The sequence below is a fragment of the Rhinoderma darwinii genome, chromosome 4 (genome assembly GCF_050947455.1).
Source record: "Rhinoderma darwinii isolate aRhiDar2 chromosome 4, aRhiDar2.hap1, whole genome shotgun sequence".
In the NCBI taxonomy this organism is placed as follows: domain Eukaryota; kingdom Metazoa; phylum Chordata; class Amphibia; order Anura; family Rhinodermatidae; genus Rhinoderma; species Rhinoderma darwinii.
The window spans coordinates 66,696,037-66,840,215 of record NC_134690.1 but is presented as its reverse complement, the minus strand read 5'-3'; the positions used below and the strand labels follow the sequence as shown (position 1 = coordinate 66,840,215).

Sequence of the window (144,179 nt, the reverse complement as noted above, 5' to 3'; positions counted from 1 at the left end):
GGGGGTCTACCCTTTCGTCCTGTTCCTCCAGAAGCGATAGTAAGGCATCGAGAGCCTGTTGTTCAGCCAGAGAACCAATAGGAACTGTATGATCAGTTCTATTGAAGTGTTTCTTAAATATGAGCTTCCTAGAGAACAGGGCCAAATCTTTAACAGTGGTGAAAAGATCAAATTTTCCAGTGGGGGAGAAAGATAAACCTTTTTCTAAAACATCTGTTTGTGATGGTGATAAGATATGCGTGGAAAGATTAATTACCTTTAGAGCCTCCTGTTTCTCTTGTCCCTGTTGAACACCCCCCTGGTCTTTCTTTTTACTGCCGGTGTTCTGGAGTTGGACAGTGGGTCTCCATCTCCTGCGGCCTGTGGTCTGTCTAAAAAACCGCCACATTCTTCTTTAGATAACAGAGAAGTAGAGGATACAGAGCGGGAAAAGGAGCGTGTTCTTTTGCGTATCTTGTTTTTGTTATTTTGGTTCCCTCGCTGTGGTGCGTGCACAGACGCTGGAGTGCGCATGCGCCGTGCGACCCACATCCGGGAGTGCCGCTTAGCGTCCTACGTTGTCATGGTGACTCTCGGTTGAGGTCATCATGCGGCGCCGAGTCATCTGACGTGCGGCGCATCCCGGGATGTGTGTGTCGCTCGGTGGGCGTGTCCAGCGCCGATTTGCGTCCGCCACTGCTGAGGGCAACCATAGTTCATTCCCATATAAGCCCCCCTAGTTTTAGGTCACTCAGCCTCCTGACGAAGCCGGTCTGCTTGGCGAAACGTGCGTCGAGGCATCTTTCATCCTTCCCTTTGGGTCGTCTGTTCCGCTCCCCACCATGTCTCAGGGTATGTGTACATCCTGGTTTGTTGCATGATATTATCTCTGTCTTTCCACACACTACTACAGGTCTACCCTGCCCTGATTTTGTGCAGAGATTCTTTATAGCCCATTCATATTTATCTGATGTTTAGATACTCTGCATTAGATGTATAGTCATCTTCTCCTTATTTCTTTTTACATCTGGGCACTGGCGTAGCTATAGGGGTCGCAGCGGTCGCTATTGCGACCGGGCCCCGAAGCCAGGGGGGCCCACGGCCCCCCGCACCACATCAATAAAAAGTTACTATAGTAACTCGGGCCGCGGGCCCCTGTTACTATAGTAACATACTTTACTTACCTTCCTGGTTCCGGATGGCAGCGGAGGTCCTGACGTCAAGCGCTGTGCGCAGCGCATGACGTCACCACGCTATGCCGCCGCGCACAGCATCGAGACGACAGAACTCCCGCCGCGGCCGAAGAGGAAGGTAAGGTTAGCCCTGACTGGCGGGGTCTGACTCCCGGGACCCGCCAATCAGCTGTTTTGAAGGGGCCGCAGCACTCGTACGAGAGCTGCTCCCCTTCATTCCTGTCACTTCATTCCGGTCACACTGTGAATCGGTGTCGGCGATTCACAGTGTGAGCGAGTAGTGAAATGAAGGGGAAGCAGCTCTCGTACGAGTGCTGCGGCCCCTTCAAAACAGCTGATTTGCGGGTCCCGGGCGACACATCAGCTATTGATGGCCTATCCTGAGGATAGGCCATCAATGTTTAGGGACTGTACAACCCCTAAGCCTACGATGTAGCAGGCTTAGGGGGCCCATGAGACAGGATCACAGATTGTGTGATGCTGTCTGCTGGGCCCTGTATCTAAGCCAATCACATGGTAGGCTTAGATACATGGCCCATGCGTGATCCTGTCTGCTGGGCCCTGTATCTAAGCCTACCACACTGTAGGTTTAGATACAGGGCCCCAGCACACAGTAATCTTATACTGTATAAGATTACTGTCTGCTGGACCCTGTATCTAAGCCTACCTTGTGGTAGGCTTAGATACAGGGTCCCACAGACAGTATCACACATGGGCCCTGTATCTAAGCCTTAGGGTATGTGCACAGACACTAATTACGTCCGTAATTGACGGACGTATTTCGGCCGCAAGTCCCGGACCGAACACAGTGCAGGGAGCCGGGCTCCTAGCATCATAGTGATGTAAGACGCTAGGAGTCCCTGCCTCGCTGCAGGACATCTGTCCCATACTGTAAACATGTTTTCAGTACGGGACAGTAGTTCCACGGAGAGGCAGGGACTCCTAGCGTCGTACATAAGTATGATGCTAGGAGCCTGGCTCCCTGCACTGTGTTCGGTCCGGTACTTGCGGCCGAAATACGTCCGTCAATTACGGACGTAATTAGTGTGTGTGCACATACCCTAACACGTGTTACTAATCATTTTTTGTGTGTTTTCTTGCAGGTTCGGTCGTTGGACTACGGCGGATTCCAGGACTACTTCCATGACGGCTTTTTTTATTAATAAAATGGTTAATGAGGGCTGTGTGGGTTTTTTTTTTAATTTCAATAAAATATTTTTTCTATGTCTTTGTGTTTTTTTTTAAACTATATTACTACCGCCTTAGTAATGGCCGCCGGCTGATTGACAGCATCCATTGCTAAGGCGGGACTTAGTGTTAGCTGCTGCAGAGGCGAACACTAACCCCCTTTATTACCCCGTTACCCACCGCCACCAGGGGTGCTGGGAAGAGCCGGGTACGATCCAGTACCTGACCATCTGTAGTGATGGTCGGCCACTGGGGTGGCCGCAGGCTGGTATCATCAGGAGGGGAAAGGCCAAAAACAGTGGCCCTTCCCACCCTTGTAATGCTGCCTGCTGCTGCTTTATTGTATCTGGCTGGTTATGAAAATGGGGGGGGACCCGACGTCATTTAAAAAATAAATAAATAAAAAATAATTGGAAAGAACGGTCCCCCAATTTTCATAACCAGCCAGATACAACACAGCAGCAGCAGGCAGCATTACAAGGGTGGGAAGGGCCACTGTTTTTGGCCTTCCCCAGCCTAATACTACCAGCCTGCGGCCGCCCCGGTGCCTGCCCGTCACTACAGATAGTCGGGTACTGGTTTGTACCCGGCTCTTCCCAGTACCCCTGGTGGCGGTGGGTACCGGGGTAATAATGGGGGTTAGTGTGGCCTCTGCACCGGCTAACATTAAGCCCCTCCTTAGTAATGGAGGTTGTCAATCAGCCAGCGGCCATTACTAAGGCGGTGATAATAAAGTTTAAAAAGATACAAGCACATAGAAAAAATATTTTATTGAAATAAAAAAACACAACCCTCATTAACCATTTTATTGAGAATAAAAAAAACGCTTTCATTGAAGTCCTCGTATCCGAAGTCCAACAGCCGAACCTGTAAAAAAAACACAAAAATAATCAGTAACACATAAAGAAGCAAAATTATTATTCTTACCTGTCCTGGGTCCAATCCAATCATGTATGATACTGTCTGCTGGGCCCTATGTCTAATCCGATCATGTGTGATACTGTCTGCTGAGCCACTGTATCTAATCCTATCATGTGTGATACTGTCTGCTGAGCCACTGTATCTAATCCTATCATGTGTGATACTGTCTGCTGAGCCACTGTATCTAATCCTATCATGTGTGATACTGTCTGCTGAGCCACTGTATCTAATCCTATCATGTGTGATACTGTCTGCTGAGCCACTGTATCTAATCCTATCATGTGTGATACTGTCTGCTGGGCCACTGTATCTAATCCTATCATGTGTGATACTGTGCTGAGCTGTGTATCTAATCCTATCATGTGTGATACTGCCTTCTGAGCCACTGTATCTAATCCTATCCATAGTTTATAGGGTCGTAGTGCTATAGATATGCTATGCTGTCTCATATACACACTTTTTTTTGGGCGGACACCTATGTATTGGGGCTATTTCCCGGACATTTTAAGCCCTGAGGGTATGTTCACACGGCAGAGTCCGTTACGGCTGAAATTACGGTGCTGTTTTCAGGAGAAAACAGCACCGTAATTTCAGCCGTAATGGCATGTGCAGGCGTCTTTTGCTGCGTCCATTACGGAAGTAATTGAAGCTGGTTTTCCATGGAAAACGGCTCCATTTACGTCTGAAGAAGTGACAGGCACTTTTTTTTAAAAAAAAAATGACCGTCGGCACAGAACATCGTAAGACCCATTCAAATGAATGGGCAGATCTTTGCCGACGCTTTTGAGCCGCATTTTCGGACGTAATTCAATGCTAAAACGCCCGAATTACGTCCGTAAATAGTGTGTGTGAACCCAGCCTTAGTGACGCCCCGGCTGCTAGTGCTGCATTGTTGGGTCACTTAGGAGACCCAGCGATGCAGCTGAAAGCGGACCGTCGGCCATGAGAAGTTTGCGGGGGGGGGGGGGGGGGGGCCCAGTAAGAATTTTTGCATCGGGGCCCATGAGCCTCTAGCTACGCCCCTGCATCTGGGCATTGCCATTCCACATACACGATCATTTCCCTGTGGGTCATTTGAGTGGTTTTTTGACTTCCCTAGGTTGGCTGACTCTGTACGTTTTTGGTCTTTTTCATCTGACCGTACTGTTTTTATCTCCTTATGTGGTCCATTCGTGTTTTATATTCTGTGATTATTGTTGTATTTCTTCTTAATAAAGATTGTTCATTTTTCTATATTATATAGTTGACTATCATTCTTAGGGCTATGTCCCTTTTTTGTTCGCTTTTGGTTGTCTACTTGTAATAAGGGACCCCTTTTCATGCCATTGCTTTGGTCGAGGTTTGTGTAGGTTTTTCTATCATGTGTGATAATGTCTGTTGAGCTACTGTATCTAATCCTATAATGTGTGATACTGCCTGTTGAGCTACTGTATCTAATCCTATCATGTGTGATACTGTGCTGAGCCACTGTATCTAATCCTATCCATAGTTTATAGGGTCGTAGTGCTATGCTTTCTCCTATACACACATAGACACAGACACACACACTTATATATATATATATATACACACTACTTTACACATACTAAAGTTTGGGGTCACCCAGACAATTTTGTGTTTTCCATGAAAACTCACACTTATATTTATCAAATGAGTTGCAAAATGACTAGAAAGTATAGTCAAGACATTGACAAGGTTAGAAATACTGATTTTTATTTGAAACAATAATTTTCTCCTTCAAACTTTGCTTTCGTCAAAGAATGCTCCATTTGCAGCAATTACAGCATTGCAGACCTTTGGCATTCTAGCTGTTAATTTGCTGAGGTAATCGGGAGAAATTTCACCCCATGCTTCCAGAAGCCCCTTCCACAAGTTGGATTGGCTTGATGGGCACTTCTTGCGTACCATACGGTCAAGCTGCTCCCACAATAGCTCTATGGGGTTGAGATCTGGTGACTGCGCGGGCCACTCCATTACGGATAGAATACTAGCTGCCTGCTTCTTCCCTAAATAGTTCTTGCATAATTTGGAGGTGTGCTTTGGGTCATTGTCCTGTTGTAGGATGAAATTGGCTCCAATCAAGCGCTGTCCACAGGGTATGGCATGGTGTTGCAAAATGGAGTGATAGCCTTCCTTATTCAAAATCCCTTTTACCTTGTACAAATCTCCCACTTTACCAGCACCAAAGCAACCCCAGACCATCACATTACCTCCACCATGCTTGACAGATGGCATCAGGCACTCTTCCAGCATCTTTTCAGTTGTTCTGCGTCTCACAAATGTTTTTCTGTGTGATCTAAACACCTCAAACTTCGATTTGTCTGTCCATAACACTTTTTTCCAATCTTCCTCTGTCCAATGTCTGTGTGCTTTTGCCCATATTAATCTTTTCCTTTTATTAGCCAGTCTCAGATATGGCTTTTTCTTTGCCACTCTGCCCTGAAGGCCAGCATCCCGGAGTCGCCTCTTCACTGTAGACGTTGACACTGGCGTTTTGTGGGTACTATTTAATGAAGCTGCCAGTTGAGGACCTGTGAGGCGTCTATTTCTCAAACTAGAGACTCTAATGTACTTGTCTTGTTGCTCAGTTGTGCAGCGGGGCCTCCCACTTCTCTTTCTACTCTGGTTAGAGCCTGTTTGTGCTGTCCTGTGAAGGGAGTAGTACACACTGTTGTAGGAAATCTTCCGTTTCTTGGCAATTTCTCGCATGGAATAGCCTTCATTTCTAAGAACAAGAATAGACTGTCGAGTTTCACATGAAAGCTCTCTTTTTCTAGCCATTTGGAGAGTTTAATCGAACCCACAAATGTAATGCTCCAGATTCTCAACTAGCTCAAAGGAAGGTCAGTTTTATAGCTCCTCTAAACAGCAAAACTCTTTACAGCGGTGCTAACATAATTGCACAAGGGTATTCAAGTGTTTTCTAATCATCCATTAGCCTTCCAACACAGTTAGCAAACACAATGTACCATTAGAACACTGGAGTGATGGTTGCTGGAAATGGGCCTCTATACACCTATGTAGATATTGCATTAAAAAACAGACGTTTGCAGCTAGAATAGTCATTTACCATATTAACAATGTATAGAGTGTATTTCTGATTAATTTATGTTATCTTCATTGAAAAAAAACCTGTGATTTTCTTTCAAAAATAAGGAATTTCTAAGTGACCCTAAACTTTTGAACGGCAGTGTATGTATATATATATATATATATATATATATATTCAGGGGCGCAGTGTATAGTACTATTATATTCAGGGGCACAGTGTATAGTGCTATTATATTCAGGAGCACAGTGTATAGTACTATTATATTCAGGAGCGCAGAGTATAGTACTATTATATTCAGGAGCACAGAGTATAGTACTATTATATTCAGGAGCACAGTGTATAGTACTATTATATTCAGGACTACAGTGTATAGTACTATTATATTCAGGAGTGCAGTGTAAAGTACTATTATATTCACGAGTACAGTGTATAACACTATTATATTCAGGAGTACAGTGTATAGTACTATTATATTCAGGGTCGCAGTGTATAGTACTATTATATTCATTGTATGATACTATTATATTTAGAAGCATAGCGTGTGGCATCATGGGAATTTTATCTACGTTTACAGGTGCGGTAATGTTGGAAAAGTGAGGAGCCGAAGACATCTGAGCTGTGAACTGCATAAATGGGCCGTGCCTGAGAGAAGTCATCATAGAGGTCTGGACCAGATGGAGAAGAAAAGAGAAAAAGAACTAAAAAGAATCTGAGACATCACCTGTGATTCACTCAATGTAAATGTTGATTCTCCCTATGACTGATCAGTACTGTAATCACTGTATGATCTGCAGTGAGATGACGGATGGTAGCATTCTTTTTTTTGTTAACCGGTTAAGGACTAGGCTGTTTTACAGCTAAATGACCAGAGCAAATTTCACAATTTTGCTATGCGCTTCTTTACATGACTATAACTCAGCAGGTGAATAAAGTTCATCTTTGAATTTTACACTCTTTTTAAAGGACAGATAGGGCTTTGTTTTAGTGGCATTTGTCAGTATATATCATTTTTTTTTTTTTCACTAAAGTGGGCAAAATTGGAAAAAAATGCAAGAATTTAACAATTGCGTCGGTTTATGCTAGCATTTTTCACACACGGTATGAACCACGGCCAAAATTAATCTCCTTTCACATTCTTCCACTTCTCCCGTGCATGGGGATACCAAATATGTGAGCCTTATTCACTGTGCGGGCATGTGCCAGGGCTTGGCATAAAAGGAGGCTTTTTGGCCTTTTCGGTCCAGGAATTTTGCATTTGATTTTATAGCCGCATACTGTTTTCTGGGGGGTGTAATGCTGCTGAAACATTAGAATCACCCCATAAATGACTTCATTCGCACAAGTAGACCACACAAGGTTTCCTTCAAGGGGTTTATCATATTTTTAGCAAGTCCAGTTTTCTTCTGAAAGTTTCTTGAATAAGATGGAACAAAATAAAATCAGCACTTTTTTAGCAAATGCGTCAGTTTAGGCTAGTATTTTTCACACACGGTATAGACCACGGCCAAAATTCATCTCCTTTCACGTTCTTCCACTTCTCCCGTGCATGGGGATACCAAATATGTGTGCCTTATTCGCTGTGCGGGCATGTGCCAGGGCTTGGCATAAAAGGAGGCTTTTTGGCATTTTCGGTCCAGGAATTTTGCATTTGATTTTAGAGCCGCATACTGTTTTCTGGGGGGCCTAATGCTGCTGAAACATTAGAAACACCCCATAAATGACTTCATTCACACAAGTAGACCCCACAAGGTTTCCTTCAAGGGGTTTATCATATTTTTAGCAAGTCCAGTTATCTTCTGAAAGTTTCTTGAATAAGATGGAACAAAATAAAATCAGCACTTTTTTAGCAAATGCGTCAGTTTAGGCTAGTATTTTTCACACACGGTATAGACCACGGACAAAATTCATCTCCTTTCACATTCTTCCACTTCTCCCGTGCATGGGGATACCAAATATGTGAGCCTTATTCACTGTGCGGGCATGTGCCAGGGCTTGGCATAAAAGGAGGCTTTTTGGCCTTTTCGGTCCAGGAATTTTGCATTTGATTTTAGAGCCGCATACTGTTTTCTGGGGGGTGTAATGCTGCTGAAACATTAGAATCACCCCATAAATGACTTCATTCGCACAAGTAGACCCCACAAGGTTTCCTTCAAGGGGTTTATCATATTTTTAGCAAGTCCAGTTTTCTTCTGAAAGTTTCTTGAATAAGATGGAACAAAATAAAATCAGCACTTTTTTAGCAAATGCGTCAGTTTAGGCTAGTATTTTTCACACACGGTATAGACCACGGCCAAAATTCATCTCCTTTCACGTTCTTCCACTTCTCCCGTGCATGGGGATACCAAATATGTGTGCCTTATTCGCTGTGCGGGCATGTGCCAGGGCTTGGCATAAAAGGAGGCTTTTTGGCATTTTCGGTCCAGGAATTTTGCATTTGATTTTAGAGCCGCATACTGTTTTCTGGGGGGCCTAATGCTGCTGAAACATTAGAAACACCCCATAAATGACTTCATTCACACAAGTAGACCCCACAAGGTTTCCTTCAAGGGGTTTATCATATTTTTATCAAGTCCAGTTATCTTCTGAAAGTTTCTTGAATAAGATGGAACAAAATAAAATCAGCACTTTTTTAGCAAATGCGTCAGTTTAGGCTAGTATTTTTCACACACGGTATAGACCACGGACAAAATTCATCTCCTTTCACGTTCTTCCACTTCTCCCGTGCATGGGGATACCAAATATGTGTGCCTTATTCACTGTGCGGGCATGTGCCAGGGCTTGGCATAAAAGGAGGCTTTTTGGCCTTTTCGGTCCAGGAATTTTGCATTTGATTTTAGAGCCGCATACTGTTTTCTGGGGGGCCTAATGCTGCTGAAACATTAGAATCACCCCATAAATGACTTCATTCACACAAGTAGACCCCACAAGGTTTCCTTCAAGGGGTTTATCATATTTTTAGCAAGTCCAGTTTTCTTCTGAAAGTTTCTTGAATAAGATGGAACAAAATAAAATCAGCACTTTTTTAGCAAATGCGTCAGTTTAGGCTAGTATTTTTCACACACGGTATAGACCACGGCCAAAATTCATCTCCTTTCACGTTCTTCCACTTCTCCCGTGCATGGGGATACCAAATATGTGTGCCTTATTCGCTGTGCGGGCATGTGCCAGGGCTTGGCATAAAAGGAGGCTTTTTGGTCCAGGAATTTTGCATTTGATTTTATAGCAGCATACTGTTTTCTGGGGGGTGTAATGCTGCTGAAACATTAGAATCACCCCATAAATGACTTCATTCACACAAGTAGACCCCACAAGGTTTCCTTCAAGGGGTTTATCATATTTTTAGACAGTCCAGTTTTCTTCTGAAAGTTTCTTGAATAAGATGGAACAAAATAAAATTACCTTTTTTTTTAACAATTGCGCCAGTTTATGCTAGCTTTTTCACACACAAAATGGACCACGGACAAAATTCATCGCATTTCACATTCTTCCACTTCTCCCGTGCATGGGGATACCAAATATGTGTGCTTTATTCACGGGCATGTGCCAGGGCTTGGCATAAAAGGAGGCTTTTTGGCCTTTTCGGTCCAGGAATTCTGCACTTGATTTTATAGCAGCATACTGTTTTCTGGGGGGCCTAATGCTGCTGAAACATTAGAAACACCCCATAAATGACTTCATTCACACAAGTAGACCCCACAAGGTTTCCTTCAAGGGGTTTATCATATTTTTAGACAGTCCAGTTTTCTTCTGAAAGTTTCTTGAATAAGATGGATCAAAATAAAATTAGCAATTTTTTAGCAAATGCGTCAGTTTATACCAGCATTTTTCACACACGGCATAGACCACGGTCAAAATTAATCTCCGTTCACATTCTGCCACTTCTCCCGTGCATGGGGATACCAAATATGTGGGCCTTATTTATCACATAGAGATGTAGGAGGGCGGACGATAGAAGAAGATTATTTCACAAATCGCTTTTTTTCAAAGCTGGTTTTACAAAACTCAACAGAGTTTCTATAACACTTCCAAAATATCTGCTCTCGAAGCAGAGATCCCAAAATATTCATCTAGGGGTATAATGGGAATTTATTTTTTGGGGTTTTCTAAAATAAGAAATTTCAGGTTAATGCAAATGGAGCTCTCCAGCAGATGAACTTTAGAAAACATCAAACATGACATCCACCCCCCACCCATTCCCTCCCTCACCCTTGGAGTAAAATCAGGGGAAAAATAAAAACGTAATGTAGGGCAAATATATTTTCAACAAATTAACTAAAATCTAATAATTCAGAACAGTGTGGTATTTTTTAAAACATGGCTCAATGCACAGGCCTGGTTGCGAGGGACATGAGGGACAGAAATATCGGGAATCTTTGCGGTGCCCGTCTTTTCTGCAGACGCGGCACTTTTTCTGGGGGTTGCTTCTGGTTGCTGTTGGGGGAATCCGACTGACGAAGTGTCTTTCAGTCAGTCGCGTGACATCCTCAGACTGGGGGCATTCTCGGGTGTCCTGAACATCAAAAATGAGGCCTTCAATAATTTTCTCCTGGAAATCCAGGTATGTGTCTCTGCCTCTGTTTTTTTTATAGAGCACAAATGAGTTGTGGATGGCCACCTGTAACAAATAAATGGCCACCTTTTTGTACCAGGTTTTAGTTTTGCGTTTTACTAAATAGGGCTGTAAAACCTGGTCGCTTAAATCCACCCCCCCCATGTACTTGTTATATTCGGACACGCTCACTGGTTTGTGCTTGTCCGATGTTGCCCCTCTTTCCCTCACTGCCACTGTTCCTGCGGTATGAATCGTGCTTAGCACATACACATCTTTGCGATCCCTGAACTTGACCGCCAGCAATTCCTCAGATGCATAAGCACAGGAGTCCCCCTTTACCATGCGCTTCCCCACTAATTGCTGTGGAAAACCAATTCTGTTTTTGCGCATGGTACCACATGCCCCAGTCCTTGCAGCATGCAAATGCCTAAACAGGGGCACACTGGAATAAAAATTATCACAGTACAGGTGGTACCCCTTGTGAAGCAGAGGCTGCATTATCTCCCACACGATCTTACTGCTGGTGGAAAGATCAGGGGGGCATCCAGGAACATTTATTGTGCGGTCCCGCCCTTCATAAATCCTGAAGGCGGTGGTATATCCTGACCCGCTTTCACACAATTTGTAGAGCTTAACGCCATATCTTGCCCTTTTTGAAGGTAGATATTGGCGAAAGCTAAGTCTGCCATGGAAGTTGAGGAGGGATTCGTCCACACTTACATTCTGCTCAGGGGTGTAGAGTTGCAGAAATAAATTATTCAGGGAATTTATTAGCGGTCTTATTTTGAACAACCGATCCCGGTTTGCATCGGTACTTGGGGGGGCCTGTGCGTTGTCATTGAAGTGGAGGAACCTCATTATTGTCTCATAACGAGACCTGGGCATTACTGCAGAATATACTGGGGTGGCTTGGGCGGGTCTTGTTGACCAGTAAGACCTAATGGAGGGCTTTTTGACAATACCCATATTTAGGGTGAGCCCCAAAAAATTTTTTAATTCCTGCAAATTGGTGGGCGTCCAATCTCTGGCATGGGTGGATGAAGGTTTCTGCCTTATATATTGCGTGGCATATAAATTTGTTTCGTGGACAATCTGATTTAGGATGTCGTCCGTTATAAATAAATGGAAGTAATCCATTTGGACAAAATTTGTATTGTCCACGGTTATGCCAGGAGTGGCCGTAAATCCGTGGATTCTAGGCCCAAAAGATGGGGCAGGTGCCCATACAAGAGCCTGGACTGGAGGGACCAGGCTGTCCCGTGCTACAGCGCTACTTGGCCCTGCACTTTCATGTTCTGCAGTTTCGACTGCATCAGGGACAACGTCCCCTGAAGATGAACCTGAAGTGACGCTGTCATCGTCACTACCTAAAACAGGTTCCATCTCGGACGCCATCTCTGATGCGGTCTCCGACTCAGACCACAGCATGGCGTATGCCTCCTCGGCGCTAAACAACTTCCTCGCCATAACGTAACTAACACTAACACTAACTAAACAAATTTTTTTTTTTTTTTTTTTTTTTTATAAAACACACAAACTAACTGCTATATATATCTACACTACCGCTAACAAAAAAATAAACCGCTATTGCTATATATATTATATATATGTGGATATATATATAATTATATACTCCCTACCTGCCTATTCTAATAGAATAAAAGAAAGAAAGGTAGATAGATAGAAAAAAAGATAGATGGATAGATAGATTGTATAGATAGATAGAAATCTATCTATACAGAGAATGTTTTAGTGTAACTGTATTTTTTTTCACTGTATTCTTCTGGCAGCAATTCTCCCGAGTCTCTTCTTCTCCTCAAACTGAAACAATGTTTGAGGAGAAGAAAAGAGGCAGGAGATTTACTGCCAGAAAAGTCAAAATAAAACAAATGTGGTCGCTGTGATAGGTTTTCACAGCGACCACATGATCAGGGACCATCAGATTGGTCCCTGATACTCTGCCCAGTGCCCAGAGCTGTTGGTAACAGCGAGGGCACAGGGCTGTGTGCACGCGATCGCGTGCACACTGTTTTCTATGCAGAAATGCATGTGATCGCTGTGATTGGTTGTCACAGCGATCACATGTTCAGGGGCCAAAAGATTGACCCCTGACATTCTGCCCAGTGCCCATGGCTGTTAGCAACAGCCAGGGCATAGAGCTGTGTGCACGCGATCGCGCGTGCACAGTCTCTGAAGTGCGGCCGTATATATACTATACGCCGGACTTTAGAGACCCTGGCCGCTGGCCGTATATTTACGGCCAGCGGTCGGGAACCTGTTAAACAGCAACACCCAGCATATCCTAACCATTGTTCAGGCTATACTGGGAGTTGTCGTTTTATGTCGTACAAATGTATACAGCAGGGGTTAAACTGAATTTGCAAATGATCTCTGTACTGAACTGTATTTGTTCTGGTGCTGTATATATGTACTGAGCTTGGTTCTGGGGATGTATATATGTAATGAGCTTTGTTCTAGTGCTGTGTATATATATATATATATATATATACTGATATACTGAGCTTGGTTCTGGAGTTATATACAGTGAAGGAAATAAGTATTTGATCCCTTCTTGATTTTGTAAGTTTGCCCCCTGTCAAAGACATGAACAGTCTAGAATTTTTAGGCTAGGTTAATTTTACCAGTGAGAGATAGATTATATTTTAAAAAAAACAGAAAATCACATTGTCAAAATTATATATATTTATTTGCATTGTGCACAGAGAAATAAGTATTTGATCCCCTACCAATCATTAAGAGTTCAGCCTCCTCCAGACCAGTTACACACTCCAAATCAACTTGGCGCCTGCATTAAAGACAGCTGTCTTAAATGGTCACCTGTATAAAAGACTCCTGTCCACAGACTCAATTAATCAGTCTGACTCTAACCTCTACAACATGGGCAAGACCAAAGAGCTTTCTAAGGATGTCAGGGACAAGATCATAGACCTGCACAAGGCTGTAATGGGCTACAAAACTATAAGTAAGACGCTGGGTGAGAAGCAGACAACTGTTGGTGCAATTGTAAGAAAATGGAAGACATACAAAATGACTGTCAATCGACATCGATCTGGGGCTCCATGCAAAATCTCACCTCGTGGGGTATCTTTGATCCTGAGGAAGGTGAGAGCTCAGCCGAAAACTACACGGGGGAACTTGTTAATGATCTCAAGGCAGCTGGGACCACAGTCACCAAGAAAACCATTGGTAACACATTATGCTGTAATGGATTAAAATCCTGCAGTGCCCGCAAGGTCCCCCTGCTCAAGAAGGCACATGTAGAGGCCAGTCTGAAGTTTGCAAATGAACATTTGGATGATTCTGAGAGTGATTGGGAGAAGGTGCTGTGGTCAGATGAGACTAAAATTGAGCTCTTTGGCATTAACTCAACTCGCCGTGTTTGGAGGAAGAGAAATGCTGCCTATGACCCAAAGAACACCGTCCCCACTGTCAAGCATGGAGGTGGAAAAATTATGTTTTGGGGGTGTTTCTCTGCTAAGGGCACAGGACTACTTCACCGCATCAATGGGAGAATGGATGGAGCCATTTTCCCGCAAATCCTGAGTGACAACCTCCTTCCCTCCACCAGGACATTAAAAATGGCTCGTAGCTGGGTCTTCCAGCACGACAATGACCCGAAACATACAGCCAAGGCAACAAAGGAGTGGCTCAAAAAGAAGCACATTAAGGTCATGGAGTGGCCTAGCCAGTCTCCAGACCTTAATCCCATTGAAAACTTATGGAGGGAGCTGAAGATCCGAGTTGCCAAGCGACAGCCTCGAAATCTTAATGATTTACAGATGATCTGCAAAGAGGAGTGGGCCAAAATTCCATCTGACATGTGTGCAAACCTCATCATCAACTACAAAAAACGTCTGACTGCTGTGCTTGCCAACAAGGGTTTTGCCACCAAGTATTAAGTCTTGTTTGCCAAAGGGATCAAATACTTATTTCTCTGAGCACAATGCAAATAAATATATATAATTTTGACAATGTGATTTTCTGTTTTGTTTTTTTATATATATATAATCTATATATAAACCTAGCCTAAAAATTCTAGACTGTTCATGCCTTTGACAGTAGGCAAACTTACAAAATCAGCAAGGGATCAAATACTTATTTCCTTCACTGTATATGTACTGAGCTTGGTTCTGGCATTGTATATATGTACTGAGCTTGGTTCTGGTGCTGTATTTATGTACTGAGCTTGGTTCTGGGGCTGTATTTATGTACTGAGCTTGGTTCTAGTGCTGTATATATGTACTGAGCTTGGTTCTGGTGTTGTATATATGTACTGAGCTTGGTTCTGGGGCTGTATATATGTGCTGAGCTTGGTTCTGGGTCTGTATATATTTACCTTCTCTTAAGGTAAAAGTATATGATAAATCTACTTTTACCTTAAGAGAAGCTAAATATATACAGTAAAAACTAAACCCAAAAAACCATGGAGGAATCTCAGTTTTTTCCAATTCACCCATTATATGGTACTTTACATGGTGCCAATAAAAACTATAACTCCTCCCGCAAAAAAATAATCCGTCACACACCACTCCATTGACGTAAAAATCAAAAAGTTATCAACATCCTGACCACTTCAGTGTCTCAAAATATTCTGCTTTCTCTCTTCTGCATGGCTCATTCTGCTTTTACAGCTAAATTAAAACCGTGCCAGATCTGTGGTCGCCTAAACAGAAATCTGCAAATCTATACGGTACAGCGTCTTCGGAGTTGGGGGGGCCATGGTACCCTAATCCGCCCCTGGCAGAAAGGGCAGATAAGTATTAACCCGTTCCCTCTTTGGCCACTTTTTTCAAATCTGACATGTTTTACTTTATGTGGTAATAACTTCGGAATGCTTTTACCTGTCCAAGCGATTCTGAGATTTTTTTTCTCGTGACACATTGAACTTTATGTTACTGGCAAAATTTGCTCGATACGGTCAGTATTTAAATGCGAAAAATTATTATTTTTTTTTTTTTTCTCAATTTAAATGTATCTGCTTGTAAGACAGATAGTAATACCACACAAAATAGTCGCTAATTAACATCTCCCATATGTCTACTTTAGATTGGCATATTTTATTTTTCTAGGACGTTACAGGGCTTTGAACTTTAGCAGCAATTTCTCACATTTTCAAGAAAATTTCAAAAGGCTATTTTTACAGGGACCAGTTCAGTTGTGAAGTGGCTTTTAGGGCCTTATATATTAGAAACCCCAATAAGTCACCCCATTTTAAAAACTTCACCCCTCAAAGTATTCAAAACAGGATTTAGAAAGTTTGTTAACCCTTTAGACGTTTCACAGGAATTAAAGCAAAGAAGAGGTGAAATGTACAAATTTCATATTTTTTTGCAGAAATTAATTTTTAATCCATTTTTTTTGTAACACAGAAAGTTTTACCAGAGAAATGCAACTCAATATTTATTTCCCAGGTTCTGCAGTTTTAGGAAATATCCCACATGTGGCCCTAGCGTCCTACTGGGCTGAAGCACCGGCCCCAGAAACATAGGAACACCCAGTGGATTTTGGGGCCTTATTTTTATTAGAATATATTTTAGGCACTATGTCAGGTTTGATGGGCTCTAGCGGTGCCAAAACAGTGGAAATCCCCCAAAAGTACACCCCTCAAGGAAATTGTCTAGGGGTATAGTGAGCATTTTGACCGCACAGGTTTTTTGCAGAAATTATTGGAAGTAGGCCGTGAAAATTAAAATCTAAATTTTTTTCAAACAAAATGTAAGTTTAGCGATTTTTTTTTCTCATTTCCACAAGGACTAAATGAGAAAAAGCACAGCAAAATGTGTAAAGCAATTTCTCACGAGTAAAACAATACCCCACATGTGGTCATAAATGGCTGTTTAGACACACGGCGGGGCTTAGAAGGGAAAGAGCACCATTTGGCAGTTGGAGCTAAAATTTAGCAGGAATGGTTTGCAGAGGCCATGTCACATTTGCAAAGCCTGTGAGGGGACAAATCAGTGGAAACCCCCCACAAGTGACCCCATTTTGGAAACTACACCCATTGAGGAAATGATCTAGGGTATAGTGAGCATTTTGATCCCACAGTTTATTTGAAGAAATTATTGGAATTAGGCCGTGAAAATAAAAATCGAAATTGTAGGTTTAGCTAATTTTTTCTCATTTCCACAAGGACTGAAGGAGAAAAAGCATTGCAAAATTTGTAAAGCAAAACAATATCCCACATGTGGCCATAAACGGCTGATTGGAAACACGGCAGGGCTTAGAAGAGAGAGCGCCATTTGGCTTTTGGAGTTCACATTTAGCAGGAATGGTTTGCGGAGACCATGTCACATTTGCAAAACACCCGAAGAGACAAAACAATGAAAACGCCCAAAAAGTGACTCCATTTAGGAAACTACACCCCTTGAGGAATTCCACGTGCAATAAATATAATATTTTTATAGCTCAAGCCGTTATGGTCACGGCGATACCAAATACGTATGGTTTATGGTTTTTTTCAATAATAAAGGACTTGATATGGGAAAAGTGCGATTGTATTTATTTTATTACTTGAAACTTTTATTATGTTTTCAAACTTTTTTTTTTCACTTTTTTGAAGTCCCACTAGGGGACTTGAATGTCCATCTGTCTGATTTTTTTTCTCTCATACATTGCACTACCTACGTAGTGCAATGTATTAAATCTGTCAGTTATTCACTGACCGTAAGCCGATTAGGCTTCGCCTCCCGGCGGGGCCTAATCGGCTTCCGTAATGGCAGAGCAGGAGGCCATTGTGTCTCCTGTTGCCATAGCAACAGTCGCCATTCCTGATTGCCTCTCTGCTAGCAACCGCTAAGATGCAGCGATCGAAAGCGATCGCTGCATCGAAGGAGTTAATGGCAGGGATCGGAGCTAGCTCCAGTTCCTGCCGTTACAGGTGGATGTCAGCTGTAACATACAGCGGACATCCACCCCTGATGACGCCGCCTCAGCTCCTGAGCCGACGGCTACGTAAGCCGTTCAGGCTCCGCCGCCAGGCGGGTCCTCAACAGCTTCCATGCTAGGCAGACCGGGAGGCCAGTATTAGGCCTCCGGTTGCCAATGCAGCCACCGGAACCCCAGCAATGAAATTGAGATCTGATGAGCTGCAAACACCTTAAATGCAGGGATCGTGTTTGAGCGCTGCATTTAAGGGGTTAATGGCGGGGATCAAAGCTAATTTAGTTTACCGCCGGATGTCAGCTGTAAGATACCGCTGACATCCGGCGATGATGGCACCGGCTCAGCTTCTGAGCCGGTGCCCAGCATTTGTCGTATGGATACGGCAAAATGCAGGAAGCACTAGCTTTCCATGACGTATCCATACAGCAAATGTCAGGAAAGGGTTACTGGGTGAGGCACTGCGTAGCGGACATGAATCGTGAAGCACTGTGCAGCTAACACTTTACAGGGGGGCACAGTGTAACCAATATGCATGGCTCTCTCATTTCCTCTCCTTCTCTCTGGAGTGCCAAACAGGAGAGAAGAAAACGCTCATTCCCATAGTTGGGAGTGCCAGAAATGGAACCCCACCTATCAGACATTTATGGTGACTATGCCACAAATGTCTAACATGAGAATACCCCTTTCAGATTTATTGTGGCCCCTGAGAGTGATTGTTCTGACAATCTGGCCCTCACACCAGAAAAGGTTGTGTACCGCTGCCATAGACAACGTCATACAGCTTTCCACAGACTGAGAATGACCTACAAATCCACATAACTACTCTAGGTTACATTATTTTTTCTTTCTCCTGCTCTCAATGTGCATGTCTCCACTGTAATTCTGGCATTTTATTCATAAATATCAGTGATATTGGTCCAACCAATTTTTTTCCCCATAAATCATATGATTACCATCAGTAAACAAGAGAGGTGCATGTGGCTGCAAACTACCAGGCCTCCGTCAACAACTCTTAAATCTGCACACTGGTATGTTCCCTGTCTTAGCTAAACCTTTCCTATATATACACTGGATTCCTGACCTATGGATTACGGCATTTCCACTATCCGCAACATACCGGCGTGTTTAGCCTATAGTCACCAGATCCCAGTGTTGGCCTGACCCTTTGCAAATGCCTTAAGCCTAACCTAAGTCTTCGAACCCAGCCCCTACTCTTAAGTTCTGTTAACATCACGTTTTGGCCGTAGGTTTAGCGTGTATGTTGGGAAAGCTCCGTAGAGCTCCACTGTCAGGTGGAGGGCAAAAAGAATGCCTTTGGCCTCTGTTTGGCCAGTATATGTCTGCATGCCACAAAAAAAACGGGAAAAAAACTCAGTGTGGAATTGTATGGAAGACTTCGCTATCCCATCCAGTAAAGTTAAAACCTATATTTATTTATTTTTATACGTTCCAGCCTATGGGCAACAGATGCCGTACCAGTGGAATCTGTCACAGATAAGCCATGAGCTTTTCAATAGCATTTCATGACGTATCCGTTAAACTAATGCCATAGCCATAGACTAATGTACGGATACATCATGAACCCTTTTCATTATGTATTTGTTTAATAGATACCATTCCAGTGACGAATGCTACGGTTAGGGCACAGCCGTTACAGCCTATGTTTGATGTGCACGCTGGGACCCCTTACTGACGTATACGTCAAACGTAGAAAAAAACCATGATGTAAACATTGTCTTATTACAGGGAACCGGTCACCAGCACCAGCACCTATTGAACTCTACTCACCCCTCACTGGCCGCTGCTGTCAAAAGTTCATTGGCGTTATCCCCTCTCCTAAACTCCTCCGACCGTAAATACTCATCTGCAAAATTTTGCGCCACTTATGGTAATAATCCAGCAGTCTCACTTGTTCCTTTTCTTATGCCTACCCACCACCGAAAACTGGCTAGCTCTGAATGATGAAATCTGGACCTGAGATCACGCGCACGTGGCTGTCGTGTATGGTCCGACACCCTTCCGTGCTTCGGCCGGCCCTCAAATCTAGTTACTGCGCAAGTGCAGGTTTGTGTGTGCTGGGGGGAGATGAGGAGCTGTCAATCAATAGTAAGGAGGCGGGGGAAACTCTGAAAGGCTTGAGGAATGAAGATATGACTTATGCTCATTAGCATAGGGTGCTGGAAGACTAAAAAAACTAAATACTACAGAGCCACTTAGAAGATAATTATAGGTTACATAAAAATGATTTTTCACCCACTTCCACCAGATATTGCTTGTTTAATAGGTGAAAAGCTGGTGACAGGTTCCCTTTAATCTATACAAACCTTACATTAGACAATGACACCGAAACTTAAGAACTGTTGAAATTTGAGAGAAGACAGTTACACAATCCATTACTACCCAATTCCATATATGTCATTTAAAATACACTTCTAGATGATCTATTGAGGCCATGTTGCTACAAACACTAGAGGTGAGAGATTGCGGAAGGATTAGAAGGAGCCTATCCAATTCTTAACACAAACTGTAAAACGAGGAGCGGCTTCTCCAATTGATAGGCCCCATCCACCCATCGCGTTTCAAAACACTCTATAAATTGTGTGAACGGTGCGGGTGATGAAAGTGATCTGTATGCGAGGGCAAAGTCCAATTAATTTACGAGTGACAAGGCGACGTAAGGTTACCGTGTTGTAAAGTCATGTAGTTGTAAGACATCGTTATTGGGTAGGGCAGTAGATGTTCGTGTTGCGAGCTCAACCATGTAACACCAAACACAAGAAATACAGGTTTACATAGTAAAAACTTCAAAAGGAAAATTCCCACACATTTTTATTAGGCCCCATGTCCACAACCGTAATTTTCATACGCGATCACGGATGAAATTGCAGACCCATTCATTTCTATTGTCCACTGACACCTTTTCGTATATTTACAGATGTGTGCCAGAACGTAGAAATGATCCACAAAATAAAGAACACTTCCTTTTCTTGTCCGCAATTGCAACACAGACTCGCTCATAGAAGTCTATGGGCGCTTCAGCAATTGCAGACAGCTGCGCATCCGTAGCCTTCAGATCCCTATTTGCGGACAGTAAATACTATTACAATCGTGTTCATAAGGCCTTAGTCATCTATTATAGATGTGTCCAGTTTGTACAAACCTGAGTAATGCAGATAAACAGCCCACCATGATCAACTCTTACTGGCAAGAGAACTGCAAACCAAGCCCCTTATTTCCCACTCAGTCACCCTGAGAAAACGAGCATCTTGCCACGATTGTTTTCGTGTGCCGTCCATGTTTTGTTTTTTTGCGGACTCATACATTAGAATGAGGGAGAGGGACTGAAAAATACAGCCAAGAATAGGACCGGTTCTATAACTTGCAGAATGGACACATGGATTTGCAAATATTATTATTTTTTTTTTTTTTTAAAAAACGATCGTGTGTATGGTTCTATAGAAATGAATGGTTCAGTATGATATCTGCAGAAAAAAACAAAATGGATAGGACACAGAAGAAAACATGTTATGGACTACTGTAGTGGCCCCTGTCTAGCCAAAGTGTCGCTATTACGTGGCAGAATAAACATGCCAATGTCTGGTTTTACCACAACTACAATAATTTAAAAACTAAATTAATCTGTAAAACCCGTTGCAATTGATTGTCCTCTAGAGCGGAAAGTAGTGCTAGATGTAGATCTTGGCTTTAGCGGATAGGGTACTGCTTAGACAAAAGGGGATTGTCACTGATCAGATGAGGACTCTTTCAGTAGACTTACAGGGGTGGTGCCAGTCATCTGTATCTTTTGTTACCACATGAGTGGGGGATGTTACAATTGGCCAGCCTTCCTTTATATACCCTCCCTTAAGAGATCGTTGGGTTAAGACCCACCAACAAAGCAGGTGGCAAAACACGTGTTGGGGGATCAGGGTCCCCCTTTTTTGGTCTGTATTCTGCCCTCCCTTTTGGGCCTGTCTAGTCTAATGGTTTTCCCTAACTCGCCACTTGTCACTATAGGGCTACTGCATTCATTGTTCGGGCACGTGCCCTTGCTGGATTTACCTATGCATTTCTTTACCTAGGTGGTTTTTTATTATTTACGTATGGAGATCCTTGCTTCATGGGTTTGTCATTCCATTTTATATCTAATAAAGAGGTTATATTTTGCGTTATACTGGTCATCCTGCTTGTATTTCGTGATCTGAATATTTGATGTTATTCAGGTGCAATCATTTATTGGTGATTTATGAGTCCTCTGTTGGAGGCAATGTTATAGTGACAGGTCAGAAGTTTTGATCAGGGGGGGGGGGGGCAGGAAGTCTGAGCTCTTTGACCCGAGACCCCCACCAATTGTTAAAACAAAGCGTTCAGGTGAGCACTGAGCTGCTTCTTTTCTGATCGGCTTTCCTCAGAATGTCGAGCGAGCGGTGTATGGACTTATAGACTTTTTATTGAGCTGTACACCACTCGCTCACCTGAACGCTTCTGCCACTTCGTTTTAGTGATCAGTGAGGGTCTCAGTGCTCGGACCCCCACCGATCAAAACTTCAGATAGGTCAAAGGTTTTTTGAAAGTTGAATTACCCTTTAAAACAGGACGTAGGCCATACGTGGGCAGAGCGGTTTCAGCCCTTTTGGGCCTCATTAGCAGAGATCAGCGGTCTGCAAGGTAGAAATGCTGTTAATGTAGACTCCGTATTCCAGTGATGCGTTACACAAACACAAAAATATTCTAATAATTTCTATGTATTGCAATATTTGTTTTACTTGCAAACCCCTATTTTTTTTTTAACTTGTTTAGTATAGAACAAATATAATGAACATAACATAACAGTTATACAAGCATTCAAAATCTGAACTCCAGTATGTAATGTACAGATTTAAAATATTTGCACATAACCAGAATTATGCATAAATCTTTATTAAAGCAACATGACAAGTGTGATTCACAGTGATATAAATCGCTTGAAAATGTACTGTATGCAACATTAGAAACGGTGGCATGGAAGACAAAAAGGAAGGGACATACGTAAGAAAGTGGAAGATTGGGACCTCCTTAAATAGGACTTTGAAAGTTGTGGGAAATAAAATAGACATGGATATCGAGACATGCTCATCAAAATAAGTTATAATTTATTACAATGAGCAACCCCCTCACATTACTTGGAGTAGAACCGAAATTAAACAAATGCCATTGTTCTTCTTACAAAAATAAAACCTGTTCTGTAAGCACAAGTCCATTTTAATTTTGTGATTCTAAACACTCACTGCTGAAAAATGCTATACAGGCAATTACAATTCCCATTTACATTAAGTGCTTTACCTGCAGTTCCAACCTATACCACTAAGTGGGGCTGTGTCCTTAAACAGGACTAGTTGCAACGTTTGGACAGCTCAGTTCTGCTTATGGAGTCTTCACATACTAGGAACAGTGATATGTTTAATAAGGATTTAAGTTGTGTGCATGTCAACCACTGCATTAAAAAAATGACAGTGCTTCCGACTGGTCACATGATATCTTTCAGCAACTTTTGTACAACACGTGATACGTCAGTCGGTAGATATCTAAGTAAATGTTATACAACCGGGAGAGTCACATTGACTGATTCGAGATGGATATCTACTTTTGTCTTTTTTTACACAAAAGTTTCTAACATTGCATATTGTTTCTGGCGAACACGGTACTACACTATTTTTTTACTGTAATTAGAGATGGACGAAAGTTGCGGCGTGACCCTGACACACCGGGCATTATACTTGATAATCTAATAGAATTAAAAAGTATTACCCTAACCGATAAAATCTTCATTAAATTGTTTTCCAGTTAATGTTCTGTTTAGGCCTAAACCGTGATCCAGACGATGTGGTAAAAATTCAGACGTGGGTCAGGGATCAAGCGATAGGAGTCTGCAGGTACCGCACAAAAGACAAAAATCGAAATACTTTAGGATATTTAGGTATTAACTGACTGCCTTGAGGGATTTTATATTAGAGACTTCTGATCCTCTTCAGAGACTTTTACTTTGTCTCGATCCCAGTGGGCGAACTACATAGAGCAAAACGCAACTGCAGCTCAGACGCACAATTCTTAACTGAAACAAAAGTTATACACAATAGACTATCTAACAGGGGATATCCAGGTTGGTCTTTAGACAGAGCTGACAAAATAATAGCTGAGAAAAGTAGAGACACCCTCCTGTCCCAAAACAAACATGTAAAACCAACATCTAATACACCCACATTAGTCTTACAACAAACTAACCAATTTAATAGTATAAAAAGAATTGTGAATAAACACCTACCTATGCTCAGAGAAGATCCTGCTCTAGATGACATCCTCAGGAATGGATGTAGAATAGTCCCACGTAAGGCTCCATCTCTGGCCACGACACTCTCTCCATCGTTTTTTAATCCCATCAAGACAACTAGTTCTTGGTTAGAACAAAAAGGATTTTTTAGATGTGGAAATAATCCATGTAAAGTATGCTCATATGTGATACCAAAAAAGACATTCACAAATTCAACCAATACTGATACACATCCCATTAAAAATTATATGAATTGTAACACCGACTCGGTCATATACATAATTGAATGTACATTGTGTAATCTGAAATATATTGGATGTACAAACAGGAAATTTAAAATAAGAATTCTTGAACACCTTGGCTACATCCGTAATCCAAATATCCTCAACACATCAAATGTAGCAAAGCACTTTATAACTCAACACAATAGAACAATTGATGGTTTTTCCTGTTACGCGATCGAAAAAATCTATAATCCAAAAAGAGGCGGTGATATTAGACATATAACACAAACAAGAGAAGCCTTCTGGATCTTTAGTCTCCAAACAAGGGTCCCAAAAGGCTTAAATTTGAGAAAAGATCTCATGTTCCACTACTAAACGCAAAATGGTGATATCCTCGATTTCACTTATAACTGGCAATCCAGCTCTAAAAATAAACAGTGAACTTATATGCCAACTAAATATTTTTAAATATACTCTAGTATTATAGTGACAGAATTAAAAATTAAAAATTTCGATCCAAAAAGACATAAATAATTTAGATCAACGACAAATAATAAACAAGAATACATTCATAACTGTTCCAAATAACACATAAAAATACCATGTTATCAAATATAATATAAACAACGAAAAATAAAAAATAAATAAAAAATAATAATGAAATCCGTTTACGTTATATTCAAACAATATACCACATTAATTCATAAACTGTTATGAATTATAAATGTCTAAAGAAATAATATGGACTGGGAACCACTTCAAGGATTATCCTTATAATATCCAATAAAACATCTATTCGCTCACTTTGAAAAAATTAAAAACTATATATATCTTCTTAAAAATGAAACTGTCAAACGTATATGAATACATCAGGATATATACAATTAACATCCGAATATATATACAATTAATAAGAGGTTCCCGTGTTCCATGGGAAATGTCTGAATTTTTCCAGAATTTTAACTTCAATAGTAATTTTAAGATATTCCCGCCAATTCACACACAAAAATCCTTATAAAAAAAACGCAAAGGGAAAAATAAAAAATAAAAAATAAAAACTAACTAACAGGGAAAAAAGGTAAAATAATAAAGTAACCTTAAAGAATACCCGAAATTGGATAATCAAAAATCAATGTATATCAAGAAGTCTAATACCAGTGTACTTTTTGTTATTTTAAACGTACGTCTTTCTCACATTAATACACAATCCATTGTTTTTTCACTCAAGTAAACAATAGGCGTTTCTTCACCCTTTAAGCCAGCTTTCTAAACGTATTTGCGTATCTAAAGTCACTATATTAGGACATTTCTATTATAATCAAATATCGCAATAAATATTATATACTTCAAACACAGTTACCGAAGAGGAACAGCGATCTGATGAAAACTGTTGAGCTCCTTTCTATTTCTGTTGGAATTTAAAAAAGAAGAAAATTAGAAATATTAGATATTACTAAGTACACAGATCGTTTTTTCTGACATAGGATCTTAACGCTCAACAAGTAACACCTTATCCATACCTTACTCAATGGAACTTGGACAGTTTTTTCCAGGTGTTAAAATGGAAGATTGCGTTCCACGGGGCTCCTCCCTGTTCCTTCGGCTCTGAACCGCAATTAACTAATTACATACAAGACAGACTGGTTATAAAAAGTGAAGACTGCACAGTCAGACTTATCATAAGCCATGACTAAGGACCTGGAGAAGGTCAGAAACGCGTAGGCTACCGCCTATACTTCTTTTTCCCTCTGCTTTTGGACAATACCCACTTGTCACCTCAACTACTTCACGTAGTCTACCTACCACGATTTTAATGAAGACAAAATAAAACTTGGGAACAGATTCCCGTTTTAACTAGACATCGTATCTACAGCGCTGGACCCAACCCTCCTGTTTTTGAAGTATTTCTGACGTGTGCCGACACGAGGATCCGTGTGCTGAATTTCTTGTGACAAGGTGAGCTGGAGGATTTTTTCCACACTTTTTTCCTGTACTTTTACTAGGTACATTACCATCATTTTGGGTTTCATCAAAAATGGACCTGGCAGAGCAGCGCCATCTAAAGACATGTAACCATGAAATTCTAGATTTATGAAGGCAAATCAAATGACTTAAAAATAGTAATTGTTTGCATCCAGTGCTGTTCATTTCATGTTTGGGCATATAATGTCATAAATCGGTTGTATCTGATTTTTTTTTACCTTTACCGTGTAGTAAAATGTTCAGAGGACTTTAACCAATTTTTGGCTAATTTTCAGTTATAATGTTTGTTTTGCCCTGAAATCCAATTGTTTTATTGCCCTATAGAATATGAAGCAGAATTAAATTTTATACTACATGTACAAAATAAACAAAATCTATATGGACAACGATGTCCTACAAACACCTGTGGTCATAGAGACATCTCCTGGTTCTTAGAAAAGGGAAGGCCCAGTACCCCCATTGTATATTTAAAAAGGTAAGAATTTGATAAGAGGATTTCCAAAATATTTAAAAAGTTTGTTATATGGATTTCTTCTGATCACCTAGAGCGCCCGATTGTCTTCATGTAGACCAGTTACTGCACTACGTATGGTCAGTTTAAGATTTCTAGGACGAATATGTTCCGTGCATCATACAAAACACTGCAGTCAATGGAATAATTTATTGAATGCTATGGACAATCCTTCCACATACTGTGGTTGGTGTTTAGGGGAGTGTATAAAGACTTCCATCAAACGGTTTTGCATAGATACAATCAAGGACATAAAGGGACATACACAATGGAGAACCTCAGAACAGCAATGGGATGGATATAAAACCGTACTAAACATTCCACAGTTCCTGTTACCTATACTATACATGGACGTCTTCCTAATTGCTATCTTTGGCCAACATGTGGGTTTCTTTAAGGGTTATAAAAGAATGTGTTTTAGGCTATTAAACATACCACTGTTATTAGTTCATTAGTTGCCCTTGAGAGTTTGAGAAGAATAAAAAAAAAGTTAACAATGCTTTAATGACTCCCTAGTGTGAATAAAACGTATAGCATTGTTGACATTGTGCAGTCACATTCTCACTACATTAAAATAATAGACATTCTCCTACATAAGGATGAACAGTTACTGAAGATTTGAGCTGTGTGCTACAAAACATTAAATTAAAAAAAGTGTTCCTCTTTATAATGTTCAGTATATATACACAATACAGAATAAAACGTGAAACCAGTTTCTCCAGTAGTATAAAAGTCCATGCCCAGCTACCACTTTTCAATTATATGGCTCATGTAGTCTTCTGTTGGCCAGTGAACTTGGTCCTCTGCCTCTTCCTTGGCAAAAGCCTCGTTGGACCGCTGGAGAAGTCTTTCTACTCGATTCTTCTTTCGTTGCTCCATTCTTTCTACTTGCCTCTTGAATTGATATCGCTGTTGGAAGAGGTCCTTTGCATAGTCGTAAAGTTGCATGTCAAGTTCGTTAAGCTCCTCGATCCTTTGGATAGTGCCATTGTCCAAGTCAACCCCACCTGCCCGGGTGTTGTTGTATTGCATGAAAGGTCTGATAAACTTCAGATTAAAAGTTCTCTCAAAGAGATATTGAGTCTTTCTCTGAAACTCTGTAAGGCCAAAAAAAGCCATATCCTTCAAGTTCTTTTTGGCGCTTTCCAGAAGAAGCTGAGCTCGCTTCTTATCAGGAATAAAGGACAGATTATAGCATCCTACAAGACTGAGGTCCGCCAACATTCTAACCTGGCGATTGTTGGCCAAATTATAGGGACAATCCATAAACTCCTGCAAAGTACACCCTGACCAGTCTGTGCCTTCATAGCAGGATGGCAGTTCCTCTGGTGTTGGTGTCCTTCCATCACACATGTGAAGTGAAGTCTTCCAGGTGGCCCCTCTTTGCACATGTCTCCATTCACTAAGGTATCTAGAGACGGGATCTCTCAACAAGGTAATATAATAAAATTTCCTGAAAAAGAAAGATTCAGAATATTAGTCTATAGTGCATCTAGCTGCTACGGAACACAAGATGTTGTCAGATATCAATGTTGTATACCTATGTATGCATTTTTTAATAATTTTTTTTTTTAACTCGCAACAAGACAACCGGAGAAAAGTAGACCGATTGCATCTTGCGAATGAGAATTTTGGCCTAATTTATTTGAATGCTCCCCTTTGTAGTATGCTTGTTGTAAGAGGTAAGGTAGCGCACGCTCCCAGGATCCTTTGTGTGAACACGCGACACCCCCATGTGCTGCTCGGAGCCAGTCTGTTTAGCTGCCACTATTTTTTTTCCAACCTACAATTAAATCTTGGTTCGTCTCCCAGTAAGGCTGGTGTGTAGCTGTGATTAAATGAGCCATGATACTCTTCTGCCTTTGAAGTGGAAAGGTAAGGAAGTGAATTTTACACTGGATTTTGCAGAACTAACTCAGTTATACAACAGTCTAAGTAGTGGAGTGTGGTTTATTGTGCATCTACTCTGCTTGATGAATGCATAAAGGTGTGCAGAACCCAGGCGGCTGAAACAGCTCATTTATCAGCATCCAGCAGAGGAAATTTAGGAGGAGGGGGGTTTCCAGAGGAGACGGAGGGAATTAACCGGCACGTTCAAGATTAACTACTCCGGCTGCTACATACAGAACTCCTATATTGTACTCGGGTGTATAAGTCCATATATCAAGGGACATCTTTAATACTCATGCACACGGCAGAACAGAGATTCTCCCCCCTAGAAGATTTTAAAGGAATACACTTGTACGTACGGTGTCCGATGGAGAATGCCATGTTTTCTTCCAGGTTCATACGGAATCCGTCAGAATTTTTTTCCGTTAGTATACAATTGGAGGAAAATGGAGCTACAGTAGAGGCCTCATGTACCGCTATAGCCGCCCTATTATGACCATGATGTACAAAACAGCCGTGTGATGACTGAGGTTTCATCACATTTTCTTAGTACAATGTTTGCAAAACTGGAGGCAGAAATGTAAACCATACGCATTTATACTCCAGTATGAAGTATGATATTTCATACATGAGTTCCAATATACTTAAATTATTGCTTCAATGATTATATTACCATTTAGACGGTATGTTACTATTCCACCTTTCCAAAACGTATCATGCCTGAAGTTTCTCTGGAGTCATGCAAATTCGATTAACAGTAAAAGGTCATACATTGACCTTTTACATCATCGGGTTTCTAGATGAATTCCCCCTAGTGAGCCGACGCGTTTAGTTCCACCTATAGTATCATATGTTTTTTTTCTGAGACTTGAGCATTAGGCGGGATTGTCCACAACATAGCGATCCATATAAAAATCGGTCAGGATTAATTTTACTGAGCTATTCAACAGCCGAGCGGCTTCTATACGTCAATTACAGCATATGCGAACAGCAGAGTCAGCAGTCAAATGCAAGGACTCCATGACAAAATGTCACTTCTCTTGGGGTTCCGTCAGTTCCATTTGTCAGTCAAGTCACTTCTCTCTGCTCAACCATAGCAACATGGAATTAGTGCGCTGGCATATATTTAACGGTTCTAGGACCTATTGACCTCATAAAATATACATTCCTGACAGTGAGCGGCTTACAGCAAATGGTTAATTGTGGGGAATTTCTTATAAAAGGGTTAGCCATCCATCTTCACCCATTACTCGATTAATAGACATATTTCTAAAAAGGAGTATCTTTAATAATTTAGATATTCCATAAATATTTCATAAGAATATGGTGCTCCAACTCCTTAGTACGGAGCACCATCTTCTGTTACTCCACAGACATCAGTCTGACAGAATCCGGACCCTTCGAAGGGAACTACATGGGATTACAAGCATCCCTGTGGATTCCTTCTAGAAGTTAGTAGTTATTTGGTGGGAGCTTTTCCCGCCAGTTGCAGGGCAGACTGAGCAGTCTGCCTGGTGATAACCGTCATTGGGCCACAGATGTAGTAGTAGTCCGCTGACCCGCAGTTAGAATAAAAAAACGTAGGAATACGTGGTGGTCTTCGCAGACCATCTGGTACATTACTATGGAGGTGTGACGCTGCGCTGCCCTCCTTACTGTTCAATCTATGTTGTATTTATTGTATTGTTTTAATGGTCACAGCCTTTTTGATGAAAAGGGATAAGTCACTCAGTATTATGAGTGGACATATTGATTTGAGGTAGGCTTGAGCTTATGGCTAAGCCGGGGTTAAGTCATGTTAATAAGTTTTTAATCATCATAGTTTAATCGTTTTGTTTGTCAACTTAAATGAAAAGGCTGCGGCCAAATTTTACCACCATACAGTTTGTGTCTTTCCTTATTTATATATAAAAATGAAATTTAAAAAAAAATGGGTTTATTATAAAGCTAAGTTTAGAATGGTATGTTTTGTAACCCAATTGCCTTCCTGTTGCCCTCCCCATGGCGGTGTTCTGTATGTGGCCCCTATTCATACAAGTAGGAGACAAATACAGAAACAAAAAAAAAAAAATACTACTACATTTTTTATTTTTTTTAAGGACAGCCTAAATTTTTTTTTTTTTTCCCCTCAGTATAGTTGATAAAGCTACACCGCTAAGTTGACTCTTTCCACCACTCTATATTTGTCTCCCACATAGATACATACACACATATATACAGTGGATATATAAAGTCTACACACCCCTGTTAAAATTGCAGGTTTTTGTCGTGTCAAAAAATCAGTACAAGATAAGTCATTTCAGAACTTTTTCCACGTTTAATGTGACCCATAATCTGTACAATTTTATTGAAAAACAAACTGAAATCATTTAGAGGGGGAAAATAAAAATAACAAAACTAAATAATGTGGTTGCGTAAGTGTGAAAACCATCTTATAATTGGGGATGTGGTTGTATTCAGAATTAGCCAATCACATTTAAAAACTTGTGTTAGTCAGAATCACTTTAAATAATGGCAGCTGTGTACCGAGTAACCCCTTATAAAGTTCAGCTGTTCGATTAGGATTTTCCTGACATTTTCTTTGTTGCATGTGACAGCAAAATCCATGGTCCGTAAAGAGCTTACAACACATCAAAGGGATCGGATTGCTGAAAGGCGTCAGTCAGGAGAAAGATACCAAAGAATTTCCAAGGCATTAGATATACCAGGGAACACAGTGAAGACTGTCATCAAGAGGTGGATTACATTTGGCACAACAGTGCCATTACCAAGAACCGGACGTCCCTCAAAACTTGATGAAGAGCCCAGACGAAAATTGGTTCAGCAGGCAACCAAGAGGCCTACAGCAACATTTAAGGAGCTGCAGGACTTTCTGGCAGGTACTGGTTGTGTAATGCATGTGACAACAATCTCCTGTATTCTTCATATGTTCGGGCTGTGGAGTAGGGTGGCAAGACGGAAGCCTTTTCTAACTTCGAAGCCCAGCTATGTTTTGCAAAGACCTACATCAAGTCTGCCAAAAGCATGTGGGAAAACGTGTTATGGTCTGATGAGACCAAGGTTGAACTTTTTGGCCATAATTACAAAAGGTATGTTTGGCGCAAAGCCAACACTAGACATCACCAAAAGAACACCATACCCACAGTGAAGCATGATGGGGGCAGCATAATGCTTTGGGGCTGTTTTTCTGCAGGTGAAACTGGAGCTTTAGTCAAGGTGGAGGGAATTATGAACAGTTCCAAATATCAGTCAATATTGGCACAAAACCTCAATACCTATAGAAGACTGTGAAGACAGCTAGTATATCCAGAAAATAAGCGACACATAGCACTAATTACGCACCATGACAATAAAAAATAAACTTTATTATATTGCACATAACAGCATATTGGCCATCACAAAGATAAAAACCATAATACACACAATTTAAAAAGGAGAGTGTGGAGAAACAGCGTAAATAGTCCCAGTTATATGCTACCATAATATGAACATCATGTGATGTGGTATAGTACAGAAATCTCTATCCAAAAGGATATATCATAAGCCAAATAATTAAACTCAAGAACAGAAAAAGGTTCTAGATGTATTATACACCTGGCCAGAAAGCACAAATAGGTCCAAAAAATGGCCCTATTAAATGGGCTAAGAGAACTGCACAAACCCGTGGATTGCATGATGGACCACAAACGAGAGATCTCCACACAGATCGCCCCCAACGCGCGTTTCGCCGTCAGCTTTCTCAAGGGGTACTTATATTGGCACAAAACCTGCAGGCTTCTGCTAAAAAGCTGAAGGTGAAGAGGAATTTCACCTTTCAGCATGACAAAGACCCAAGACACTGGCTTCACCAGAAGATCATCAACATTTTGGATAGCCCAGCCAGAGCCCAGACCTGAATCCCATTGAAAATCTGTGGGGTAACCTGAGGAGGGCTATACACAGGAGATGCCATCGCAATCTGACAGATTTGGAGCGCTTTTGCAAGGAAGAGTGGGCAACAAGTTAAGATGTGCCATGCTGATAGACTTCTAGCCAAAAAAGACTGAATGCTGTCAAAGGGTAATTCAACAAAGTATTAGCTTAAGGGTGTGCATATTTATGCACCACATTATTTTTGTTCTTTATTTTTATTTTTCCACCCCAAAAGATTTCAGTTTGCTTTTCAATACAATTGTACAGATTATAGGTGACATATATATTACAGAACGGTCTCCCTATTCTTCCTCTAGAATCTAACCCAGGCCCCTAATTTTGCATTATCAATTTTTTAAATGTCTTTAAAAAAAAAAAAAAAAATATGTTTTCCCTCTGTATAGACCATACGTACATAATAATTACCTCACAACTGGTTTGGAGATCTCCAAAATCCGTTCTCAGGGACTGGACTTCCACAGGAAGTATATATTCTACCATTTTGTTGGGTGGTTGGTATGAATTCTAACATAGCCACAGTGACTATCCCCAAGGTAAGAGTCCAGGGGAGAGGGAACACGACCCAATATTTAAACTATTAACCAGTACCAAAATGAGGTTGCAGTTGCAGTTTTGTTCTCAGCCTCCGTCTTCCAACCACAAGCATGTGCTTGGTTTGCCTTCAGTTTCCTTTAGTTACCACTCATCTCCTGGAGATCAGCTTAGCTGGCATTTATTATTGATACCAAGGGTTTCGGCGGCTGATCGAGATGAATGTCATCTGCTGTGGTAAACTAATCTTGGTTCATATTTCCCTGAATACTCCTATGTCACTTCAGCAGAAAGAAAAAAAAAAATCCCCATTTGTCTTTGTAGACACCCATTGTGGTCATATGACTCAATATAAAAAATAAAATAAAAAAAATGCCATATAACCACAACGTGTGCATATACCCCAAATCTATTCTGTTGAACTGGTTGACACTCCGCTTTCAAGAAACAGATGTAACCAAGAAACAGCTGTGGCCACCATTACTATTCCCAGACTCTTAAAAGTTTATGTACACCTTTGCACAGGTTTTTGTTTTTTGTTTTTAATTGCATTGTATGCTTTTTGCTAAGACACATTGCTAATTGGTCTTAACTAAAAATAGTCTACCGTTTGTCTTCTGTACCTGCAGTGTATGTCAGTACATGGCCAGCTGTTTTCAGTTCTCCCTCTAATCCGTCAGTCAGCTCCCTGTCAGCAAACTCAGCAGCTCCTCCTTTGGAGACTTGTGTATGAGCATTTAGTGTGATATCTGCACATGTGTCAGGTCCTACTCACTGGTGTGTACAGTGCAGATGAGAACGGCTTCTGAAAAACTGAAGGGGAACGATTTTCTCCTCTTCACTGAGGACTACAGTGCATGCCCAGCGATCTCTCCCAACCACAGATAACTGGGCATGCACAGTGCAACATGTCCCCTGTGTTAGTAGAGCGCTATAGCGTAGGGACAAGATCGTGAGCAGGGGGGAGGGGGAGGAGGATGAGAAATACATAGACATGATGTATAACTGTGTGGGCATGGTTACGCAAAACAGCCTCAGGACCAGCAGAAGGGAGGGGGAGAGCAGAGAGAAGGCTGTGTTCGTGCATGAGAAATCCACACAGCCAGAGAAGAGAACACGTGACGAATGCTGGGGAACGCCCTTAGAGAAGAGGACACGTGACCAGCGCTGGGGAACGCCCCTAGAGAAGAGAACACGTGACCCGTGCTGGGGAACGCCCCTAGAGACGAGAACACGTGACGAATGCTGGGGAACGCCCCTAGAGAAGAGGACACGTGACCAGCGCTGGGGAACGCCCCTAGAGAAGAGAACATGTGACGAATGCTGGGGAACGCCCCTAGAGAAGAGAATGTGTGACCAGCGCTGGGGAATGCCCCTAGAGAAGAGAACACGTGACCCGTGCTGGGGAACGCCCCTAGAGACGAGAACACGTGACGAATGCTGGGGAACGCCCCTAGAGAAGAGGACACGTGACCAGCGCTGGGGAACGCCCCTAGAGAAGAGGACACGTGACGAATGCTGGGGAACGCCCCTAGAGAAGAGAATGTGAGACCAGCGCTGGGGAACGCCCCTAGAGAAAAGAGAATATGTGACCAGTGCTGGGGAACACCCCTAGTGAAGAGAACACGTGACCAGCGCTGGGGAACACCCCTAGAGAAGACGTTTGAATGACGAAAAGGTTGCAAACTGGTTATGACAGCTGCTGGAGCCATAAAAAGGAAGGCTCAATCCATAAAACAGATAAGTGCAGCTTTTTTTTTTCTGCAGGGACTTCATGCATGAAAAATCAATATACATGCATGTTACGACCGTTTCCATTGCCTTTAACATCATATAAACAATACATCCTCCCAACTTCTGTATAACCACCCATGTAGGATATGTAATGAGGGTGATGTCACCCAGCTTTCCAGAAAAAGGATAAAACGAAGAATTGTTTTTAAAAGGTTGACTATTTTCTGCAATCCATTGTAAGTAATTTAACATTTTGTATTTGTATTTTATAATATTTAAAAAATTCATCTCCGCACCTTAAAGCCATTTAAAAAGTATATGTGGATAAATCTTGGCTGGCCCAGCCTCACATGTGCTGGTTTCTGAAGCATTGGTAAGCATGCCACTGGTACAACCAATTAAGAGGTGCCTACATTTTCCTAGGTGAATACCAGTCCACATCGACTGAGAGAAAAAAAACGCAAACTGTTCTACAAGTGTCAGACAACAGCTGTAAGATGACCAGGGAGTGATTCAAGGTCATGGTAATGACAAGGTAGCCTGCAAATATTCGGAACTTGGCAGAGACATTTCTATTTGAAACCAACCAAATCAATTTGCTCAGTTGGAAAAGTAGACATAACGAACGTCCTTTGTCTGCGTGTCCTTCAAGAAGCAACTAGAACCACTAGGGTGTAATATGTCCAGCAGACTCTACCATAAAACGCTTCCAATTCCTGTAATGACTAGAATGTAAAATGTTCGGGTATGTTCACACGGGCGGATTAGCTGCGGATTTTACACATCGGATTTCATTGTGGAAAATCTGCAGCTTATTACAGAAGCAGCAGAGTGGATGGGATTTGAACAAATCTCATCTACATGATGTAGAAAAAAAAATCATAAAATGACCTGCGTTTTTATAATCTGCAGTATAAATGTTGCAGTTTTCCCCAGTGAGTTCAATGGGGAGACAAAAGCGGCAGCAAACGTTGCTATTTTGGCAGCGGAATCGCATATCTGAGAACAAAAAACAAACAAAACTCCTTTTTCAAAAAAAGTCTATACTTAACCCCCTGGCGTTGTCATAGCGATGGCTCCTTGTCATCCCAGGAGGCCAGGCTGCATGAAGAACAGTCGGGGAAACATTCAATCCCATGTGACTGCTGCAGCCAATCACAGGCTGCAGCAATCATACGGACTGCGGTGTCATCACAGGAGGCCAGAGTGCACGGAGAACAGAGGGCCGCGTCGCTACGTCAACGAAGGGAAGTTTTGTTTGTCCGCACTAAATTCTGCACCACAACTTGGTTTTTCAGTTGGAATCCCCTGCAGGTACTAGGTCGGTGTGAACATATCCTTAAAGTTAAATTGTAAAGCTAGCTATGGACACCAACATTATGGGGACCCCTGGCAATAATCTGTCAAACGTCCATCATTAAAAGGATCATTCTATCAGCTAGGAAATTTACGCTTCTATTAAAAAGGTGGTCCACTTTTGGTATGCTCATAAACACTGAGGCCTCATGCACACGACCGTAGCCATGTGCACAGCGTGATTTTCGGGTCGGCCGGCCACGGAGTGTCAGCCGCGAGAACACGGCCGTAATAAGGCTTGCCCGTTCTTTCTGCGGTACGGTCATGTGCATGGCCCCATAGGAATGAACCGAGCCGCAATGCTCCCGTGAATTTTCGGGGGAATTGCGGCCGCAAAAGCACGTTCGTGTGCATGAGGCCTAACTTCAGTGCAATTTCAAGTTATTTAGTGGTTCCAATTGCAACTTTTTGTACACCTATATTTGGATTTCATGAAGTCAGAATTTACAATTTCTGTATAGATTTAAAGGATATCAGACCAATACACAAAATTTTGATTGACTGGAAAGTCTATGGTAATTAAAAAGTTTTAAGCCAGACCAAATTTGGTGCAAACATCACAGATTCGTACTCACAATCGATGGGTTGTGTCGGCATTATGATCTATCTCCGGTGTCTAGCAGTATGACAGACCATAAGAAGTGAATAGTTCAGAAGTTGCAATCACAGTAGGTGTTAATTATCTTATTTGACTCCGCAGACCTCGTTCACTTACAACAGTAAGTAAGAACAGATGGAGGACGAAACATTTTTCAACCCACTATGTGTAGCCGTCTTTAGAAATAAACAAATGGAGGGGGTAGAGGTCAGTCCTCTAAAGTTAATTACCCCTCAAGTGTGAGAATATACAAGCTTGTGCTGAAGACCACTGAATACCACAAGTCCTTAACAAGTACATTTCTAAAACCCACCATTCTTGTAGAGTGGAGATCGTGGACATGACACGGAGTAGACCGAAAATGCCGCAGCTCACAGCAAAACGACTGTCAGAGGAATACCTATGAATAAAAAACCACCACCAGGGACTGGAGATCATTTGTCAGTTGCCTGTTGACCCATTATCTCCTCATAAAACTACACATTAGTCTCGACAGTCAACATAAAAAAAGTAAAATAGAAAAATAACTTGATGACCAAGCATGAAAGGGAGAAAAACAAAAATCTTAACGCTTATAAGACACATCTGTGTGGCATGGCATTGACTTAGGACTGGGCAATTATGACCTAAACCAAAATCACGATTAATTGAACATGTAACCTCGATTACGATTATTGAACGATTATTTAGACCACTCCCCTTTTGCATGCCACGCCCCTATTTGCATGCTACGCCATTGAATATTTATCCCCCGAGCCTGCTGTATACTACTAGTATACGGAAGGTTTAGAGCCAGGGGGTATACATACAGCATATATATTAGTATACAGCAGGCCGGCTCAGGCGGTATATATTATATACAGTAGTATACCATTCCACTAACACTTTGCTGAGGCATCTCAAACTCAGGTTCTTCCTGACTAGTGTGTTCTTAATCTTCGAGATCCTTCTACCCAGCATCAAGAAAAGTACACAAACATTGAAGAGTAACAATTTATAAGAGGAATCACAGGCCTAATTCATATACAGCTCCCGTCACCAGAGGTTTTCAGGCCGCGCTCGTGCGCAATGTCAGCTGCCTCTCTGCTGCGGCGGTCCCCCCCCCCCCCGGACAGTCCCCATACTTTCTGCATTGTTTCATCAGCTTCCTCTCTGATGCGGTCGCCGCTCACCCCCCCTCCCCCAGATGGACCCCATGTTTTTTTGCTGTGTTTTGTTAACAAAGCAGAAAGCATGGGGACCGTCGACAGCAGCGGAGGGGAAGCTGACGGAACAAAGCAGAAAGAATGGGGACTGTCCGGGGGGGGGGGGGGCTGAGTGGCGACGGCTGACCAAAACAAAGTGGACTTGCTGTAAATAGTGCCATGCGCTGCTCGTGTGGGGGGTGGGGGACCACTCTTGGCCTATCAGTGACTCGAATTGAATAGCATACAATTACTGACGGCAGAGGCTGGGCTGCATGTAATAATCGAACAAACCGAAATGCGAACAGGACGTTGGTTATCTGCGCTGAATTTTGGTTATTTTTCAATTAATTGCCCAGCCCTACATTGACTTACATATTGGGTACAATTTTCCGTAAGGGCCAAGTCCAGGCATAATCAGAACATTGGGCCCTTGAAGCCTCAGTCTAGTATGGCTGTTAATGATGGAGACACTATGTTGTTGTGTTTACTTCGGTTTAGTTATTAGGCTGAAGCAATCTTATACCTCACCTGAAAGGTATTTCCGCTTGATCCATCCTCACTTTGTAATCTTGCCCCTCCACCTTTCTCCTTAACAAACAAAGTGTGTATCACCTCGCGCACCTATCGTCACGGCCCATAACACTTCTACATGAACGTACCATCATGGTCTTTGTGAGGGCTCAGCAGAATTAGAAGAATCAGGAGGCGGATGTGCCTGCTGGTGCATACTTGGACTATTTAGTGTGTTTGCACGTATAAGAACCTTTCATTAATAGTTGTAATGTCTGTCATGCTACCGGAGTTTCCTTGAAAACGAAAAAAAAAAAAGGCAATAAATTTTTATTTTTTTAATTCACAGCCTCTGCAGTAAAGGACGAAGTAAAATTCCAATTCATATAGGTCAATCAGCAAGTGAAGTGTTTTCAGAGCTTTAGAAGGAAAATCCCACAGAGACGATCACACCCGGAGTCTTAATTATGGATTTAGCGAAAGCCAGATGTCAAAACATAGTTGTGAGATTAGATTATTTCTGGGAAGAAAGTGCGTCCAAAAAACAAGGGAATTCAGGGCCAGTTGGCTTGGACAGCCAGGGATGAGACGAGCCGGGTGTGGAACAGGACAATAGACAGTGCTGGCCAAGGGCTCCGTGCAGATTTGCATGAGACGGCAGCACTGAGAAGTTCCTCTATGGAACAACACAAGCAGCGATAATATAAATGAAAATTAAGTGGTTCAGGATACTATGAAAAATGGCCAGAAGTACAGAACTGAACATGGAGACAGCAAAGCACAATCTCCTCACTCCAAATTATTGCATAGTATAGACGCGAGATAATAAAATAGTGCAGCCAAGATTCTCCTTCAGCTGTTGATAAACCTATTAAAACACTTCTCGAATCTGTATAATACGATTTACAGCAAGTGACAGGCAAATCTATCTAGGGAGCAAAAAAGAGAAGAGTCACGTCTTTGCAGAGAATAGTATTTGCATAGGTTATTGTGTATAGGCGAAGACGGGTGATAATTATCACATTGCACAGGAGCTGAATGCTCAATCGGCCGACCGTCATCGGTTCCGAAAGCACCATTTCAAAACATTAAACCTGTTACAGGCTTTAAGCCCTGTTGATTTCAGCAGACATTGTGCGATTTCTAGGTACTGCCCTGCTAGGACCTTCCTTCTCAATGACATCACTATATTACTACTTGGCTCTCGCTATACAGGTCTCATTCCACCAAACCGGAAGCAGATGTGGCACTACACCAGCAGGGCATTCACACGTAATATTACATTTCTTAAACTCTTCTCCCTCCTCCCTTCACGTCTCTGTCATAATCACATAAGCTTGTCGTCTGAGAAAGGAGACTGTATATCTCATAGCTGCAGTTCGGTCTTTCCAGTTTAGAGGGGTATTCAAATGTAAAACATTTATGGTATATCCACAGGATTTGTCATAAAATGTCTGATTCGGGTGCCACCTCTAGGACCCGCACCTATCTCCACCCCATCCGGTGAGGAGACTCTGGCATTTAGCCGGAGAACAAGTAAAAAGTGGTAGCCGAGAATACGGAAACAGCTGATCCAAATGTGAAAGACTGTTACCATAACTCTCATAGAAGGGAAGTCTAATCCTGGCCACCAGGCAGGACGGGGTCTTACTACCCACCATTCTGGAGATGATACAGGTCCAATCTCTAGGATTCGCACCTATCAGACATTTTTATAATGTCCCTATCATTCATTATCAGGATGCTGACCAGTTGTCTGTATTTACTCACATCCTGCTTCAGATATTTGATAAGTCGCATTGTAACATGAAATCAACTCAAAGACAAAATAGTAGTAGATCAATTCATATTAGAACGCTATATTTCTGACTCAAAAGAATTAAACACAAACTGGAAATTTGCCAACAAGTGGTGTTATGAGGACACAACAAAGGAGTTCTACCCCTGTAGCAGTCTATGTAAATCCCAAGTGACCCATGCAAGTAAAACACAGTAGTTAGAGGTACTACGAAAAAGCATTCCCTCTAAGCTTCATTACGAAGGTAAATATTCTCCCACATCCGCCCCCGTACGGGTGATGCCGTTTTTACATCCATTATAGTGCCCCTAAATATCACCTGTAAAATATTAGTCCTTGAGTCGTCATTTATCAATTTCTTCAAAATTCTAGTCAACCGTTTCTGTTGGTGGTCAATTCATTTGGCAGCCAACAAAGCTACCACAGGTGTCGTCACACAACTTTTTCTAACCTAAATGGAAAAATCGGCCTGAATAGGTAGTAATGCAGCCATTACTTTGGTAAAACTACCTTGTGTAGCAGCAAGACCATTCAAGCTGGGTGACAACCTATGTAGGTGCTGTTCTGCGTGCCATATTATTTGTCACGCAGAACAGATATAACTAGTAAATGGCTAAATAGAAATGTTTGCAACCTGCCTGGAGTGGACGACTCAAATACTTAAAGAGGCTCTGTCACCAGATTTTGCAACCCCTATCTGCTATTGCAGCAGATAGGCGCTGCAATGTAGATTACAGTAACGTTTTTATTTTTAAAAAACGAGCATTTTTGGCCAAGTTATGACCATTTTCGTATTTATGCAAATGAGGCTTGCAAAAGTACAACTGGGCGTGTTGAAAAGTAAAAGTACAACTGGGCGTGTATTATGTGCGTACATCGGGGCGTGTTTACTACTTTTACTAGCTGGGCATTCTGATGAGAAGTATCATCCACTTCTCTTCAGAACGCCCAGCTTCTGGCAGTGCAGCACTGTGACGTCACTCACAGGTCCTGCATCGTGTCGGCACCAGAGGCTACAGTTGATTCTGCAGCAGCATCAGCGTTTGCAGGTAAGTAGCTACATCGACTTACCTGCAAACGCCGATGCATCTGCAGAATCATCTGTAGCCTCTGGTGCCGATGTGTCCTCGCTCGTCTGACACGATGCAGGACCTGAGTGACGACACAGCGTGATCTCTCGAGAACACGCTGTGTCTGCACTGCCAGAAGCTGGGCGTTGTGAAGAGAAGTGGATGATACTTCTATGCACAACGCCCAGCTAGTAAAAGTAGTAAACACGCCCCGATGTACGCACATAATACACGCCCAGTTGTACTTTTACTTTAAACACGCCCAGTTGTACTTTTGCAAGCCTCATTTGCATAAATACGAAAATGGTCATAACTTGGCCAAAAATGCTCGTTTTTTAAAAATAAAAACGTTACTGTAATCTACATTGCAGCGCCGATCTGCTGCAATAGCAGATAGGGGCTGCAAAATCTGGTGACAGAGCCTCTTTAATGGGCAAATGTATTAAACCGTATATTTCTGAATAGTACATATATTAAGTCACTCAAACTGTGCTACAACAGTCTAGAGAAGATGCAGTAAAAAGAATAATCTAGAAATATTGATGTCCGCCGTCTAGATGGGTTAAAGGTGTAGGACGACATATAGATCATGGATCGTCCATGAAGACGGGCCACTCCTAGTACAGCGTATGCTAGATCAGAGAAGTATTTATATCAGAGACGCGGAGCAAGACAGCGAGTCTCCACTAATGCTCACAATGTGGTCGTAGTCTTAAATATTTAAAAAGTCTCCGGACAAATGGGCATCTTAAGACTAAACAAACATATCATGACATCTACCCACAAAAACAGACAAAGGAGAAATCACTCTGCCATAATCCCTGGTACGGCCAAGAGCGGAGGTAGACGTCTAAATTCGTCCCAACATGCAGACCATCAATTAGCAGTCTCAGGAATTCCAAGAATGAGCAAGTCATCCATCATAGAAATCTCAGGCACTGTAATCAGATTATAAGGAGGCACCTTCCCCACGTGGCCCGCAGACATAAGCAGAGCCCCCATGTATAATATCTGCTGCAAACCAAAAGAGACTAAACTAGAACAGGCCTTCATTTGTTTAATTCTCGAGCAATCCAATAAATGGGATTTTGTGGTAAATTTTTGTATAAAATGTATTCATCATCCATATTGGATAAGAGCATTTCCATCTATAGTGTATTAATTATATTCTGTTCCTTATTAAACAGCTCTCAAGATTCATCACACATTTTGTAATAAATTTACACGTCGCCTTGCAGAACGGGAAATCTGTCACCCACAGGTCTGCTGTAAACTACAGTGACATCTATGCCCTTAATTGGATTATTCAGTAGGAGCCAACTACATCTGCCAAAATTAGATATTTCAGATATTTGGTTTGCGAGCTAAAACTATAAAAAGGTTATACAGGGCATAACAAGACATTGACTCTTCATCTACAGAACACTTGAAGAGGAGTATGGGCTGTGAAAACAGGCGCAGATCAACGATTATCGATTATGTATGGGAAAAGAGTAGGGCTGGGCGATTTTGCCCAAAAATAAAAACTAGATTTTTTTTCAACACTTTGGGCGATTTGCATCTCGATTTTCTTATTTTTTTGCATAGATATTTAAAATAAAAATGTCTTTATATAAATAACGAATATAGATCGCTATAATTATTGTACGCAAATTATTGTACACAAATTGTCTGCAAATACAGACTAGCGGCCATTTTATTGGCCACGTAAACAAACAGATCAGCCGATGAATGAGCCTTTACACAGGGCAATGATTGAGAACGAGAGTTCGTATGAATGCTTGCCCGATCATTGACCCATGTAAAAGGGTCTGAAGATAGGAGAGGTGGTGTAGTAGTGCCACGTAGTGGATAATTGAACCACCAGCGCATCTCACAACTTTTGGGGACCATTTAGTGGGTACAATTAGAGACTGCTCTTAATGAAGGAATCATCCCCATGTATTTTGTATTGGACAAGGAAGCTACAGTTTCACTTTAACTATATGAATGTATTTTACCTCATCATGGAGAACACTCAAACCATTTATTAAACAAGAGAACAGATCTTTTTTTTAAATATATATATATATATATATATATATATACACACACACATATATATATATATATATATATACACACACATATACACACACACACACACACACACATACATACACACACGATCACCACTAGTACTAAAACCGTTGTCAACATTACAATGTATGTTTGTCACATCCGTAGGTTGCTGAAGATTTTCAGGCTTGGGATTGAAAAGGTTGATTTCTATTCATGGAGAGCAGGCAGAGATCTTGAAAATAGTAAGGAATTGAAACACAAAAGTGTTTTAAAAAGTGGTATATCTTTTTATTATAGATTAATGCTTTCTTTGCATAAAACCCTTTGACAGAGGACTACAAATCAGTGGCAAATATTCACTGGTGTCAGTAGGGACTCTAATCAGTTTGCCCTGTGCGGATATGAAGACTGCTTAAAAGAATGAACCAAGACTGTGCACGGCGGCAGGGGCGCAGACAGGGCATGTGCCCCGGGCGCAACTAAGAGGGAAGGTGGGGGAGGGGCGCCAGGGCCGCACTGTCCCTGACGGCATCTATGAAAGGCGTTGATTGGCAGGGCAGAATGACTTGCCCTGTCAATTAGCGCCGCCGCTTGCGTCGTTCAACCACAGCAGACCTGCTTAGAAGAGAGAAGGTCTGCATTGCCACTGGAAGACGCGGGAACAGGATTAAGGCGAATATGTGAGTTTTTAATTATTTTTTATCCTAATATAAATGTGAGTGACATTATTTACAGGGGGGGGGGCTCTATCTACATGGGGGCTATATACAGGGGTGGTCTATATGTGAGGAACTATATACTGGGGTGGGCTATATGTGGAGCACTATAGGGGGGAGCTATACGTGAGGCACTATATACAGGGGTGGGCTATATGTGGAGAACTATAGGGGGAGATATACGTGAGGCACTATATACAGGGGTAGGCTATATGTGGGACACTATACAGTGGTGGGCTGTATCTATAGGAGAGCTATATGTAAGGCACTATATACAGGGGTGGGCTATGTGTGGAGCACTATATACATGGGGGGCTATATGTAGGGCATTATCTACAGGATGGCTATATGTGGGCACTATCTACAGGGGGCTGTATCTGGGGCACTATTTACAGAGGGGGCTGTAGGTAGGGCACTATGGGATGCAATATCTACAGGGGGCAGAGTGTGTGTGTGTGTGTGTGTGTGTTGCTATTATAATTAGAGGTAGAGTGTATGGCGCTATTATATTTAGGGGCACAGTGTCAGGCACCATGAGAACTCTTTGTTTATAGGTGCAGAAATGTTTGAAAAGTGAGAAGCTGAAGACATCTGAGTTACAAACTGCAGAAATGGGCTGTGGCAGGGAGAAGTCATCATAAAGGTCTGGACCAGATGGAGAAAAGAGAAAAAGAACAATTAGAATCTGAGATAGTCACCTGTGAGTCACTTAAATAAAATGTTTATTCTGCCTCTAATTAGCACTGTAGTCACTGTATGATCTGCAGCGAGATGATGGTGGTATGATTTTTTTTTTGTGAATCCGCATCTCCCAGCATATACTTACCATTGTTTGGGCCATGCAGGGAGCTGTATACAATTTAGTACAAACCTATATGGCAGGGGTTGCACTAAATTGAGCTGTATTTGTGCTGGTGTTGTATTTAAGTACGGAGCTTGGTTCCGGTGTTGTATCTACGTACTGAGCTTGGTTCTGGTGCTGTAAATATGTACTGAGCCTTGTTCTGGTACTGTATATCTGTACTGAGCCTTGTTCTGGTACTGTATATGTACTGAGCTTTGTTCTGATGCTGTATATATGTACGGAGCCTTGTTCTGGTAGTGTATATAGAACTATATTGCTTGTAAAATGTAAAAATGGCTTTATGCTCGAGTTACATTTACAATAAAAAAGTGGAAAAAAAATTACCCTCATTGATTGGTAGAGAAAATAAAGATGGCGAGGTGGGAAGGAGAGGTCGGCAAAGAGGTTCGTGGGGTGCCAAACTGAAATCGTTGCCCCGGGTGCTGGAGAACCTAGCTACGCCTCTGCACGACGGTCTGGTAGTACCATCATTTGGCTATGTAATATTCTGCTAAGGAGTAAAGTCATAAGAAGATTGATAAGGTGCTGATGGGTTTACAAGTCAAGGACAAATATCTCAGCAGTCAGAATACAAAATATAGATCAGGCCTCTACCATGACGGCCATTACCTACAAATTTTCCAATAAATTAGTCAGACATTCATCATAGATTTAATACATAGGTTTGCATTGCGTGAAGTGACAAAGAATAGTGGATCAGAGCAGGAAGAAATCAGGTTACTTTACGTGGAGAGTATCCATTAAAATCTACAATAATTGGTCAGTAATGGCTGCAATAGTCAGCCAACAAAAAATCTGACTAAAAATTAGTTTATTAAAATAATCTGTTTCTGTGGTAACAAAATTGTTGTTTCCAACAAATGGTAAAAGCCTTAACGTATGTAATAATTACATCGTAAATGTTAAAGATTTCTCTGCAGATGGTCATTTATGAGAACTGGTAATCAGTAAATGGGCAAATTACCTACTTTACAGGGAAAGCAAAATGGGAAAAAACTAGGGCAAAAATAAAGAAGCAGTGGACATTCACCATATATGCACCTGCGGTAAAGGGGAGATTTCTGTTGACACTTTCAAAAAACAAAGAGCCTGACGAAGAAGGGCCGCAACATCCCGAGAAGCATCACAGTTCCTACGTTTGAGCAATCAGTGTCGGCCATAGAGTACAAATCTGCCATCTGCTGACAGAACTTTTTAAATTTCTTCTGAAATGTCACAGAGATAAGCCTTACATTCACAAAAAAAACACCACATTTTAAAGGGGCTGTCTTCATGTCATCTTTTTACACGTAGGCCGGCTTCTCTAACCCCCCCCCCCTTCCTGGTAATCGCTGGGAGAAGCCATGTCTGAATGGCCATCTATGGTATGTATTGACAGGCTATATCCACTCAGGAGGGGTCTTCCGAGTATGGGACTGCCCTCTACGATGTCCATATGCCTTAATTGGCATGAGAGATCCCCTTTATTGGATTTCTACATACAGTAAAATGGAAAACCCAACAATAGATACAACGCAATGCCATACTAAAGGAACGCAACATGCGTTACATTTCCATTATGTCTGCATCGGTGATGTATGATAACAATTTGCTTCTAGAAGAGAACATAAAAGCCATATGGCAAAGACTCCCCATGTTGCCCTGCTGGAAGACGAGGGGTTACTGTACAGAAGAGATAAAATTAGCAGCTGTAATTAGCATCTTCACATCCCCTGCAGCGCCCTTATACCAAGTACAGCTGTGTTTACAGGAGAAGCCAGACTAGCCCAGCTCTGGCACCAGAAAGATTAAAGTCGTTACTACAGGATTTGCTGCTAATTAAAATAAAATATTTTGACTAATTACCAACACTTAGACATTAAAACAAAAATTGCACTAACTAAATATAGGATTTGTCGATACATTCATATCCGGTAAACAAGAGTGAGATAGGAGTACGGTGAAAAAGTTAATTACTACATTTTCTATAAATATTACTATCATATTCCGCACCAGTATCCAAGAAGGGAAGATATGAAGAGAGGCAAGAAAATTATTCAAATTTAACTACTAGAACTAAAAATATTCTAATAATAAATCTGGGACTAGCCAATTACAGGAGTCAGGTGACCAATGCACATAGGCAGCAGAAGGAATTTCTAATATTTGAGAAAAAAAAAAATGTATTGCAACGTCCCGAAAAGAAAAAGTCTAAACTGGACCATAAGTAAGTTTAATGTGCTCCTATAGTCAACAGTAATTTATCAATACATCATGCAGAATGTGCCTGGGCCATCACATCGCAACAATGGGTGACCATTGCAAATCTACATTGCCCTATTTATTCTGCCCAGGCTGCTTTCCGTAGTAGATGACGGCTTTAGATCCGGAACTTGTTTAGAGCACAGAACTGCACGATGATCGCGTCACAAGACCAGAGGCAGAAAACTGAGCAGACATCTACAATAACGTAAGTCACGTGAAAAAAATAAATGGAAAAATCCAGTGCTATAAACAGCAGATTTTGTGTTAACATTTTATTTTGTGCTTTCTTCCTAAAGGTTTATTGTACTTTTGTATGGCTGTCCAATAATCCAGAATATATTTGATAAACCGGCACCAAATCAGGTCCCACATATGGATTAAGTATTTTTTTTTTTTACTTTTGCATTCCTTGCACACTACATAAAGATAAAAAGCAGAGATGCCACATTGTTCCCATTTAAGTATTATACTAAGCCTCAATGCCAACTTCACCCCTCCTGTGACTGGCATTACATTAGGGAAGCTGAACCATTACAAATATAAAAGACCAAATTATAGTGATTTTAATAGAAGTACTTGGGCACATTTACAGGATAATGTATTTTTCTTTTCAGTAAGGTGCCACATGCTTGGCTCTTAGATTATTTACATATAAAAGCCGAAACACTTTAGAAGTTATATCAAGTGTATGCTTTTTTTTTTATAAAGATCACTACCATGATGGAAATAGAAAAAAACTTCAAAAGACAGCACAATTTCAAGTATGGAAACCTGGTTCCTCTGGGTGGAATGTAAAGAATGATGTATTTTCTTATAGAACGCCATATAGCGAGCCCTCTGAAAGACTACAGAGACCTCCACATGCAAGAGATTTTCTCTTTTAATAAAGTTCCAAAAATATGCTCTAAGATTATATATGTTGTCCTTTGTACCTGGATATGAAAAAGTATTGAATAGATCAAGCATATTTTTCGAGATGTCCCATATTATTACACATTTGTCACACCGAGCGGTACTTGGTCTTTAACCCCTTCCCTCTTTAGCCACTTTTGACCTTCCTGACAGAGCCTCATTTTTCAAATCTGACATGTGTCACTTTATGTGGTAATAACTCCGGAATGCTTTCACCTATCCAAGCGATTCTGAGATTGTTTTCTCGTGACACATTGGACTTTATGTTACTGGCAAAATTTGCTCGATATGTTCAGTATTTAATTGTGAAAAACACCAAAATTTAGCGAAAAATTGCAAAAATTAGCATTTTTCTCAATTTAAATGTATCTGCTTGTAAGACAGGCAGTTATAATACACAAAATTGTTGCTAATTAACATCCCCCATATGTCTACTTTAGATTGGCATCGTTTTTTGAACATCCTTTTATTTTTCTATGACCTCACAAGGCTTAGAACTTTAGCAGCAATTTCTCACATTTTCAAGAAAATTTCAAAAGGCTATTTTTACAGGGGCCAGTTCAGTTGTGAAGTGGTTTTGAGGGCCTTATATATTAGAAACCCCAAAAAAGTCACCCCATTTTAAAAACTTCACCCCTCAAAGTATTCAAAACAGCATTTAGAAAATGTCTTAACCCTTTAAACATTTCACAGGAATTAAAGCAAAGTAGAGGTGAAATTTACAAATTTCATATTTTTCTGCAGAAATACATTTTTAATACAATTTTTTTTATAACACAGAAGGTTTTACCAGAGAAATGCAACTCCATATTTGTTGCCCAGTTTTTGCAGTTTTAGGAAATATCCCACATGTGGCCGTAGCGTGCTACTGGACTGAAACACCGGCCTCAGAAGCAAAGGAGCACCTAGTGGATTTTGGGGCCTTATTTTTGTTAGAATATATTTTAGGCACCATGTCAGGTTTGAAGGGCTCTTGCGGTGCCAAAACAGTCAAAATCCCCCAAAAGTGACCCCATCTGGGAAACTAGACACCTCAAGGAAATTATCTAGGGGTGTAGTGAGCATTTTCACCGCACAGGTTTTTTACAGAAATTATTGGAAGTAGGCCGTGAAAATTAAAATCAACATTTCTTCAAAGAAAATGTAGGTTTAGCGATTTTTTTTCTCATTTCCAGAAGGACTAAAGGAGAAAAAGCATCGCAAAATTTGTAAAGCAATTTCTCCCGAGTAAAACAATACCCCACATGTGGTAATAAACGGTTGTTTGGACACACGGCAGGGCTTAGAAGGGAAAGAGCACTATTTGACTTTTTGAGATCACATTTAGCAGGAATGATTTGCGGAGGCCATGTCACATTTGCAAAGCCCCTGAGGGGACAAAACAATGAAAACGCCCAAAAAGGGACTCCATTTAGGAAACTACACCTCTTGAAGAATGCATCTAGGGGTGTAGTGAGCATTTTGACCCCACAGATGTTTCATAGAATTTATTAGAATTAGGCAGTGAAAATAAAAACAGTCCTTTTTCTTCAATAAGACGTAGCTTTAGCGCAAATTTTTTCATTTTCTCAACAAATAAAGGAAAAAAAGAACCCAACATTTGTAAAGCTATTTCTCCCGAGTACGGCAATACCCCATATGTGGTCATAAACTGCTGTTTGGGCAAACGGCAGGGCTCAGAAGGGAAGGACCGCCATTTGGAGTGCAGATGTTGCTGGATTGGTTTCTGGGCACCTGTGGGCCCAAAACAGTGGAAACCCCCCAGAAGTGACCCCATTTTGTAAACTACACCCCTCAATGCATTTACCAAGGGGTGTAGTAAGCATTTTAACCCTGCAGGTGTTTTGTAGAAATTAGTGTGCGCTCAATGTTGCAGAGTGAAAATGGGATTTTTTTCCATAGATATGCCAATATGTGGTGCCCGGCTTGTGCCACCATAACAAGACAGCTCTCTAATTATTATGCGGTGTTTCCCGGTTTTAGAAACACCCTACATGTGGCCCTAATCTTTTGTCTGGACATATGACAGGGCTCAGAAGTGAAGAGTACCATGCGGAGTGGAGGCCTAATTTGGCGATTTACAAAGTATTGGTTCACAACTGCAGAGGCTCAGATGTGAAATAATAAAAAGAAACCCCTGATAAGTGACCCCATTATGGAACTGCACCCCTCAAGGCATTTATTAAGGGGTGTAGTGAGCATTTTCACCCCACAGGTCTTTTCCATAAATGAATGCGCTGCGGATGGTGCAAATTAAAAATTTATATTTTTCCCTAGATATGCCATTCAGTGGCAAATATGTCATGCCCAGCTTATGACGCTGGAGACACACACCACAAAAATTGTTAAAAGGGTTCTCCCGGGTATGACGGTGCCATATATGTTGAAGGAAACTGCTGTTTGGGCACGCTGTAGGGTTCAGGGCCGAGGGAGCACCATTTGGCTTTTGGAGAGCGGATTTTGCTTGGTACTATATTTGTTTGAGTATTGCTGGTGTTTTATAATGTGGGGGTACATGTAAGCGGGGCGGAGTATATAAGGGGCATAGTCAGGTGGTATAAAAAAATAAAAATAATCCATAGATGTGTGTTACGCTGTGAAGCAATCCTTTCTGCACAGGCCGGTGTCGCACTGATAAATGGTGTCATTTCTTATCCCCCTTTTGGTCCACACTCCGCACCTTTGTAGTTTGGGGAATTTTGCTGGGAAAGTATTATCCTGGTATAATACGGGCACCGTCGCTTCCATCGGATATGATTGGGCCCTCCCTTCCTGGTTCCCTAATTTCAGGTCCTTGATAAATCGCCTCTTGAAACAGAAGAAATGTTCTCCTCGGGCACAACTGCATATTTTTTTATTTCCTGACTTATTGGAGCCATAACTAATTTTATTGTTCATAGACGTAGCGGTATGAGGGCTGGTTTGTTGCGGGACGAGCTGTAGTTATTATTGGTACCATTTTGGGGTACATGTGACTTTTTGATCACCTTTTATCCTATTTTTTGGGATGCCAGGTAAACCAAAAAACGCAATTCTGGCACAGCTTTTTTTGGTTTTTTTTTATACAGAGTTCACCACGCATTATAAACTACATGTTACCTTTATTCTGCGGGTCAGTACGATTCCGGCGATACCTCATTTATAGAACTTTTTTATGTTTTACAACTTTTTGCACAATAAAATTACTTTTGTAAAAAGAATGTATTTTTTCTGTCGCCAAGTTGTGAGAACCATAACGTTTTAATTTTTTTGTCGACGGAGTTGTATGAGGGCTTGTTTTTTGCGGGACGAGCTATAGTTTTTATAGGTACCATTTTTGGATACATGCGACTTTTTGATCACTTTTTATTGTAATATTTGTAGGGCAAAGTGACTAAAAAACAGAAACTCTGGTAACGTTTTTTACGGGTTTTTTTTACGCTGTTCACCGCGTGCAATAAATAATATAATATTTTGATACCTCCGGTCATTACGGTCGTGGCGATACCAAATACATATGGTTTATTATTATTTTTCAATAATAAAGGACTTGATAAGAGTAAAAGGGGGATTGTGTGTTATTTGATTACTTGAAACTTTTATTGTTTTCAAACTTTTATTTTTTGCACTTTTTTTTACACTTTTTTATACTTTTTTTTACACTTTTTCTCAAGTCCCACTAGGGGACTTGAAGGTCCAACGGTCAGATTTTTTTTTTTCTAATACATTGCACTACCTATGTAGTGCAATGTATTAGATCTGTCAGTCATTCACTGACAGCAAGCCGATTAGGCTTCGCCTCCCGGCGGGGCCTAAATCGGCTTCCGTAATGGCAGAGCAGGAGACCATTGTGTCTCCTGTTGCCATAACAGCAGTCGCCAGTCCGGATTGCCTGTCAGGGCTGGCGATCTGCTTGTAACCGCTACGATGCAGCAATCGCTTTCGATTGCTGCATCGAAGGGGTTAATGGCAGGGATCGGAGCTAGCTCCGGTTCCTGCCGTTACAGGTGGATGTCAGCTGTACAGTACAGCTGACTTCCACCGCTGATGACGCCGGATCAGCTCCTGACCCGGCGCCATCTTGCCGGCAGCTACGGAAGCCGATCAGGCTCCGCCGCCGGGCGGATCTTGACCGGCTTCGGTGCTAGGCAGACCGGGAGGCCAGTATTAGGCCTCCGGTTGCCATTGCAGCCACCGGAACCCCGGCAATTTCATTACTGGGGTTCCGATGAGCTGCAAACACCTTAAGTGCAGCGATCGCGTTTGAGCGCTGCACTTAAGGGGTTAATGGCGGGGATCGAAGCTAATTTCGGTCCCCGCCGTTACAGTCGGATGTCAGCTGTAAGATACAGCTGAGATCCGGTGATGATGGGACCGGCTCAGCTTCTGAGCCGGTGCCAAACGTTTGACGTACATGTACGGCAAGATGCGGGAAGTCAGTACTTTCCATGACGTACATGTACGTCAAATGTCGGGAAGGGGTTAAAAAAAAAAAGAAGGAAATTTTACACAAAGAAATGGAGGATAGTTTAAGAAATTTGCTTTAAAAGGGAACCCGTCACTAGGTTTGGAGCAACTAAACCACCAGCACGTCATCATACAGTGGAGGTTTAGTTGTTTATATTTTCCTTTAAACCGGTCCCATGTTGAAACCAGCCGTTTAGGCAAGAGTTAGTAAAATAAACTTACACGTTACAGAGACCAGCTCGGGAGGAGCATCGGGTGCATGCGCATAGTGCGCATGTACTGGAGGACAGGACACTACACATGTGCAGTAGAGTTCGGCGTTCTATCCTTGACGCACCCGATGCCGGACTCCTCTCAGTAAAATAACTTACAAGTTACCATCGCCTAAACGTCCAGATTAGACGTGCACAGGTTTGGAACACTAAACCCCAGCTGTATAACGACACGCCGTTGGGTTTAGTGGATCCGAGCCTAGTGACACGTTCCCTTTAAGAGGTCATCTGCTTTGGACAATCCTTTTTTGTTAAAACATTTTGATAGTGAGCTCTTCTAAGCAGGGACCTCTCTACTATTGTCGATCATATTATCAGTTGAAAGCTTCAGTGGAACATGACAGCAAGTTTTTAATTCTCCTGCAGCGCCAGTACAGGTGAAATGAAGCATTGCATGGTGCCCATTGAAATCAACGGGCTGTCCGCGCAATGGAGAGACAGAGACAGACACTTCTATCCCGCTCTCTATGTCCGGGATGCGGGACTCCCCTCTGTTAACTTGAAAGAGGGTTTACAACGGCTTTAAATAGCAACGTTATAAAAAACCAATATCAACCAATTAGGCGGAGATGGGATATGCTTTTTACAAACTTACATGAAGTTTGATTAATTCTGACCGCATCTTGATCTCATTGCAGCTTGTAAACGATTGGTTAAGGTTCCCAGGGATCAAACCTCCACCAATTAAACATCGATGGTGTATCCCAAGGATAGGCCGGCAATTGATATTCCTGGAAAAACCCTTTAATCCAACAAGCTTTGAATTGGACAGGCACTACTGTAATGATCACCAACAAGTCCACTAATATTTACTTAATAACCAAAATAGTAAAAATTATTTATTTTGGTTTCTTATATAGCACCAACATATTCCGCAGCGCTGTACAGGAGGGCCTTTTTTATTTTTTTTACGGTCCCCCTTCAGGGTTCACAATCTAAATTCCCTATCGGTATGTTTTTTGGGGTGAGGGAGGAAAATATAAGTCAATAATTAAAATAAGCTGACAAACACAGCCAAGATTGACTGCAGCAGCCCTGGTAAATCTGAACCTTACTATATATCCAACCGTACCCTGAGGGTAAAGTCAGTCCCTCTCAGGACCTCTATTAGCTAGAGCAAAGAGGTGCTACAGCGAGCAGCTCGGACTCTGGCGGTCTTGGCACAACCAATTTATTGTCGGTCCGCCTGCAGCTTCCTAAGTGATGGCAGCTGAACTCCAGATGTTACGGTGGATTATTAAGACTTGTCTAGAGGGGACAACCCTTTTACATTCAAGGACCAAGAACTTTACCTGAATGCTATGGGCAATTAGTATTATAGTAGTAGTAATAATAAAAAAAGTTCCCACACCTGTCCAATGTTGTGTGTGGTATTGCAGCCTAGTTCTTTTTCCTTTAATAAAGCGGAGATACAATACCAGAAACAACCCATGAACAGGTGTGGTGTGGTTTTTGGAAGGAAGCAGCCATGGTTTTGTAATCCTGGACAACCTCTTTAATTTGTATGGTTAAAACATTTTTTGGAAACCATTAAGTGCGACAAACATGCAATAATAGGAGACATCTGGAAGGTGCAAACACGTATTTTTTTATACCCCGGTGTTTGAACTCCGAGGGCTTTATCTGAGGTAACCAGTAACAGTGATCCGGTCCCATATTTTTGGTATACTTCCATATTTACGTTGTATGGAAAGTCCTGTAGACTTTGAGTCTTTTATAATCCATTGTAGAAAGAATAAAACAGTCAGTCATTCTGAATATTTACGAGAAAGGAACTGCAAAAACACTGGTAAAAATGTACACTAAATATCCAGAATATCCCCAACTGAACTTCCTCAAAACAGAATCCATTACAACTACGGCTAAAACCAGTATAACCAACTTCACTTGTTCATTTTGCTTTAGTTTACCGGCAGACCGCCATACTACCTCAAATATTTTTGCAGTTTTCTGCTTCACCTCATAGTAAATAATGTAAAATACTAAAAAAAAGTGTCATCATTGACCCGATTGGCTGCTAAGAGCCTATCTTTTCCGCTAGTTTTAAATGGTTAATTCGTGAATGACCAATAAGGTCATAGCTAAACCGCTATTGTTGGGGGGGAGGGGGGAAGAATTTTTCTTCCCATAAGCTATATAAAAATGAGCATAATATCTACATATGAACCAATAAATTACTTGAACGCTGCAAAAATCCAACCAGGTTTTTAGATGCAGATAATTTTTCAGGGTCTCCCACAGACGCTCAAGTCCCAAAGAGTTGATGATGTGCCACGCATACCACTTCATCCTCTTTGCTTATTTTTCCTTACATGTCCACAGGTCCCACTGTTCAGCACCAAGGGGATGGTCAGACCTGTATGTGGCTCGTATTTAGGTAATTGGAGCATCAAAACAAACAGAGAGGACCCCTACTGGTGGCTACAGGCAGGTGAGATTTTTTATGAGTGTGTGTAGAAAATGTGCTAAGTACTAAAGAAAGAGAGAACCGTAGCCTTATCAAGTATATTAAGAAAGTGCTCCAGATCATTTATGCTGGAGGGTTTTTAGGAAAAATGTAATTGGTAGATTCACTTTAAGGGACAGCAACGTCTAGGTTTGATAAAGGTAAACTTCTACAAGTAGTAAAAACAAAAAAAATATATATAATTTGAACAGCACATTCTATATAAAAGGGAAACAAAATGTGTATACAGGTGCAAGTACGCCTGTGACTGCAAATTTATACAGCACACAAGAAAATGGCAACAGCACACTGCGAACACCAATGTCACCTAAACCACTAAACATAAATAAATATGCATTACTGCTAAATCTACTTACAATAGTGAGGTTCTTAGCGCACATTTTGATCAAAGTGTGTGAGCCCCCCCTGCCATGACAAGGCGACCTCTATGAGGTGGTAACCTACGCTGCACATACACCCAGAAGCCTACATATACTTGGGGATGGTAAGTACCAGCATTGAACGAATTAAAATCACCCTGGGCCGAATGGGAGGAGTGCAGGTACCCACGTCATGGCAGTAATGCATAATTCTATTTAGTGGCTCAGGTGGCATTAGTGTTCGCAGTGTACGGTCGCCATTTCTTTTGTGCTGTATAAATTTGCAGTCACAGGCCTTCTAAGAACCGCACTATTGTAAATAGATTTAGTATATATATCAATCCCACAACACTCCAATGGTTCAAAAAAGTGTGTTGTTTTATTCAGTCAACAGCTGCAACGTTTCCATCCTGCTATAGGACATTTTTCAAGCATGTAAAAGTTCCTATAGCAGGATGGAAACGTTGCAGCTGTTGACTGAATAAAACTACACGCTTTTTTGAACCATTGGAGTGCTGTGGGATCTCTTCTACTTCTCTCTCATAATCCACGGATCTGGATTACCTGCTTGCACCCATTACCGTGGTGAAATTTGACGCAGGGTGCTGCTTCTCTCTCTCGGGGAAAAAAAAATAAAAAAATTTATATATATATATATATATATATATATATATATATATATATATATATACACACACACACACACACACACACACACACACACACACACGCCTGAGGCTGCCAACAAAAGTGTCTGCATTACGGGTGCAATCCCAAACTTTCCTGTGTATGAATATATTTAAATAATAATGCTCACCCTATGGTGATGACTACACAAGTCACTTACATGCTAGTTGTAATTTGCCTTTATTCAGAGAAGGGGTCTCTTTATTTTTCATGCTATTGCAGCCTTTATGGAAAACCTGGTCAGTTTACTTGCCCATAAAAATGAATTATGGTCGTATTTTCAATGGCACATTCTCTGGACAAAGAAAAACAACAAGCCAAGCAGTTCAGAAATCCACAGGGCATGCAAGGAGTTTGTTCAGACATTTCATTTTAAAGGCTACATAACTCTTCCCTAAATAACCTGCTGTTTTTGTTTAACAACATTCCTGCAGCCCACTCACTAAAGCGCCACTGACCCCGCTACGTGGGAGACCCTCACTGATTGTATAGTGCGTCAAACATGTACATCAAGACTTGAGAGGATTCCGGTATTGCGATACACCAATGTAACATGTTCTGGGGGTGGTAAACTATTAGAAGCAGCAATATGCAGTAGAATTGTAGATTCATATAATAGATCATGAGTATCATGCCCATAGTCCGTTATGGGCACGGAACAAGTTCCCAAATTATATAAAACCTAATCCTTCTCAATAAAATAAGGCACTTCTAGAGCTAGTCCATACAAGAGCACAGCAGAAGCTGTACAGGTGGTTCTCGGGGCATGTGATGGGCCATATAAAAGCTCCATGCGGTTTTTAGATCACTCAAGTTTTGTGCAAGACAAAATTAGTTGCGACCAGAACTTGGTAGAAGATTGTAAGACTGGCCTAGAGTATCAGGCATGTTCATCATTTCATTGGCAGAGGTAACTTTTATAGTAGGTGGATACCAGGGCCGAATTAATGTGCCTATAGATGGATCTGAGGAAGGGTCTCTGTATTCATATGCAGAGTACTTATATGTTAAGCGGGCCAACGAGCGTCCATACGAACGCTCGTTCCTGATCATTGCCCTGTGTAAACTTGGCAACGATGAGTTGATGAGCGAACAAATGCTCAATCATGAGAGGATCTGCTAATTAACACGGCCAATTAAATGGTCGCTAGTCGGCAGCTCATCTTTGTATATCGGCAGCTCATCTGTGTGTAAATAGGGAGATGTGAAGCGGACACGATGGGAAGGCGTGGAGACGAACAATGGTGGTAACAATCGCTCAGCCACATACATAACCGATCATCGCTCCTTGTGAAGAGGAGCAAACAAGCACTGATCGATGAGCTGTCTCGTTATTTGGCACTCATTTTCAGTGCTGTGGGGGTTAAATGAGGAAACTCAGATGGACAAGGGGAAGGCTGCAGAGGGTGCTAGATGATCTGAAGAGTGCACTGCAATGCCTTTCTGTATTTCGTAAAGAGCAGGCAAACGTTTTAAAGGCTATGTATTTTTTTTATTATATCAATGGTTTTTGTACTTTATGCGCTCAAAATTTTTTTATTTTTTTTCCACTTTTCACGATATACTGTATACATAAAAGCTGTATCATTCTCGCTCAGACAATTCCATCAGTCCAGCTGAACTGACGGCTCAGCTGAGAGTGGGTCCTGTGTGTCTGACACAAAAGATCCACCTAATATCAAACACATCTAAGTTAATCAACTAAACTGACGGAATCAGCTGAGAGGGAACAACCCAGCTTCTACGTATACAGGATATATAGAAGCTGTATCGTAAAAAGCAAAAAAATTTTTTCAATAAAAGTCAAAAGGGTGCACATAGCCTTTAGGCCGGAATCACAGGAGCGTGTTCGGTCTGTAATATACGGGGTATTTCCACGACCGAACACCGTTCAGGGAGCCGTGTTCCTAGTGTTCTAATCATACATTACGCCAGGTGTCCCTGCGGGAAAACTGTCCCGTACTGAAAACAGGATTACATGACGGTAGGAGCCCGGCTCCCTGAAGTGTGTTTGGTCCGGGAAATCCTGCCGACATACGGTCTGTATATCATGGACCGAACACGCTCGTGTGACTCCGGCCTTAAAGCAATACACGACTTCAGGTGTGGCCTATTTGATGGGCGGAGTCTAAGCCAGACTATCTACAGGCTCCTGTGACGTATAAAGGATACCGATTGACAGGGTCATAGTCGCACCAGGCCCCTCTGCCAGAGATATTATTTTTAATATAAAGTTGAACATGGTAGGTGGGGGGGGGGGGTCAATTACAGATTTTGTATTGGGGCCGAGAAGCTACACGTTACGTCTCTGCTGATAGGATTATCTCGACACAAAGACCTACCCACACCCCTTCTTAAGAGTAGAAACAAAATTCATATTGGTATGTTGGAAGAAAAATGGTCCAATACATGTAGAAATAAGCTGCACATTTCAAGCCTTTTCCAACATATGTCATTGATAAACAGACTGATACACGAGTCCATTGGCGTTTTATGGTTACAGGCTCCAGTAGCACTTGAGTGCGTCGGAGGTTTCCACCGGTGGGGTTCATGTACCCATTTGAGAACCCCGGCCACAAGGAAAGCGTTACATACAGTACAAGCAATTCATGAGCACTTGCGTCTATAAACAATCAATTATTCTGCAATAAACAATAGGGCAGTCATAAAAGAACTTCCTGAGAGGTTTTATTGTGAGTGTTAAAGCCATTATGCGGCAATATTCCATTAAGTACACAAATTGTTTTAGGAGGAACACAGCCCCCTTTAGGACCAGCCTGTACTAATGACATGTTTATCAAAATGCTTGCTCCCCAAGCAGACAGCAGTGATGGACAGCTGCCTCCTAGAGGAACAAAGCCGCCTTAGTCCCAACCCGTACTTTTTGGATAAACATGAGCAAGGGAGAGGAATGTAAGCATTGGTCATAACTTTTTTTTACTAATATTTTTTTTTTGTTCCCCTTTAAGGGTTGTCGGTCTCCGAGGGTATTAGTTAGGGCACAAATAACCAGTATATTCTAGACAAGCTCTGTATATACTATGTGGGTATGGTGTGCGTGATTTCTGTGCAACTATTACAATCCTAAAGAAACAAATGGTAAAACAGTCTACTGAATTTGAGAACATGCAAAATCCACGCAAACGTTACCCAGATCAAATTCAAAGCCACAGCATCGCTGCAAACAGCCAGATACATAATGCGCAATTGTGCTCGGTGTATTTTCTGTGAAATTCTCATACCCATTCAAAACAATTTTTGTTATCTATAGGGGGCAGTGTTATAGCAGATCCTGCTGGTATAGGAAAGACATTCAGCTTCCGCTCTGTTCACACTTTATGATATTTTAAAGAATACATTAAAACGCTATTAAAAACTTTCCATCTTCGATAGAAGGCACTGCGGTAATGATCGAGCCATCTGGCGCCCATTAGATTCCACAGGAGATGGATAGTGCACCGTTAAGCATTATGGACTGCTGCAGAAATTGGGAATAGGGTGGCATTGAAATGAGGGAATTAGACACGATAATATCTTATCACCCCCTCCAAACATGCACTGAACGCGGATGGTCATATGATTTGATGTAGATGGACGCGGAATCCACACCAAAATCTGTGGTAAATCCTGCACATGTGAACGGGCGCTTTGGGTCCTTTAGACTGGAAGGTGCAACTTCAATAACTACACCACAATTTGGCTGCCACCGAGGATTGCATTTCCGCTCCATCCAGGTTTAAAGATTCTGGTGGAATAGCATTAAATTTCTTTGTTTTCATTTTTCCAATATTGTAAGGAATGAATTGCTGTAACTTGGCTGTTGACGTCCTCAATAGAACTTACAGTAAGGGCACCTTCGCGTGCCGTTCAAAAAAACCCCAAAAAGTTGTAAAATACGCTAGCGTTTCTTGCGAAGAGCTTTTTCAAAAATACAGGCTTTTTGAGGTTTTCCATAGGTTTATGACGCGTTTTGTGCGTGAAATTAGGACTTTCATTGACCGTAGGAACATTTGGAGCGTGTTCGGCAAGTTTTACGCGTCAAAGAATTGACCTGACGCTTTTTTACACTACGCGTTTTTTTTTAACTACGCTTTCATTAAAAAACCTCACATGTATTAAAGAGGCTCTGTCACCAGATTATAAGTGCCGGTCTACATAATCTGATCGGCGCTGTAATGTGGATAACAGCAGTGGCTTTTATTTTGAAAAACGATCATTTTTTAGCAATTTTTTCCTATCTTTTCACGCATCACTCCATAGACTCCTCTATGCGGGATGCGAGACATCGCGTCCCGCAGCGCCGAGCACGGATGCACCTCGGCCGTGAAAAAGTGTCGTTTTTCACGTCCGAGGTGCGCAACGCTCGTGTAAATAAGGCCTAACAACGATCTGGAACAATGAGAAGTGTATGACATGCATTGGTCAGCGTCATACACTTCTCTCCACAATGTCCAGTTGGTAAAAAGTAAAAACACGCCCAGCTGTCTATTAAGAAATCAAAAATTGCTCAAAAATAAAAACCATGGTTATCTATATTACAGCACCAAACAGATTATGTAGGAGATAGGGCACTTATAATCTGGTGACAGAGCCTCTTTAACTGTGCGATTTGACATGGATTTGAATGGAAAACTTAATGAAGCGTTTGATGCAGATTTTGATGCGTAAATCACGCCAAAATACACGTCGTGTGAACAGGCTCATTTCAGGTAACAACGTCTGCGGTTATGGGAAAATTCTAACTAACAACCACAGTGACCCTCTCGTAAAACCAGCTTGTATTTTAGGTTCCCTGGCTCAGTGGGTTAACCCCATTACACAGTAGGGATGCCTCGAATATATGCACGGTCGCCGAGAACTGAATACTGTATTAACAGTTCTGCTCAAGCATTTTCATGCCAATAACCTGCATATTTCAGAAACCCCAGCTAAGCTTACAGCAGAAGCCTCTCCGAATATAATGAGGCCTACTTACTACTAAATAGATCCCTGCCTATTTATTAATATGTATGGCATTTTAATAGGAGACCTAGCGTTCCAGGACTATTCAATTTGTACGTTGCGGCAGATAATGGCGAGGGCCGGTGAATGCAGAGTACTCTATTGTGCATTCTTTCTAGGTCTGAGGTGTGACAGGCTCGTCTAATGGTTAATGGACTGTAGTCTTTTCAGAACAACTCTATGCATTAGGCAAGGAACAAAGCAACAAGATGATCAGAGCAAGGAGCGTGACGGGAAAGAAGACTGGACCGGGGGTCAAACTTCCAACCCTTATTACTGTGTAACTAAACTTCCTCCTCATTCATGCCTCTGCCATAAAGAACGAGGAAGACACACAACATTGAGAATTTGTGGAATTACAACCCACACAGTAAATGAGGATGTTTAGAGCTAAAGTTAATCCATACATAGTTAAACACAAGCAAAAGTCAAAACAGGAGCATGTACCTTAAAATATATAAAAAATCATGTAAATAGAAGCCCCTGATTTGCCCTCTTCTGTCAGGTTGTTAGAAACACATGAAAAACAGCCAAATAAGATTTTTTTCTTTCCTGAATGTCGGCGGCATGTCCCGGTTTCAACTGTATCTGCATTCTCAGGACGCAGATAAGGTTGAATCCAATGAGTTCACAGCTTCCTGCTCCAGCATTCACCCGGACGCCTGTCTGAATGAAATGTATGTATGTATGTATGTAAGTACGAATGAATACACACACACACACACACACACACACACACACACACACACACACACACACACACACACACACACACACGTGGAGGGCTGTATGGCACACAGTCCACAAGGGGGAAGGTGGGGGGCTGTATGGCACACAGTCCACAAGTGGGAAGGTGGGGGGCTGTATGGCACACCGTCCACAAGGGGGAAGGTGGGGGGCTGTATGGCACACCGTCCACAAGGGGGAAGGTGGGGGGCTGTATGGCACACCGTCCACAAGGGGGAAGGTGGGGGGCTGTATGGAACACCGTCCACAAGGGGGAAGGTGGGGGGCTGTAAGGCACACCGTCCACAAGGGGGAAGGCTGTATGGCACACCGTCCACAAGGGGGAAGGTGGGGGGCTGTATGGCACACCGTCCACAAGGGGGAAGGTGGGGGGCTGTATGGCATAATCTACAATAGGGGGGCTGTGTGTGTCAGTTAAAAGTTTGATATGGGGCCCAGTCTGTAGGGAGTACTATGGGGGTATGATACTGTGGGGGGGGGGGGCACAATGGGAACTGGGTGTGTATGGACAAGGATTGGGCAGGGTTAGAGGCGTGGCTTAGCATAAAAAAAAATTGCTACATGACTTATCCCTCTTTGCAAGTCATTGAAAGTTGGGAAGTATGTTACCAATATAGCTGCTCCAGGCAACTCCAGCGGAAACAAGTCACACTATTAGTGGTCACTCAGCTTTCCCAAAACAGATATAAAACAAGAAAAAGAGTATTTCTCAAGGAACCGGGAAGGTAACAACTGGTTAGTCAATACATGTTTATAGCTGCGACATCCCAATCACAGAGAAATAAATGGTAAAACATTTGAACAAATTTGAGAACATGCAAGATCCATGTAAGTGATCAAATTGAAACCCATAGCTCTACTCCTCATTTAATCTGGACAACAGCTGAAATGTTTTGATCGGCCTAAAAAATTAGCGCTATATTGAGCGAAACCCCATTCCCAGTAGACTAGGCAGTTGTACCAGTGCCATACTGGACATGGAGATCAACTCATCATAGTTATTTACATTAAATGTATACGTACATCCCGGATATAAAAGCTTCCTGGGGCCCAAACTGCAACAAACTTATAAAAAGCTTCAAAATATTGTAAATAGATGTCGCAGACACCGCCATTTTCAGTACATACACTAAATTGATGTGTTGTACAATAAGTGCTATAAATACATGACTCCCATTGTGCAAAAGTAACAGCAAACAAACTGAGTGACACAAACAGAATTCAATGACAAATCACATTGTGGGACGACAGTAGAACAACTTCCCATTGACTCGGGTGGGAAAAGTAAACTTGCATAACGCACAATGTTGTGTTATGAAATAGTGACTCAATAACTAATGATCAATGTATTGTGACATCCAGTAATAAAGGATCACGGACCGCACAAGAGACCTGTGCGTGCACGCCCTGAACTGACAAAATACGTTTGTGATCCAAGTCTTTGTGAACTGCCGGGACATGCAAGAAATGGGAGGGAGAAGTTTCGAATAAAAGGCTTCGAATATACACGAGAACTTTGGGTGACTGCATGTGAACATGTACGCAGCTTTCGTGACTGCCATGACCATTACGATCAGTGTTCAGAAGGGTCTGCTTTATGTCGTCTTATTTCCTCTGCAATTACACTGGGGCTAATTAATTGCAGATCATAGGCTAGATTTCCAGTCATTACCACTGCTGAACTGGTGACCTTCACAGATGACCCTGAAGAGAAGTCATCCATTCATTTCTTTAATAAAGTGGGTTCAGAGGTCAGATGGAAAACGCCTACATTCCTGCATGTTCATCACATGCTGGACCACAAGCCCTGCTTAACCCTATACCAGGAATGGAGGACATGGTAATACCCAGTGTAATGGAAGAGATACATAATTTCAATCTATAAAAATTATATGTAAACGACCAAATATCGATGTAGATTTTTTTTTCAGGAAAAACAAAGCTCAGAAAAAAATGCAGTAGACACATGTTAAAGGGAGTCTGCCACCAGTGTTTACACCGCTGGTCTGGTATGGTGTAAAGCATTGGCCACACAGCTTTATTAGACGTCTTGGTTCTTTCAAAATGGCAAACATCAACCTTAAGGTCTCGTCCACACGTAGCGGAATTTCTGCATATTTTCCGTCCGGAACTGCGGACGGAAGTGGGTGAGATTTAACAAATGTCATCCACACGCTGCGTAAATATTCCGACCAGAAGTTGACCTGCGGTGCGTATTTTTTGTACCGCAGAATGTCTATTCCTGCTGCGAAAGTGGACTGAATTGCTGCGTTTTCCAGAGGAGATGTCGCCATCTCCCAACATTGAGAAAAATGCAGCAAAATACGCACCAATTTTCTGCAGTTAAAACCGCAGGAAATGGTGCTTTTTTGCCGTAGTGGAATGTCTGCTACTGTCAACTAAACTGCTGCAGACATTTTCTGCAGCAATTCCGTTACGTGTGGACAAGCCCTAATGCCTCCACACACACTCTATGCGGATTAGTTACATAGAGTCCTCCGTAGCAGGAAATGTCCTGCACTTTTTCTTTTAGCGCCTCCCCGTTCCCTCAGTCAAGCCACTGCGCCAGTTGCCGCTTCACCCGAATCCTGCGCCGATCACGGTCTCGCGTCCATTGCACGCTTCGGATGCTCAATGCACGGTGACACAGTAGCTTAGCTGAGGGAAGAGGGGGAGGGAACAGGAAGGCGCTAGCAGGAAAAGCGCAGGACACTTCATAATGCTAAAATATTGGTGGGTTTGGCCGACTTTCATCTAATACGAATAGGCTTTTCCGATGCACATTTTTGTACGTTTTTACATGGGATTGCATCCAAAAAAAGAGAAGTATAAGTTCAGGCTCCCAGTTTTTGATGTGAAATAGTGTCTGTCTTTTCTTTATGATCCACCCCTGGCTTTGGTTGAATTATTATTTTTTTAAAGTAATTAAAAACTATAAAAAAAAAAAAAATCTGCACTCAACTGTGTGATTCTGGCGTACTCAAGTGCTCATACAGAAGGCTGTATTAGAAATCCATGTTGTACAGCTCTGTAATACAGCGCCCATAGGTCTGCTATGTGTCCATACCACAGCTCTGAGAGCTGCTGATTTTATACAAGGGCACGAAGCCCCTAGAAGTAATGCTAACGGAGGCACCATACAGCAGCACAGGAAACTATTTTGGGTCTGGAATATGGGAAATGCTAGGAGACACCATGGCCATATTAAATGTAATTATATATATATTTATTTTTTAAAATTTTATTTCTTGAATCCTCATCACAGTTGTTATTTGGTATCACTACTATTGGTATTTAAGGATTCCACTGCAGATTTTTTTTTCAAGTTCTGGAGGTCAGGGGATTATATAGAGGATGGGCAGTGGTGGGATGAATATTTGGAATTGACAGACCCTTTATTACCGCTATATATTCTCTCCTGCAGCACGCAGCAGGAAATGCGGAGACTATTTGGACGGCAGCGTGTTTACCAAACATCTGCAGAACTCCAGCGGAAATAAGACAACTGTGGTAGTGAAATAATCTTCCATCATGGCCTCCGACAAGATAATACAGAATCCTTAATGAGACATGACTCAATTAATGACTGCTGATCGGGACTAATGACCAAACAGATGGTTTCCTCTAAACACAGCCGTGGTAATTAACCTGCCGCTAATTTTCTTGCTCGGCTTCTTCCCCATAATGAAAACCAACACAAAGAGGCAGAGAACCGAACCAACTGGAGAAAAGTCAAGGCCATAAAGGAACGTTGGTGCTCATGAATTAAAAAGATTAAAGGATAAAATAAAATTTAAAAAAAAAAGGTGGAAAATGCTGTAATTCAGTATTTAAAATGGCGCTTTTGCAATATAGAGCCAGAGAGCGTCAAAAGAATATTTTTAGTATATGACCCCCAGAAATATACCATCGACCATATAATAACCGAACATTGCAGGAATAGAAAGTAAATGCCATTATTTCTCTAAAATTCCCAAATATATCACTTGAGCCTCTATGTTTTGTCAGCTGGGGACTCTTGCACCTGTCGTAAAGGCCCACGTGCCTCAGCTGAAGCCGGGGATTCTGGGAAATGTCAGACACACACTGAGCGTGTCACTTTTCAGTAACTGAGAATTCCAGGACACGCCCTCCTAAAAATAAAAAGCAGCTTAATCTGCGGCGAGAACACAGTGCAGACGGTTCAATAAAAGACTTAGACTCCCAGGGGTCCCGGCTTTATAAGACAGCTGTATACAGAGAGTGGAATTTAGGCTTAGGGTTCGGAGGCTCATAGACATTTAGGTGCAGCCCCCACTAGCATAGCCGACTGATAACATGAGATCATTCAGAGTGTGCTAGAAACTCTGCAAAAAAAATTTTTAGTCTCACTGCAGCGTGTATGTATGTATGTATGTATGTATGTATGTATGTATGTATGTATATATATATATATAATTTGACCCAATTTTAAGGCCATATACACACACCCTTCATTTTTTAGTAAGCTTTCCCAAAACAAGACTTTTTTGGTCCAGGGATCCCCCTATCGATCTCAAGTTTCCAATTCTCAGTGCAGACATGACCGTATAAATGACAGTTATGGCAATATTCCAGGGCAAGAGCTTATTAAGACCCGATTAGAAAAAAAAAACAAAAACGTAATGGAGAAACAAAAAAGGCACAAAATACCTGGGACGGAGCATTCAGCTACTGAAAAACACCACACATGACCGGTTCAGCCAACCTCTATTTCCCCAACTCCTGCAATAACACGTTAGTTCGGCTCGGACATGTTATTTATATGAAGGGAGAGAAGTGGCTAGAAGATACCTCTGGTGTAGATTAGCCAAGAGAAAATTAGAAGTAAAAAAAAAAATATAAAAATCATGTCTATGGCCATTTAAGATTACCTTAAAACTGGCTATAAAATTAAAGAGGCTCCGTCACCAGATTATAAGTGTCCTATCTCCTACATAATCTGATTGGCGCTGTAATGTAGAGAACAGCCGTGGTTTTTATTTTGAAAAACGATTTTTGAGCAAGTTATGAACAATTCTAGATTTATGCCAATTAGTTTCTTAATAGACAACTGGGCGTGTTTTTACTTTTTACCAAATGGGCGTTGTACAGGAGTGTATGACGCTGACCAATCAGCGTCATACAGGTCTCATTGTTCCAGCCCATTGTTACAGCGTGATTGTGCAGTAAGAAGCTGGGCTGGAACGATGAGAAGTGTATGACGCTGATTGGTCAGTGATTGGTCAGCGTCATACACTCCTCTGTACAACGCCCAGTTGGTAAAAAGTAAAAACATGCCCAGTTGCCTATTAAGAAACTCATTAGCATAAATCTAATATTGTTCATAACTTGCTAAAAAAATGATAGTTTTTCAACATAAAAACCACTGCGGTTATCTACATTACAGCGCCGATCAGATTATGTAGGAGATAGGGCACTTATAATCTGGTGACAGAGACTCTTTAGTTGAAAGTGGTGGATGTTCTTTTAATAGAGCAGGGGAAGAATATGCGACTTATCACATAGGTTAAAAAATGGACCAGAAAGAAAAGGAAAAAAAATTCTGTCCGATTAATCCTTCTACCACAGAACCATCTGGCAGCATCCACAGACATTAGATTGCTGATGGATCCCTGACTAAGGGCCCACATGTACACGACCGCGTAGAATTTACGGTCAGTAAATACGCTGCCGAATGGGGCGCAGTGTGTTATCCGTATTTGCGGATCGTGCTCAAAGTAATAAGTTTAGGAGCACGGTCCATAATTGCGAAATAGGACGTATCCCATTTTTTGCAGCTAATTTCTACGGTCTGGACAGACCTGTGAATATACGGGAAGGTGTCCGTGGCCAATAGAAATAAATGTGTCAGTGTTTTATCTGCAATTACGGATCCGTAATTGCAGATTCAAACTACAGACGCATTATTGTACAGAGATTAGCTCTAAAGGGGCAAATAGCGGCTACTCCTTTAGAGCTATTCTGTACGGTATTCCAGAACAAATTTTTAAAGTCACTGAACAATGGCATAATATTTGAGACTCGAGGAGGACTGGATAACTTTACTTCTCCTCAGCCATTTATACTATGGGGCTTGGAACCATCCAGCAACATTGGAATTTTCCAATCATATATACAAATTGCTTATGAATGAATGGTATCCATGGTGGGAAAGGTCATAATTCCGTCTTTAAAAAAATGGGAGCATATACTACCGCCATATACATACATAGGCATATTGCAATATTTCAATGTTTAGATACAACCATTAAAGACTTTATAAAACATAGTTGGTCATTATGCAAAAAAATAAAAAATAATTTGATTTTTTTTTTTTGTGTGTATACGTCACAAGTATATGTGAAAGCAAAAATATTTTCCAAAGTGTTTTAGACTTACTGTATACCTTATATACTCATATCTTTATATGCTTGTACAAGTTAGTTATATTAGAAGGTAGATGCTCTGGGACTTTAAGGCAGTAGGCCGTGTGCAAAGTACTACGCAGTAATAATAAGAATTAAAATGGAGAGTCATAGGGCCGGGTGCAGAGCCTACGCAGCAATAATTGGGAAGATAAGGGAACGGCCCCCCCAAGAGCCAATTAAGTTCTGGAACTTTATCTAAACTTTCTGACTCATTTGTTGTTGAAAACGTGTTATTGTCGGAGTATAAATATACGTGCTGATAAGAATAAAGGAGAAGGATTTTCATACAGTAACGTGTCTGTGTGTTTTTACTCCTCCGAGCTGCTCGTACTCATAACATTATTTTTAAAAGCTAATTTGGAACTGGATGGAATTCAAGGCGTGTGGGCTGGTAAATTGCACCCACAATACATAAATTTTCTAAACTTGAAAAGAAAACGCAGTTCTTAGACATGATCCCATTATGTTCACATATAGATCACCATCAGTTGTGAATTCCATAACGTCCCTATTGCAAAGTTAACAATATGGTCACGCAGCAGAGATTTTTCAGGAACAGAGCACGGACTTTTCAGCTCCCCCATCAAACCATACAGGAGGGAAGAGGAAAACAATATGTCAGGAAAAAGCACTAAGCTATGGAAGAGAATGCGAGAGAAACTTACTCACGGTTGCTCCTTTCATAGCTCAGCCTCACACTGTGAAGGGCAAACTGAAGGTCGTGTGCTATCGGTGACAAACTCTTTAATTCTCACATTCATTCATTGAAAAGCTCCGCTAAGCCATACACAGAGCCGCCAGTGATCTTTATTCTCAGAGCTGTACCAAATTTAATGCCGCAGTCCCAGCAGGGTATTCGAAACGGCAACTTGGAGATTGAATCACAACAGATGAGCGCATGGTAGACTAGCAACGTAATATACAGCGCTTCAGATATACATAAATCAGAATTCATGCAAGTCCGCGGACACAAGACCTAGAATCTTATGGGAAGAAAATTATTCTTCTCATCTCTCAGGACGCACCGATTCCTGCGGCTCTAGTATAGGTCAGGCCAACTTCTAGGGCTGTTAATAAAGATACTGAAGCTAGGGACATCTTTCTTTTAAACTGGCCGGAATATTTGACCGTGACTGGCACGGCAGGAAGCCTTACAGTTAGGCCTTATGTACACGAGCGTGGCGCATCCCGGATTTGAAAAACGGCAGTTTTTCACGTCCGAGGTGCACCCGTGCTCTGCGCTGCAGGACGCGATGTCTCGCATCCCCCACAGTGGAGTCTATGGAGGGATGCGTGAAAAAAATAGGACATGTCTTATTTTCTCACGGACCCTTCGCACGGTCCGTTGAAACAACGGCTGTGTGAACGGCCACATTGAATTACAAAAGGTCTGTGGGACGGCCGTTGCTTCAACAGCCGTCACACGGATGTTTAACACGCTTGTGTAAATAAGGCCTTAGAGGATGGAAAACTGCAAAAGTGGTGAAAAAGTTATGGTAAATTACCTTTTGTAAGAAAGAACAGGGAATGAAACTCCCCCCCCCCCCCCTAAAATAAAACCAAATTAGTTTTTTTAAAAGTCCAATAACGGGAAAAAAAATAAAAATAAATCATGTCAGTATAGGATTCTATATTAAAACACATTTTCTTGGTTTTCTACAAGTCTTCAATTAACCACAAAATATTTATTTGAGGGTAGCTAGTAAAATTCCTTTAAATCTAGCGTCTGATGAGAAAAAAAATAAAAAATAAGTTAGAGATCAAGAATCTGGGAAAACCTGAAGTAGACATAGGCTGGGTTCACATGTTGCGTTTTTGGACTGTTGGGGGACGCATGTAAAAAACGAAAGCGTTTTTAATTACCCATGCGTTTTACAAAGTGTTTCAGCTCTATGCCGATGACTAGTAAAATGTAAAATCAGATTACAGCGGAAACACTTTGTAAACCGCATGGGTAATTAATAAAAAAATTATTTTTTTGCGCAACAAAAAACGAACACAAACACAACATGTGAACCCAGCCTTAAGACCCATTTACAAAAGGTACTGTTTGTACATTGAGTACAGCGGGGCCGGTCACATAAAGAAGAGTCGTACAGTCATCAAAGGCGGCTGTGCAACTAGACTTCCGGTCGCCCGACAGCGCTATAAAAATCTATGAAAATCTTAGAATTAGCGCGACAGCGGACTGGAATGTATATTAGCAATGTACTCGTATACTGCAGTGAGTACACTGCTAATAATTTTTGGTCACCACATAACCCCTTTAATAGGAATAGGTGAAGCGATTGAAAGACTAACCGATAAAACAGCCATGGATTGTCCAAAAAAAATGGTTTATGCGAACATAAAAATAAAATCGGTCTTTCGTAAACCTGAATAGATCGGTCACATAGCGGATACCATTAAAAATTCATAGTTTAGTTGCCTATTTAACAATTATTCAGACTATAACGTATGTAAATACTTTGCTGTAAGCCATTGAGTAGCATTACGAATATCTGCTCAGGTAAATGGACCTTTATCAGAGATCGCCAACTATTTCACTCCTTTGATTAAGGCCTCATGAACTTGGCCATTTAAAAAAAAAATTGTTTTACAGAAACCACACACAGTGACAAGGAGCGCCTTTGGGTCTGTAATACGGGCCTATAATGTGCTGCTGTGCAGGGTCTGTGCAACAAGCCACGTATAGCATGAATCCTATAACCCTCTCATAATCCAGACCATTTAGTAATCCGGAACTTTATGCAGTGCAAAAAATGTGCAGAGGTGTCTATGCAGTGACTGAATGAGTGGGCATAGCAGATTAGTACCCAGCGAAGGTGACTATGCTGGAAGTGCACGCGGTTATGTATATCCAGCACGGTAGCAGGTGACCATGCTGAAGATCACCAACAGCACTTCTGCACCTACATTTTGCAGAGGAAGATAGTTGCCAATCCCCAGCGTGACCATTTAGCTGTTTTGCCATTATGAGACTATACTTCAATAAAAAAAAATATATATATTACACTTTACACAAAATCAGTCATGTGATAACACGCTGTTGTGATATCGGGGAGTCAGAAGATTCCAGGCAGCTGTTTTGTCTTGTGCAGCCATCCAACATAATGAAAAGAATATATATATAATCAACAAATCATTTACAAGAGTCCAAAAAAAGACAAAAACAGGAAATGAGAATGTAGCTTGTTTATATTACAGGGGAAAATGTATCTAGGTGTTTTCAGGAAAGCACCATTTAGGAGAATTTATTTTTTGCAATTGCACAGAATGCGGCTTGTCTTCATACTGGAGCCAGTAGTATTTTATACCTGTCTGGCTCCAAGCAGACCACATTTGCAGTCAGTCCAACTATAAACATATACAATCAGCAACTGCAAGGATCCCTGAAGGAATTGGCTCCGGGAAATAGACCAGTGCTTCCTACTTAAAGGTTCTCCTTGAGACTTCGGACAAGTCAGTTTAAAGTACCTGCAGTAGGTTCCAAATAAAAGTTAAAAACTAAAAACACACCCAGTAAAGAAGGTTTTACAAACCGCCAAGTGATAAACGTGTAAAGCAATGGGGTCTTATATGTGGGCTCCCAGGAGCCAAAAGTATGTTAAAAGAGGATGTGACCTACATGCAATGGATGCAGTTTTTCCTTCCCAAGCTGGTCATACACAGAACAATATAAAAACTCAATGCTCTATCCGGGCCAGGTAACAGACCATGCAGGGTGAACAAGTGGCTACTTCTGGTGACCAGAATTAGGCTTTCCTGCCGGCACAGAAAGTCGGACAAGAACGAGGAAAAGTCTTATCAATAGGCAGTCAATAAAACACCTCTGCCTATGGGAGCTAAAACCCAATATTCACCTGTCTATAGTCCATAGACTCCAACTACCTAATAATACTCAGCGTGGCAGGCCAATAAGCATATGCCGTTGACTTGCGAAATGATGTTTATGGACATAAAGGCCCCATTTACAATCACGTTAAGGCCTTCCGTCAGAGGTATAAGTTGGGAAAACTCCAGACTTATCGATCAAGTCCAAAAGTATTCCACTGTACTAAACTATACAATGGGATACGTCGCCCGAGGACTGGCCCTGGGAAAACTCCTGAAGTCATTGTCCACAAATAAACAGCGATGTCAGGAGCTTTCACCGGGCAAGAGTCCCGGGTTAGAGCTTCTACTAGCACTGCCTGGAGACTCCAGCACTGCTCTGGACATCACTGTCCATTTACAGACAACGACTTCAAGAGCTTCCCTAGCCCATAGTCCCTGACCAGTGCATGAGCTAGCCCTATGCCCGGGAAATCCTGAACTGCTCCTGATTTACCGTCCATATTTGGACACTTTTGTTGGTAATTGTGCAAAGCCGGAGTCCTCGTCCCAACGTATACCAGGTACGGATACCATACCGTGGCATCCATCACCATTAGGCCCCGATGTAAAAAACACAGATACCATGTGGTATACAGGGTTGTTTTTTGTGGGATCCCTCAGTATGGGATAGCCCAGCATACAAAGTTATTCCATCCTTCAAAAAAAGTTTCCGTCATATATTAGCCCGACTGAGGCCAAAAGGACCCTCTTTTGGACTCAGTCGGCATAATGGAGCCCTATGAACATATTTATCATGTACGTTGGGAACTTTCGCAATGTACAAGATAAACGGAAGGCAATAACGTGATGTGAATGGGACCTAAGCATCATCCAGAGTTGTTGAATCCAAGTATATTTATATAGGATGCACAAATGCTATACGTGACCTCAATTTTCATACATGTTCTTAATGCTTCTGTAAAAACCTCTCTCTCATAAAGAAACAATACATTTTTATATTTCCAAGAGGTTTCTTCTTATTAACCATTTTCACACACATATTAGAGGTGTGTTGTTCATCAAGACCTGATTTAATGAGGAAACATGCAATCTGCATCCCTTATTTGTATACTATATGTATCACAAGGGTAATATACATTTTTCAGGAGACCTCCTTATTTTGGAGCTGGTCCTTCATCCATTTAATTTGTCAAGGGAAGTATGGAGATGCCTGCTGTGCATTGTGGGTTAATTCTACGATCCATTATACGGTTACTCTTAGCATTCGGTTTAGTTCACGTTCTAGCCATGGGAAAGTGACTAAGATGCTTTAACCAAAAAACGGTGGATGCTACAAAGACCACCCATACGATAAGGAAGAAAAAAAAAAAAAAAAGGAAAAAATGGTCTTCAAATCTAAGGGTATGTTCACACGAGGAGTCAAAAACGTCTCAAAATACGGAGCGGTGTTCAAGGAAAAACAGTTCCAGATTTTCAGAAGTTTTGAGCAACTCGCGTTTTTCGCGGCGTTTTTTATGGCCGTTTTTGGAGCGGTTTTCAAGAGTCTATGAAAAACGGCTCCAAAAACGTCCCAAGAAGTGACCTGCACTTTTTTCACGGCAGTTTTTTAAAACGGCCGCGATAAAAAAACGGCCCGTCGGAACAGAACGCCGTTTTTCCCATTGCAATCAATGGGCAGATGTTTGGAGGCGTTCTGCTTCCGATTTTTTTTTGCCGTTTACGGCCCGAAAAACAGCCGAAAATGGGCCATGTGAACATACCCTTAAAGTTCCATGCTTGCTAAGTTGTGCTTTAAAGACCAGAGTGAATCCTCGCCATGTTCGGGTAGGGTTGGATGTCCTCTAGATGCTCTCCGTTACCCGATATCAATGTGTGCTGCCTGATTAACATAATGTTCCTTGTTTTGGAAATGGGATTCTGGTTTCCTGTCAATTAAAGAGTAAAGAGATGGTTCTGGTATTAGACGGCTTCTTTCAGATACAAATATAGAAAGTTCATTTAGCAGCCGCTATTATAGCACCTGTCCCTATCAAGTTCAAAGTCCATGAAACACAAATCTCTGGATGAAGAAGCTTGAATTACGAAAATATTTTCTATTTGTGTAAAAGAAACGTGAGGATTTCCCAGAAATACTCCAGGAAATCCCTGGGCACAAATACCACATAAATCAGGGTATTATCTGCTTTGTGGTACCAAAATATTATAGGGTCTTCCCTAAAGCCACCAATCCTAAAAATAGATGCGATTTCATGGAAATACTGAACAGATTAAAAGGCAGCCATTGTACCCTGGCAATTTGATGCTGGCGACTACATTTTTGTGATGCTTTCTACAGACGTCTATGAAAGTTTCTATGGTCTGCCAACTAAAAAAGTCAAATTGACTCCTTGAATATTCAAGCTAGCTTCTAAAGTCTGCAGGACCCAGGATACACTCTACGTGGCATATACAGGGTTTGCAGGTCACTGTAGAGCAGGGGCCTCAAACTCGGCCAGGCAAATGGGCCACATATTGAAAAAAAATGTGAAGTTGACGGGCCGCATTACTTTCAAATTTTATATACTACTAAATTATTGTTAATCAAGTAGGTTATTTGAAGGACTATAACAAGATTACATTACTTTAACACCTTAACATCCAACGTACTAGTACGTTGTCGTTAGGTACTTAACACAATCCAACGTATGTGTACCTTGGAGCGTTAAGTGATCACCGTGTCTAATGATGGTGATGGTGCCCCCCCCATCGGTACCATTGGTCGGTCTGCCTAGACTGACCAATCATAGCCATGGCGGGCGTTTCAAACACCCTGCACCAGCTGTGCTCACCTCATTCCGGTTAGGAACGGTGAGCAGAGCTGGTGTGATAGTCTTTGAACCGAATACTTACCCTTGCTGCCGTCGTCCTCTTTTGCATCCTGCTGCCACCGTCGTCCTCCGCTTCTGCGCGGCGTCTGTGCTCCTGCTGATTTTTTTTATTAATTTTGTCAGCAGCACTAGGGATTCCTAAATTTCCCTTTCCCAGACCCCCCGCCCCATCAGAGTACGTCCTGTGGGCACTGATCAGCAATTTTTGAAACAGGACTTTTTTGCACCATCTCAGCGTGTGCACCCTGCGGCCACTGCGTGCTGATCAGTGACCGACATAACTGATCAGCATCTGTGGTAAAAAACAACAACAATTTGGGTTGCAGGTTTTGTTTTTTGTTTGTTTTCTGCCAGCACCATCCGTGTGTGTGCACCTTGCAGCCTCTGAGCACTGATTAGTGACTGCCATCACTGATTGGCATTTGTGCTAATTTTTTGGTACAGATTTTGGGCCTGTTTTTACGCCACCATTTTCTTGTGTGCACCCTGCGGCCACTGAGTGCGGAGTCCATAATCAGCCTCAGTGGTAATTTGTTGGAGGAGGAAGCTCCGCCCACAGCCTGTCCTGCACGAAGCCTGTGATCATGTAAGCAAGGAGAGATGGTGAGTATCTGTGTGTATATGTTAGGGTCTGTGTTTCTATGTGTGTGTGTGTGTGTGTGTGTGTGTGTGTGTGTGTGTGTGTGTGTGTGTGTGTGTGTGTGTGTGTGTGTGTGTGTTTGTGTGTGTGTGTGTGTGTGTGTGTGTGTGTTTATATCTCTTTGTAAAAGTGTGTGTTCAATATTTAAGTGGACCAGATAAAACAAAAAGGTATGTGAATCCCCCTATAGACCCGCTACCCCTATATAGCCCGCCGGCCCCATATAAACATGCCTGTGTGTGTTTATATGTGTCTGTGGGTTTAGTGATCATCTAGGATATTATCTGTACTCAGAGTTATCACTGTGTGTTATATGTGGTGTTACATAGGACTGCATGTGAAATCTACTACATCATCATCATCTGTATTGGGTATATATGGGTCTGTTTGTGAATGTGTCTTCGTGCTTGTATATATGTTCCGGTCTGTGTATTTATCTGCGTGCGTGCGTGTACGTATATATTCCAGATGTGTATGTATAATTGCCTGTATGTCTAAATATCTGTCTTTATGTATGAACAGTATATATGTTCCAGTGTGTGCGCGCGTTTCTATATATGTGGTTAATTTTTGGCTTGTGTAGTGGGTGGCAACAGAGAGTCCCGCGCAGGGAACCATCCAACCCAAGGCTGGCCCTGAGCGGACCTATAGGTTAGCTACCCTAAACTAATAAATAAAAAAAAATTATAGCATTTTAGGTCAATTTAGCTATACAATTTTTCTAAAGTTAGTGTCAATTATAGACTATTTCTTATACTACAGTTTTTTACCTAAAATATAGTGTTACATTTAGGGTCAGTGGTTACTGTAGCTTTATAGTTTGTCTAAATTTACTGCAGTATAATTTTTATACTCCGTACGAATATATAGCGTTACAGATTTAGCGTCAGTTAGTGACTGACATTCAGTTTTTTTACTGAAGTTCGTTCACTAAATTTTACATAGAGTAGCTTTATAGTTTTAGCCTAAATTTACTGAAGTAGTATTTATACTACAGGTTGGTTGTTTTGTTTTTTTTAGCAGATTCAGCGTCACTAAATTTTAGTGTCAGGTAGTCCGGAAATTCTTTACAGTTTGATATTGCCAGAATTTATTTTACTGAAGTTTGTTCAGTACTTTTTTTTTTTTATACTTGACAGTTTAGAAAAAAAAATGATTTTCTTTCCTCTCTTTTTTCTTTCATTGAGCAATGTTGAAATATACGTGTAGAAGCACAATGCACACAATCTCCCGTGTAAAAATAAAGTCAATGTTACATGTGTTCATGAACTAGACACCCCCCCCCCCAATAAAAATGTCCCAATCATCCCAAACGGTCTGTTCAGCAGAGGAGGCATACGCCATCCTGGCCTCTGACACGGATTCCACCAGCGAGGGAGAAAAAGAATTCGCCCCATACATCTTCTCCTCATCATCTGGTGATGAGGAACCCCCCGCAAAGGCGACCCAGGACATCAGCTGAGGCTACCCCCCAGATAAGCGAACCCCCCCCCCCCCCCGAGAATTATGAGCCTCAGATCCCTGAATTCATAGGCAGCTCAGGAACTCATTTTCAGACTTAAGACCTCACAGGAATAGATTTAAGTTTTTAGGATTTAGTGAATTTAATGGTGGCCCAGACCAATTTATTGCCCAGAACCTCACGTTATCATATGCTAGACCCCTAAAGTGGACCCCTGTAGATGCAGCGGAGATAACATTTTGAGGCCCTCTGCTTCATATGGGGCTAGTAAAGAAGCAACGATCAGTCAATGCCGGAGTAAAGATGTTTTGTACAACACTTTACCGCATGGCAATGCCCCGGACACGCTTTGAAGCTATTCTTAAATTTTTGCATTATAACGATAATGCACCAGTGTGATGACCCCACATGACAGCCTATTCAAAAATCATGCCAGTCAATTTCTGCACCAAATTTCAAGAAGCGTATACTCCCCAAAATAACATTGTAATAGACGAGTCCCTTGTACATTTTAAGCGTAGCGTAAAATTCTGATAAAAACTGCACAGTAAAAGGGCAAGGTATGAGATAAAAATGTACAAACTGTGCCAGACTAGCTCAGGGTACACACACAGGTTTCAGGTTTATGAAGGGAAGGACCCCAGCATTGAACCCCCAGAATGCCCCCCTCCCCGTCCTGGGAGTTAGTGGGAAAATAGTGTGGGATTTGGTGCCTCTCCACCAGAAATACTGCAGCATGTGGCACTGTGCCTAAAACTAGAGAGGCCTTCCTAAAACACTGCTTGGCCAATGTGTCAAAAGGGGTGAGCAGGGCATTATGCAGTGGGAACGTGTTGTTCGTCGAGTATAAGAACAAGAGGGATGTCCTTCTCTAGACCACAATACATGGGAACGGCCGCACCCCTGTCCCTGTACGGGGTGGCACCACAATGACAGATTGCATCGTGGGCTATAACAAGTAAATGGGAGGGGTTGATCTCTCAGATCAAGTGCTGAAGCCGTATAGTGCCATGAGAAAAACAAGGGTGTGGTACAAAAAGGTGGCCGTGCACATGGTACAAATGGCAATGTAGAACGCTTACGCGCTACCCAAATGTGCAGGCCGGACAGGGTCATTCCTTAATTTTCAAGGGGAGATCATCAAGGTGCCTGTGTTTGAATACCAGGCAGGAGTGGGCCCAAGCACAGCTGCTGAAAGAGAGGGCACCTGTTTTGTACCAGGGCAACACTTTGCCGGCATTGTTCCCCAAACAAGGGAAGATCCCCAAAAAAAGGTGTAGAGTGTGTAGCAAAAGGGGCATAAGAAGGGACACCCCTTATCAGTGCGACACCTGCCCCGAAAAACCGTGCATAAAAGGATTACATCAAGGCTTACCACACTAGGACTTAATCATTTTTTTATTTGTATACCATTTTAATATACTTTGATTTGCTTTTCACAACTCACATGCCCCCACATTATAAATTGAAATACCAGTAAATATGACCTAATTCAAATAAATTCAGATAAAAAAAACCTGTGGGGTCAATATGATAATTATACCCTTAGACAAGTTCCTTGAGGGTGTAGCTTTCTAAATGGGGTCACTTTTGGGGTGTTTCCACTGTTTGTCCCTCAGGGGCTTTGCAAATGCGACATGGCGCCGCAAACCAATCCAGCAAAATCTGAATGCCAAATAGAACTTCTTCCCTTCTAAGCCCTGCCGTGTGCCCAAATACCAGTTTATAACTACATATTGCTGTGCTCAGGAGAATTTTCTTTATAAATGTTGGGGTGCTTTTTCTCCTTTAGTCCTTGTGGAAATGATTTTTTGTTAGCTAAACCTACATTTTATTGGAAAAAAAAAAATTTAGATTTTCATTTTCACAGCCTACTTCGAATAATTTCTGCAAAAAACGTGTGGGGCCAAAATGCTAACTATACCCCTAGATAAATTCCCTGAGGGGTGTAGCTTTCAAAATGGGGTCACTTTTAGTGTTTTGGCACCACAAGACCTCTTCAAACCCGACATGGTGCCTAAAATATACTCTAATAAAAAGGGAGGCGCCAAAATCCTCTAGGTGCGCCTTTGCTTCTGAGGCCTGTGTTTTCATTCCATTACCACTCATGGGCCACATGTGTGATATTTCTAAAAACGGCAGAACCTGGGCAATAAATATTAAGTAGCGTTTCTCTGGTAAAACATTGTGTTACAGAAAAATAAAGGATTAAAACTGATTTTCTGCAAAAAATAAAAAATAAAGTGGCAGTGAGATTTACAGATTTTAAGTGTTAATAAACTTTCTAAATGCCGGTTTTTAATAATTTGAGGGGTGCCGTTTTTCAAATGTGATGATTTATGGGGGGTTTCTAATATATAGTGCCCTCAAAGTCCCTTTACAACTTAACTGGTCCCTAAAAAAAAATAGCCTTTTGAAATTTTCATGAAAATGTGAGGAATTGCTCTTAAAGTTCTAAGCCTTGTAATGTCCTAGAAAAATAAAAGAATGTTCAAAAAACAATGCCAACATAAAAGTAGACATATGGGAAACGTTAATTACGAAGTATTTTATGTGGTATTACTATTGGTCTTACAAGCAGATCCGTTTAAAAATTTAGAAAAATGCAAACTTTTACAAATTCTCTAAATTTTGGTGTTTTTCACAAATAAACACTGAATGCATCGGCCAAATTTTAGTCCAATGTGTCACGAGAAAATCTCAGAATCGCTTGGATAGGTGAAAGCATTCCAAAGTTATTACCACGTAAAGGGACACGTAAGTTTTGAAAAAAAATTGCCTTAAGGGGATAAAAATACTGTTCGGTTTAAACTTTCATTAAATTTGCGAGTTTACTCCATGTGCTTACTTAAACTGTAAAATTGGATTGGGGAGAGCGCCACAGTGCCCTCTGGGGAGAGTGCCGCTTTGGCCGGGGATTCCTCTGCTGGAGGAGCCCTTGACATCACGGTCCATAGACCGTGACGTCAGGGGATCCTCCTGACCAGAATGTGATGTCCGGGGAAACACCAGAGCTAGAGCACTAATGTAGAGGACAGCCTCAGGAGCTACATGCGGCCCGCGTGTTGGAGACCCCTGCTTTAGAGTATATACAAGTGCAGGGTTCCAGAAGATCCGTTAAGAACCCAATACAGTCTAAGTCAGAACCTAGAAGCAGTTGACTTGCAACAATACAGAACTCAACCACAAATTACCCATAGTGATGGAGAGTGCTTGCCGCCTTAATCACCGAAGGTCTACAGCTATGGTCTATCAAAATTAAACTACTGCAAGTGTTCATGTCAAAATAATTTAACCATTCTAATTACCCCAAGAGCCATAAACTACTGCCTGCTTTTTTGTATTAAATTAGTCTGCATGATCACGCTTTGTCAAGGCAAGGTCGGGGTGTAGTGTTGGCATAGAAAGGAAGGAACTGTCATTAGAAGATCAATCCATGTCCTATTTTTACAGGTGGTTTGAGTAATGAGTGAGGCATAGGTAAAACTGAACAAATAGGTTGTAAAAGTAGAAAAAGAAATGACAAAATAAATACACTTCATGGACAAAAGTATTGGGACACACCTCCTAATCATTGAATTCAGGTGTTTCATTCAGCCCCATTGCCACAGGTGTATAAAATCCAGCACCTAGTCATGCAGTCGCCTTTACAAACATTTGTGAAAGAACGGGTCGTTATAAAGAGATCATTGAATTCCAGCGTTGCAACAAGTTAGTTCATGAAATTTCCTTCCTCCTAGATAGTCCACCATCAACTGTGAGTGGTATTATTACAAAGTGGAAGCATTTAGGAACCACAGCAATTCAGCTAGGCAGTGGCAGAACATGTAAAAAGAGACAGAGCGGGATCGCCGAGTGCTGAGGCGCATAATGAATAAAAGTCGCTAACGCTCTGCTGACTCAATAACTGCAGAGATCAAACCTGCTCTGGCATCAACATCTGCACAAAAACTATGTGCTAGGAGCTTTAGGGTATGTGCACACACACTAATTACGTCCGTAATTGACGGACGTATTTCGGCCGCAAGTCCCGGACCGAACACAGTGCAGGGGGCCGGGCTCCTAGCATCATAGTTATGTACGATGCTAGGAGTCCCTGACTCGCTGCCGGACAACTGTCCCATTACTGTAATCATGTTTTCAGTACGGGACAGTTGTCCTGCAGCGAGGCAACTGCATGCAAGCCTATCCCCACCAAGCACAATGCCGGGCGTCGGCTGGAGGGGTGTAAAGCACGCCACCACTGGCCACCAGTGTAAACGTGTCCTGTGGAGTGATGAATCACGCTTCTCTATCTGGCAGTATGATGGACGAGTCTGGGTTTGTTAAATGTCAGGGAAACGTTACCTGCCTGACTGCATTGTGCCAACTGTAAAGTTTGTTGGAGGAGGGATAATGCTACAAGGTTGTTTCTCAGGGGTTGGCAGAGGCCACTTTTATCCAGTGAAGGAAAGATTGAAGTACCCCTTTAAGAAAACAACAATGCAAAGGTTAATATTTAATGGGGTTCCCCCCCCACCTTTTAAAGTGGATTTTCAGGAAAACCCATTGATGACCTATCCTACGGATAGGCTATCAATGTATGATCAACCTGAAACCTACAGGATCAACTGGACGTAGAAGCCACTTCAATCTTTTGCCAGGCACAGTGGCTCATCGGTACATGCAGCTCAGCCTCATTCAAGTGAAAAAGCTCTGGTGCACCATGGTTCTTTCGTTCTGCTGACCAAATCGGGTTCCCAGGGCCTGGACCCCCCACTGATCCTAAGAATAGGCCAACAATGGGTTGTCCCAGAAAGAAACTTTGAATTTTAGTGTACAGCTTTTTAAAAGGTATGAAAGTTCCTACAATATTGTTTATTATTGAACAAATAGAACAAGCATTGCTTGATTTTGACATTGTGTATTTTAGGAAGATATCAAAAGCTCGCTTACCTATTGGTTTAGAAATTCAGCAAAATCAACAGAAAAACGATCCACGGGCAGAGGTCATAAAAGAAAAAAAAAAAAAAGACAATTAGATAAATTTGACCTAAATCATTCATACAATAATGAGAACAAAAAAACACATCAATAAACTAATTGAATATATAAAACATTGCATAGTTATGAGCAATGAAATGGAGATCGTGTAACGTAAAGCAGCTACGCAGAAACACATTCCCAGCCTTATTACAGATTCAGGCTTTCCTGTCTGACATGGATCAATGGCTCCGTCAATAAACACGAGATGAAGATGTGAAACACAAGAGAAGGCAGCACAAAGGGTTAAAAAAAAAAAAAAAAAAAAGAGACCGGTTGTCTGCAGGATGTTGTAATTAAAAAGGATCATGGATCATTTGACCTTGACATAGCCCCCTCAGGGGGAGCCAAGGTCAAAGTGTCACTGAAAGCTGTAGAATTATAATAAAATATATATTTTTTGAAATACTGAATACAGGCAGCCGGTTACAGAATACCAGTCATGTCATAGACCGACAAGCTCTTCTATAAAATTGGGAATTTAAGGGAATTATTTATCTTTGAATTTAAAAAAGTTCCCAAACTATTTTATATCCGGATACAAAGTTGGTGTGACAATCATTGAATAGTTCCATTCCAACGTGACAACACGTGAGACTGTAGGCGGCACACCGAGTCCTACGGTTCTGTATTAGAGATGTAGGCACCATACAGTGGCACAAGTACTACAGCATATTCCCCCCTTGACGCAATACGTATGAGCCTGGAGGCATACCGGGGTACTGTTTTGTCCTGCACTACGGCCATGTTCATGAACCCTTACGTGGAATTCTATTCAAAGTGTACGAATTGAGGAAAAAAACAAAAACGAGTGAAGTGTCCAACTCTAGCTGCAGGTATTTATGGCCTAAATACAAAATATATTTAATACTGGAATCCTGCAAACATGCTCACACTGCTGTTCCTGTATCTCCTGTAGATTATAGAAGGAGCGCGCCTGCTAATAAGTGGCCAATTCTCCATCGGGACCGGTAGTGGGCACCGCTGTTCACAGGACCGGGGGGAAATACTTGCTACAGTGCGCCTCATTTATCAAAAATGTTTTTAGAAAGTGATGTTACTGCCCAGAGCAACGAGAGTCCACTTTAATTTAGTGTTTTGTTTGTTTTTTAATGACTTTTCTTTTTCTGGGCCAGTTTTATACAGGACACTTTGCTATTTTGTAATGCAAAGCTCTACTGCAAAGGCTAGACTGTACCCATCAGAGCCCGCTGTGACAGGAAGAACACAAACAACGATAAGATGCTTTTCCAGATAGTCCTACATTATTTGCATAAAACACAGCCTGGCAGCACATTCAGACTAGACAAGTACAAACCTGGATTTACATGAACATCCAATTACATTGCTTAACGCCTCAGAGAAATAAAACTACAAAAAGAACTACGAGATGCCAGCCTGGTTGGTCAGGCCCCCAGAAACGGTTGCACAGGTCTAATTTTGTTGCATGCCAGATAAGAAAAAGGTTAAATCCATCAGGTGCGGAATTAATGGAATTTTACTGTAATTTGTTGGGAATTCATTTTTTAAGGGTGTTCTGATCATATTACAGTTTCTTACAGGGTTGCATGACACAAATTTTTCACGCTATGTCAATACTTTGCAGTGCCAAACTGTTCAATACCATGATTTCATGTGTTTCAATGTTAAAGAGGACCTGTCTATCTCCTACAAAGTGAGTTACTAGACTCAAATAATTGCCGCTGTGTCTGAGTCCAGCGGGGTTTGTTCCTTACTTCTGCACCTCCCCCCCATTGTGGAGATATTGCCCCCTCTTTATTAAACAATATGTAAATGAACCGCTGGCTAGCCGAGTGGGTTTGGCCACCAGCGATTCTCAGTGGGTGGAGTAAGCAAAAAGCCTCAGACACACCTAGATGAGACTCACGCGATGACGCTCGCCTATGAATGTCTGAGGAAACCGCCTCTCTGATGGGTCAGCGTCCAAGGCGCTCTGCTAGCTCCACGCATTGAGAATCGCTGGCGGCCAAACACATTTGGCTAGCCAGCAGTTCATTTACATATTGTTTAATAAAGAATGGGCAGTATCTCAGCAACAGGGGGTGGGGGAGGGGCAGAAGTAAGGAACAAACAGCTGGAGTCACAGACAATGGCAATTACCTGAGTCTAATAACTCACTTTGTAGGAACTTGTGAAAGCTCCTCTTTAAGCTGTGCAGCCGCGAAGCTTAGCAAAAGGTCCCGCTCACTAGTACTACAGAGAACATGCTGCGTGCACTGCACAGTGCCATGATGTTCTGTCTTTAGTGCCCGCGCCAAACTGCCATTTTTTAGTGCGGCACCAGCCGCATCACAGGAAGAGGGAGGAACACTTCTTTCTTTCTCCACTGCCATTAAGGAGCAGACTCTGACTAGGATCATCCTAGTCCCTCCTAGTCAAACTCAGCATGTGTTAAGAGACAGGGAGGGAGGAGAAGGTTGTGAGTGGCACATCTAGTGGGTTCCTGATGACGTGACAGTGCCGGTTTCTTTCGACCGCGCTGTGATACACATGGTGTTATGAATTTAGTACCTCCATGTACCTCCCATTAATAGCAATTAACACCTTCATGAACCTCAGTGTCATAATGGGCAACATTGGGTTAATGTGTGAGGTACATGATGGCGTTAATTACTATTAACTTGAGGCACAGAGGTTCAAAATGAATGAAACAGTGTGCCTCAGATACTATGATGTTGGCAAAGTATCATTTTGGTATCGAGAATCGTGATACTACACAAAGTATCGATATCGAAGTCCAAATTCCGGTATCATGACAACCCTACTTTTTTTTTTTTATATATAGTACAACGTCATGTGGGAAACAAAATACAATTTTCTACAAGACTGAGTTTTATAAAGAAAAAACTATCATACCTCACAACCATTCGATTTTTCACAGGATTGTCCCACAAAAATTGACCAAAATTAGGGTGTGGTTTATACAAAAATTCCCAAAGTGAGTGATTCTGGGCAGTTTTGTGGGAAGTCCTGGGTGCAACGGGGAACTGATATGTGCCTCATACTGAGAGAAGTCCAGTAAGAAAATCTTCGACAGTAACAGTCTCCTACTATGATGTGGGTCGATATGGAGATTCTTCAGGAAAGACAGACCACACAAAAAGTACCACATACCTTAGAAGTCTCAAGAAAGCCTCCGGAGACTTCCATGACAGTCCCACTGTTGCCACCATGCTACATGTTTTACCACTTAAGGCAGCAGTGTCATTATACCACAAAAATACTTTAAATACAAATGGGTTTTTCAGAAGTAGAAATGATGACACAAGAGATCCATCTGCGGTATAATACAGAGTGCTGCTTCAACACATCTTGACGCTGGCCTGCGGTTCACTCTACTAATTGCTCCCAGGACAGTCTCACGCCTACAAGCTAAGTGGGTCATGACCAAGATATGAACCCATCTTGTTTTAATTCGGACCACTTTACAGGAGAACACCCTGACTCGTATAATAGTTGATGGGGCAGAGATGTATCGCAGCATACTCATCACCACTAAATCCATTTAGATTTTAGCTCCGTGCACCTTTTCCTTACATAATTGATGTGTTACTAGTGTTCTTCCACCTACCCCTCCCAACACATACATTAGTTATATACATGAAAGAGTGGGAGAACAAGTAGCATAGACAAAAAAAAAAACAACAACTTCATAGGATTTCGTAGACTAAAAAGTCTAACCTTGCACTGACTAGAGAGTTTTAGATATAAGTAAATGTATGCGTGTATTGGTCTTTAAAGTGGGTCATATGCATGCAGTAAAGATCGGATTTTATGGAACTTCCCTTGGGAACAATAATATTGGCCATACACATGAGATTTTTGTCCAAAAAAAAAAAATGCTGCGAGATCCCATTCCTTTAGATCGCCATAGAGTAGGGATTTCAGACGGTCACTTTCTGAATAAACGGCATTTACTTTGGTCTGTGACGGTTATTGGAGGACAACAACGTAATTTAAAAGGATAAATCGCAAATTGATCTCTGCCTTCATCTATGGACTGGTCTGCACTTCTATTGATGGGATGCAGAACGGTCAATTTGACAATTTACCATAACCGCAGCTTTCAATGACCCCAACAAAAAAAAAAAATCCATCATGGCAAAACAATTTTTACAGACATCAGTCTTCGGTTGATATCTTACCCTCATTCGCGTCATGTAAATGAGCAGACAGTCATCAGAAAATGGTCTAAATCTCTTTTCGGTCGTCCAAAATCTATACCCATGGCCAGCTTATGGAAACATCTTGACTGGGTGAAACCGAGCAGACCGGTTGGATTTCAATCTGTCAAAATCTAGATAAGTGGTCCCATGGATGTCTGGTAGCCACTTATGTCCGTAACTCTAGAGAAATAACATTCTCATTCGGCCAAGCTCGAAAAGCATATTAATAAAAAAATAAAAATAAAAAAAAAAAGAGTTGGGGGTAAGAGTTTTGTGAACTGAATCATTAGTTGGTCAATAACTACCTTATGTCTCTGGCCAGCTTAAAGCTGTGCATATTCCCGATTAGTTATCCTTCGCCTATATGCCAAGTTAAGGAAGAGCTTCTTCTGTTCTGTCGGACCCGACTTGTGCTTTTATCACATGGTCAGTCATTTGAAAGGTCTGCATATAATATTACATATGACCTGTTGGAACTTCCTCTTAGCTATAACCGTTGATCGTCTGAAGATCAGTTGATCACGAAGATCAGGGGTAGAGAAGCAGCTATCTTCAGGAGACAAACTTGTTGTGCAAGAGTTATTAATGTGTTAGCAGCCCAATTGGAGCTGCGTAGGGACATCCAAAAAACACAAGTACGGAGGAGGAGATACCTGTGGCCACCTGGAAAAAGTCCATTTAAATAAGATATTATTGGGGAGCAGAAACCATAAAGCCATTGTGATATCCTACAGATGGGCATAATAAAAAGAAATTGCTGCGGTTTTGATGTCAACATGGATAAATAGAACTGGTCACTAGGTATTATTTCTACACAATGGATACTGAAGACTATCTCGGCTATCTCCTGCTCTCCCCTTCTGGAGACAATGGCATGGATAAGAAATGGCATTGTCGATATCAGCAGGGAAGGGGTATAAAATCTAAAAGCATTTCTAGAAGAAGTTTGAAATATTAATGTTAGTTTATGTAGAAGGGGAATCAAAAATACTTGCTTGCTTTATGTTTTATTGACGCATGGCTGGACAATACCCCAGAGCAAGATAATAGAAACAATTAAGAAAAAATAAAATAAAGCTAACCACTTCCGGAAATAATTAACGTCAATAGATAGATTTTTCTGATCTTTAAAACCAAAAGGCTCCTAGACGATTATGGACTCCTGAAATCTACAATGATTTGGACTTCAATAACACTACAACAATAAAATCTGATTGGGGGGGTTAACATCTTGTCTTATATACAGGGGAAAAAAAAAAAAGTTTTGGTTCCTAATCAAAACCTTATTTATATAACATTCCTGCATATACAAACACCACCCTACATGGAAGGAACTTCTTTAAAAAGCAACAAAACCCACAAATGAAGAAAAAGAAAAAAAAACAAGCAAACAAAATTACGTTCAGAACATCTGAGATATGAACTTGTGATCGGTTACAGCTCGATCCTGCATATCAGAGACACGCAGGACCTGCTGACACCGAACCAGTCAGTGCCCCAGACCTGACCGATACAGGTTTCAGCGCTAGATACAGCTGCTGTGTATCCAGGATACAAAGAAGCTGTATCTCAAAAAGTTAAAATAATTTTTAATAAAAAGTAATTAAAAAGTTGCAAACACTGATACATTTATTTAAAAAAATAAAAATGTTTTCAAAGGTGTACATAGTCTTTAAAAGAAATGGTCTATGCACTTGTCTTACATGATCTAAACAGGAGAACACCAGTTCTAGCAGGAGCACAAATTGAATTAAAGGGCTCTCAGGGGTACATGGAAATGATGCCCCGCGGGTCCTAACCTTACTAGCAGTTATGTTCTCCTCATTAAAGTGATTCGATTTAGTGCTATTGTTCATCATATGCAATCCACATTAATAAACTGCAAGTGCTGACTGATGAATAAAGCCAGATGGTCCTGTTGAATTAATAATCCCGTATCACACAAGTTGCACAGAAAGACCCCAAGCAATGCAACACTTTCCCCAGCTCAAGTAACTCATTGTAAGCAGCACAGCTCTGTAACAAACATTAGGTTATGTTATCCGACTAATGGCCATTAATTAGCCAAGAATGTAATTTCCAATGCAGACGAGAATATTCTACATCTTGTGGTATTTGTAGGAGACTAAAGTAGCATCGTATGTGTGCGGCTCTCTCCACTGATGTGTAGGGGAGTTATGGATACAACAGAGCCCCATTGCCCCCATAGGTGGGAGTCCGAGATGGACCCTTCTACCATCCTGTGTATATGCCATAAATGGGGTTTTCCAGCCGATAAAAATAGATCGATTAATAGCTGATGGGTCGGGGTCAGACTCTGGGACCCCCACCGATCAGATGTTTTAAAGGGTCCGCAGTACTCGTATGAGCGCTGCCTCTTCATTTGTTCTTGCTCACTGAATTGTCGACATGCATTTAGTGGCGATTCACTGGAATTGCAGCCTTTTCTCCCATTGAAGCGAATGCGAGTAAAGGCCGCAATACCTGTGAATCACCACTAAATGTGTGTCGAAGACTCAGTGAGCAAGAATAAATTAAGAGTACAAGCGCTGCGGAAGCCTTCAAAAACAGCTGATCGGCGGGTGTCCTGGGAGTCGTACCCCGACCCATCAGCTATTGATGGCCTATCCTGAGGATAGGCCATCAATTTTTATTGCCTGGAAAACCCCTTTAAGGTGGGCCCTTTTAGCTAGGCTCCAATACGTATAAGTGGCACTATTAATGCATATGATGTGCTAATGAATAATCTTTCACCTGGGAAAATTATCTTGATCAATCTCAATATAGCCTGTAGTGTATTATGTGGCCACCACGCCTGAGCCTTTTGTAGAGTTCATCTGATCAATAGATTTATATAGCGGTGTATATTGTCTGAACCCAGTCATGAAATACTGTTAAGCATTTTTATATATATTTTTGACACTTCCTAATTTCCTATTTTTTTTCCTCCTTTTTTCTATTAAATCAGCACAGAGGCTCGGCACAGTTGCTTTGCCCCCTCCCGTTTCAGAAGAACACCTGCATAGAGTTTTTATGTTCCCCAGTGCTGTGTAGGATCCTATGAAATTTTTACTAGTGTGTCAAAAATATAGAAATGAGAGATGGTCAGCCCCATTGGGTTCATTGACAGATGTAAGCGATCCCAATCTATGTAAAACTAATGCAGAATAGGATGATGCTATACTATATAAGCTTCAGGATATAAATAATTAATGGCAGCCCATGTGGGGTAGAAATAGTAACTATTAATAATTAACTAGATTGGATATTACATAAATTTACATAAACAGAACTTTGTGATGACTGGCCATAAAATTTAGCACATTTCATAATGCATAAAAACAAAAAAACCAATGCACATTTCAGGGGCTACTCAGCTTCTGTATGCTTCACATTCCATTAATATAATCAATACAGTATATAGATTTGCCTTCAGTTATAGAAATTAAAACGATATGCTAATGTGGAATCAGTCAATTTTGTGCATAGCATTTACTAGACGGAAAAAAAAAAAAAGACCCTCTTTTTCAGAGCGGTGTGTAATGAGGTATCTCGAAAGAGGCCATCAGGAAAACGGACATCTGTAGCATACTGCATTATTCAGAGCAAGCTCATCTGCATTCTAAAGAACTGTAGCCCGTCTGCTGGTGAATGGAGGAGGCCAGGCCAATTCTGTTCCCACTGTCTTGCTTCTTCTTAGCGGCGATTCCCCTACAGAGGTTCCTAATCTGCATTTACAAGCCCTGGAGGCGGAGACGGGTGATTCATTATATCACTTAACCCGCTGGCTGTGAATTTTGGAGTGAGAATGGAATATATTTATGGTTCAACAAACAACAAGCCAAGAGGAATAATCCTGAAATTTAGGACAGGATTCTACCCCTCCAATAGAGCCCAGGGTCTTCTGTTGAGCTCATCTGGGTCCTTTGAAGTCTACTAATATCACCAAGTGAGACACTTGGCAGTCACGATACTGTAAAAGGTCTGGAGTCCATATCCAAAAATAAAAACGATCACAAATGGGAGGATGGGAGGTTTAACTTCATAATGCAGGAAGATTCCCTTAATCTGCCAGCCAGTTGTCTAGAAATTCTGATAACTCAGCACTTGTATATGACAAAGGAACGCTAGTTAATCTAGTATCTCACAATGCCAGATACAGAAACAAAAAAAAAAGTACAATAGTTCATATTGGAATTGTGTTTGAGCTTTTCTATGCTTACAGGTAAAGGTTATCTATTTTTCTATAAATGTTTTATGATACAGAAAGGCTAAGAATCGGGCACTTGTTTGGTCCTGTTAATTCTGGATTAAAAGGAATTATCTTTAAGAAAAGATAGTCGTCAGTAGATCTTCCGTTGGTGGTACCCACTGACAATCTGATGTCTATGGTATTAGCCTGGGGGTCCTTAATGCTTGTATTCCTATACAGGAGACTTTTGCGTTAACGGTTAGATTATTACTGGTCCAATTCGCCCACTAAGATAAAGTTGCAACAGGTGTATGGCAGCCACGTATCTCCTACACGCTGTACATCAAACATTCCCATTTGGCTCAATTGTAATGGGGGGTGTTGGTGAAGATTACTTTCAGACAGCGATCATTCAGCAGTCAACTATCTAATGTCTATGGTCAGCTTCACAATGGCAGATACTGAATCTACTATCAATGTGATATCTTCCAGTGTATGATTTTGGACTTTCCTCCTCTTTCATTACTATTTTGCCTTTGGTCCATAAGGTCGACAGTTACAAACAAAAAATGGTCTAAAAGGTTGTGTAAGGCCCCATGCACACGACCGTGCTCGTAATTACGACTCGTAATTACGAGCATGGCCGGGCACGGGCAGCCGGCCGTTATTCCGAGCCGTGCTCCCATTATAAAGTATAGTAGCACGGCCCGTAAAAGAAAAAAAATAGAACATGTTCTATCTTTTTCAACGGCACGGGCACCTTCCCGTGAGAAAACTGGAAGGTACCCGTGGACAACAGAAGTCTATGGGCCCGTTATTTCGGGTCGTAATTACGACCCGTAATAACGGGTGTTTTTACGGTCATGTGCATAAGGCCTAAATCTGTCCAAAAAAAATTATTACAGCAAAATTGCATCAATCTGGCCTACATGGAAACAGGTCCTCCAGGAGCAGAAATCAGTAATCATCATTTTTGTTTTGAGAGAAGATTTCTAGAAAGTTTTTTCCAAGTCTTTCACTTTGATAGCGGTTTGGGACTACCTGATGAACTGCAATGTCACAAATACTGAAATAAAAAATAAAATAAAAAAAGTGATCATGGAAGGCCAATTATTTATCGGACATGTCTGGTCTAGGAGATACACTAAAATGGACAAAAGTATTGGGACACCTTCAGATTACACCTACATTAGCATTTATGACATCCCATTCTAAATGCTTGAACAGTTTTGTACGGATGTGAATGCCAGAGGAGGTTTGGAGTCTGCAGAGCGTTGGCGACTTTTATTCACTATGCGCCTCAAAATTCGCAGACCCCGCTCTAACTTTACATAGTCTGGCACTTCGCGGCCGAGTTGCTGTTGTTCATAAACACTTCCACGGTGCAAGAATACCACACAGTTGAATGTGAAATTTCTTCCCTCCTAGATATTCCATGCACTGTCTTGTTAAAACGATGGCGTCCGATTATAGTACCACACAGGAACTCCGTGACCTCTTTATTACGACCCATTCTTCCACAAACGTTTGTAAAAGCAACTGCATGACTAGGTGCTGGATTTCATACACCTGTGGCAATGGGACTGAATGAAACACCTGAATTCAATGATTAAGAGGTGTGTCCCAATACTTTTTTCCATATAGTGTATCTAGAGATCCTCAGATTCCCCCATGCAATAGAAGTATGGGGGCGTCTGATTCTTTCCTTCTCTCAAGGTAAGGGTCAATCACGCATTTATTAAGGATTTTACATGTTGGCAGTGTTTTTGGTTGCCCACCCTATATGGCTGTATTATTGGCAACAGCAATGAGATCGGGCAGAAAATCCTGGCTGTCTGACATAGAAGGTTTACTGGAACTGCACGTCAAGCCCACACTTCTTGGCACCGACCATAATAATGTCAACAACGAGTGAACAATAACTCATAAGAACCATAATTGTGGCAACAAGAGGGTTAATACCACGAGCAGTAATTGAAACACTGAAGATTGAGGCGTTTTTCATAGGTTCTAAGAAATAAGCGCAGGGGGAGAAAAAAAAAAAAAGAAAAAAAAGAGGGTATAAAGTTCAACAGAGCGAAAACAACGAACATCTCAATTTTCTGTCACATACGAAAATAAATACGTACGTACGTGTTCCCGAGTGTAAATCACAGCGTGCCAGGCAAAGACCGATTTTGCTCAGCAAACAGACAGAAGAGGAAGTACTATAGAACTCAGTTAACCAATGGCAGCAGGTTTAGGGTATGTTCACACAGGCTATGTATACCTTTTGAAATCTTTGGTTTTTTGAATAAAAACGTCTATCAGTGTGATTGGTGCAACTTTCAAAATAATTTTTTAGGAAAAAAGTATTTTGAAAGTTGCACCAATCACACGTACAGACATTTTTAAATATAACAAAAAAGGAGAAAAATTTGAGAAAAAGCATTACAGTCTTTAACACTGCAGAGTTTACGTGCGGAAATGCCTGAGCATATGACAGAAGCAGCAGTGTGGATGACATTTCAAGAAATCTCATCAACATGCTGCGGAAAAAAAAAAAAAATCTACAGAAAATAATAAGTAGTGCGGAGTCTCAATCTGCAACATGTCAATTTATTTTACAAAATCGCTGCAGAATTTCCTCACAGAAAATCTGGTTGGGAGTTTTGCAGCGTATACGTTACATGTGGACATACCCTTAGGGTAGGAACACACACAGCGTAAACCCTGTGGATTTTCCGCAACGGATTAACTGCGAAAATACCGCAGCGTATTACAGTAGCAACAGTTTGGGTGGGATATCAACAAATCTGGTCCCCACACTGTGGTAAACTTCCGCCGGGAAAAAACGCACATAAATTGACCTGCGGTGCGGTAACTTCAACCGCAGCATGTCAATTAATTCTGCGGATACGCAACTCTTCTGTTGCGGGTTTACCCATTGAATTCAATGGGGTGCTTAAACCCGCAAAATAGCAGTGTGTGTTGCGATAGAATCACAGCAATATGCTGCAAAAATCGCAAGTAAGAAAAAAAAAAAAAAAAGAGAAGGTTATTCTTACCCAGAGTTTCCAGCTTCTCCAGCCCGGCATCCCAGGATGACGTTGCAGGCCATGTGACCGCTGCAGCCAATCACAGGCTGCATAGTCACATGGGCCTGCAACATCATCCAGGAAGGACGGAGCGGACGTCAGAGGAGGGAGGGGGTAAGTATGTGCAACAATTTACGCAGCGTAGTGTACGCCCCTAAATAACGCACCACAGTGTGGTGCCATTTTACGGACGGCATTCCCTGCGGTGTTCAGGGTGGATACGTTGTGCAGCTTGACACAGTTTATCCGCCCTGAATACGGTTTACATGGATCAGCATTCTTTTTTTATCCCAAAAGCCAACAAATAGGCCTTGCAAAAACAGTGAAACTCCTGCTTAGTGGCCCTGAAGCCGTAAGAGCGCAGCGTGGGATACAATGACATATCATGAGAATGGGGATGAGCTGCAATACCAAAACACAGCTCATGGGTAAGAGTGGAGCAGTTTCCAATCTCAGACAACCCCTAAGTTGACCCACACTCCCTGATATGAAACCACCATTCCTGCAACCTGAATGCTTTATTTATTTAAAAGGGAATGCATCAGATAATTTTGGCCTACCAAACTGGTATCAGCATTTGGTAGGTCTTTTGTAAATCATGTGCCCACATACCCATCAATTTCTTCCTATTACTCTGTTTGTTGAGATAATGGATTACATTGGATGTTCCACTCTGGCAGTCAGATTCCCCGCAAGAGCTTCTGGTCGACATCTAAGCCTGCCCAACTTCTATCCAACCCCCCCCCCCCTCCGGCTCATGATTGATATCGCCATGCTATGCAAACGCTACAGTTCGCCCATAAAAGTCTAATGAAAGGACCGCTGGCATTATGCCCAGCGCATGCACAGTATGCTCCCGATTTATTGGAACATCAACGGCCGACTGCACATGCGCCGTGACATCAGCATTATGCCCAGAAGAACTTACTCACTGCCGGAGAAGTAGAGTGGGTCGGAGCTTATCTGAGTGTACTGCTGACATCACAGCGCATGCACAGTCAGCCTTTGACGATGTTACAAGAAATGAGAAGGATTCTGCTCATGCGCTAGGCATAATGCGAGCGGCACATGCGCAAGACATCTATGAGAACTGTGATGTTTGCACAGCGTGGCGACGTCAATCATGAGCCAGGGGGATGAGTTGGGCAGGCTTCGATGCCGAGAACAGGAGTACTTACAGGGAAATCAGACCGCCCGAGTGGCACTTCCAACCTAATTTGCATGTTGCAATAAAAAGACAATTATCTCAGCAAACATGGTAATAGGAAGAAATCAAGAAAGGTATGTGGGCATGTGCTTTCAAGAGACCTATCAAATGCGGATACCAGTTTGTAAGCCAAAATTATCTGAAAGATTCCCTTTAATAGGGTAAACTACCAGGGTTGGTTACAGCGAACACCTGCTGCTGATGGCGTCTGCTCATGTCGTGCAAATCCGGTGACAACCATCCCCCACCACTGCTATAAATGTACAGTGCGGAAAGGAGTTAAATGCCGCTGTCAAACCTAAGTGGTTTTACAGGAAGAGGCGGGGCTCCCTCTGTGAGCCCATAGGTTTACCTATCGGTGGGTTGCCATGGCAGCCGTAGGCCTAACAAAGGCCCCCAGGTCTGCCATGGTCATGAGTCTATTAGGTCCTGCCTAAAGAAAAACCATCTGTGCACATCTCATTCACATACATCATACATGGAGGATTAAAAAAAATAAAAAAAAAATAAAAAAATGTAAAGGGCAGTCTGCTTTCACCGGGCTATATTATGAGTTAGACAATCCTGTGGCAGTCCCTAATATTGGAATAGACTCCTTAACAAGCAGAGGCATTCCAATATTAACAGCGCCTCAATTAATTGCTACACATACAATTGCCTCACGTAAAAAAAAGGATCCCGGTTTACCGCCTACAGATTAAATCGCCTTATCTAGAAAGACTTGCTTGACCAAAATTACTGGCAAAATTATCCAAACTATTAGTCATATCAGTCCATACAAGGAGTTGGAAACTTCATGTTTGTCATCAGCAGAAAGTAGTGCATCAAGTGTTTCCTTATCTTAAAGTAAAAATCGCACCTGTGAAACACACTCCGCACCCTTCTTGCTATATCCTTCCTTTTTTTATTTGGAGTGCATTTTCATGCCAAGTGACTACACATCCCATCCTCCGCTCATCCTCTTATCGGTGTAAGAGTACTTCACAGATTACTTTGTCAGGAGTGTTCGGCACTCAGTCCCGACCCATACGCTTAAGTGGAAACTCATTTCTAGAGATAAGAGTCTGGTACTTATCCCACAGCCTGCCTATTGAACAATCACACAGGAATGCATAAAAGGATGAATATATTTATTTTCTGTGCAGCGGAGGCATTGTACGCAGCACTTTATTTAAGTCAAATTATATTAATGAGACGGATGTAAAATGATGGCACTGGGCATTCAGATATTGACCTAACCTTATGTCCTTGGTATTATAAATGGCAGCAACATTTTGCTAGGTTTCTAGGTATAACCACAGTGTACTCTCTGCGGGCAAAACATAGGAAACGGACTAGTATTAGGCTGGGTTCACACAACCTATTTTCAGGCGTATTGGAGGCGTTTTACACCTCGAATTACGTCTGAAAAAACGCCTCCAATACGTCGGCAAACATCTGCCCATTACTTTCAATGGGTCTTACGATGTTCTGTGCCGACGACCTGTCATTTTACACGTTGCTGTCAAAAGACGGCGCGTAAAACAACAGCCTCGTCAAAGAAGTGCAGGACACTTCTTGGGACGTAATTGGAGCTGTTCTTCATTGACTCCAATGAAGAACAGCTCCAAATTACGTCCTTAAAAGACGCGGCGAAAAATGCCAGTACATGCATTTACGTCTGAAAACAGCTCCGTAATTTCAGACGTATATGCAGTTATCGTGTGCACATATCCTTAGAGTAATAGAAAAAAAATGCAAATATAAATCTAAAATTTTTCCGCTGGTTAAGCGGACGATCTCCGGTGCCAACAAGAGGAAGTTGGGTGTTTGCAGATCCAGGGTGAGTACTTCATGAGTGGGAGCCCGGGGATCTTTAGCAGCTGCGGAGTCTAGGAGTTTGGGGCAACCATTGTTACTGCGAGATAAATGCTTTTATTCTTCTGGCAAAATTCATACAATTGTGAGAAAATTGCCATATAGGAAGACACCATATTATAAATGGCACATGGTAGGTGGGTGTCCCCACTATAGATATTGCATTGAGGCCCAAAAATTGGGTGTCTGTGCTCCTATACTAGCAATTTATGTCTGACTGTGAATCCATAAGGATGATACAATCTGATCTGTACGTGTGTGTGTGTATATATATATATATTATATATACACACACACACACACATTTTAGAAATCCATTAGGCATCATATTTTTTCCACGAATATGCCACCATCCCTCAGTAAAATCCCAAGAGATTAAAAATGAATTGCGGGCTCTGAAACGTTATTTCTTAAAAGAAAACAATTGATCCTTCCCACCCCCAAGGAAGACTTCACGGCATATAAAACCTAGGTTATAAATAACATGTGACAATGCCCTTTGTCCGCTATAAAGGAACAATACTTTTCCAGGTCTCCATGCTGAATCTTGTTATAATACTGGAAGAATGAAGGGCCAGTACATTTCAACGAATCTCAAAAGCATTCCTGATTTTATCCACATGAAATGCAAGCTGATTTTATATGAACTGACACCCAAAAGGACAAAGAAATAAGTAAATGTAAAAGGCGTAAACAAAAAAAAAGGAAATGTAAAAATAGCAAATAGAAAAAAGGATAAATGGCAGGGGAAAATTTAACTTTAAAAAAATTAACAAAAAATAGACCGGAGGCCAATGTTGACACTAAATAGGAAGACACCCCCTTCCCAAAATGATAGAATGGATAATTTACAACACTGACTTTTGTCTACCAAATAAAGAGCAAGAAACAAAAAGAAAAAAAAAACAAAAACATAAAAAAATAAAAATAAATCGTAAATAAAAAAACAACAAACAAACAAACAAACACAAAAACGGACACAAAACACACCAACATGGTAGAAAATGATTTAATACTGACTAGGATTTGGCACAACATAGGAAGGAAGGACACTTATGTGGATTGGTCACCTCTCATGACACGTCTATTTTACAAGTGTTTTTTATTTTGTTTACAATTCTGGTGCCAACCTGGTTATTCTCCCTGGAAATGTATGCATACAGTGACAACTAGATGTTACCACTCCCCTTATTAAAAAGGTGTCCCTACACACTGACACGGTCAGCACTTATTGGACAGCGTCAGCCTGTGTATTGACAAGTAAAATGGTATCACCCTGTTTTCAATTTATTCATACATTTCCAGGAGTAATAACCGAGGAACAACAAAATTCAGAGTTCTAAGAAAAGATGCCATAGAAACGTTATTTCATATAGAAAACAAGTTTCTACTAAACCAAACTTGTCAGGAGAGATGACAGATCCTCTTTAACATAGAATTGCGTAAGGGATTTCTGAATATAAAAGAATTATGGTTTGATACTATTGTATGCTTTGACTGATCCGATAATAACGGAGTTACACATGTAAAGGCAACCATTCCTGGAATTATATTGTATTAGGGAACTGCTAGTTTTATAATTTCTTTATAAAATTATTCACGAGGCTGCAAACCAGAGCTTCATTTTTACCGAGTGTGCAGCAAAGTTGGCAAGTTACAGTGATCGATGGATTACCTACTAGCGATTACGGATTGCCTAATTGCATCATATTTTTCTTGGAATCCAACATTGGCTCAATGTCCAAAAGTGATTTTCCAAATGGCAATACAACACACAAGCCAATTTTTAGGTAGATTACCTGGTCAGACATAGGATTAGGTATAGTAGCGGTCTGATGATGGACCCTTCACCCTTCGGTCTTTGCGATTCATTCACCACAACATATGTGGCTGTATAAGCTGGAGAACTGTCAGACTGTAGACACAATTACTGTAGGAACAGGTTAAATGTTGTGTGTGAATACGGAGCTGGAGTACACTACACGTTAGACAAGGATGTCCAAGGTCTCCGGCCAATGTGTCCTATGCAAAATCATAGTATAACCTGCACAGATGATGACCGTCAAATTAGTAAGGTCTCGACTATGTGATGGTTACAACGAGAACCCAGTAGCCTAGCGAGATGACAAAACTTGACCTATGGAGGTGCACAATGCTGTGGCTATGGCATTTGATAGGTTTAATATAAGCCACAACTATTGGTTGTGATTGAGTCAATTGTGGTGTGGCTTTTATAAAAAAAAAAAATATATATATATAAATAATAATAATAATAATAATACGTCTATGAAAATGCCAGTGGCAATAGCTCTATTAAAGGGATTGTCCATATGTATCCTAGTGCATATGATTGTCATAGATGGGGGTCCCCTGCTAAAATCTACCTCTATGAACCAGAATAGACCCTTGTGGACCCAGTCCATTCATGCATTAGATGGACAGCCTTTAATTTGAATGGCCGCCATGTAATGCTACATTTGCCCCTGTGAAGATTTAGGATATGTTCACATGCTCAGGATTGTGCCAGGATTTATGCCTAATGCACACGACCGTAGTGGTTTTGCGGGACCAAAACTACGGATTATTTGCTGTCCATCTGTCGCAAAAAGCCTTCTATAGTGCATCAGTATTCACGGATCCACAACAAAAAAAATAAAAAATTATGCCACCTGTTCGTCAAGCCGCAAACCCATACCGTAAAATGACATGTCCTGAGTTTTTCAAGCCCGGATTCGCGCACCCCACACGGACGCGTGATCACGGTGGGGTGCACGGATTCAAAGAAATTAATGGGTCCGTGTGCTATCCATAGTTTTTGTCCGTGTGCCATCAACAATTTTGCGGGAGTGTGCACGAGACCTTACGCACCGATCCTGCGCCTTAATCCTGACAGAAGCCACCAACAGTGAAGGAGATTTATTATTTCACATTCTCAGGAAAATACCCACGTGGAATATTAAACCTATTTCCAATTTTGAAATCTGGCAATCCGTTGTGGATTTTTCGCAGATTTTCTGAAAAATTCATGCCGGATATGTGAATGGCAAATCTGTGCCGTGTGAAAATACCCGGACGGGGGAGCATGCATGAAAAACACTAAAAAAGGAAAAAAACTACAAAATCACAACAACATATGAGGAGGAATTCCTGTTCACTAACATAATATAACTATAGAGTATTGCAGCTAGAATAGAATATAGAATAGGTTCTCCTTACCAATAGCTCATAGTGAGTGCTGGGCCGACAAGAAATGGAAAATAGTAAAAATTGTGCTGCCAAGCAATCATGGAAGCAGTAGGCATAATTTTTGTTGGGTACATGATCTGTTTCCCAAGTAACTATGCCATGCCCAGTGAATATAGTATGTGTGCAAGGCCTTACACGGCAAAGACTACGACAAAACGTACAATATACTTTCTTTTTACGATGGAAGAAAAAAAACAAAAAAAAACAAAACACAAAAACGTTAAAAGTTCTTTTAATTGCTCGTCCTTTCTGACTTTCCTAAAACAATCAGTAACATTTGTGTAATGAGGGAATTGACAAGAGACTGCCGCCCATGAGACATCTTAAGGGCATACAGGTGTCAACACGTCTTAGATGTTCCCAAGACAGTCCCTGCCACCTCGGGGGTCTTATTAATGCAGAAGAAACTGGGAAAAAAATATCCGATGCACGGATCACTGAGCAAGTACTACAGAGACCTCATCTCCAGGATATGTACTGGAGAAAACGATTTTGACAACAGATAAAAAGCATTTGATCCAGTGACTGTGCCGTCTGCTACCTGCTAAAAACATCAAACCCTCTTTGATATTTTGTTGCTCTTAAAAGGGATACGAACCCTCCCGTCTTATGTAGGGTCATATACATTTATTAGTTTGCTAATTGAATTCACAAAACCGAAAAAAGGTTTATTCTTAATTATTCCAGGCAACCAAAATGTCTCCATGGTCTATGAATGTAAGAAGACTTGCCGTTCTATTGAGACGTTCACTTACGCAAGCTTGTTATAAAAGTAATTATATCTAAAGCTGTAATCACATGGGCGACTTATAAAAAGAAGTGACAGACGGTGTGTCCCAGTCATGGTTTTCTGCAAAAGTGTAAAAAAATAAAATTATATATATTATACAAAGTACCATAAATTCATGGATAAATCATAATCAGATTTAAAAAAAATGGCATACACAAAGCATCACAGTCTTTATATGCAAATGATATAACTTTTTTTTTTTTTTTTTAAAAGCTACACTATATGAAAAGTTCTGTTCACATCACAATTGCCAACTCCGATCGGCGTATTGGTTTGAGGAGGAAACCGAATAAAAAAAAAAAATACATTTACCTTCTAGGGGTTGTCGAAGGATATATTGATGGCATATCGCTAGGTTATGCCCCTTGTCCGAATAGTGGGTGTACAACTGCCGTGGCTAGAAAGAAGAGGAAGCGGCTCCACTGAGCGGATGATCAGTCAATGATTACAACGGGCCAATGATGCAGCCTCTGCGACTTCGGTCTTGTAATCGAGGGGTATCACAGTGGTCAGACGGACTGAACCAAGCTTATAGCGCCATAGGGATCTGTGGTGCTGTAAATTAAGTTCAGTAGGACCACTGGGGATCCGGGTGTTACATTCGAATTGTGGACTGTTAAACATGGGTACAATACTCCTATCTAAAAGGAGTCCTAGATACAAAGTAGAGGAGAGGTTTCCAGATTATTTTACTCATTATTGGAAGAAGAGAAAACAAAAATTGATGAAATAAATTTATTTTTTTTAAATATATGACAAAATCAATTACTAAGGGGATCACGAGAGCTCAGCCTATTAGCAATTGACAGATTAGGAAGTTAGTCTAAATTCTCTTTCCAATAAACTGTGTAAAGTCAGTATTACACAGAGCGAAAATTCAATTCAGGGCAACAAGGGATGGAGAAAATAAATGTAAATGACTAATTAATTCTCTGCCTTAACAGCTCCATTGATCTTCCTGCCATTCGGGGAAGAGAGAGGTTTGGTCATTTGTAGAATTACATTGGCTAAACAAGATTTATACTCGGGATTTAAAATTAATCAGTGAACATGTTCTGCTTCTTTACTAATGTAATGTGTCGCTGACATCTATCAAAATAGTCAAGGGTATATTCACTTACTTAGCTGTACATTTATAGACTGTGCTGAATACAGTAGATTTAGGAGCATGGCCCTTTAAAATAAAATACGATCACTAAATACAAGTGCTTGGGTGGTCCTTACTAGAACATACAACACTGACCCATAGACACTCCATATGGTGATGTATAGTGCCTCCTGAGACATTGTATGCTCCCCTAGTGGCAATGTTTATATGGAAGAATACCTTGGTAATAATACGCATGCAGAAGACTCTCAGAAAAAGGGAAAATCCGCGGGACTCTAGGAGAAGACAAATCTCCCGGATGCCAAGTATACACACCACTACCCGTTCCTGCACACCCGGGCGCTGACACAAACCATGCCCAGATGCGGACCCTGGCACATCATCTGAAGCGACAAGTGAGGAGCGCAGGAACAGGAAGAGGAGTATCTACACGTTGATGCAGTTTTGGGCTTCGAGTTAGATTTTTTGATTTTGATTTTCTAATTCACCAGGAGTGGACACATAAGAATGGAGTCGGATCAGGCTTTTCTTTATACCTATCCTTCCTACCGTCCATTTGGATCTTGTTCTGGCATTTGCTCAAAAAATTGAGCCAAAAACTGCATGTGTAATTCTGCCTCTGAGGGGATAGTCTGGTCCGGGGTCTGTATTTGTTTAGGGGGTCTGATCTGGTGTCTGTAATAGAAAAAAGTGCAGCAGCTGTACCTAGCAACAATCAGATTTCACCAAGTCATTTCAAAAAGTTGGCAAGAATGGTAGCATGGCATGTGAGGGAGAAGGTTTCTGAATTAGAGAGAAAAAAAAAAATCCTATGTGCCTCAGTATAAAAACTCTGGATTTTCTGCAAGGGATTTAATTGTGGGAAATCTGTGGCGTAATACAGTAGCAGCAGAGGAGAGGAGATTTGAGAAATTCTCATCCACACGTTGCGAAAATATAAATAAATTCATAAACAGTTCAGAAAAACAGTTCATAAAATTGACCTGCGGTGCTGTGTAAATCTGCATATTGTCAATTTATGCTTTGGAATCGCTGCTTTTCTGTTTGCGGGTTTTCCCTATTGAATTCAAGGTGTAGGTAAAACCCGCAACAAATAGCAGATGTTGCGATTTTTGTGGCAGAAAAGTTGCGATTACGATGCAATAATCGCAATTCTGAAAAACAAACATATACTTACCCCCTTCTCTATACTTCCCCGTCCAGGCTGACCTTTCATACTATGTGACTGCTGCAGCCAAATCACATGGGTCACATGGGATGAAAGGTCATCCAGGAGGCGGTGCTGCGCGGACAACAGAGGGATGCCCACCATGACTATGGGAGTAGAAGCTTTTCCAACCGCTGTTTCCCGCTCCGTACATTCCGCTGGAAAAATTACACCACAATTTGGTGTTTTTTGTCTGGAATTCCCTGCGGGTTCCAGGATGGATACGCTATGTACGGTTATGCGGCGTATTCGCCCTGTGTGAACATGACCTATTACAGGTTCCTACAACACATGGCTAATGGTGAAAAAGATTCAATGCAAACAAACAATTAATACAATACTTCCAGATGCCGCCCACGGTTTTTGCCGCTCCATCTAGAGAAAAGGTTTTTGATAATGACATCAGTTTGAAGAATTACTACTTAAAGCAAATATTATATTTAAAAATTGCCTAAATTGTCACCAGTGAATAAAAGTCATCAAAATGCAAGAACTTCCTCTATTTGCTACCCATAAATAGGGACATGGTCACTTAGCTGAATAAATATTTATATAAAATAAAAGGTATCACCACACATGGCTCCAATTCTGTAGAATGTAACCTCAGGACTGATAACTTCAAACACTACAAGACGGGTTCCACTAAAACGCCTGATATATTAGCTATTAGACAGGCTCAGTACAAGGAGCAGGAGACACTTCGGGTATGTTCACACTGGCTATTTTCAGCCGCTTTTCAGGCCGTAAACGTCCCCAAAAACGGCTAAAAAAAAAAATCAGAAGCAGACCGCCTACAAACATCTGCCCATTGATTTCAATGGGAAATACGGCGTTCTGTTCAGACGTGGTGTTTTTTTTTACGCCTCATTTTAAAATAAACGGCACGTAAAAAGACACCCCGTAAAAAGAAGTGCAAAAACGCAAGTTGCTTAAAAAAAACGGCTAAAAAGCAGGAACGGTTTACCCTTGAAAACAGCTCTGTATTTTCAGCCGTTTTTTGTTAAGCGTGTGAACATACCCTTAAAATGCAATGTGCACTCTTTTAGGAATGTCTTGCCTTTAGCCAATATGGAGGTTTACATTGATTAAGGATTTTAGGGTTTAGCACTGGGGTGGTTAACTATCAGTGTCGAAAAACCTTCACACGATTCCTACCTAAATGTAAAATTTGGCTAATTTTATTAATACCACAAAAAAAAAACCGTCATGGCCTAATTACCGTGCCAATCCAGCCTGAAATGGTGTTATTTAAGCCAAACTGGTTGCTAAGGATGCTTTCTCTATTTAACCCTAGCAACCAGTCTGTCTCAGATTATTAAACCCTTCTATCAGTCCAAGGATGGATTCGCACAAAAACCAGAGTGGAGAAGACTTCGCCAAACTTAAAATATATTAAATAGCAAGAACTTGATCCAAAAAGACGATACGTGACAAAGACCAATAAACAAGCAACACAACATAATTTGCATCTTCATAAGCCAGAAGCAGCTACAGATTAAACAATGTAAACATATCGTTATGCAATGACATCACACTCTGTTAAGGGCCTATTACACCTGCCGATATTTGGCCGATGCAGCGAGCACCGATCCACGAGACATCATTGACCAGCGCTCGTTTGCTCCTGTTACACGGAGCTATGTACGAGGACAAGTGGTCGTTACTCTGATCGCTCGTCCCCATACGTTATGTCGGCAGCGCGTCTCCCACAGGGAGATTTGCTGCCAACCATAATATTTCACTTTTTTAAAACGATACGATCAGCAGATGAACGAGGGTTTGTTCGTTCATTTGCTGATCGCTGCCCTGTTTACACAGGGCAATTATCGGGAACGAGCGTTATATGAATGCTTGTCTGCCCGATGATCGCCCAGTGTAAAAGGGCCTTTATTAGTCCTTGCAACCCAGGAGAGAGACCCAATCTTTCATGGACACAAAATGGCTGTTTTCCACGTATGTAAAAAGGGATATTACAGCATTTCTAATTTAATATTATTATTGATCTATTGATGTACACTCTTAAAGCCTATGTACACTTCTTGATAGAGATAGATATATCCATCTTTATTTTTTTTATTATTTTTTTGTTCCGCTCTTGGAATATACCTATTTTTTTGATTTTCTGCACCTTCGGCTCATTTGGAGAGAAGCTTTTCTGATCACAATTCTCCTGTAACATTCCCAAGGTGCCTTTATAGTGTAACATCACCTAGAGACAAGACATTTACGGCTCGCTCCCAGAATCCTGCATTCCTTGGCATTTTCCCTCGTTGGCAGTGCTTGAAGCTTTCCAGATATAGAACTTAATTTCTTGTGCATTCCTGTGCCAAATACTTAAGAAATTTGTGCTGGGCAAGACCCACAAAACGGTCATAAATCACGGCTTAATTGCTCATTGAGCCGACTCTATAAGTGGTAATAATGTGCTACGTACACTTGTCAATCTCCCCATTGTCTCATTGTCACCACATGTGAATCCTGGAGACGGTTACTTTCCCTTTCCAGATAATCTTCTATTGTGTTCTTACTATAGGTCATGAAAGGAGGATGGGTAACAATGTCCGCTCGAGTGATGAAAGCCGCATCCTCTTTTAGGAAAAGTTGTTTTATATTCAAAATGACAAAGTCGTATCTTAATAAAAATTATTAATAATTTTTTTTTTTTTTAAAAGTCTCTTTGCCAAAATAGATTTTATACGAAGCATATAAAAAAAAACAAAAAAACAAAACAAAACACCACAACTTAAAAATAAATAAAAATGGCCTCATTCACACATTGCAGATTCTGTTAGTAATTTGCATCACTATTAGAAGCCCAAACCATGACTAGATCTTAGACACCGCAGAACAAATTAAAATAAAAAGATATTTGTGTAAATTTTAGAAGAATCATGTGGTTTAAAAAAATAAATACAGGAATTCCTAAATTCCAGGTCCTAACTTGATTAGTAGCTTATAGGGGGAGGGGTATATATGGAACAGGATTTTTTTTTTTCCTGTATTGCTGAACGTTTTAGAGTCCGAAAATTTTCTTTCCTGTCTCAAGTCTATTGATTGATGTGGATTTAGGCAGAGGAAGGAAAGATCATCTTAATGCATTGACCATTATCTATATACCCCCACGTGAATTGGCTTTGATAATTGAATTTCCTTTCATAGCTAGATTTAGTTTCCCCAAGCACTTAGATGCTGGAGAGTATTTTTTCTAAGGGTACGTCGGGTACTTTTAGGACAGTGCTCTTGATGTTTTTCCTGCATTATATTATGCAGTTACTGAGAATTCGCAACTCAGTCAAAATTATATATAAAATGTAAAACCGGGTCAACTCCAAAGTCTTGGAAGACGCTATGAAATGCTCCAAGTCCCTCAGAGTGGGGAATGGCATCCCCTCACGTTCCCTGTGTTACCCACTCTGTGGGCCTAGTTTCACCATGTATTAGGGTAAGCAGTGCCGCACCTGCCATGAGGTGCTAGCGACAGCCACCCCATCTTGCAGTAATTGCACTTCCATGTATTTGTACCTGCGTGCTATAGACGCATTAGTGTTAAATGGCCGGGCATGTTCCGTGCCCGACCAGTCAACGCCTTACAACGACGCTACAATTGGCGGGGCAAAATGACTTGCCCTGGCAATCAGCGCGTTTCAACAACGCTAGCGTTGCGATGACGTCATCGCGCCGCTTCCGTGCTTGAAAGTCTGATTGACGGGGCAAGTCATTCTGCACCGCCAATCAGCGCCTTTGAACGACGCGTCCTTCAGCTCCAGCAGACCTGCTCAGAAGAGCAGATCTGCATTGCCACCGGACGGGATCATGCGAGTATGTAAAGTTTTTTTTTTTTCTCTCTACTAAAACGGAGTGGCATTATCTACAGTGCGGGCTCTATCTACAGGGGGGTTGTCTATATGTGGGGATGTGGGCCACTATATGGAGGGGGTGGGTCTATATGGGGATCTGGGCCACTATATACAGGGGGGGGGGTCTATATGAGGATATGGTGAACTATGCACAGGGGGGTCTATATGTGGGGCACTCTACAGGGGGGAGCTATATGTGAGGTACTATCTACAGACACAGTGTATGGTACGATTATAATCAGGGACACAGTGTATGGCGCTATTATATTTAGAGGTTTTGACAATTTTTACTTCGTTTATAGGTGCAGAAATGTTTTAAAAGTGAGAAGCTGAAGACATCTGAGCAGAAAACTGCAGAAATGGGTCATGGCCGAGAGAAGTCATCATAGAGGTCTGGACCGGAGGGAGAAGAAAAGAAAAGAACTAGAATCTGAGACGTCACCGGTGAGTTACTTAATGTAAATGTTTATTCTGCCTCTAATCAGCACTGTAGTCACTGTATGATCTGCAGTGAGATGATGGGTGGTATGATTTTTTGTGAAACAGTATCTCCCAGCATATCCTTACCATTGTTCGGTCCATGCTGGGAGCTGTAGTTTTACACCGTACAAACCTACACGGCAGGGGTTGCACTAAATTGAGCTGTATTTGTTCTGGTGCTGCATAGATTTATGAGCTTGGTTCTAGTGCTGTATTTATGTACGGAGCTTGGTTCTGGTATATATATATATATATATATATATATATATATATATACACACACACATATACACACACTAAGGTTTGTTCTAGTGCTGTATATATATATGTACTGGATCCAGTGCTGTATATATGTCAGAGCTTGGTTCTAGTACTGTATTTATGTACTGAGCTTGGTTATGGTACTGTATATGTATGAGCTTGGTTCTGGAGCTGTAATTATATAGGATATATCTGTGATAACAAATTTGCAGGGCAGATGGAATTTTTCTCAATTCATTGTATATTTCATGGGAACCTTGTCTGGTAGTTTTAACCCTTTGAACCTCCACCACGTGGTAATACATGACCTGACCATATTCCCCTGTATATTTTTTCTAAGATGCAGCAAAATCTTTAAAATCCACTTTTAAAACGGCACACACTATATGCCAATTACTCATTAAAGGGTCATGGGGGGGTGCCGCTATCCTGACGAGTCACATGGTCCTGCCTCCAAACCAAACTTTCCATGTTTGATTGATATCCCCTGGCTGATGCAACTTTCTTGGATGCGCCATTGCTTTGTGCCACAATATACAAAGGGGGGCTGCGTGGCACTATATAAAAGGGGAGCTGTGTGACACTGTACACATGTGGGAGCTGTGTGGCACTATATACAAGGGGCCATCTGGCACGGTTTACAAGGTGGAGGGCTGTGGCTCTATCTACAGGGGTCTGTGTGTGGCACTATCTACTAAGGGGGGGGGCTGTGCAGCACTATATACAAAGGGAGGGGGGCTGTGTGGCACTATATACAGTGGGAGGCTTGAAAATGCTTCCATTGAGGAAGTGAAACGTTGCACTGGTTGGGTGAATAAACTTCACTTTTTTTCGCGAGTGCTGCTTTCATGCTCTTGTTTTCTTGTTATACAGTGGGAGCTGTATATCTCTATATACCAGGGGGCCTTTATGGCAATATCTACAGGGGGGCTGTATGGCACTATCTACAAGGGGGAGGTGGGGGTCGCTATCTACAAGTGGGGTGTGACACTGTCTATAGGCGGGGCTGTATAGAACTGTCTACAGGGGGGCTGTATGGCACATTCTACAGGGGGCACTATCTATAAGAGGGGCTGCTTGAGGCACCTGGGGGGGGGGGGCCCAGTCAAGAGTTGTCTGCCCGCTAATACAGCAAGTAGAATTCTTTAAATCTTTTCTATACATTAAACAGCACTTTAGCTGATAAACAGCAAATGTTTTCCTATTTAATTTTTTTTATATATTGCGTGTTTGTTGTGTAAAGCTAATAATGAGAAAACTCGGACAGATTGGGGGGGGGGGGGGGCCGTCTTTTTATAGTTCGCCTCAGGCAGAAGAGGGGCTAGGTTCACCCCTGAGGGCAAGTTTACACGTGGCACATTTGATGCAGAAATTTCTGCGACTGCTTCATTCATGTGAATGGGGTTTGCAGAAATAGCAGATGTATGGAACGGATATTCAGTCGCAGAAATTTCAGCACTACACGTGCGACGTGTAAAACAAAACCTTGCGGTCATTCATTTCTAGGATTTCTGATGAAAAATGTGACGTGCTTTTTTTGTCGATTTTCGGTACATATTCCAAACGGAAATACCACAACAATTTAAGTGCAACACATGTATCGGGAAAAATATGCAGGGAATTAGACATTAGGTATGAAAACGCTCGCCAAGTACCTAGAAGTATAGAGTCACACCAACTCTACGCTACCGAAAAGATGATAACCAGTTATACCATATAAAAAGGACTTTGCAGGAATTATAGAGAAATGAAAAGCCTCGAAGTGCCACCACAAATTAATGGGGATACCAATTGCAAATCCTTATCATTTACAGCTTTTATTAGTGTGTAATCTGTGCCAGCTTTCGTCTTCTTATTTGGGTAAATATTAGTTGCTATGCAGTAGGAATACACATTCTTTCATTTTTGGCAAGATTCAAGGTTGCTTTGCAAATTCACGAAATGCACAAAATGGGAAGGAAAGCATATTTTATATTTTTCTTCATTTTTTTGATAACCACAAAAACATTGAAGCGTCCCACGTAGTCAGACTGGAGACTTGCAGCCTATTGTCCCACACCAAGTACAATACAGAACATTTCGAAACACAAATGTCCTTGAGAGAAAGTAGGACAAGAGCTAGCCACAAGTGCTCAGTCCAGTGCCGCCTTTCCTCCAGCAGCATATTTATTCCGCAACACTATCCTCCACAATAAACTCTTGATGAACCCAAAATCATCAAGACCCGCTGAAACTGGCTTATTCAGAAAACAAAAAAGGTAACAATAAAACTGGAGTTACACGTCTAAATGAACCAAAATCACCCCCATTACTCCCAAACAGATGTTATAAAAAAATTATAATAAAAAGTTATACAAATTCCCCTCCATCTAATCTGTGTGGGCTCACCAGTCTACATAGACAATTGGCTAGTGTAAAAGGAAGGATGGACCAGTTTAGGACTGGGCTATTTTGAGCCTTCATGGCCAGGGACAGTTTAGCCATTTTTTTAGCATGCGTTAGTTAAATGGCTATAACTTTTAGATGTTGGGCTATCGATGTGATTTTTGCAACGTAAACAGTGCCGGTTTCTTTTTAGCATTTCTGCTATTTTCACATTTTTAGGCCCCATGAATACGACCGTGTCCGCAATCACAGCCCACGATTGCGGGCACGGCCGGCCGCCGACAGCCGCATTTTTGGGCCGTGCTCACATACAAAGTATGGGAGCACGGCCCGCAAAATGCAAAAGAACGGACATGTTCCATAATTCCCGGAACATTTCCACGGCACGGACACCCTTCCGTAGCGCTACGGAAAGGTGTCCGCGTTCAATGAAAGTGAATTGGTCCGTTTTTGTGGACCGCAATTGCGGTCCACAAAAACTGAGGTTTTTTTACGGTCGTGTGCATGGGGCCTTAGGCTTATAGTGTGAAAATAGCAAAAAAATAAAAATAAAAAAAACTATGCTTTCTTATTTGCTATTTTTTTTTTTTCTGGTAATAATGCCTCATGCACATGACCGTAGCCATGTGCACGGCCGTGATTTTCGGGTCGGCCGGCCGCGGAGTGTCATCCACGAGCCGCCCGCAAATCGTGGGCCGTGCCCATTATTTTCTATGAGACTGGACCGCAGAACACGGCCGTAATAAGACATGTCCGTTCTTTCTGTGGTCCGGGCTCCTGGGCCATGGACGGACCGTGGAAACCACGGCCGTTTGCACGGGCCCATAGGAATGGGGCCGCAATCCTCCCGTGGATTTTCGGGGGAATTGCAGCCGCAAAAGCACGTTTGTGTGCATGGGGCCTAATAGTGTTTCCCTAAAATAAAACGCCTATTTGGCTATGGTAAATTTCGATATATTACATGTCTATTTTAGGCTAAAAAGGGTCTGGGCTAGCATTACGACAATGATTAGCATGGGAAATGTCTTTATTGGGTGAGTATTTTATATGTATTTCTTATTTTATTTTTTTCTTATGGCCTCTAAGGTCAGAAAAAAACTGAGGGACTAAGTTTTGTTTTTTTAATTTTACCCCATATTTTCCCACTGTAACTAGCGTTACACAGCAGCCCCAATTACATGGGAAATTAGTCCCATTATAGTGACTAGACCCAACACAGCCCTATCGGTGACAATAGTTAGACCCAGCAGCAGACTCCTACTACCGCCATCCCGGATAGCATGTGACTAGTCACATGATCAATGGGACCAACAGAGAGAAGTGCAAACCGCTTCTGTCTTCACTACAGGGTGCCCGACAGTCTCTAAAGCTTGTGTCGTAGATATACTATGGCGCAGTTTTTAAAAACCTGGACTGCCCATTGACTATATACAGTGGGCAGATCTTTACAAGTTAATGATGCTATGGTTTATAAAATCAAGAATACAAATTTAAAAAAGGTTAACAGTCGCATAATCAGTCAACGTATACGATACTAATAGGGCCCTTTACTGAGGGAATTGCTGCCTCGCACGCAGCTCTGACTGATCTCGTGTAACCCATTTACATAGAGCAATGATCAGGGGTATATAAAGACGAATTATCGTTTGTCCCCATACAGTTTGTATATTGGTCGGCAGCATATCTCCTGTTTATGGCTGCATAAAAGATCCGATCAGATGAAAAATGAGCGTATGGTCGCTCGTCGGCTGATTGCTGTCATATTTACGCGGTCCGACATTTTATGACAGTGTTTATTTTCCCAATCTTTGGCCCGTGTAAAATGGCCTTAAAGAGGCTCTGTCACCAGATTATCAAACCCCTATCTCCTATTGCATGTGATCGGCGCTGCAATGTAGATAACAGCAAAGTTTTTTGTTTTTTTTAAAACGATCATTTTTGCCCAAGTTATGAGCAATTTTATATTTATGCAAACAAGCTTTTCAATGGACAACTGGGCGTGTTTTCTCGTTTTACCAACTGGGCGTGTATTGTGTTTTTACCAACTGGGCGTGTATTGTGTTTTTACCAACTGGGCGTGTATTGTGTTTTTACCAACTGGGCGTGTATTGTGTTTTTACCAACTGGGCGTGTATTGTGTTTTTACCAACTGGGCGTGTATTGTGTTTTTACCAACTGGGCGTGTATTGTGTTTTTACCAACTGGGCGTGTATTGTGTTTTTACCAACTGGGCGTGTATTGTGTTTTTACCAACTGGGCGTGTATTGTGTTTTTTCCAACTGGGCGTTGTGAATAGAAGTGTATGACGCTGACAAATCAGCATCATACACTTCTCATCGTTCCCACCCACCTTCTTTCACTGCGGACACACAGCGTGACGTCACCCACAGGTCCTTCAACCTTGGCGTCGGAAGAGAGAAGACACATCAGCTCCAGGCGACAGAGGTTACAGTTGAATCTGTAGCATCATCATGTGCAGGTAAGCATAGCAAACTCCCTAGAGACGAGCATATTAACCTTTTGGACGCCTGGAGCCGATGTATCTCCTTTGTCCGACGACAAGGTTGAAGGACCTGTGGGTGACGTCACGCTGTGTGTCTACAGTGAAAGAAGCTGTTTGGGAACGATGAGAAGTGTATGATGCCGATTTGTCAGCGTCATACACTTCTATTCACAACGCCCAGTTGGTAAAAACACAATACACGCCCAGTTTGGTAAAACCAGAAAACACGCCCAGTTGTCCATTGAAAAGCTCATTTGCATAAATATAAAATTGCTCATAACTTGGGCAAAAATGATAGTTTAAAAAAAAAAAAAAAACTTTGCTGTTATCTACATTGCAGCGCCGATCACATTCAATAGGAGATAGGGATTTGATAATCTGGTGACAGAGCCTCTTTAAAGCATCAGAACATGCTTTAGGGAGAAGTTGAAAGGAGACCTATAAGGGTATGTTCACACGGCTTATTTTTGGCCGTTTTTCGGGCTGTAAAATCGGAAGCAGAACGTCTCCAAACATCTGCCCATTGATTTCAAATGGGAAATATGGCGTTCTGTTCCGACGGGGCGTATTTTTACGTGGCCGTTTTGAAAAAACGGGACGTAAAAAAAGATGCCCCGTAAAAAGAAGTGGATGTCACTTCTTGAGACGTTTTTGGAGCCGTTTTTCATTGACTATAGGAAACCAGCTCCAAAAAAAACCAAAAAATTTGAGTTTGCCTTAAAAAAACGGCTGAAAATCAGGAGCGGTTTCCCCTTGAAAACAGCTCTGTATTTTCAGATGTTTTTTAGTAAGCGTGTGCACATACACTCACTGGTACAGAAGAGTAGATTTTCAAAGTTAGGCATTAAAGGGGGTGTTCAGAGTATTTACAATAATGGTGTATATGATCCTTTACAAAGGATCATATACTCACCAGTTAAATTGTGGCACCAATGGTGTCCTTTTCCCCGCCAGGTCTCATTCAACGGAGCACTGCAACAACATCAGTATGGACAGGAAATTTCCTCCAAAGGTCAGCGATTGGCTCCAGCGGTCCCTCGTCCAGGAAAGGACTGGTTGGCGCAGCTCAGTCCAATATGTCTATGCAGAGGAAAATGGCATCATAGGCGCAATAATGGTAGGGAAGTAAATGATCAGTATATCTTTTGTTATTTTTGGGCACCTTCAGCTTACATATGGTTATTATAAAAACCCCTTTAAAATTCCTAGGACGTTGCTCATATAGTGTACGCCTTAAATGTAAAAGTCGCAGTAAATGTCATATACACCTATAACTGCCGCTATTCCAGACTGGGAGGATGTAGATCATGTTTTTTGGCAATATGGATCCACACAAGGATTTCCATGACAGCACTGCACCTCACAGAAATCACCAGTGTACGTGTAGTCATTAGAATCTCTTCAGGCTTTGGGCCTGGAAACCAGGTTCAGGATATTAAAGGGTAACAAAACTTTTGACATGTAATAGTGACATGTCAGAAGTTTTGATCGGTGGGGGTCTCAGTGCTCGGACCCCCACCGATCACTTAGACGCAGAAGCACCTGATGAGCACTGTGCTGCTTAGTTTCTGTTAGTCTTTCCTCGGAAAGTGGTGTACAGGCTCAATAGAAAGTCTATCAGAAACTAAATAAACTACTGACTTACAACAAGCAGAGATCTTGAAAACAGAGAAATTTATACAAAACGTGTATTGGAAAATGGTGCAATTTATTTATACAAAAAAAAAAAAAAACACATGCAATCATAATGTAAACTCAAATGATTAGTCATTTTTTTAAATTTTCTTCTGACTGGTCTCCTTCAAGGAGCTGAAGGCCTAATAAATGTATCTTCGTTATGCCATACGATCCCAGGATGTAAGCCATTTCAACATTTTTCGAGTGCGGTTTAAAAACCATGACAAATGCTAAAAGAAAGTTTCTTGTTAGACAATCAAAGTAAAAAAAAATTGCCACGATCCATGTTTTTATGTTCGCTCCCAGCAGCTAATTTATAGCAGTCGGCAGCATCATCATGATCATCATCAGAACGCCACTGACAGCTGCATCAATTTGTTATCAAGGTGTCAAACGGAGAACATTTTCCATACTTTTGTAGCAGTAACAGCTGGGTCAGTAGTACAGGCATCTGTTCACAGAAAGTAAGCCCTACTGGTGATGTGAGCGCCAATTCATGCCTTTACTATTGGCCCGACTTTTTCCCCCAGATGCTTTTCATCTTAAACTATAGGTCTCTCACAACCCAACACCAGCTGTCAAATGTCCTCTCAGATTTCTCACAATCAAAAGTTTATTCACCCAAAAGGAGCTTAAAATACATTAAAAAAAAGTAGGTTTGTGTTATTTTAGTTTTCAAAAAAGGACTACTGTATGAACATAAAGATGTAGCACTTGTATGAGGCAGATCGATGGATATCTGCTCATACAAGCGGAATCAAAAGGCCGCCAAACCCGCTTGTTTCAGTAGATTAGTCAACGATCTAATGTATATGGGGCCTACAGACCGTTTCAGGACAGCAGATATTGGGGGAAAATAAAGATTGGGCATGTTGGATTTAAAATACCCAATCCTTTGTTCTCATGGGAGATAGGCGGTTACTAGAAGAGCAGGGGCAGCGTTGGGGGGGGGGGGGCAAACTGGGCAATTGGCCAGTGCCTCTATCCTCACAGGGCCCCCCTGCTCAGTGGCGGGACTACTGCTATAGCAGCTGATACAGGGCCCACGGCAGGAGGGGGGGCCGTGCTGCCCAGCACATGACATGGATGGGTGACAAGACCCCCTTATGACCGGTGTCGTCGCTAGCACCAAGGGGGGGGGGGGGTCGTTATCCCCCCAATGCTAGCGACTGCCACATTCAATTGTATCTGCGTCCATAGCAGATACAACTCAAAACTATGGCGGAGCAGCTCCCTGCTCCGCCATTCACAAGGCTACAAGCCACGTTAGGCCTTCAGCCTATAAGATGCTGGGACAGAACCCCTGCGCAGGCCGGCATGATGAAGTCACTGGATCACGGTTTTTTAATTTGTTTGTGGGCCACCATATATAAGCGGTGTGTGGCGCTATCTGCAGGGAGTGTTATTACTGTGTGAGGGCACAAAGGGGGCACGGTTACTGATGGGTCACTTTTGTTGTGTTGAGAAATAAGGGATCATTATCACCATCTGGGGCACAGTGGATTAAGAGTTAGTTTAGAGGATGGGGTATATAGGTGAGGAGGGTCCTGGAAAATCTAGAAAACATGTCTGTCAAATTCCGCAGAGACCAGTCGTTGCTGGAATAAGTAGTCACAGTGGTCTGAATGGGGAGGAAAAAAAAAAAGGCAAAGTTAAAACGACTCGAGTCAGAAAAAACCACCTGTGAGTCACTGGATATAAATGTGCTGTAATCACTTATATCATCTAGCTCCTGTGCATAACTGGCATCTACCACTATATGGTCACTACATGGTGGTAAGATTGGTCTTTGTATAGTTGTTTTTATACAGTAATAGTAAGGGGTTATTATTTAGTCACTATGTGGTTATGGTGTGGTGGTGGCATTCCGTAACAGTATGGAGGTATTATTCAGTCACTATGTGGTTATGGTGTGGCAGTATTATCCAGTCACTGTGGTTATGATGTGGCGTTATGTGGACCTTATATTGTGTAATTATTGGTCTTATAGCGAGTTGTGTTCAGTAACAGTATACAGGTAATGTTTAATCTGGTATAGTGGTATGATTTAATAACTGTATATGGATATATGGTATACCAATACAGAGAAAATTACCGATCAATATATACCATATACAAATAGCAACAGTCTAACCTAATTATAACAATATATCTTTATTAGATCAGAAAATAGCAAAACTGACAAGCGGTCTCAATTCAAATATTTAAAAAAAGGCACTAAAACCAAACGGAGGTGGTGGTCAAATATCCAAAACGTATACGTCACAAATATATATTTATACAGAGAATTATATATGCTCATAAGTAGGTCAATTAGCTAAAACAAATTCATAATTTCCACAGCTAAAATATAGCTTGCTATACAAGCACATAAACCCAAAGTGGGGTATAGAGAGCCAGATACAATTACAGGCACCAAACACCATGCATATGACAGTTGTACCATAAATAGATGGTCTCCCAACAATAACCCTACAAATACTGACCCATAGTGGGATAATGGCATGTGTATCCTCAAAGAAAAAAAAACAAATATGGCCAGCATAAGGAATCTCACACACGAGCGTGTTCGGTCCGCGATATACGGTCCGTATGTCGGCCACATTTCCCGTACTGAACACCGTGCAGGGAGCCGTGCTCCTAGCATCATAGTTATCTATGACGCTAGGTGTCGCTGCCTTGCTGTGGGAAAACCGTGCCGTACTGTAATCATGTTTTCAGCACGTGACAGTAGTTCCGCGGAGAGGCAGGAACACCTAGCGTCATAGGCAACTATGATGCTAGGAGCCCGGCTCCCTGCACGGTGTTCAGTCTGGGAAATGCGGCCGACGTACAGACCGTAAATCACTGACTGAGCACGCTCGTGTGAATCCGGACTTAGAGCCCCAATTGCCGGACCTCTCACGGTTCTACTGTGCCCTATAGGATCGTATGATGGGCTAGGGCTTGTTCAGTTGAACTGTGAGAGGTCCGGGTACAAAATGTGTGTATGGCATGACCGGCATTATTTTTTTTTAACGGACTCCTTGATCAGCCGGTTCAGTCCCTACTGTTGCTGGTGGGATTGTTCGTACAAAACGCAATGCAGACGATTATCTTATGCTTATGGCCAGTTTACCGACAGGTAAAGCCCAGCAGGGGTGACCACGATGGATCTCCACACTCCTGTACTATTGAAGGGGACAAGACCTGGTAGTGAAGTACCAACATGTCTGCCCTCTGAATTTTGAAGGAAATGATGGCCACCGGCCTCCAGGGCTGGAAGTTTTCAGGTAATTACAATTATTTATTTGCTCTGACTGCAGTGAGGTAGAAGGTACTGGTGGGACAGGCAGGGCAGAGAAAATCCTGCTGCCTACTTAGCCAAGTTTCATTTCTCCTTTAATATATCTGAAAAGATTTTTGGCAGGTCAATGGCTTCTAGGCAGACATACTTGTTTGTGTAACCTATCATTACAGGCGGCTTATCTAAAACATTAGGGTCATAGTGGCAAAATGTTCCAGGCTCACAGAAATACAAGATTTCAAAGCCTGCCATATCAAGCCCCTAAGATAATGTTAACATAATCTAAAAAGAGGGAGAACAATGGTGGATGAAAACAAAGGGTTCAAAAGGCTTCCAGAAACATTTCATATACAATATTCTATTATTTTCCGATCAACGGTCTGTATTTGACAGGACTGCCACAGAGAACGGTTGACATGAGTTAAGATAAGAAACACACACACACATTTGGCACATGCCAGCAAAAAAAGTTGGAGGGGCACCCCTAATACAATTTCCCTTAGACAAACTTGTAACAAGAAGCCTCACTACTGGGGGACACCATAACTTCAAAGCAAAATTTTCCTTTTGAATCCGTGTTTCCCCAAACAAAAAAGTTTGTTAGCGAATCCTATCGAAATCAGGGGGGGGGGGGAACAAGAAATTGTTTAGGCACGTTTAAGACTGGACAGATTTAGGAAAAAGTGGAGGTTAAAATGTTAACTTGTTCAGTTGTTGCACTTCTAGGTCAGGTCAGTGAATGTTTGCATATCAGTGGTACTACAGAGATAAAATACTACAGAGAAGTGACTTATCACAATGCTAGAACACAAAAACCTCCACTAATACAAACAAACATTGACCTGCCAAAACACACAAAAACTGTTCCAGAGTAGCTCGAAACGACAAAGTTGGTGGGGGGTATTTACCAACAAGATGTGAAGTCTTAATAGCCAGTGTCACTAATCAACTTGCCATCCACTAAAAAGGCAAGTCATAAAAGGCAAAGATCTAATGGTCTTAAAAGGTTTTGCACATTTGCCTTTCGATGATAAGAAACTCCAAGTGTGCACATAAATACACCAAACATGGAGCAATTCAACCCATAAAAACCAGCCACGTGCACGAACGTGTGACATTTTTCCTTATAGTTACATATCAAAGGCGCAATGGGTACGGTTAACAAAGTGCAGCAATGAACACAAAGTGAGACTACGATTTAGTGGAATCCAATTAATTTGGAGGACTGGAAGATGGCGATCAATGCCTGAAGATTAGGATAAAACTGGTCAAACTAATTTTATCGGGCTGCATGCAACTACCTGTAGGTCACAAATTGATACTCCTGGATTAGTAGGTTCTTCTCAACCCATTCTATACCAGTTTTTCCGCACACTGGCAGAAGCATACGCCCAACATTCATGCTCTTTATGTGAAGACTCCATCAGCAAGGTCCGTTCTCTACCCATATAAATTCAGCAAGCTCCTTAACAAGTGCTAGTTGGAGAAACTGCCTTTTGGGTCAATGGTTGTGCAAGACGGACAAGCAAAAATCTTTTGTCTTCACAACTATAATCAATATTAAAAGGAACGGTCACCTACCCGGCCATGACTATTTTATTAAATAGTTTGTATTACCAATTAAATAACAATTTTAAAACATTATCTTAAAATGCATTGTGCCATTCTTCGGTTATTCCTCGTAGAAATGTATGAATAAATTGACAACTGGGTCAGTGTAGTAACTGGGAGGTTGTACTGTGCTGCTTACGTACATAAAGTAGAGCAGATTACCCTTGTGGTCATCAAAATCTGTTTCGGTGCAAAAAATAAAAGTAATAGAAGCGGGCTGAAGGTTCGGATTCAATGTTAGAACTGCATCCTTGGGACTCACAAGAGGTCAACACTTAAGGTGGCAATACACAATAAATGTATGTTGGCCGAACCTGCCGATTTCGGCAGGACCAGCCGACCATCTAATGTGCATGGCAGTGTCCCGACTACCCCTAATGGCTATTGTCGGAAGAGAGAATGGTCGGGCATTGCCCGATCCTTTTGTTAGTAATTAGATAAGCCTCTGACAGAGGAGTCTGAGAATGAGCATTCGACCGATGGCTATGTAAAATGTATAGTCAGTCATACAAGGTGTTACCTGATGGAGCTGGGGCACTGGCCAACAGAAGGCTGGTGGCAGTAGGTACATTCTACTGGTGTGGGGGGGGGGGGGGGGTGTCGATTACTTGTGTGGTTATTAGTCTTGAGAGGCTCTGTCACCACATTATAAGTGCCCTATCTCCTACATAAAGAGATGGGCGCTATAATGTAGGTAACAGTGGTTTTTATTTAGAAAAACAAATAATTTTTACCACGTTAAGGACTTTCTTAATGCCCAACTGGGCATGTTTTTACTTTAGACCAAGTGGGCATTGTACAGATTGTATGACGCCGACTAATCAGCGTCATGCACTTCTCTCCATTCATTTACTCAGCGCATAGGGATCCTGCTAGATCACTATGTGCTGTCTTATACTGACACATTAATGTTACTGAAGTATTTAGACAGTGAATAGACATTCCTTCCAGCCAGGACGGGATGTCTAGTCACAATCCTGACACTTCGATAACGCTTCTGTGGTACTTACAGCAGAGCAAGCGTAATCTCGCTGTAACATTCTCTGCTGTAAGTACCACAGAAACATTAGCGAAGTGCCGGGATTGTGAATAGACATCCCGTCCTGGCTGGAAGGAATGTCTATTCACTGTCTAAACACTTCACTAACGTTAATATGTCAGTATAAGACAGCACATAGTGATCTAGCAGGATCCCGTTGCGCTGAGTAAATGAATGGAGAGAAGTGCATGACGCTGATTGGTCAGCATCATACACTCCTCTGTACAACGCCCACTTGGTCTAAAGTAAAAAACACGCCCAGTTGGGCATTAAGAAAGTCATTAGCATAAATCTAAAATCAATAATAACGTGGTAAAAAAAAAAAAAAATCGATAGTTTTTCTAAATGAAAAGTACGGCTGTCACCTACATTATAGCGCCGATCTCCTTATGTAGGAGACAGGGCACTTATAATGTGGTGACAGAGTCTCTTTAAGAATAAGAAATGATCTACCTCCATAGGAGGCCAAGACTTAAAATTAAACACCTGGAAAGATGCAAAATAAAGCAAATTTTTACATTTATGTTATCAAGGTTCTCCATAACTTTACTGTTACAGATGATGCCAATGAAATTGATGTATCTAGACACATGGGTGACAGCTGTTCCATTACTATATACACACAAGACCCAGTGTTCATATTCTGGAAGCCAGAACTAATATTTAATATCTGGATCCGGAGCAGTGCACAATATACACAGTACAGACTCCCATACCCTGGTGGATGAAATCTGAACAGTTGTTTTATGTGATAACTTTTTTTTTTTCCCTAAGATACTGGAACACCGAGCTCAACGAGAAATAGGCAAGACGGCTTTGTCTCAGGACATGTTAGGTCCTGCGCATTAATTTCCCCTTAAGGAAGGCGAAATGTAATGCGAAGGGAGTTGAAATCTTAGCAGCTCTTCCTGAGCTGTCCCCGCAGACCAGGAGCCATCTGGTAAGCACTGTGATAAACCAGTTTCCATGGCATAGAGATCCAGAAACACCCCGTAACAAGATGATACTAATTGACGTTTTCTTGCACAGCTGGTAAAGCTGCATCTGTCCAACCTCAAGAGCCTTGACGGAATGAAGGAAATTGTATTGCAAAAATGGAATTAACCATGCTGCTGGTTACATGCTGCAAATTATGAAATCAAACAATAGGATGTTAAAGAAACCCCCTGAACTCCTGAACAAAAGACGATAACTGCTGTTCGGAGAGAGTAGTGTGGATTGACTGGCTGCGGCAGCTCTAGATGAAAGACAAGAGCCAATTAAGAAAAAAGCCAACTCTTGTAAAGAAGTGATGATCCCTCAGAAATGAAGACGTACTCCATTATATCAGCTCAATAACTTTTTAGGAAAATTAAATATTAGCATTTCAGCAATAAAAAAAAAAAACAGAGCAAGTCCTACCAAGAAGCAAAGAGATGGCACCACAAATCTTTTTGACTTGAGCTCGAAAGTCACCAATGGATCAAGAGTCAATAAAAGGACCTTAAGACCTACTCATGACTACTCCAAGAGCCTCAGAGGACAAGATGACAATCTCCTGCAATAAGCGTTGACAGTACAGAGTGAATAATTCATAGGCAATTATATGAAGATGAAAAGATAAACCGTGTGTCTTATACAAAAGGATCATAGACCAGAACAGTAGAAGATGAATTATTTAAGAACCTATATGTACACAATCAGCCTCACATATCGGATAGGGCTGATGTTTAAAAACTGGAGACATAACGGGTGGGATGGTGCTGCAGACCCTTTTCGGTTTTGTAGAGAGGATTCTGAAGTTACCTACAGGAGAGGAGAGAACTAGACGTTTTCCAGACTTTACTCAAGAAGTTATTACATGAAATTAGGAAGTCTAGTTGAGGTAAGCTTTTCTACAGAAACTGCGAGCTATGTCAGACACCCCAACAGAACCGGATGCACCCAGATATAAGGCGATGGGGTCGGTCGGACGCTGGTGGTATCCGTCACACAACTTATTTACTCATGCATAGGACCAGAGCTGATGAACAATCCTGACCACAACTGATGGATTTTTGCAGCATTTGTCATCAATTGAAAAAGAGTGCTCCTAGGGTAGGAGGAAGAACCATCTCTATGAATCAACACCACACAAGGAGCTAGGGATTCTCAGGGAAAAAGAAGGTGATTCCACCCAGTTGACCTAAAAGTTGTGCAGGAACTTGGAAGTATGGAGTCTGCTGAAACATTCACTTTATGTTAAAAGCAGTTGTCGCATCAGATCTAGCCGGTGTACAGCCCCCCCCCCCCCCAAGTGATCAGTTGTTATTACCAAGAGAAGCAGCAGGAGGAATGTGGTATTACATGGTGCCCACTCAATTTAATGTAATACATGGTCGTGCCGAGTCCTCTATTTGCAGCTCTCCGTTGTGGTTTTAGAGGGGGTCCTAAGCAGTGGACCTCCCCCGGTTGTGATGTCCAAAGGACCCAATAGAGCATATGGACAGGGGTTGCCTCAATGGGACAAACTCGAACTACAATTTAATAGTTTTAAAATGAAAGACCCTTTACAGTAAAAATGTGAAAATAGAATTAGGCAATCCATAAATTCTCATCGGTTCTAATTGACAGAAATACGGTGGTAATATGCAACCTCATCCAGTACAATCCTTGTCAGCTTCATATTAACTAATCGGATAACCTTGATGGAACAAACAAGGACAAGTTACTGTTTAGGAAAAGCATATGATATCAAGGAGCTAATATACGCCAAGGAAATACACAATCACGAAATAGGATAATCCCGTCTGGCTCGTACAAGATTAATAGAGCCACTGATAATCTATTGCATGTCAAACAATACAAAGTAATGGCCAGGCATGAAATTAAAACAGATTGCCTTGAAAACCAGTATGATGGCAGCCAGTGTGAGGGGGGTTAAACGAACGAGGATAAGGCTCTATTCACACGACAGGGTCAGAGTGTCGGCCCATAAAAACTGCCGTTTTGGACTGTTTCGGCCGTGTTGCCGTTTTTAAACGGCCGATTTTTTTCCCTGTCCATTTTAAAATCGCATGAATTTCATTTGTACATTTTTTGCCACACACTTCTCTGTAGATACTGCCACAGTAGGTAGTGCCACACAGACCCCCCCCCCCCGTAGGTAGTGCCACACAGACCCCCCCCCCATAGGTAGTGCCACACAGCCCGCCCCCCATCTGGCATTTTACCCATAGATTTTCCAACAAGGGTCAGTTCACAGTTTGTTCGCGCTGAATTTGATGCAGAAACCGCGTTGGAATCAGCATTAAAAAAAAACATGTGTGTGGAGAAGGCCTAAGGGTATGTTCACACGAGCATGTTAAATCCGTAATGGACGGAACGTATTTCGGTCGCAAGTAATCATGTTTTCAGTACGGGACAGTTGTCCGGTAGCGAGGCAGGGACTCCTAGCGTCGTACATAACTATGATGCTAGGAGCCCGGCTCCCTGCACCGTGTTCGGTCCGGTACTTGCGGCCGAAATACGTCCGTCAATTACGGACGTAATGACCTCGTGTGAACATACCCTAAAAGTGGAGAATCAGTTTAAAGCTAGGGCTTTAGAGAAAAAGTCACGTGGTAAAATTACAGTCATGACACAATGTGAATTGTTCCGTATCGGGAAAAGATTACAAGCATTCTTGTGACCAAGGACTCATTCAGATGAGCGTTAAAATCACGCACAGCACACTGATCCATTTATCTCAATGGGGCCATTCACACATGCAGGAGTTTTCCAGCAGCGAGAGTGTTGTGTGAAACGCACTGCATGTCCTATATTGGTGCGTTTTTCACACACCTACGCGCCCATTGAAGACAATGGGTGCGTGAAAATCGCGCACCGCACATGGATGCACATCTGTGTGCTGTGTGTTATTTGCGCATCAGTTCCATTAAAAAATAAAAATAGATGTGCTTTGCGAGTGGGTAAAAAACACATGCCACTCGCAAAGCACAGATGCAATAAAGCAACACACACGGGCCAGATTCACACGCGTGAATCCGATAAGATCATGTGAATGTAGCCTAACTCTTCGATCACATCTGCATCAGGGTTGCACCAGATCCGTCACCATTGAAATCAATGGTGATGCAAACGGAAACCTATGGTTTCCTTTTGTTTGTCAGGGTTCCGTTCTGACGGGAAGCTCCAACAGAACGTCAGAACCCTGACGCAGATGTGAACGAAGCCTAACTGAAAATTTCTGTGATTTTACTGTCATTTATACACAACGTCGTGTCACCAAAAGTTGTATTTTGAAACAAATTAATTAGTTTCAACCTATTATATGAAGCAGCAACATTTAAAAAGGAATAATTCAAGGTCACAGATGGAAATTTGCGTTGTGAGGACAATTCAGGACGCCCCTGACAAAATGTAAACCTACTGATCATCTGGTTTAAGAGCAACAGCTGAAGTCTAAATTATCCACAAATCGAGGCCACGGATTGTTCTGTTCACATTGCGCTCTCCACGCGGCTCATTACAGCATTACGTGATTAGGCATCCTCGAATGGAGTAGGATTCATTATGAAGCATTATTAACTCAATTACTATCATTTGGTGTACTCAGGTGTTCCCTTCTAAAAGAAAACATTTGCTTTCATAGCTTTTCACACACATACGGGATCCCCAGAGAAGCTCCTCTGCTGTGGGTAGTGATTATAGACCACAATTCATGTCCCAAGGGAGCAGCCATATAAGAGAAGAAGCATTTTAGATCAGAATTATACTTCTAAGAGAATATGGCCGCTACGTGGAAATGACAACAATTTTCAGGTCAGAACAAAGACATTGGTTCCTGGCCATAAGACAGGCTATGAAGCAATGCAGATGTTGGTTCATAGATGACATTTTTTTGCTATTACCTGAAGAAACCTGTAAGGTCTCTTGCACATAACCGTTGTGCCATTCGGGCCGTTTTTTACAGCATCCGAGTGGCACCAGATAGTCTTCATGGACCCATTTACTTTAGCGGGTGAATCGGGTCTGTGAAAAATGGTCAGAGGAAAGATGGAACATGTCCCATCTTTCCTCGAATCAATGACGGGACTAGGACGGCACACACGGTCTTGTGCATGATGCGTACTAGTACCTGGAGTTCTCCGCTTCTGGCACGTTGATTTATAAGAAAGATGGACAACCAATGTGGCCTCCATTACAACTCCCAATGGGGTTACCACAGTTTTTTGTTTTGCGCATGCAATTTTACTAGCATTTGTGAAGCTCCGGAGAGAAGACTATACACACACGTAGCCACCCGTAATTACGGGAGCCCCATAGACTGCTATGGGCCTGCCCGTGCCGTTATTATGGCCTGAAATAGGACATGTTCCATATTTTTCATCGGCACGGGCACCTTCCCATAAGCATATGGGAAGGTACCCGTAGCCAATAGGCCCATAATTGCACACTTCCATCACCGTTTTCACTGCCGTTTTTCACGGATCCGTGTCTCCGTGATTGGAACAGTGTGCACACTTCCGTGTTTCAGTTATCCGTTCACACGCTGTACAAGATATTGTGAGTGCCGCACGTGCTATTCCCGGTCCAGCGGTACTCACTGTCCAGGGTGCAGAAAGAGTTACTGCCGATCAGTGCAGCCCTTTAACTCTTTCAGCACCCTAGACAGACTACCGCTGGACATCGAGTACCATGCGCGTCGCTCACAATATAGATTAATGGTTCATTAAAAAAAAAAAAAAAGATGCAAAAAATAAAAAAGAGTTACTACTTACCTAGAACTCCCTGCTTGCCTGCTTCTTCCACAAGTCCAGCCTCCGGAGATGACGTTTCAGACCATGTGACCGCTGCAGCCAATCACAGGCTGCAGCGGTCACATTGACTGCCGCGTCATCCAGGGAGGTCGGACTGGATGTCAACGGCCGGGGTATGTATGAAATAATTTTTCCTAATATCCCTGCGTTCCAACACTGATCAGCAGCCTCTTCTCTCCATCAGTGCTGACAGAGAGAAGAGGCTGCCGATTAGTGCAGTATCTGTCTATGTGTGCCTCTGCCCGCCCGGCCGTTGCTAGGCAAAGGCTCCGTCACACACGGACGGCACACGGATGCCTTCCGTGTGCCATCAGTTTTTCTGACGGCCCCATTGCCTTGCATGGGCCTCACAGTCACGGAATCTCAGACCAAAGTAGGACATGCTCTACTTGTCGGAATGGAGCAAACGGGACCGTCAAAAAAACTGAAGTGTGCATGGGCCCATTGGAATGAATGGGTCAGGGTGCTAGCCGTCTGAAAAACGGCTAGCACCCTGAAGAAAAAGACTGAAGTGGGAATGAAGTCTTATAAGGTATGATTTACACGAGCGTGTTAAACGTCCGTGTGATGGCCGTTGAAACAACAGCCGTCCCACGGACCGTTGTAATTCAATATGGCCGTTCCCACAGCCGTTGTTTCAACTGACAGTGTGAAGGGTCCGTAAGAAAATAGGACATGTCCTATTTTTTCCACGCATCCCTCCATAGAGACTCATCTATGGGGGGTGCGAGACATCGCATCCCACAGCGCAGATGAACCTCGGACGTGAAAAACTGCTGTTTTTCATGTCCGAGATGCGCAACGCTCGTGTAAACAATGCCTAGTTCAGGTTTTGTTTGAAGGCAGAAAAAAAATAAATAAAAAAAATCTGCATCAAAATTATTTTTTGGGCTGTGGGCGAAAAACGAGGCATTGAAGCTAATGCAAGGACTGCGGGCAAAAAATGCTGCGAAAAACGCTAGGAAACTAGCGACGCAGGTATTTTTCTGCCTCCCATGGATTTCAAGGACAAGAAAGGACACGCCGTTTTTTTTTGTTTTTTTTTTTTAAATCAATGGGAGGCGATTTCGGAACTAAGGGGATGTTCACACGCACGGTTTTCAGACGTAATTCTGCGTTTTACGCCTCGAATTACGCCTGAAAAAACGGCTCCATTACGCCTACAAACATCTGCCCATTGCTTTCAATGTTCTGTTTCCACGAGGTTTAATTTTACGCATCGCTGTCAAAATACAGCACGTAAAAAGACGCCCGTGAAAAAGTGCATGTCACTTCTTGGGACGTTTTAGGAGCCGTTTTTCATTGACTCCATTGAAAAACGCAAGTTGCTTGAAAACAGCTCCGTATTTTCAGACGTTTTTGGTCACTGCGTGTGAAAATACGCTTATTGTAGCGTCGATTCCGACAGTTTCCACGTCAAAATCAGTGCCAAAAAAAAACAAAAACTGTGTCAACAGGGCCTAATACAGGAAACACTGTGTGCGAATCCAACCTAAAAGGTGTTATCGGTTTTGGAAATCTAATCACATTAGGGCATTAAGGGTGGGGGGGGGGGGGTCTCTTACTCAGGACCTCCATCAATTAGATGTAGCAGAGCGCCAAAGTACATTTTTGTCGCTGGAGGACCCATTTAATCACGCTGCAATTATTATAAGAAAAAAAACGTAGTAAATCTATCATAATAAGGTATAATAAAGTCAGTGGAGAAGAAAAAAGGGAGAAAAAAAACACAGACGGTAGGCGTATCCTGACATTAAAGTGTCAACAACTGAATGGAGATTAAACAATTCTTACGAGTCTTGACATTTACATGACGTGTATAAAAGCAAGAGAGTCGACAAGTGGAAACAAAATAAATGGAATTGTATTGTAGCGGTGTACTAAACACAGAGCGAGCGCCATCTCAGAGACGCACACGCTAGGTGGCTCTTGTATGTAAATGCAGACAAACCATTAGGAATTTACAATAGAGCAGTTCTGAACGACTCGCACACTGTGAGGTAGTATCACGTTAATCACAGACAAAGAAGAATTCTCCACATAATGAACGCGGCGCTATAGGGAGGCCAAAGCAACAGACCGGAGCTAAAACATGAAAACATGCAAATTCTGATTCCATCACTTAATAGGACGTAATGCGGCTTCACTCTGAAGTAAATAAACGGCCATGTCTAGTCAGAAATCTTCCAGTATTTTATCAGCCATCTTTACCAGACCAGAATAATCACCACTTTCCCTTGAAAGTTCTGCAATTCTGGATTTTCTCTTTTAAATGCTAATTTTGTGGACAATGCAGAACGGCGCTTTATTAAACAGGATTGTAATGTGTGTGCATGTGCCAGTTGTCCATGTGTGGAATTATACATAAAGCTGATCATTTGATCTAAATTTGTGCATTACATGTTCTACGTACAATATACAAACTTTTTACCCTCAAAAAAAGCGTTTATTAATAATAAAAAAAGTACTCTTACTTATATCAGTTTCTGGGAAAGTTGAAGGACCACCAGTTTGGTGGCCATTACAGCTCCTTCTCGGGGCGTTTCACCCAGCTTTGCTATATCAGTTATGCCAGTATGTATCACTACAGTTATATTGACCGTTCGACAATTCGGGAAAAACTAGCAACCCCTGTGGTAGTCTGATGGGATATGGACAATTACATGTGGATAGAAACGGTCCATTATAGTCAGGGAATGGGCCCAATGGCATTGGAAGCCAAAGCCATGTAGATGGTTAGAAATGGTACAGAAGAACAAGGAACATCCAACCTCACACGAACAAAAGTTGTATGATACATCCTCCATCTATTTAGAAATTTGACCAAATCCCAGACAACGGAGGAGATTGTTAGCGGAAATCACATTCTAAACTTTCGATTATATAGAATGTCTTCGCCATAGACTAAAAAATTCTCAATTCAGTCTTATTCAATTTGCATTAAACTGCCCAGAGACATAAAAGGATCGTCAAAATGAACTTTTGTCTGACAGTTAATATGTCCGATCCCTCCATTGACATGATCATTCATCTTGGCAGGACATGTCGAGCACGGATTGTAAAACTATAGGACGAGACAGGAAAAATCCAAAATGCCCGGTTTTAATTTTTCTTGAGGATCTGCATCCCTGTAGCCAAAAGACAGACATTGGTGGGTTCCAGCAAGTGAATTGTAATGGCTATATGGAGCTGACAAGTGGTCAACCATGGCCCAATATTTGAATCGGTTTACAATTAGGTTCTGTAGGTGGATATCTTTTGTCTTACACAACATGATGGGCATTCCTCTCTCCTATGGGTATGTTCACACAGAGTGTTTTCAGCCGTTTTTTTGGCCGTAAACGGTTGAAAAATCGGAAGCAGAACGCCTCCAAACATCTGCCCATTGATTTCAATGGGAAAAACGGTGTTCTGTTCCGATGGGGCGTTTTTTTCAAAACGGCCACGAAAAAGAAGCCCATGTCACTTCCTTAGACGTTTTATAGAAAAAACGGCTCCAAAAGCGGCCGTTAAAAACGCCACGAAAAACGCAACGGATTAGAAAACATCTGAAAATCAGGAGCGGTTCTCTTGAAAACAGCTCAGTTTTTTCAGACGTTTGAGTTTGTGTGTGCACATACCCTAGAGGTAAATGTACGTGAGTACAGGCATCGACTATTGAGGTCAGTGAGACACTTTGTCTATGCCTACCTCAAAATTTCTTTAAAAGACTTCTGCTTTTATATCTCGCCATTAAAGTTGAAAAACGTAGGACACCCGGCCGCTTAATTCCTGTCAGAGTTAGTCCTAGTATATATATTGCTCAATGATGTTGGAAAGTCATAGACGTCTGTACAAAGCTGCCAGTTTATTGTAGCTGTATTAGGAATTTTACGTGGTACTCACATAGTAGCTTACTGGGACCGATGCCAACAAGCTACAGATGATAAATGAACTGAAAACAATACTATAACCGCTTGCTGCACACATCTAAAATGAACAGTATTGTGTATAAAGCTCAGAATAGGTAAGAAAATTCCAAGACTAAAATGTCTGAAGAGGGGAAAAAATAAAAATCTAAAATTTCAAGCAAAGTTGACTAAATTACGGAAATTCAGATGTCAAAAATTCAATTAAAAAAAATACTTAAGTGCAACTCCAACCACATCTGATTCACATCGATGGCACAGTAACACTCCTAGTTAAAAAGTAAAAGCTTGCTTATGATATATATATATACATACATACACACACACACATACTTTCTGTATTTCTTTTGTATCGGACTTGTATATGAAGTCAGGATGGAGCACAGACTTCCAATTATTACTGTGGGAGGAGCTTGCGTCGTACTGGTCACTGCCCACTGCTGCGTAATACTCTAAGGTCTCATGCACACGAACGCGTTTTTGCGTCCGCAGTTCATCCGCATATCTGCGGGTGAATTGTGGACCCATTCATTGCTATAGCACCATGCACAAGACCGTGGTTCATGGTTCCTTCCAGGACCGCAAATATGAGCCACAGAAACTCAGGACAGGTCTTATTATGGCCCGCAAACTCGCGACAGACTTGCCCATAGAAGTTAATGGGCCTGTGGAAACTGCGGATACACCTCCGTGTGACAACCGTAATTTGCGGAAGCGTTGCTAAGAGACGACAGGAAGTCAGCATCATTGTTTTCCTTGCACTTTTTTATATGATCCGCATTATGTGGATGACACACGAATGCAGTACGGATGACATTTCATGCGCAAAATACGGACCATGGTGCAAGAATTTGTGGACCAGAAGAAAAAAAATTAAAAAAAATCTACGGTCGTGTGCATGAGGCCTTTAGTGCAAGAGAAGCTACCAAGTGACACTTTAAACTCTTCTAAACTGGTAGGACTTGTGGCACACTTACCATGGCATTCCACTGTTGCCTTAGACAGGAGTGGCACTGAAATCAATGGAGCGCAACTTTAATAAAAAAAACAAAAACAAAAAAAAAAAGTGAAGATTTCCAGTGCCAATAATCTATGAATTATGTAGAGCCTTTGTATGAAAAAAAGTTGCAGGGTCGAAGCTCACAGTTACTACAGATAATGTAGTCCGACATGCCTAATCATATAATACCTCCCACTCATTTCAATGGAAAGTGACCACCCATCGCAGTATTGGTGGGACCCAGTGAGCGCACCCTCACGACCTATGGCATTTTAGAGGTTAAAAAAAAAAAAAAATGGAAGTCAAGTCAACTGTGGGACCCCTTAAAGGAGAATTCTGGTATTAACAAATTATCACCTATCCACTGGTCCAACCCCTGAGACCCCAACGATCGCTAGAATCAGGGGGTGTGGGAGAGTTCAGTGTCCCCCAATTCCCCCCCCCCCCCTCAGCTGAAAGACTGCTGTCAGGAGAAAAGTTGAATGGAGAGGCGGTCGGGCACGCACCCTGCTGTTCAGTTCTTCAGGAACAATCACTACACAGAATAATTTGGTTACATTAATGCAGCCTCGAATCTAATCCAGCGACTAGATATAACCGGAAAGCGATCATGTCAGTATTCTATGCTCACAGCAGAGTTTCCAGAATATAAACTACATCCTTATCTCATTTACATGGGCCGATTATCATAACCAATGCCCGTTATCGTCTGCATTAGACCAATAATCACTTGGGATAAATGGGCCTTTTGTCAGTAATATTAGCGATAGGCAGTAACTTATCTGGCGCTCACAGATACCTCGCTCATCTCTTTCGGAGTAATATATTTAGCCTTCCTCGCTCTGGAGAAAGCGGTTATTTCATGCTTGCAGTTTTGTGCTGCATCCTCCTGGGAGAGACGCTTATTCTGTTATTACAGCCTGGCTAATGAATCAGCACTGGGGATGTCTCTTCTCATAGTGCTCGGCCTGACCAAGGGCTTGAAGCAGATTTCCTCCGCAACAGAGCCCTGCTGTGAAATGTGTGCACTGCAGACTGACAGCTCAAACAATACGCATCAGTCTGTTTATTGGTCATATTGTCTATATTCTATAGAGAAGACTATGGAAGAGAAAAAAAAAAAAAAAAAAAAAAAAAAAAAAAAAAAAAACACATGCCAGTTAAAAACTCCATACCTAGAGAATGTTGCATTTTCATAAAAAAAAACACTACGGACCGCAAAACCAGTTAAAAATAAATAAAAAATACAAAGCAAGATGCGGAGTATGTAGGCTCTCCTATATTTTATTATAGACTTTGTGGCTAGATTTTAGTTTAGTGTTTTTTGACCTCCTCAAAATAGGAGCAAAAAAAAAACAACAAAAAAACACAAAAACGCTGCCCAAAACACGAGAAAACACAGAGTACAGCCTAATGGAGGATGACCACTTACCACGGAATATCCTACTGAATAAATTCAGTTCATATGTTCACCCCCAAGTTAGTCATTATACACACTGTGCAATAACCAGCTAAGTAAGGGTCAAATCAGTCAAGAGTTGGAATTCAGTAACCTGCATTTACAGTTCAAGTCACTGACAGCAGCGCTCAAATATTGAGACCTACGATTCCTATGTCTCGGAACTCTTCAAGGGTCAGCACTGGCATATCTATCTTTCTATTGTGCTTAATGAAAGAATATGGCTGATTTCAGATAAATAGAACACGGCCACATATTATGGCTGTAACGTCAGTGGTACAACTGAATTCAACTTAGGTCCCCACAGTGTTCCAAGTCAGATTCTATAGGGGTCCAGGTGTTCTTACAGCCATAATGCAGACCTTTATTTTTTGTGGCTTTTTAACAGCCATCTGACACTGGCCTATATCTGTGTACAATATCAGGCATCTTGAGTTGTTGGAAATGCTTATCACCACCAAAACACTGCCCAACGATTGCAGTTCTCCACTCAGGCCGAAAAAGTGGCCCATGTATGGCTATCCAGAACGTATATGGCCTCTGAGGATAGCCTATCCATAAAGAGACCATATATTATCTTATTCTTTGCAAACAGGGATGAAAATCAGGCCACGCATAGGGACATATCAAGTATCTAACATAATATGATTTGGCCAGTTCTTGGCCGCCTTCTTGTCTGCACAACTGGATGGGTTCACACGAAAATAAAAAATCCTTATGTCAAAGCCATGAATTTATAGAATTACAGCACCAAAACAAGCTCTAACATATATACAGCATGAGAACGAAGCTCAGTACATATATACAGCACCAGAACCAAGTTCAGAACATAAATACAGCACCAGAACCAAGCTCAGTACATATATACAGCACCACAACTAAGCTCAGTACATATATACAGCACCACAACCAAGCTCAGTACATATATACAGCATGAGAAAGACGCTCAGTACATATATACAGCACCAGAACAAAGCTCAGAACATAAATACAGCGCTAGAACCAAGCTCAGTACATAAATACAGCACCACAACCAAGCTCAGTACATATATACAGCATGAGAAAGAAGCTCGGTACATATATACAGCACTAGAACCAAGTTCAGAACAGAAGTACAGGACTAGAACCAAGCTCAGTACATAAATATAGCAGTTTACTTTCAGCAGATGTCATTTGCTTGTTGTTAAGTAAAGTTCACATTTTTATGAATTTAAAACGTACGAGTAAATCAGGGCAGCCCACACCTTAAACCACAAAGCTCGAGGGCGTCGTGTCACAATAGGAAAATAAACCTACACACTCCAGTCAGGAAAACAAGACATTTTATTTATAAATCTCACTTAAACCTATTAGAACATGCAGCGTCTGCTCACTTCAGTAATTTACATCCAGTATCATCTAGGTTAGGCTTCGTTCACACCTGTGTCAGGGGAACCCACAAACGTAAACCATAGCTTGCCGTTAGCATTACCGTTTTCTGCTTTTTTTGACAGCATCAATCGCTGGTCGATTGCGCTTTAATCAGGTAAAAAAAACAAAAAAAAACAAAAACTTACAGAACGGAGACAAACTGAACATTAGCAACAGAAGAGTTACCATTGAAGCGAATTGTAACGCTAACGCAAAGCTATGGTTTCCATTTGTGGGTTCCCCTGACTGAAAGGTCTGACGGGACCTACGAACGGAACCCCGACGTGTACGAAGCCTTATTCTCATCTTTAGCAATAGGTTTATGGCCAGATGTAAACTTTCTTGTGGGACAGAGACCAGCCCCGTTTACCCCATTAACACGCATGTTTAGTTTGACGGTCAATGTTACTGCGTTGGAGCAGGGGGGATATGGGATGGCAAACACCTCCAGCGTTTCTATTCTCCATGAGAATCAATAGGTTTAGAAAAAAAAAAATAAGTAAACTATATCCCCTTCCCCCAATAATATATGGCAATGCCCCATGAGCATTATACGCAGCTTAATAGGATCCACCACGTATACCAGTCTGAGCGCGTATGCGTGTAGTGTAATATATATATATATATATATATATATATATATATATATATATATATATATACACACACACATACATATATATAAATAAATAATGAAAAAAAAATTCTGACTTCATTTTGAGGACCGACTTGTGGTGTCACTGATATCAGTAAGGGTATGTTCACACGGCCTATTTACGGACGTAATTCAGGCATTTTACGCCTAAAAAGACGGCTCCATAACGTCTGCAAACATCTGCCAATTTTACGTCTGTTCAGACGAGGTGTATTTTTACGCGTCGCTGTCAAAAGACGGCGCGTAAAAAGGCGCCCGCCTCAAAGAAGTGCATGTCACTTCTCGGGACGTAATTGGAGCAGTTTTACATTGACTCCATTGAAAAACAGCTCCAATTACGTCCGTAATGGACGCCGCAAAAAACGTGTGCACTTGCAAAAACGTGTGAAATTCAGGAGCTGTTTTCACCTGAAAACAGCCGAGTAATTTCAAACGTATTGGGCGTTGCCGTGTGAACATAACCTTAGAGTCAGCTCACACATTGCACAAATACTGCGGATTTTCCGCAACGGAAATCTTATTCATGCGCTGCGTAAATACGTAGCGGAAAAAAAACGCTCAGAAATTGACCTGCGAGGCAGAATTTTAATTGTATTTGCATAAACGCTGCTTATTTGTTGCTGGTTTACCACATTGAGTTCAATGGGGAATTAAAACTCGCAACAAATAGCAGTTGTTGCGTTTTTTTTGCAGCGATTCTGCTGCAAAAAACGCAACTCAGAAAAAAAAAAAAATCTCATACTTACCCAGAAATTTGTGTTCCTCCCTCCAGCACGGCCTCCTGGGATCATCCAATGTGACCGCTGCAGCCAATCAGAGGCCGTAGCAGCGGTTTCATGGGATGAAAAGTCATCCCAGGGGGCCAGCCGGCTAAGTGCTGCAGTTTCGCGCAGCGGACATTCCGGGTGAAAAACTGCACCACAGTTTGGTGTGGTTTTTCACCTAGAAGTCCCTGCAGCGCACAGGGTGGATACGCTGTGTGCTTTTATGCAGCGTATACACCCCGTGGGAACTCAGCAGCAGGAACAGTTTATTATAGAAATTATTGGCGAGATCAGATCCTGCACCCCGTGTGACTGATCAACTTTTCGAAAGTCAATTTCGAAATACCCCTTTAAAAAAAGGTGGGAACTATAAAGTCCTTTCGCTATACAACACCCATAATATCCGTAACAGATATGTACATTTCCCACTGATGCTAATCCACCGAACAGGTCACATGATGATGCAGGTTAGGTTCTGTTCACACCACATGTGCCCCACCCATATGGCAGAAGGAAAAGTTTGAATAAAAGGGAAAAAAAAAAAATGTATACAACCGTATCCTGTAACATATCCATAACCTTCTGTGAAGAAACCATACGACAAAGGGTGACCTTTAGGCATAGATTTGACAGGTTTATGGCTATAGACTCCTATGCTGTAAAGAATAATATCACCTTTAGCCTTTTATGTGGTTCCGCACAGCAAAATAGAAGTATATACTGTACGATTTATTTTCCCTCTGTCAATCAAAGTGAACAGGCAGATTTCTCCAGCTATATGACACATGCTTTTGGGATACAGTTGGATATACATCTGGCAGGAAAAAATAAGATATGTATACCTCAACTGCAGCAAAAAAAAAAACAAAACACAAACGCGGTGTTAAGACATGTTCACACACCGAGTTAAAAACGGCTGAAAACTTGAGGGTTTTTTTTTTTTCGAGACGTTGGAGCTGTTTTTCCATTGACACCATGAAAAACAGCTCAAGAAGTGACGTGCTCCTTTTTACGAGGTGTTTATTTACACGTTGTCTTTTAAAACGGCGACATAAAAAAACGCCTGTCTGAACAAAATACTGTCTGTAGGCGTTTAGCTATAGTTATTTCAGGGCGTTTACGCCCTGAAATAAGCCTGAAAACAGAGCGTGTGAACATACCCTTAAAGGGAACCGGACATGTTATGCAGCTTGGATTTAGCATTCATAACATGCCTATGTCAAAACCGGCCATTTTGGCAATAGGTAGTAAAAAAAACGTATAAATCACTGAGAGGAGCCCGGGAGAGAAGTCCAGCAGCACTGGGCGCATGTCATAAAGTGGCGGACAGTACACCTCGCTTTACTGCACCTGCTGCTGGACTCCTCTCCCGGACTCCCCAGTTATACGGCCGGTTTTGACATAGGAATGAACACTAAACCCTAGCTGCATAACATGTTGGTGGTTTAGTGGCCCCAAACCTAGTAACCAGCTCCATTTAAAGCATTTAGAAGTAGGCAAATTTAGTTGTAGCGAAGTTGATGCATGAACTCCTGTATAACCAGTGTAACAGAGAAATGGCGCAATAAGAGCTCATGCTATGTGTACCTTTGAGTCCCTTACTGTACCCCCGTACGCCTTAGATTTCCTACAGAGACATATCAAGGTTTCATTGCATGGAATCAGACAAAAAAAATAAAAATCATGGCATGCGCCATCGGACTCCGGAGGAATATCGCAGTACATATGGGACACGATGAAGCAGTGCACGGCCGCACAGAAAACCTACAGCTCCCTCCACTTTTTCCGCCAGTTGTGTACGGCATTCTGAAACGATAGCGAAGGCGAGCTTTATGCCACATTTGGGCATTACATTTGACAGCCGGCGCACGTTAAGTCCTGTCATACGTCAATCTATTCGGCCTACAAATAGATTCTAAATTGACACGGTTTTGGCATACGTCTACTAGATGCCTATAGACGAAATGAATAGGAAAAATTTCGTAGTGCGATTTTAGCTTAAATCTACCTCAAATTTTCGAAGTTTTGTACAGACATTTGGCACAATTCTAAAACGTTGGTGACAGCACAATTCTTCCATGACCGCCCCTCCCCCCATGCGTTCTGTCCTGTTCTCATTAGGACACAAGCACTACGATCATTATTTATGGGCTCTTACTTTAAAAGCTTTTGCTTTAATAATTATTTTTTTTTAGCTTTCATCAGCAAAGAAAATTCTATAGAAATCAATGAACGTTCCATATCGGAAAGAGACTTTGTCCCAGATCCGCCTGAATGAATAACCGCTGTAAAATATACTTATCCAATTATCTATTGCGGCATTAAAACCTGGTGGATATGTTAACCCTATAAGTGGAGACCACATAGACACCGGCTGCAGTAATTGGGGGTTTACCCTACTGGACGGGAAGAGTCACATAACGGCTTCTATACATTTCAGCATATAGGGTTCCGCATATTTTCCTAGCATGTTCAAAGCCAGGAGTATGCATAGAAGAAAGGGGTCATTTTCTGGTGACCTCCCAGGGGCCATCGGAATACTTTAGCAGAAAAAAAAAATTCAGCTGGAGTTTTTCTAATTCACATAACAGAAATATTTTAATGCAAGGAATGTGCACAATGTAACGAAGTCGACAAAGCGGAAAACATTAGCCAAAAACCTTCAGGGTCATGTTATTCTTCTAAACAATGGTCAAGAGCTGTAATAATCCAAGAAATAAATTGTAACTAAATTCAAGGTGTGATCCAAGATCAACTTCCTAGGAGCAAAGAGGAGACGTCTCCGCAAAACACCTATGGGTGGTGGGTGTCCTTACTGTTCCCAGAAGCCTCAGCTGCACCGGCAAAAATGGACGTCAAGTGGGATAGACTGGTGGAAAAGCGGAGCAGGTATGGCCACCGTAAGTTCACTAACGAACATTAGAGGAATGGAGAATGATAAACTCAAGATGGGACGCAGTCACCTGAAGCGCTGTAGTATTTGTGGACCTACAGTTCTCAGCCAGTTCTATAATGATCATCTTCAGAGGCAGGCATCGATCGGACAGGACACGGTGAGAGTAGTAGTGGAGAAAACAGCATTCTTTTTCAATTAATTATTTTTTTTTTTTTTATTGTGGCCATCATCGTACAAAAAAAAAATAAAAAAAAAATAGAAGCAACGTTTCTCGACCCAATGGTAAAAAAACAAACCACAGCTGTAACGGTTGAAACGCTGCTTCTATTTTTAATTGTATGATGATGACGATGGACACAATAAAAGAAATTCATTGAAAAACTATGCAGTTTTCTCCACTACTTTATACGTTTTTTAGGAGCGGACACCATTCCATGTGAGTACGCAACCCTCACAATGTGTCAAGTCTACTGCGGTCTCAATCGGATATTTATTCCACAGTAAGAGGTCTCATTGACCATAGGGACTGGTAAGATATGGTTCTACTCTACCAAGAACTCAATATCTTCCAAAAAGAGACCATCTATGGCCACCTAAAGTACCTACCGCTGAATAAAAAAGGAACACTTTAGTACGATGGAGATAAAAGGAACATCTGAATTGTTTTTCTATTCCATTTTGATCCATCCGAATCAGAAGAAGCTAAACTGAGGAGCTATAGGTGTCCAGGTACTACAACGCTCAGCTGAAGGTTGACTCGCTGGGACTAGCAGTCCCACATGTTGTGAAATACACAGGTGCATGTGATGTTACCCACCTTCTGTTCTTCATTGAGGTCTCCTTTTTGTCCAATACCCCTGGCACACAGTTGGTGAGCTCCGTCCAGTCCGCATGCAGTCCACAGCTCCAACCAGTGGAGAAACGAGAAAATAACCAGGTCTCCTTCCTGTTGGGCCGGTAGCAGGTACACTTCTTCTGGCCGGGTCTGCAGTCACAGGGCACCTCTAGCCTCACATTCTGCACCAAATGTCGTCCAAAAGTCGTGCCCCCAGTCTTCTGAATGTGCAAAAAGACAATGACATCGTCCCCTTTCATATCAAAGGTCAAGGAGCGATCAAGATCCCTCACTGGGAAAAAGTACTTCTTAACATAGTGAGGATCTGGGGTGGGGAACAGGTCTAGGTCCTCTTGGTAGTATCTGCTTGGAGGTCCCAAATTAATCCCTGGCCCCACATACTGGTACAAGATCAGCATGAAAAACACAGAGCCGGCCAAGATCAGCAAGAATTTGCTGGTCCTCTCAACCATGGTCCTTCCAACACACTTCATATGTCACCATCTCCCAGGCAACGGTCCTCTCCCTTCTTGGTGGCTTCTTGAGAAGACACAACGTATCAGGCAGATCCAGCGTTCCGGAGACCTGTGTGATCTTCACCTAAAGTGCTCACTGTGGTTACAAAGTGGCCAATGCAGCAGGCGGTCGGGCGGCTGAAAAGCAGGCGGCACTCAGCACCGGCTTATATGTAGCGTCTCCTCCCAGGTGACCCCGTCCTCCGCCTCACCCCCACCGAGCAGCCATCCCCGGTGGTGTCCTCCAGCAGATCTACGGAGATCTGTGGCTCCCGGCTGCTTCCCAGCCTCCTTCCTGTCCGTACACCACCATAATCACAGCCCAGCATGCACAGCGCCTGCTCCTACTACACACCTCATTTACATACGCTCTCTAGCCCTCGCTTAGTTCTATGGTTGTCGTCAGCCGCCCGCGCTGTTTTCTGGGCTGAATCATTTTAACCCTATAAAGCCCTTTACGAGTCGTGTAGCGCTGTGTGCAGCACGTACTGTAGGTAAGAGGGATATTTACTGTAGGTGCCTAGGAATTTAATTTAACCCCTCCCGTTCGCAGCTATTTTTAATTGTCGCTTTTTCCTCCCCGCCTTCCAAAAGCCATAACTTTTTTGAATTTTTCCGGCGATTTCGCCATATGACGGCTTTTTTTTTTTTTTTGTGGGACAAGTTGTAGTTTTTCATTTATTGTACCATATAATGTATAGGGAAGAAGGAAAAAAATTATTTGTGGGGTGGAAAATAGTTTTTTGGGTTTCGTTTTTACAGCATTTACCATGCGGTGGAAATGATATGTTAACTTTATTCCGCGGGTCAATACGATTATTATTATTTTTTTTATGTTTTATTACTGTTGCGGGAAAAAAAACTGATAGTTGAAAAAAAATGATTTTGTGTGGCCATATTCTGAGATAACTTTTATCTTTCCGTTGATTGAGCGGTGCGAGGGCTTACTCTATGCGGGGCGAGCTGATGTTTTTATTGGTATCATTTTGCGGTACAATAGACAGCAATTGTTATATTTCAAACTTTTTTTTTTTGCTGTGTTTACCGTGCAGGTTAAATAATGTTATATTGTTAAGGGCTGATTCAGACGAACGTTGCATTTTTGCGCGCGCAAAAAATGCGGCGTTTTGTGCGCGCAAAAATCACTTGCCAGCTCCGTGTGTCATCCGTGTATGATGCGCGGCTGCGTGATTTTCGCGCAGCCGCCATCATAGAGATGAGTCTAGTCGGCGTCAGTCACTGTCCAGGGTGCTGAAAGAGTTAACTGATCGGCAGTAACTCTTTCAGCACCCTCGACAGTGAATGCCGAACACAATATCGAGAAACCTGTTAAAAAAAAAGAAAAAGTTCGTACTTACCGAGAACTTCCCGGCCGTTGCCTTGGTGACGCGTCCTTGGTGACGCGTCCTTGGTGACGCGCCTCTCTTGACATCTGGCCCCACCTCCCTGGATGACGCGGCAGTCCATGTGACCGCTGCAGCCTGTGCTTGGCCTGTGATTGGCTGGAGCTGTCACTTGGACTGAATTGTCATCCCGGGAGGTCAGACTGGAGGAAGAAGCCGGGAGTTATCGGTAAGTCAGAACTTCTTTTTTTTTTTACACGTTCATGTATATTGGGATCGGAAGTCACTGTCCAGGGTGCTGAAACAGTTTAACTCTTTCAGCACCCTGGACAGTGACTATCTCCTGACGTCGCGTACCGGAAATTTTTTTGCCGAGTTCGGCCGAACCCGGTGAAGTTCGGTTCGGTTGTCCGGGTTCGCTCATCTCAAAGACACTCAGTTTGGATGTTTGGAAACAGGAAGTGCTTCCGTGCGACCTGCGTGGTTTTCACGCACCCATTGACTTCAATGGGTGCGTGATGCGCGAAATACGCGGAGATATTGAGCATGTCGCGCTTTTTGCGCAACGGACAAACGCTGCGCAAAAAGCACGGACTGTCTGTACTGCCCCATAGACTTGTATTGGTCTGTGCGTGGCGCGTGAAAACCACGCGGCCCGCACGGACCCAATACACGTTCGTGTGAATCCCCCCTAATTCTAATGATAATTTTTTTTACATAGTTTTTGGGAGAAAATGGGAAAAGGACTTTTTTTGAACTTTTGATATTTTTTTTATACTGTATATAAAGAAAAATGTATTTAACTGTATTTTAGTTTTTTTTCTTAGTCCTCCTAGCGATCGTTTGATTCCTTGCACAATATACTGCAATGCTAATACTATTGCAGTATATCGTTCCTCTGTCAGGGCTTCATTGGAGTACAAAGATGGCAGATCTGGAGCCTTCATTAGGCCCCCAGGCTGCCATGACAACCACCAACAACCACATCACGGGGGGCCAACGGGTTGTCGGAGAGAGGGTTGGCCCTCTCTTTCTAACAGCTTAAATGTCACGGTCCCTATTGATCGTGACATCTAAGAAGTTAAACATGTGGGACTCCCCTCTTTGCACTGAAGTGTCGGCTGTAACTTATGGAGCGGGCTCAGCCAGTGAGCCTGCTCCATACTTACCGTTCTGGCCTCTGCTGTATATATACGGCGGCTGATGGGAAGAAGAGTTAGGGTATGTTCACACGCACTAATTACGGACGTAATTCGGGCGTTTTTGCCCCGAATTACGTCCGAAAATAGCGCCTCAATAGCGCTGACAAACATCTGCCAATTGAAAGCAATGGGCAGACGTTTGTCTGTTCACACGAGGCGTAATTTACGCGCCGCTGTCAAATGACGGCGCGTAAATAGACGCCCGCGTCAAAGAAGTGACCTGTCACTTCTTTGGCCGTAATTGGAGCCGTTATTCATTGACTCCAATGAATAGCAGTGCCAATTACGTCCGTAATGGACGCGGTGTTCAAGCGCCTGCACATGCCATTACGGCTGAAATTACGGGGATGTTTTCAGGCTGAAACATCCCCGTAATTTCATCCGTTACGGACGCCCTCGTGTGAACATACCCTTAAACTATTTTTAATTATATATTTTGTTTGATGTTTTTCATTTGGTTTTATTATTTTTCACAAATAATATTTTGAAGTTGTCTTTGTTCCAGCTGTATTTTACCTGGAATGGGAAGTTATGTTTTTTTTTCTATTGCATTTTTTTTTCTTTATAATTTTTTTTTCAAATTAGTTTTTTATTTGTTTCATTTTTATGTTTATTTTTCACCATACTATACTTATACTATACCATACTATACTATACAGTCATTGTTGTGTTGTTTCCCCCAAATTTACATCAGTTTCTTTTAGAAGATTTTTTAAATCCTTCACCTGTTAACTTCATGTATCAAAAAACGAATACATTTTGACACTAGATTATAGCCTCCTTCACACAGTTTTTTTTTTTTTTGCGTTAAAATGCATAGAAAATAAAACAACTGCAGTCTGTAGCATTAGAAGTGGTGGTTTTACATTTGCCACATTTCGTACAGGTGTTTTTTAAGGCAGTTTTGAAGTTCTAGTGTGAAGTCTATGGGAAAAAAAACACCTGAAAAACGCCATACTGTGAGCATGTTGTGATTTATTAAAAACGGACCCCAGAAACTTCACAAAATGCCATAAATTAAAATGATGTGTTTATAGACATTCTTATGTTTTACTATAGACTTTCAACTAACATCTGGCTGCTATTTTTTATGTGAAAAAAAAACGGCGAAAATCGCTGCTAAACCTAGTGTGAGATACCGGTCTAAGTGCAATAAAAATGAATAGGATGTGTCAATACATTATAAGGTTTTTTATTTAAAAAGAAAACCCAGAAAACATAAAGAAAAACACATGAGAAATTCTCTATTCACATCTCAGTACCAATCCCACCCTGAGTTGGGGACCTGAGTAATGTAGGGCTAGGTTTACACACATTTATGGCACTGGTTTGGCATCCACGTTTGAACAGCGCTGCTGAACATATGTTCCAGACGTAACAACTGGATACCTATACAGCTACCTACATCGGCCATTGACTCCGAGTAAAAAAGAAAAAACAATGACCGTATACAGTTGTTTTTTTTGCATCATCCAGTTGTATTGAAAGGTGTAGCAGACTAGACTTTTCAATATAGTTGAGAAAAACCTATACCAACGTATACTGGTCAAACATATGCCAATAGGACAATATTTTGGCATAGCATTGGCCATTACAGGGCTATTCTAATTGCTGACATTTATGACATATCCACAAGATATGCCACAAATGTCAGATAGATGCGGGTCCCACCTCGGGGATTCGCAACCTATTTTCAGATCGGAGTTCCTCAGATACGCCTGGTGTGACAGATGCTGGCCGCCGCATTCAGGAGGAGAACGAACGGAGAGGTGGCCTGAGTTCGCTATGCTACACTGTTTCCGTGACCCCCCACCTCACCATTTGTTTTCCGCCCGGATATGGTGGCCAGCGGCCGCCTTGCCAAGTGGGATGGTGTCAGTAGACTCCCGTTTGGAGATTCGTGCGGGTCCCAAAGGTAGATATGCCATAAATGTCTGTGATGAGAATAAGGGTATGTTCACACGAGGGCGTCCGTAACGGCTGAAATTA

The 144,179-nt window shown here is 41.8% G+C and overlaps 1 protein-coding gene across 1 annotated transcript; it reads right to left on the bottom strand.

The window, feature by feature from the left end:
- Positions 1-26,317: 26,317 nt before the first annotated feature.
- On the bottom strand, positions 26,318-139,993 carry HS6ST1 (heparan sulfate 6-O-sulfotransferase 1). The gene is made up of 2 exons (XM_075861162.1): positions 139,113-139,993; positions 26,318-28,266 (listed from the first exon to the last, which is right to left on the bottom strand). Exons 1-2 carry the CDS (start codon positions 139,622-139,624, stop codon positions 27,558-27,560), a joined length of 1,221 nt encoding a protein of 406 aa, XP_075717277.1. The 5' UTR covers positions 139,625-139,993; the 3' UTR covers positions 26,318-27,557.
- Between the last annotated feature and the right edge of the window lie 4,186 nt (positions 139,994-144,179).

Bases quoted from the DNA above. Each gene is read 5' to 3' on its own strand.
- HS6ST1 (XM_075861162.1), bottom strand. From the start codon at position 139,624: ATGAAGTGTGTTGGAAGGACCATGGTTGAGAGGACCAGCAAATTCTTG. The intron at 28,267-139,112 runs GTGGGTAACATC...TTTCTTTTTCAG, and splicing joins ACCTCAATGAAGAACAGAAG to GAAATTTTATTATATTACCT.